Below are 144179 nucleotides of genomic sequence, written 5' to 3'. Positions count from 1 at the left end.
CTAGCAATAATCAAGTTCATCAATATTGAGATGTTAAAAATGTAGAAGAGAATAACTGAACTATAAAAACTGAAATATAAAAGATGTCTTTCATCATTCTTTCTTTTCTTCCTTCTTTCCTTCCCTTTAATATCATGTTGCAAACATTAATTCAGTAGATAAAATCAGCCTTTGTTGAATTTGAATGGATTGCTCTCAGTTGACTTCTCCATCTTTGAGTTACATGAGATTCCTAAATGCGTGGAGTCATACCAAGCTCCCTCTTATCATCCTTACTAGTCTTCTGTAAGTTTACTATCCCCTATGGAAGAAGAAGAAGAACAAGAAAAAAAACATTACAGAAAATTTAAGATTGTATTGCTACTGCTTGTCCCTTAATTCTGGTTTTGTGATAAAAGTACTGGAGTCCTCTGTTTTCAGGTCTGATTTGTGTAAATATCACCTTCCGAGTCCATTCACAAGTAAGCACCTGAAGCCTACCAAGCTAAAGTAAAGAAAATAGCTGAAATCAATTATTGGTGCTTTTATAGCATAATTTTCTTGCCATCTAAATGCAGATAAATAGAAAATCTAATTTTTGTTATACCTCACCTACAACGTTTAATAAGTACTAATGTATGTGACTATGGCTGACCTCCCTCTAGACTTAAAATCAATGGTTTGATTAAGGTCTTCTGAGCAGCATTACAAAGATGAAGACTCACTATTTATCCTATTGCCTATTCTCTGATCCTTAAATAGGTTAACAGAGGGCCTATTAAGAGAAGTACAGCATTGGAGCAAAGTCTGGTCATGGAGGAATACTTGAGCCATAAGGTGAGGTTTGCCTATCGTATTTACATGGGTTATGTAAATCCATTAATCCATTAATTAATTTCCATTAATTTTTATCACTTATTTCAATTCTGGTTTTCTAATGACCATAAAGGATATTCTTGACAGTTTATTATTCCACATGCAAATTCAGGGTAGCATTTAGAAGATTTTTAATATACTTACTACATATTTTTTTTTAAATTTTTATTTATTTATGATAGTCACAGAGAGAGAGAGAGAGGCAGAGACACAGGCAGAGGGAGAAGCAGGCTCCATGCACCGGGAGCCCGATGTGGGATTCGATCCCGGGTCTCCAGGATCGCGCCCTGGGCCAAAGGCAGGCGCCAAACCGCTGTGCCACCCAGGGATCCCACTTACTACATATTTTATATAAATTTTCTCTTGCTGATTTTTTTCAAAATCCAAATTCATTTACAGAGCACAGATTTTACACAAAGGATAATTTTTGATCAGTAATTCATAGTATAATTATTTTTGTCTTTAAATTTTTTATACATATTTATTTTTTAAACAATTACTTGGTGCCAAATACAGTGTTAAACACAAGAGACTCAAAGACAGACACCATCAAGTTTCTATCTTTGTGGAAATTATGACAACAAGCAATACAGGGAAAAATAAGTAATTAGGTTCAAAGAGCAGAGTTAAAATGTATGCCTAACTGAAGCAAAGGGTATGAAACTAGAAGGTACTAGCAGTATGGAAAATGACAACATGAAAAGTCTGGGCTTTCATGAAACCTTGGAATCAGATATGATCATCTAGAAGCCTATGCATCTATCTACTACATAATGTAGGAACTATTTAAAATATTAAGATTCCCCCGAAGATAATGCCTATGAAAAAAATAAAAGCCTGACATCAATCTCTGAACTCTAAGAACACATTTGGGAATAAAGAAGGACTTAGTAAATGATATGTTGAATAAGAAGATCAAGATAAAGGCAATCAAGAAGAGGACAGAATTTTGGAAATACAGAAGTTTCCAGAAATCTTCTTACCACCCTATATTGAAGAAAGGCCAATAGACTATATTGGACACTAAAGAGGCCTAAGGATCGAGCTCATGGACAGACATCATTATTTTCTTTAAGGCAGATCTTCTAATGGAGAAATTGATATATTTCTTCTGTTATTTAAACTGATCAGTTTCAAGAATATCAATATATGTTAGCTATATAGCTGACTATAAATACCTGGGCATACAAACAATTCCAATCAGGACTTATTTAACTGCTCCCTTAACTAAAAATCAGGAGGAACTTGGCAGGAAGTTTGAACATAATCCTGCTAAGCCTAGATGCAGATCCATGAAATAAGAGAAAACCCAAACTTTGTAGTTACAAAATGGTATGTTATGTTTTATACATATAATGGTATAGAGGTACTTACTTCCACTATAACATTGTTTTATGGGGAAAAAAATCCATTGCATATTCCAATAGGTGATTTCCAAGCCTTTGAGGCTTGCTGAACCCTAAATTGAATAATGTCCACATTAATTGTGGAATTCAGAAACTCCCTGTGAACTCCCTGAAACAATCCCATATCAAGAATTTGTCCTGGTTTTTTAGATGCTATTACTCTTCCTGATCTATGTTGGATTCCTAGTAAGGCACCTTCACTTTCCATGGCAGATTTAAAACCCTATGGCTTTTTGCAATATTCTGAAATGGTAAACAACAAATGCAGCTAAGTATTATTCCACCAAAACACAAAGCCATAATCCAACCTTCAAGTAACAAACTGAGTCTATAAGAGTTTTACACTTTATACAGAATTAGAAACATTTCTGTTAACTATGCTAAAATGTGGAATAAAAATAGCACATATGAATTTCAAAGCTTTGTTTCCATCAAGAGGTTCCTGCTGACTTGAAAATGTCTATGTGATTAACAACAAAAAAGAAGCAAGCTTTGTATTTTTTTTTAAATGTTATTCATTTATTCATGAGAGACACAGAAAGAGAGGCAGAGACACAGGCAGAGGGAGAAGCAGGCTCCATGCAGGGAGCCCGACGTGGGACTCGATCACGGGTCTCCAGGATCAGGCCCTGGGCCGAAGGCAGGCGCTAAATTGCTGAGCCACCCAAAGCTTGGGGATCCAAACTTTGTATTTTGTAATTGGTACCTAGGAAATATTTTAATACATTTCAAATGTTTGTGAAAATAATGAAATAAGAGTTAAATATCACAACTCGTGTGTGTGATTTCTGTTTTCTATATACATATTTTAGTACTTAGAAGGCTGATCTCACCCAATTACATCTCCTAAAGGACAATAATGGGACCTAATAAAAGGTGGTTTTATTTTTTTAATTTATTTTTTATTCTTTTATTTTTTATTTTTATTTTTTTATTGGAGTTCAATTTGTCATGGTTTTATTTTGTAACTTTGGTTCTTGAGCCATTGTATTTCTTCTCTGAATTTCTTCTCTTTAAGACTGGTCCAAAGCTAAAATTTTAAGGCAAAGTTGGTTTTACTTTGCTTTCTTTCCACCTTCATTTCATTTTTTTTTCCCATTGAATTTCTTTATTCTCATGGTAGCAGTGCAATTTGGTCTTTTTGTGCGTGTGTGTGTGGATAGTGCCTTAATTTCCTATCTTAAAATGAAAACTATTAAGGAAACACAAATCTATTATTTTATTATCTAGAGTTCAGTTGGTTTTTATGTAAAATTCCCTGAAAATAATTCCAAATGAGGTGTTTATGACTGATACCATATAAACTCTACATTCACATTTTTAAAGATTATTAAAGATAATTATTAAACTCAACTTTTAACATATTCAATTTAAGTTGATATATTAATAGAATGGATATTTTGTGAAAGGCACTATTTTAGGTTATAGAATGGTAAAAATAAAAGGAAGAGAGGATTGAGATCTAATATTTTATTTTTGTATAATAACTTCATACTAATGTAATATAATTTCTGGGTTTTTTTCCAAGTAAACTGAAGCTCAAAATCTTAAGTTTGACCATGATCAATTTTTTCCTTTTTTTTTTTCTTAGATAAAGTATACATTTGAACCCATGTCATCTGCCTCTGTGGAGCAGAATATGACAATTACCACAGGCACACAAAAGCACAAATTAAGATTTTAGGAAACTGGAAGAAAGGAAATAAAATAGAAAACAAGATCTTACCTGCTATGAAGGATGAGAAAATCCATAATAATAAAGATGGGATTTGAGATTGGCTTAAAGTATAGGTGAAAAAAATTAGCTTAGAAGGTGGGAGTATTACAGTTATAAAATCTAAAGCTTAATGAAAAAACGCATTAATAAAAATGTAAGATGTAATCGGTAACAAGGGATACATTCATTTGGCAGAATTATGGGGTATAAGCAGTGAAAAGTATCAGATGACCTGAAAACAGTGTTGAATTATATCACAAAAATCCAGGCATATAAGATTGAAGGGGTTATAGGTGATGTAGAGAAACATGGGAATCTTTGAAGACTTTTAAGTAAATAAAATTTACTCAGTCTGCATTTTAGAGTGTATAATATGGATATAGTATCTGAAGGGATTAAATGGAATTTTGGAGATTAGCTTAGGTAAAAATTAATAAGATTCTAAGTTAGGGTGGTAGCCATGTTTGGAAAAAGACCAAGAAAAGACATGTACATTGTTGAGATACAATTATACTTGGGAAATGATTGGTTGTCAGTAAATGAAGAAGGCAATGCCTCTACTGTGCAGAGGGAAACCCCTCTTCTGGCTTTACATGTCCTCTAAGAGATCTGTCTAGAATCTCAAATTTAGTGTTCGAAACTAAACACTTTACCTTTCTCAGCCCTCCTTTAATCTTCTCCATCTCAGAAATAGGCAATTCTTTTTCTCCTGTTGCTAGGTCTAGAAACCTAAGAGCCATCCTTGAACCATTACTCTTCCCCACAGATTCCATCCAGTTGAGACCAAGTTAAGGGGTCTCTTGTTTTCTTAACCTCTATTTTTGCCTCTCATCCCCCACCAACAATCCATTCTATTTTAAGATAATGCTCGACATATTAAAATAGCTAATAGTAACATAGAAACTTAGAAATCAAAATAACTACCGTTTACTAACACCAAAATTAAGCACTAGAATGTAACCAAAAGTGCTGCATTTACTTCATATCCTGCCTTTCCTTATAGGTTACTATTCCTGAATATTGGGTATATCTTTAATTTGTCTTAATTGTCAAAATAATTTTCTATGTGTGTTATATATACCTAAAAATTATCTAATCATGTTTTGTTTATTCTGTAAGTAGAGTACTGCACTATTTTTGGATTTCCAGGATTTTTTTCCCAATCAACATATTATTTCCAAGATTTATAGATTCTAATCTATAATTTACACAACACTCTTAATAATCTTATGGACAATAGATATTAATGCCATTTTTCTGATTTCTGCTCTTTAATTGATTCCTAGAACTATTAGCATGACCTATTAAGACTGTGGCCACTGCCTATTTTTGTTTTTGTTTTGTGCCATTATCTGGACATGAAACTTTTTTATAACTACCCTGGATTTTAAACTACCTTTAACATAACCAGTCATTTCCCACTTCAGGTTATTGCACCAATGATCTGTTTGCTCTGCCAGGAATACATTCCCCACCCCAACTTCAAGTTTTTACCTAGGAGATTCCTATAAATTCAAAAGTGTTTTTTTTTTATTCTTGTCACTCAATTTATTCTCTTTCCCATAAATTTTTACCATCTTCATGAAACTCATTACAATTTATAAACAGTTCTTACTTTTGTTTTCTAACCCTTAATGTGAGGTAGAAATGCTTATTAATTCTCCAAACTATAATTCCCATGATGGTAGTTGTCACTGTGTGTTATTCACTTATAACCTAGTACTAGGCTTCATGCTAGGCATTAAATAAAAGTTGTTCAACAGTGAAAATTAATTTTTTATACCCATATAACACACAGATGAACAGAACAAGCAAGTTTTCAATTACAGATATGAATTCCTTTAAAATGTATTTTAGGCAGAGGATTGATTAATTAAAACAAAATATAACAATCTATTTATGGATTACATAGCAAGGCCAAAATTCTGCCCCAAAAAATTCTCATTCAAAATTTGTAAGAGTAATATCATCAAGAGGGTAACATACAAGTCATTCCTGACTTGCTCCTCCCATTCAAGAAGGACAACTGACAACTATTCATGGGCAAGTAGTCACGAGAGTATTCTAGATCACGGCAGTGATGCTGACACATTCCCTTGTACCACAGAGACCAAGACAGACTGCAGAAGGATTATAGGTACATCCATCTGCACACCAACCTCAGTGCTCCTCCCATAGGCCCAGTATATGGGGCCTCCCAGAAAGAGGAGTCTCCCCAGAGACTACAGTTTTTCATAGAAACTATATGGGAATCCCCAATCTAGTTTTGCTTCATAAGGATTGGGGGAGAATCTATAAGGCTTTACCACTGGAAATCAGTTGTGATGGGGGCGGGGGTAGAGAATAGAGGATTGCAACAAGTATCACATGGATATTGGCAGAACAAGTTGCTACCTATAGCACTCAAATAGTAGTGCCAATTGGCAGCTTTACTCATCTCAAAGCCAGGACAGTCGTGTAGTCTGACCAGAAACTTCCTCATATATAAATCTACCTGATTTGGGTCCTCAAACATAAAGACTTGTCAATCAGAAAGCCAGTTGCTTTGGTCTGTGCCAACTGAAGAAAGGAAGCTGAGTCATAGCCAGGCCCACCTCTGAGTATAGCCCTCGGCCCCTACCAACAGAAAGCCTAGCCAGAATGCCTAGAAGCAGAGTATACCTGACGATCTGTAGACCAAAGCCATTGAAATCATTCAGCCAGGGTAATTGGGACATGGGGTAGCTTGAGTTAAGACCATAAATAAAGAGCTTATCAACCTTGGAGATAGGAAGTAAAACTAATCTATAACTCTGCCCATTGATGAAGACAAGCTTCAGCCTGACCTGCTGGAAACCTAACCAAGTACATGGGAAGCTACATAGCCCCATTCAACAGCCTTACTTAAAGTGGCATTGAACAGACAGCACAGCCCATGGCTTTCCCCATCTGCAGAGCAAAACCAGAGACTTTGTGTGGCTAGGGAATTCGGTACATATTCTTGCCCAATTCAAGTCCCCAAACAACAAGCTATGCAGGGAATAGCTTGCATAGCTATATAAATGCAGGGAATAGCTTGCATAGCTATATAGATAGGCAATGTTGTTTTGCAACCAATGCAGGAAAGCTAATTCATATCCTAACCTATTACTGAATATAGTACCCAGTCTTGACCATCTAGCAAGCCTGACCAGAGAACCCAGTCAACTGTGGAACCAATCCTATATCCTCCTCTGGTCTGGGAACAAAGCCAGCAATCCTATCACATTAACAGACAGTGCTGCCCTCTCTACCCCTTGATCTCAGAGCTTGGGCAGTGGCCTCATCCCCAAGTAGATTCTGATAGCAAGCCTCACCTGCCCAAAGACACTGCCACCTGACATATCCAGAAATCCAAACTGAGTTGACTGGTGAAAAACTGTCTCTACCAGAGCAAAACTATACAGTCTGGAAGAGGAGATAATTATTCATGATATCAATGTAAGGAACCAAAGACCATGGAAAATAAGGTAAACATAACATCACAAAAGGAAACAAATACAAGTATATCTCATTTTATTGTGCTTTAAGATTGTGTGTGTGTGAACACACGCTCAACAAATTGAAAGTTTGTGGCAACCCTATTTTGAGCAAGTCTCCAATAATATTTCCAACAGTAGTTGCTTATTTTGTGTCGCTGTGTCACATTCTGGTAATTTTTGCAATAGTCTTAACTTTTTAAAAAATATTTTATTTATTAATTTAGAAGAGAGAAAGCATAAGAGAGAGAAATAAGAGAGAGGGGCAGAAGGAGAGGGAGAAGCAGACTCCCTGCTGAGCAGGAAGCCCCACATAGGGCTCAATCCCAGGACCCTGGGATCATAACCTGAGTTGAAGGCAGATGCTTTACTGACAGCCACCCAGGTGCCCCAGTATTACCAATTTTCAATTTATCATTATATTTGTTATTCTAAGCTGCAAGCAGTAATTATTATCTGAAAGCTCAGATAATGTTAGCATTTTTTAGCAATAAGGTATTTTTTTTAAATTAAGACAATACTATTACACATTTACCAGATTGTAGTATAACTTTTTTAGAATTCTAAATAATCCTCTTTTTTAAATAGATTTTATTTATTTATTCATGAGAGAGACACAGAGAGGCAGAGACATAGGCAGAGGGAGAAGCAGGCTCCCTACATGGAATCTGATGTGGGACTCAATCCCAGGATCTCAGGACTACTACCTGAGCCAAAGGCAGGCACTCAACCACCAAGCCACCCAGGTGTCCCTAAATAATACTCTTGAAGTATAGTGAAATATAGGAAGCCAGAGACAACTAAATGAAATTAGGATAACAATCAAAGAACAAGAGGTGAAGTTTAATAAAGTAATAGGTATCATCAAAAAAAATTCTAGAGCTAAAAAATAAAATGACTAAACTGAAGAATGCAATAGAGAGCTTTGAAAGCAGATTTCACCATGCACAAGAAAGAATCAGCAACGCAGAAGACAGGACATTTGAAATTAGCCAGTGGTAAAAAAAGAAAAATGAATGAAGAAAGCCTACTAGATTTAAAGGAACCAATGAAAAGAAGCAATATCTGCATTGTGGGAAATCCAGAAGAAGAGAAAGAAAAAGGAACAGAAAGTATATTTAAAACAAAAATGGCTGGAAACTCCCAAACCAGGAAAAAGAAATGGGCAGCCAGAGCCACCAGGCCCAAAAGACTCCAAGTTGTTAACCTCAAATAGGGCTACATCACAGCACATTATAATCAAAACTGTTAAAGGTCAAAAGCAAAGAATTTTAAAAGCAGCAAGAGAAAAAGATGCTATATACAAGGGATCCTGAATAAAACACTAGGCAGATTAATAACAAAACTTGTAAGACGAGGAAGGAATGGGATGATACAATGAAAGAAAAACAACAACAACAACTGTCAACTAAGAATTCTGTACTGGGCAAAGCTGTCCTTGACAGAGAGATAAAAACTTTCCCAAACAAAAAGTGCAGGATTTTATCACTAGTACACTTGCCTTGCAAGATTTGCTAGAGGGGATTTTGCTAGAAGGAAAAAGGATACTGATTAGCATCATAAAAACATAAGAGGTAGCATTAAACTCACTGGCAATGGTAAATAAAGACAAAGTTAGATTTTATGACCTGGTAATGGTGGTGCATAATTCATTTAAAACTCTAGTTTAAAAAAGTTAAAGAAAACAAATGTATTAAAATATAACCATAATCAAAATAATATGTTATTGGATGCACAATATAAAAATATGTAAACTATGGGGCACCTTGGTTGTTCAGTTGGTTAAGCATCTACCTTTAGCTCAGGTCATGATCCCAGGGTCCTAACATCAAGCCCCATGTTGGGCTCCCTGCTCAGTGGGGAGCCTGCTTCTCCCTCACCCTCTGCCACTCCCCCCTGCTTAAACTCACCTACTTTCTCTCTCTCTGTCAAATAAATAAATAAATAAATAAATAAATAAATAAATAAATAAATAAAATCTTTAAAAAATGTGTAAACTGACATCAACAACTTAAAATGTGAGGGGAAGGAGAAGTAAAAATACAGAGTTTAGAGACAGTATCAAAATTAAGTTGTTATCAGCTTAAGTAAGGTGTTATGATTTTAAGATATTTTATGTAAGCCACGGGAAAACATCATAATTACACAAAAAGCCTGATAAAAAAAAAGTCAAACAATACGGTTATGAAAAGTCATTAAAATACACACATACAAAGAATAGAAACAAAGAATAGTAATGCTACCAGAGTCATAAAGAATAAAGAAAATGGCAATAGTAAGCCTTTATTAATAATTATTTTAAACGTACAGAGCTCAAATTCCCCATGTAAAAGACACAGAATGATTGGATTAAAAAAGAAAAAGAGGATTCAGTGATATGCGGCATAGAAAGACCTCATCTTAGGCTTGGAGACACTCACATACTGAGAGTGAAGGGATAGAAAAAGATATTTCATGTATATGGTAACAAACAGCAATAATAATAAAAAAAATCAGTGGTATCTCTACTTATTTCAGACAAAATAGACTTTAAAAACGGTACAAGACATAAAGTCATTCTGTAATGATAAAGGAGTCAATTCATAAAGAAGATACAATAAGTTTAAGTATTTACATTGGATCACTTAAGTAGTTAAATCCTAACAGAACTATAAAGACAAATAAATAGCAATATGATAATATTTGGGGCTTCTAATACCCCATTCTCAACAGTGGATGGATCATCCAGATAGAGAACACAAAATAAGCTGTGAATGTAAGCAACACTGTAGACCAAATGGACCTAAAGACATATATAGAAATGCTATCTGATAATACAATATACTTTTTTCTGAAGTTCAAATGGAACATATTCTAGGATAAACTCTATGTCAGGTCACAAAACAATTCTTTGCAAATTCAAAAAATATTTAACCATACTACATATCTTGTCTCACCACAATGATATGAAACTAGGAATAAATAACAGGAGGAAAATTGGAAAACCTCATTACTACATGAAAATTAAATAATACTCATGAACAACCAATAGATCAAAAAAGAAACTAAAGGGAAATAAAAAAGTATCCTGAGACAGATAAAAATGATAACACAACATACCAAAACTTATGGAATGCAACAAATGCTGTTTTAAGAGGGAATTTTAGAGTGATACATGCTTACATTAAAAATAAGAAAGATCTCAAGCAATCTAACTTCATACCTTAAGGAATTTAAAAGTGAGGAAAAAACTGAGCCCAAAGTTAGCAGAAGGAAGGAAATATAACAGAGGAGAAATAGGGCAGCTTGGGTGGCTCAGCAGTTTAGCACCTGCCTTAGGTCCAGAGTGTGATCCTGGAGTCCCGGGATCAAGTCCCATGTCGGGCTCCCTGCATGGAGCTTGCTTTTCCCTCTGCCTGTGTCTCTGCTTCTGTGTGTGTATGGTGTGTCTCTCATGAATAAATAAATACAAATCTTAAAAAAGCAGAAATAAATGAAACAGAGAAAGGGAAAATAATAATAAAGTTTAACCAACCTAAAAGTTGATTCTTTCAAAAGATAAACAAGATTGACAAACCTTTAGCTAGAATAATGTAAAAAAGAGAGAAATCCCAAATCCGCAAAGCTATCTATAAAAAAGAAGACATTACCTGACACCACAGGACTACAAAGAATCAAGAGCAGCTACTATGAACAACTACACACAAACTGGACAACCAAGAAGAAATGGATAAACTCTTAGAAACATACAACTTACCGAGATTGATTCAGAAAGAAATAGAAAATCTAAACAGACCTATTAGTTGAAAGGAGATTGAATCAGTAATCAAAAATCTCTCAACAAAGAAAAGTCCAGGATCAGATAGCTTCCCTGAGTAATGTTACCAAACATTTAAAGAATAATTACTGTTAATTCACAATTTTTTTCCAAAATACAGGAGGAAGGAATACTCCAATTCTATAATGACAAAAATCCTCCTAATACCAAAGCCAGAAATGGAGACTAAAAGAAAATTATAGGCGAACATTCTGGATGAGTATAAATACAAAAATAATTGATAAAATATTGACAAATAATTCATCAGTACACTAAAATGATCATTCATCATAATAAGTGGGATTTGTCCTGGGTTGCAAGATGCTTCAACATATACAAATCAATCAGTGTGACACATCACATTGACAGAACGGAAGAAAAAGTCAGTTGATCATCACAATAGATGCAGAAAAAGCATTTGACAAAATTTAACATCAGTTCTCGATAAAAACTCAACAAATTAGGTATAGAAAGAATGCATCTTAACATAATAAAAGTCATATATGCCTCAAATATACTCATGCTCATACTCAATGGTGAATGTTTGAAAGCTTTCCACTGAGATCAGGACTAAGACAAAGGGGCTCTTATCACTGCTATTATACATGGTACTGGAAGTCCAGCTGACACAATCAGGCAAGAAAAATAAGAAAAAGCCATGAGAATTAAAAAGGAAGAAATAAAAATGACTGCAGATGGCATGATATAGATCTAGAAAATCCTAAAGACTCCATCAAAAAACTATTATACAATAAATATAAATTCACTGAAGCTATAGGATATAAAATTAACATGCAAAAATCCGTCATGTTTCTATACACTGTTAATTATCGGAAAAAGAACATGATCCCATTTACAGTGGCATCAAAAACAATAAAATACTTAGGATTAGATATAATCAAGGAAGTGAAAGCTCACTACACTGAAAACTATAAGACATTGATGAAAGAAACTAAAGACGATACAAATAAATTGAAAGAATCTGTGTTGATGAACTAGAAGAATTAATACTTATTCTTCTTATGCTCTACTTATGCTCGCTTCAGTAGCACATACAGTAGAAAGAACATTGTTAAAGCATTCATACTACCCACAGCCCTCTCTGTAGATTGAATGCAATCCCAACCCAGATTCCAATAGCATTTTTTTTCAGAAATAGAAAAACAATCTTAAAACTTGTCCTGAACCAGAAAATGTCTCAAATAGCCAAAGCAATTTTGAGAAGAATAACACAGCTGGAGAGACATTCCATCACATTTCATAAATTCAAGCTTTATTATAAAGCTATAGTAATAAAAAAGTATGGTATTGGCATAAAAGCAAACTCATACACCTTTGGAACAGAAATGAGAACCCAGAAATAAATCCAGGCATATTGGTTAACTAAGATTTGACAAAGGAGCCAAGAATGAAACTAGACCTCTATTTTATACCCCTCATAAAAATTAATTTGAAATGAATTAAAGACTTCTGCATGGTAAAAGAAGCCAACAAGGTAAAAAGCCCATTTACAGAATGGGAAAAAAAAGTATTTGCAAAATGTATCTGAGAATGCAACTCAATAGCAACAAAACAAATAATCCAACTAAAAAGTGAGCAAAGGACCTAAATATACATTTTTCCAAAGAATATATATACATACTCAACAGATTCACGAAAAGGAGCTCAATGTCACTAATCAGGGAAATGCAAATCAAAATCACTGTAACATAATACCTCAAATCTGCTAGAATGGGAAGCATCACAAACACGAGATAACAAATGGTGGCAAGGATAGAGAAAAGGGAACTCTTACACTCTGTTGGTAGGAATGTAAATTGTTGCAACCACTATGGAAAACAGAATGAGACTCCTCAAAAAATTAAAAATAGAGTTACCATATGATCCAGTAATTCCACTTCGTGGAATATATCCAAAGAAAATGAAAACATCATGTTAAAAAGATATCTGCAACCCATGTTTATAGCAGCATTATTTACAACAGCCAAGACATGGAAACAACCTAAGTGTCCATCAATTAATGAATGGATAAAGAAGCTTGGTACATATATACAGTACAATCTTCAGTCATAAAAAAAAGGAAATCCTGCCATTTGTAACAACATGGATGGAACTTGAGGACAATATGCTAAGTGAAATAAGTCAGATAAAGACAACTACTGGGGCACCTGGGTGGCTCAGTGGCTAAGCATCTGCCTTTGGCTCAGGATGTGATCGCGGGGTCCTGGGATCAAGTCCCGCATCAGGCTCCCTACAGGGAGCTTGCTTCTGCCTGTGTCTGTGCCTTTCTCTCTGTGTCTCTCATGAATAAATAAATAAAATCTTTTTTAAAAGACTACTGTATTATTTTACTTATGTGTGTATATAAGTAAAATTTTTTTAAAGCTGGGTATTTATTTGGATTACAGTAATTTTTTTGTTTTCTGTGGAACCAAAAAACAAAAAAAAATGACAAAACCCTAAGAAAATAAATAGAAAAAGATACTAAATTTGTGGTTACTAGAGGTTAGGTTACTAGAGGTTAGGATTACAGTAATTTTTTTGTTTTCCGTGGAACCAAAAAACAAAAACAAAAAAAAAATGACAAAACCCTAAGAAAATAAATAGAAAAAGATACTAAATTTGTGGTTACTAGAGGTTAGGGGAAGGGAAATTAGATAAAGCTGTCAAAAAGTACAAACTTCCAGTTACATGATAAATAAGTACTAGGGATGTAAACTACAACATGATGATAACTATAATTAACACTACTTTGTGGTATATTTGAGAGCTATTAAGAGAGTAGATCCTAAGAGATCTTATAACAAGAAAGAAATACTTTTTTTTTTCTTTTTTGTTTTGGTATCTATGAAATGATGGATGTTAAGTAAACTTAATTGTATTTCATAATATATGTAAGTCTAACCTTTATGCTATACACCTTAAACTTATTCAGTGCTGTGTGTCATCTCAATAAAACTGGAAAGACAAATTTAAATATGTGTGTCATTACACAAAATAAGGGTAATCAAAAGCAAATTAAGATCATGTAATTTCGGCGTTGGGTCATTACTCATTCTTTCAGGACACCCTCATTATTAATTACTTGGCACACTCCATTATTGTAGTGTGATGGATCTTATTGGAGTACTGTCTTCCATACTCTATGATCTATTGTTCCTTCTATTATTCTTATTTATACTCATCTTTATTTCTATCAATAACCTGCCAGCCCATATCTTAAAAACTCTGGCCTGAAATTTTGGCAAAACCTTACTTTTGGTTATTTAATATTCCATTTTACTTTGTTCCCCTAGTAATGATGGAACTAGGCATATGGTCAGGCCAGTAATTTAGCCTCTGAGAGGACTGAAATTCAGGGTGATTAGGCATCTCTATGAAACTGCCTGGCAGAAAAGTCAAGTATGATTTGGGGACAAGGCTGATCTAGTGGATGGCTGAGGATAAGCTTGAATTGCTCTCTTGATTATGACCCAGTATCTGGTCTGAGACTAGTAAAGTCGAGGTTAAATTATCTCAGCTATTCTGATTGCATGACTTTAAAAGGAGTAAAAAAGAAAAGACATTAAAATAACCTTATGAAATTTAGATCATTTAAATGGTGATTGAGGAATTTTCTTAAGAAAATATCTTAATAATTATAGCCTAAAGCAATATGCTCAGCCAGTTAAAGACTGTTCTAATGAGGGTGAGGTCATAGATCCATATGAGTGTCAGTTAGCTTTGAATTAAAAAAAAAAAAAAAGAATCCTCCTCATGATAATGGATGCTACTCATAATCTAGGTCTTTTGCAAATATGCACTACAGACTCCTATCAGAAAGGCAAGAGCTTGAAGCAGTTCAGAGGATGCATATATGGATCTGGGAAATAATTTAAAGCATATATGCTATCAACAATAGATCCAATAATAGACCTGTAGTAGCAACACTGTATTTGAAGGAGAACTCAAATTTATAACTGAAGGAAACTCTAATATATAGGCTAGTTTTTAATCTTTCAGAGTATAATTATAATTTGCTAAAATATTTTTTAAAAATATATTTTCAGGATTTTGAATAATAATCCCAGACTGGTCAGCATCATAAATGGAAAGATGTATTCCATTTACTGTATTTTGAAACTCAGTATCTTTAAAAAGTGACAATCCTGGATTGTGTAACAGCCAAACATTAAGAAGCTATTGACCATAAAATTCGTATAAGATAAAGGGCCCTTTTTTTATATAAATCAAAATCTTTGTGCAGCAATTTTATCAAGATGGATCTGTCCTGACAGTCAAATGAAATTGATCCAGAGTCATCACTAATCTGAACCAAGGTATAACTACATTTTTGGATTTATCCAATTTTCGCTGTGGATTCCAAATCTGAGGTGCTGATGAAAATATTCTAAAACTAATCTTGAAATATTTAATTACAGACTGATTTTGATCCCATTAGAATTATAACTTCTGTATTGCTAAATAACTCCAATGCACATGGAATATTTTAGGGCAAGGGTTCTCTGATTTTAAAATTAGAAAAGTTGGGACGCCTGGGTGGCTCAGCAGTTAAGCGTCTGCCTTTGGCTCAGGGCCTACTTCTCCCTCTGCCTGTGTCTCTGCCTCTCTCTGTGTGTGTCTCTCATGAAGAAATAAATAAAATCTTTTAAAAAAATTAGAAAAGTTATTACTACGTTACCAATGAGAAAACTGTATCAGGACAATGACAGCTGACATTCAAGTTAACACCAGTAAAAACTGTGTGGTTTGTAACAAAACTAGACCCTCAGCACAGTAAAACAATTTTGTTTCTTAAACTTGCTCCTGGCTAATATGCTTTTGGGCTTTTCTCATCAGTTTTTCTACCCATTTATACTTAACTTCATTCCAACAAACATTTTGTCCTTTATATCACAGAGAAAATTAAAGCTATCTTATGTGAACCCCTTCAATCTTTAAACAATTCACCATTCTCTTATTTTATAAATATGTGGATATCTGTCCTTTCTAGATATAAATCCCTTAGTTTGCTTTCTTTATCCAAGAACTTCTCACTTAATCCAGGCTCTTGTTATGCTCATTGTTCCTCTTGTGTTGCTTTAATTCTCCAGGTATTTCTCTTTTCTCTAAATGTGCTAGACAAACAACAGAAAAAATCTGTTACTCTCCTTTCCCTCAAGCTGCTACCTATTGTATTTTTCCATATTGTAACAAAATTCTTTCTCAATTCATTTTACTTCTAGAAATATTGCTATCTGACTTCTCTCCATCTCACATAATCTCATGTGAAGAAATAGCTAAATGTGAAGATATTTTTAATTTATTTATCCTTACCATATCAAACATTTTCTTTTTGAAACTTCCTCCTATGCGATTTCTGGCTTCTTATTACACTGACCATTCAGGTTTAGACTGTTCCCTGCTGGTTCTTTATTTTTGACCCTCACATGTAGGTATCCTTTATAGTTCCATTCTTGACCCTTTTCCTGTGGTTTCTGGACTCTAAACTGAGTCCACATACTTCCTCATACAACTCAATCATAGTTGTAATATAGTTGTAACTCCTCTTTTATCAGCATTACACATTTTCTTTCTGAATATTATTTAAAACTTATGCTGAGTGAAGTAAGTCAATCGGAGAAGGACAAACATTATATGTTCTCATTCATTTGGGGAATATAAATAATAGTGAAAGGGAATATAAGGGAAGGGAGAAGAAATGTGTGGGAAATATCAGAAAGAGAGACAGAACATAAAGACTCCTAACTCGGGAAACGAACTAGGGGTGGTGGAAGAGGAGGAGGGCGGGGGGTGGGGTGAATGGGTGACGAGCACTGAGGGGGGCACTTGACAAGATTAGCACTGGGTGTTATTCTGTATGTTGGTAAATTGAACACCAATAAAAAATAAATTTATTTAAAAAAAAAGATTTGTGGTTTAGGGAAACAACAACAACAAGCAAAAACCAATACATCATTACCTAGATGACTTTATTCATCTTCATTATTTCAAATGAACCAATTGAAAAACTCACATCTTCTTTCTTACCCATTATATGTGTTATTGAATAAAGAAGCTTATTTAATCAAATACAAGTTCACCATATTCTTTCATATTAGTATTTGGTCTGGTAATTATTCTATGACAGTTTATTTCTCTTTTCCCATTTTTTCCTTTAGGTTATGTTTTAACACAGCCACAGGGTTGGACAAACATGATTAGATATCGTAAACACAATGAATGGTAGGGATAAGAAACAATAAAAAGTGGTGGGAATTGTGGTAACCTAAGCAGACCAAGCACATGTATTTGAAGGTGAAATGTTGCTCACTGACTGCCAGTTTTCAGCCTCTGTGCTGTTAGCATTTCCACTGTTGGACATAGGTCATTTGTTTCAGTATTTGGTGTTGATTATGGCATATAATAGGTATCCAGTAATATTTGAAAACAGCAGATAAATTGAGTTATAGTAAAAATGAAATGAAATCCACTTAGACTTTCTAAATGGTTTGTCCAGTTCTGAATATAGAATGATGTCCATGTGAAGACACAAATCATCATCAAATTTTCTATTTCTTGCCTTCTCTTAAGGGCTTTTTCTTATATTTCTTATTTTAAAATAAATAAATAAATAAATAAATAAATAAATAAATAAATAAACACATAAATTTATACACACACACACACATATTAGCATTATCTTTTGAACAGGTGTGCAGGATTTTCCAAAGAGAATGACATTGATACTACTTTTCCTGTAGTTGATATCACTCAGAGTTATAGTTATAAAAACAAACTTCTATTTTGAAAGTAAATTTTTGTTCTTTTAAAGTAAATTATTCCTTCTGAGATACAAGAAGGTAGACGATAATTTAACACTATTAAGGTCCCAGGCAGTAGTAATTTATTAAGATGAGAGGTTAAGTTGTAAGAGAACATATTTTCCTCATACTCTCCTATCATAAAAGTAGATTCAATATTAGTTTTTTATCATGTTAAGAGTGAAGTATATACCAAATTTAATATATGATCCTATCTTTAGAAAAATAGTGAAAATTGAAATAATATAGTTGATGTTAAAAGTTCCTATATTTTGTATTTTCACATTGAGTTAAAAATAAATAATTCATTTTTAAGATTTTATTTATTTGCTTGAGAGAGAGCAAGAGAACACAAAGGGAAAGGAAAAGCAGGCTCCCCACTGAGCAAAGAGCCTGACACAGGGCTTGATCCCAGGATCCCGAGATCGTGACCCGAGTCAAAGGCAAATGCTCAACCAACTGAGCTACCCAGGTGCCCCAAAAATAAATACTTTAAAAACTTAAACTTTAAACTAAATTCTTGTTTTTTTTATTCATATTTTATAGTATGTTGTATTTGAAGAGATGCTAGAGATGTAATTATTTGAGATCTCAGGAGGCAAGTCTTCCAATGACTTAGGAATAGAACAGTCAAGTCAGCTGAGGGCCAATTGCTAAACCTGAAGGTGGATAGAGGAACAAAAAGGGAACCCAAAAATTAACCAAGAAAGAAATATAGACAATCATGTACAAACAAAAACTGAAGAATGTATACTGAGGGAGGCAATAAGGAAAGAAAAATGTAAGGAAAGAATAAACATTAGGTCAGATACAGCAGAGTTTCCATAAAATAAGGAATGAAAACTTTTCTCCCAGCATGCAGAAGGTCACTTATGACCTTCAAGAAAGGAAATGTACTACTGACTTTAGGTAACTAAATGTATTAGAAGGAAAGCAGAGGCCTGTTTGCTATATGCTTGTACAAAAATGGAAGCCAAAGCCAATGCTTTCTGGTTTTGTTTTTAATGTAGAAAACGCTTTCAAAAAAAAAAAAAAAAAAGCTTTCTAAGCATGTTACATTGAAATAACTTGTTGGGGTTCCTAACTTTTAAAAAATAAATATTTTATTTATTTGACACAGAGAGAGAGCACAAGCACAGGGAGTGGCAGGCAGAGAAAGAGGGAAAAGCAGACTCACCACTGAGCAGGGAGCCTGATGTGGGGGGCCCAATTCCAAGATCCTGGAATCATGATGTGAGGCGAAGGCAGATACTTTACTGAGCCACCCAGATGCCATAAGGTTCCTAACTTCTTTACTGTCAACTTTTCAGACAGAAGTGTGACATTTGTTTTTTGGGGTTTTGTTTGTTTTTTTGTCCTTACTACAGAGTAGGCAATCAGTCTTTCTTTGCTAAATTTTATGTGAACATTAGGAAAAAGAGAAAGATGTACATGGTTAAAATTATTTATATAAAGATCCATTTTATATAAATCCAAATGATAGATTAATTGACCCTAATTACTTTTGTAAGGGTTTGTAAGGGTCTCTTTTCTTTTAATATAGCAGAGGATCAAATAATAACAATTACAAACATATTAATGTTATTTAAGTCTCCTAGTACTATCTTTGCTCCTTCTTTATTAATTATATAATTATATATTTATTAAATATATATTAAATATATTATTTTATAAAAATAAATATATATAATGAAATTTTATTTCATTGTATATATTTCACCCACAATTTTCCCCAGTGTCAGGACTACCAGATACAAAGCAAATGTTTGTCTATAATGAAACCTAAGTAAATTAAAAAAAATTGGATCATTTTTTTTTCCACATTATACTAGATGCCTGCCACAGCCTCTGTATCATACTGGTAAATATGGTACTGTGAACCATGTGGTACTCTGTACCATAAACCCTACCATGGCACAAATTAACTTTTAAGTTACATTTGATACATGGCCTCAGTCTGACCATCTGGCTGTGCTATATCTCAATTATAGCTTTTTGTTAGGTAAATTCATATTATTTTATATAACTAGATAGAAACTTAGCCCTAAAAGTCCTGACTTTAAGGTATATTTATTTAATTCTTTATATATATATATATATATATATATATATATATATATAATATACATACATATATATAGATATAGATATAAAGATAGAATATATATATATAAAATCTTCTATGACTATATGAAGAAGGAGGAAAAAGAGGAAGAAGAAATGACAGCATTTCCAACTGTCAACAAGAAGGAGATGATTATCATGTGGTCTGCCAATAGACACATTTGAACACCAACTCTATGCAATGCACACTTTATAACAGGACCCATCTGTTGACAACCATAATAGTACAAAGTCATCTTGTACAAGGTGCTATATATGATATTCTTCAAAAGGCATTTTCATTGTCCCCCAGAATTATAGCACTGATGAGACCTGGCTGAAGTAGAGGGGAAGAAAGAGGCTGTTCTCTGATATGAATTGATGTTTACAGACTGTGCAATGGCCTCTCATCTGCACATTCTGCTTCCATTGCCAGCTATAATTCATTCTCATAAAAGCCAGTGTTTTTCTTAAACTTATACTTTCTTAAACTTTCTTATACTTCCAGTGATATCATTCCCTTGTGTAAAACTGTTAATATTCTTAGCATCTCACATAGAAGAAAATTCCTATGCTTCCCAATCTCATGAAACCCTACTGGCCTGTGCCTAGACTCCCTCTGCTAACTCACCCACTCTGCTGTTCCCAACCTGTTCCAGCCTAATTCTGAATGATTTTCATCTTTCATTATTTGAATTCACTGCTATTTCTTTTTTTTTTTTTACCATAAATGTTGTACCTAGTACTTAAAAAATCAGTTCATTCTTACAACCCATAGGGTAGAGAGATATCCTCCCACCACCCAATATAAAATGGGTGACTTGGGATCCCTGGGTGGCGCAGCGGTTTAGCGTCTGCCTTTGGCCCAGGGCGCGATCCTGGAGACCCGGGATCGAGTCCCACGTCGGGCTCCCGGTGCATGGAGCCTGCTTCTCCCTCTGCCTATGTCTCTGCCTGTCTCTCTCTCTCTCTGTGACTATCATTAAAAATAAATAAATAATAAATAAACAAACAAATAAATAAATAAATAAATAAATAAATAAATAAATAAATTGGGTGACTTTGGTAGGCTTTGGCACGTCCTCATCACTTTTTTACATCATTTTATATAATTTTGTGGAAACCTCTCTATGAAGTAATGGTCTTTTATGTATACTGTGTGCTTTGTTTCTCACAGAAGACTCCATAACAATAAAAACTTTGTTTTTTCTTGTCCACTGATGTGTCCTCATCCTCAATGAGAACAATGAATGATAGAGGATGCACAGAGTGAAGGAATGATCAACTATAATCCATTTACACTTGGATAGCAGATCAGTGTAGCATTTTAATAAAATATTCAAGGTTCTGGTTCAAGATGGTGGTATAGGAACTTCTGACTTCACCCCTCTCATGGATACTCCAAATCTACAACTATGTGTGGAACAACTCCCTCTGAAACAAAAATTCCCAAAACTCACAAATACAAACTTCTTCTTGAGGAACAAAGGACTTGACCTAACATTGGGCACCCCAACTATCTTTTTTAACTTCCTTTTTTTTAAAAAAAAATTCTGGAGCACCTGGGTGGCTCAGTGGTTGAGCATCTGCCTTTGGCTCAGGTTGTGATCCTGCGGTCCTGGGATCAAGTCCCACATCAGGCTCCCCACAGGGAGCCTGCCTATGTCTCTGAATAAACAAATAAAATCTTTTTAAAAATTAAATTCAATTAGTTAACATATGTGTGTCAGAAGTAAAGTTCAGTGATTCATCAGTCTTATATAATACCCAGTGCTCATTACATCATCCAGTTATCCCATCCCCCCAGTCCATCTTTCCCTTCCTCTATGATCCTGTTTTATTTCTGAAATTCCACAGATGAGATCATGGCACCACAACTATTAAGGCCTGCATCTGAGATATGAGCCTCCAAAACCTCTAGATTTCAAAGCCAATGGGACTTACATCTATGAGATCCCTAGGCTATGGTGAACTGAGAAACAGTTCTTAAAGGGCTTACATGTACAGACTCACCCACCCAGGATCCAACACAAAGACAGCAAGCAAACTAAACAGTCTTTCTATGAAAGAGGCTAATTTGCTTATCTTGAGGCTTCAGACTGAATGGCAGGCATTTAACACACATCTAGGGGCCTACTGAATACTCTCTAGAGATGTAGGCTGGCTGGCACCATCCATCTCTATGCTTTCCCTCTGTCTTTTTACAACTTGCTTGTATCTCATGGAAAGGAGCTTACACCTATATCTGGTACCCCAGTTTTTGTGGTTGTCACAGAACTCTAGATTGCCTACCTCTGTGGCCAGCAGAGTTTACACTTGTGAGTCACATAGGACTGTAAGCAATGGAAAGTTCAACTGGCTACCACTCCCAGGACAAAGAAGAGAAGCAACACACTGAGCTGCCCAATCTCCCAGTAAAGAGGCCTATTAGCTTGTCTTCATAGCTACTGCCTGAGGGGCAGGCTTCTAATTAACACACATCTAAGGGCTAATTGTAATCCTCTGCATAGTTCTCAGAGGGCTAGCCTGTTTTTATGGTTTTCCTTGTTGTGCTCCAGAGAGTCCTTATTCCCCAGAGGAAAGCTTGTAAACACATCTGGTGTCCCAGTTTTTACATCTAGAATCCACAATTTTGTTCCTACTGGTAAAGGGATGACCCTTTATTGTCTGGCTCTGATGGCAAGTGGGGCTCGGGTTGTCTGGTCCTACATGACTGTAAAAATTGGAAAGGCCATTCTTTGTCAGCTACCATCTTCAATGCAAAGCACAGATAACAGACTAATGCATATCACCAGTTTTTCTATGAAAGAGGCCTATTTGATTGCTCTAGAGTTTTAATATAAGAGGCAAGTTTCTGGTTTGGCATATATCTAGAGTCCTACTAAGGTGTTTTTTTAGGGGATGGAGGCCACTGGAAGCACTTTTCCCTTTCTTTCTGTTTCACCATAGCTTACCAGTATTTTCCAGAAAAGAGTTTGTGCCCTCATCTGGCATCTTTATTTTTATAGCTGCTACCCATGGAACATCTCTGGAGTACCTGGCTCTGATGCCCAGTAGAATTTGTTTTTATGATCTCACAGGACTGTATATATTTGCATAATTTAATAGCTGCTGCCTATTAGCTGTCTATAGCTGTCTGGCTTCCAGTCAGTCTGAATCTGAGGTACTGAATGACATCCTCCTCTTTGGGCCATAGTAGGCTTTGGCACATCGTCAATTACTGGAAACCTCTAAGAATAAAGTAGGTTTCTGAGACAATGACAAAGATTTGAGACAGAACTAAGAGTAAGGACAGAATTGAATAATAATACTCATCTACATGAGATCACTTTATCCAAATGGGGGAGAGGTGGCTATTCTATCTAATCCATAGAAACCAACATAGACAGTCAAGCAAAACAAGCACCAAGAAAGAGCAAGAAAAAAAAAAGTCCTTAATAAAACAGATAACTTATTTATCTGATAAAAACAAAGATGCTTATCAAGGTTACAAGAAGAATGAATACACAAAGTAGGAACTTCAAGAGATAGAAAATAAAAGGATAAAAGTCACAAAGAATACAGTAACTGAGCTTAAAAATACATTAGAGTATTTTTTTCTGCCTTGGTAGCAGGCAGACTAGATGCAACAGAAGAAAAGATCAATGAACATGAACACAAGGCAATAAAACTCACCCAATAAAAGCAGCAAAATGGAAAAACAAAATGAAAGTACACTTATCTTAAGGGACTTATTAATGGGACAACATCAAGCAAACCAATATTTGCACTACAGATGGAGAAGATAAAGAACAAACAGCAGAAAACATTTGAAGAGTTAACAACTGATAATTACCTTTACTTGGAGAGGAGCAGATATCCAGTTTCAGGAAGATCAGAGAATGACAAATAATATGAAATCAAACAGACCCAAGACATATTATATAGTGTCAAAAGTTCAAGACAAGAACAGAATATTAAAAGCAACAAGAGAAAAACAACTTGTTAAATACACGGGAATACCCCCAAAAGACCATCAGCAGATTTTTCAGCAGAAACACTGCATGCCAGAATAAAGTGGCATGATATTTCAAAGTGCTAAAAAAAAAAAAAAAAAGAGCCAACTAAGAACACTCTACCTAGCGAAGGTTTCATTAAGAATTGAAAGAGGGACCCCTTGGTATCTCAGTTGGTTCAGTGTCTGACTCTTGCTTTTTAGCTCAGGTAATGGTTTCAAGGTTGTGAGATTGAGCCCTATGTCGGGTCGTGTGCTGGGTGTGGAACCTGCTTAATATTCTCTCTACCTCTGCCCCTCTCCCCTCTGAAACAAAAAAAAAGAAAAAAGAAAAAGAAAAAGAAAAGAAAGTGGAGGAGGAGGAGGAGGAGAAAAGAAGAAGAAGAAGAAGAAGAAGAAGAAGAAGAAGAAGAAGAAGAAGAAGAAGAAGAAAGAAGAAAGAAAGAAAGAAGAAAGAAAGAAAGAAAGAAAGAAAGAAAGAAAGAAAGAGAAAGAAAGAAAGAAAGAAAGAAAGAAAGAAAGAAAGAAAGAAAGAAGAAAAAGAAAAAAGATTGAAGGAGAAATAAAGAATTATCCACACAAGCAAAAGGTAAAGAAATTTATCACCACTAGACTGGCCTTATAGGAAATGCTAAAAGGATTTCTTTAACCTGATGAAAGTGCACTGTCATACTAGGAAAACATAGAGAGTATAAATCTTACTGGTAAAAGTAAATATATAGCAAAATCTGGAATAACTTAATGTTGTAAAGATGGTGGGTTAATCACTTATAGAACTAGTATGGTGAGTAACAGACAAATGTAGTAAAAATAATTACAATTATTTGATAGTGTATACAGAACATAAAACATTATGACATCAAGAAATGAAATGTTTTTTTTTTTTTTTGTAGGGGAATACAAATGCAGAGTCTTAGGATGCATTTGAACACAAGTTGTTATTAACTTAAAAGAGACTGTTATAAGTTGTTGTCTGGAAGCCTCATGGTAATCACAAAGCAGCAACCTCTAGGAGATACAAAAAATATAAAAAAGAAAGGAATCTAACCATACCACTAAAAAGGTCATTTGAAGGAAGAAAGGAAGAAAAGAAAAGAACAGAGTTTACAAAAACATCCAGAAAACAATGAACACAATGGCAATAAGTACATATGTATCAAAATTTATTCTGATTATAAATAGACTAAATTCTCCAATGAAAAGACAAAGATTACATGAATAGGTAAAAGATAAGACCCATCTATATGCTGCCTATAAGAAACTCACTTCAGATGTAAGGGCACACATAGTCAGAAAGTGAAGGGATGGAAAAAGATATTCCATGCAAGTAGAAACCAGAAGAAAGCTAGAGAAACTATACTTATATCTAGACAAAATACATTATAAAACAAACACTTGTTTTGTAATAAGAGACAAGGTGATTTTATCATGATAATGGTGTCAGTCCAACTAGAAGATATACATTTGTAGATAATTATGCATCTAACATAGGAGCACCTAAATATAACAAAGCAAATGTTAACAGAACTAAAGAGAGAAATAAACAGCAATAAAATAATAGGGGACTGTAATGCCCCACTTTTACCAATGGCTAGATCATCCAAACAGAAAATCTTTACAGAAACACTGGCCTTAAATGGTATAACGAACCAGATGGACATACTAGATACATACAGAATATTTCATTCAAAAAGCTATAGAATATTCCTCTAAAGTGCACCAGGAATATTCTCCAGGATAGATCATATATTAGATCACAAAACAAGTCTTAAATTTAAGAAGACTGAAACACAATGGAATTAAATCAGAAATCAAATTTTAAGAAAATTGGAAAATTCTAAAGCATGTGAAGATTAAATAATATGTTCCTGAACAACCAATAGGTTAAAAGAATAAAATCAAGAGAGAAATTTTAAAAATCATGAAGCAAGTAAAAGAGGAAATACAACATAACAAACCTTATGGGATGTACCAAAGTAATTCTAAGAGGGAAGTTCATAGAAATATATGCCCATCTAAAGAACTAAGAAAAACTTCCAACAACTTGCCTTTATCTCTCAAGGAACTAGAAAAAGAAGAACAAGTGAAGCCCAAAATCAATAGAAGGAAGGGAATAAAGGTGAGAGTGGAAATAAATGAAATAGGGACTAAAAAGATAATAAACAGTATCAATGAAATCAAGAGCTGTTTTTTGAAAAGAAACAACATTTACAAGCCTTAACTAGATTCACCAAGATAAAAATAAAGAATATTCAAATGAATAAAATCATAAATAAAACAGATATTACACTGATACAGAACATTATAACAGACCATTAGGAACAATTATATACCAACACATTGAACAATATAGTAGAAATGGATAAGTTCCAAGAAACATACAATCCAGCAATACTGAAACATGAAGAAATAGAAAATCTGAACAGACTGATTACCGGTAACAAGATGGAATTAGTAATCAAAAACCCTCCCAAAAAATAAAAGTCCAAAGTCAGAGAGCTTTATTGATGAATTCTACCACACATTTAAAGAATAATTAATACTATCCTTTTCAAACTCTTCCAAATGGAAAAGAAGGGAAAATTTCTAAATTCATTTTACGAGGCCAACATTACCTTGATATCAAAACCAGGCAAGCACACCACAAGAAAAGAAAGCTAGGCCAATATCCCTAATAAGCAGAGATGCAAAAATCCTCAATGAAATGTTAGCAACCCAAAGTCAATGATACATTAAAACACTATTAAACACCAACAGTACATTAAAGCATCATACGCCATGATCAGTCTGGTTAATTCCAGGGATACTAGGATGGTTCAATGTCTGCAAATGAGTGCAATACACCACATTAGCAAAAGGAAGAATAAAAACATAAGATCTTAACAGATGCGGTAAAGGCACTTGACAACATTCAGCATCATTTATGGTAAAACCTTTCAATAAAGTGGGCATAGAGGGAACATACTTCAACATAATAAAGGCCATATATGACAAGCCCACAGCTAACACCAGTGGTAAAAAGCTCAGTTTTTTTCTCTAAGATCAGGAACATAACAATTGCCACTTTTTTCCAACATAGTTTTGGATGTCCTTCTCAGAGCAATTAGGCATCCAAATTGGAAAGAAATAAAACTGGCATATTTGCAGATGATATATATAGAAAACCTTGAAAACTCTATCAAAAAACACTTAGAACTAATACACAATTTCAGAAAATTTGGAGGATACAAGTATATAAATATCTATTGCATTTCTATAAACTGACACATTGTTAGAAAGAGGAAACAATCAACTTACATAAGAAAAATAAAATACTTAGGAATAAATTTAGCCAAGGATGTGAAAAAAATTGTACATTGGAAATTATAAGACACTGATAATAGAAATTAAACACATCAATGGAAACATATTCTTTACTCATAGATTGGAAGAATATTGTCAAAATGTCCATACTATCCAAAGCAATCTACAGATTCAATGCAGTTCCTATTAAAATTCCAATGGTATTTTTCATGGACATATAACAAGCAGTCCTAAAATTTGTATGGAACCACAATAGATACTGAATAGTCAAAGCAATCTTGAGAAAGAAGAACAAAGCAGAAAACATCATTTCCTGATTTCAAAGTTTGTTTCAAAGCTACAATAATCAAAACAATATGGTATTGACATGAAAGCAGACACATAGATTAATAGAACAGAGCTTGGAAATAAGTCCAGGCATACATGGTCAATTAATGTGTGACAGAAGAACCAAAAATATAAAACAGGAAAAACACAGTCTCTTCAATAAATAGTGTTGTTGGGAAGGGTCTCCGTGGCTCAGTTGGTTAAGCGTCTGCCTTCAGCTCAGGTCACGATCTCAGGGTGCCCGGGTCAAGCCCTGCATCAGATTCCCTGCTCTGCTTGGGGCCTGCTTCTCCCTCTCCCTCTGCCTGCCATTCCCTCTGCTTATGCACACACTCTTTATGTCAAATAAATAAACAAAGTATTTTTTAAAATAAATAGATATTTAAAATAAATACTAAATATTTAAAAGGGCAGCCCCAGTGGCGCAGCGGTTTAGCGCCACCTGCAGCCCAGGGCGTGATCCTGGAGACCCTGGATCGAGACCGACGTCAGGCTCTCTGTATGGAGCCTGCTTCTCCCTCTGCCTGTGTCTCTGCTACTCTCTCTCTCTCTCTGCATCTCTATGAATAAATAAATAAAATCTTTAAAAAATATTTAAAATAAATAAATTTAAAAATAAATAATATTTAAAATAAATAAAAATACATAAATAGTATTGGGAAAACCGGACAGCCACATTAAAAAATAAAATCCAACAGCTATCTTACACCATACACCAAAATTAAATCAAAATGAATTAGACTTGAATTTAAGACCTTATGCTATAAAACTCCTAGAAGAAAACATAGGCAGTAAGATCCTTGACATTGGTCTTGGTGATGATTTTTTCTTCTTGAAAACAAATCAAAGACAACAAAAGCACAAATAATCAAACTGAAAGGAAACTATCAACAAAATGAAATGCAATATAAATGAAAGCATTGACTGAATGAACGAATGAATGAAGGAAACCAAATCAACATCACTAATCATCAAGGATATGCAAATCAAAATCAGAAATAGGTATTACCCTAAATCTGTTAGAATGACTACTATCAAAGACAAGAAATAACAAGTGCTGATGAGGATGTGGAGAAAAGGGAGCCCTTGTGCTCTATTGGAGGGAATGTTAATTGGTACAAACACTATATAAAGTAGTTTGGAGCTTCCTTAAAAAATTAAAACTAGAACTACTATATGATGTAGCAATTTCATTTCTAGGTATATCTGAAGAAAATGAAAACACTAACTCAGAGAGATGTACGCACACTCATGTTCATTGCGGCATTATTCTCAATAGCCAAGGTGTTAAAGAAAGCAACCCAAGTGTCCATCAATGGATGAATGAATAACTAAAATATGGGGTGACTGTGTGTATAAACACAAAATGACATATTATTAGGTATAAAATACACAGTGGAATGGAATTTTTAGCAATAAAACCATGGAATATTTTTTAGCTGTGAAAAAGGATGGATACATGCCATACGTGACAATATGGATTTAACTTGAGACATTATGCTAAGTGAACTAAGTCCGACAAAGACAAGTACTATATGGTCCCACTTAAATGTGGAATCTAAATATAAAAACAAAAAAAAATGAACTCACAGATACAGAAAACATACAGAAAACAGAGGCAGGGGTAGGGCCAGTAGCTGACATGGGTGAAAACATCAAGGTGTATACTTTCAGTTATAAAATAAATAAGCCATGGGGTTGTGATGCATGGTGTGACATTTGTAGTTGATAATACTGTATTGCATATTTGAAAACTTCCAAGACAATAGATCTTAAAACTTGTCTCAGGAAAAGTAATTTGTAAATGTAGTAACAAATGTTAACTAGACTTATTAGGGAGATTATTTCACAATATATGCAAATGTCAAATCATTAGATTGTACATCTGAAATTGACATAATGCCAATTATACCGCAAGAAAAAAACATTCACATACTTAGAAAGTACTGGGCCCTGTACTAGACACATTACATGCAATAACTAATTAAATCTACATCTACACATTATGTCTTTATCTGTATCTATAAAATGATAATTGATCTACCTCTACATATTATTATTCCCGAGTTACATAAGAGAAAACTGAGTGCAGAAAATTTAACTCGTTTAAGGTTCCACAGCAACGAAGTAGTAAAGCTGGGATTCTCTGACTTCTCATTTGGAAATCTTATTCCATCAACCATACACAGAGTTATACTATATCACCACAGGGAAGACAGGCAATTTGGTTGAAATTTAACACTAGGGACGCCTGGGTGGCTCAGCGGTTGAGCGTCTGCCTTCAGCTAAGGCCGGGATCCTGGAGACCCAGAATCGAGTCCCATATCAGGCTCCCTGCATGGAGCCTGCTTCTCCCTCTGCCTGTGTCTTTGCCTCTGTGTGTGTGTGTGTGTGTGTGTGTGTGTGTGTGTGTCTCATGAATAAACAAATAAAATCTTAAGAAAAAATTAAGACTAAAATAAAGGGTAGAAAGCTGCTAGGTACTGAATTGTGTCTCCACAAAATTCATATGTTGAAATAATCCTCAACGTGACATATTTAGAGATAGTTTTTAGCAAGTAAAGTTAAATAGGCTCTTAGTTTGATAGGATTGGTGGCTTTTATGAAGAGGAAAAGGGATTGCTCTCTGTTTCTGCCATGAGAGGACATGGCAAAAAGCTAGCAGTTTGCAAGCCAGGAAGAGGCTGGTCACTAGAACACACAGCTGTACTGGCATTCTGATCTCTGACTTCCAGCCTTCTGAACTGAGAGGAAAATACATTTCCATAATTTAAGTTGCCCAGTTTATGGTATTTTGTTAGGGCTTCCTGGATAGATAAAAACCAAAGCAAATATTGCATTTTGTTTCACTATCTCTGAAAAAGAAATTTAAAAAAATGGTGCAGTCACTCTCATCAGCCAAAATTTTTCTTGTGGATATTATTTCCACAGTACACTTATGGATTTTCTAGCTCAGTTAACTCTCCTCTCATTTACTCACTTCTGAGTCACGTTGGATACTTTGTGAGAAGCAAATAAAGTTTTATAAATTTCTGTAAGAGAATCCTTTTACATTCAGTAATTTTTTCTGCCAAAGAACAAAAGTAGTAGACATGCAGTTGTGAGTAAACAGTCGTGAGTAGCTAAAAACAAGTTTTTTAAATACATACTTAAAAAAAGATTTTATTTATTTATTCATGAGAGACACACACACAGAGAGAGAGAGGCAGGATACAGGCAGAAGAAGAAGCAGGCTCCATGCAGGAAGCCTAATGTGGGACTCGATTCTGGGACTCCAGAATCACACCCTGAGCAGAAGGTAGATATTCAACCGCTGAGCCACCCAGGCGTCCCTAAAGACATACTTAATAGTACAAATCTAATATTTGAAAATGCATTTGAGTTATGCTGCAACAGTTTTTCATACTGATGGCTTCAGAAATCCAGAAATCCCTCTCTCAGCTTTCCCCACTCTACTGCCTGTGCTGAATTCTCACTGATTCAAAAATATAAAGCTGGAATTAAGAATTGGGCCAACAGGTCAGAAATCTTGGAAATGAGCATTGCTACATATGAATAGAACCAGGTTGTTCTGGGGGGTGAAGGTTAAATAACTCAAACAATAATTAATATGCATTCACAGAAATCCATTATGAGAAAAATGTCTATACTGATAAAAAATTACATATACACATTATAATATGCATACTACAATTTTTGTAAGTGCCCAGAAAGCCTATGAGCAAGATTTTGCAAGCATAAATCATATAATTTTTCCTACTTAAATTGGACTAGTTAATGCAGATGTTGATTGGTGATCTATATTAGCCTCTTATTAATGAAATAATTTTAACTTGAAAGTAAATTTGGCTAATCAAATATGGTACTTCCATATATTTTCAAGTTAAAAATATATTGTATTCAAGTTAAAAATATATTGCAAAAAATTTAAAGTAAAAATATTGTCTCAAAATTTAGTGAGAAAAATTAATAAGGTTTTCTTTTCTTGAAGGTTTCCTCTTATAATGTTAGAATAGAAAAAAGCTGCATCATCTGTAGACAATCTTCTGCCAATTGTTCCTCCTATGGCCTAATTTTGCCATCAAATGAGCATTCATTAAATGATAATTCAATCTGTTAATGTTAGCTAAATGCCTAGGAGTTCATGAAAAACTAAGTTAAACTGTATTCAATCAGCAATATGATAGTGTTGCTATTTTACTAACATGAGTGTGGTTTATTTTTCAAGGATACATTTTATTCTCATTCCTGATGTCAGATTTGCATAGTTACAGGATTCTTTGAAAAGGCAAAGATAGACCTTTACCTTCCAATTATTTTTCTTTTCCCAAAATAATTATTAAAACTTTATTCAAGACCTGGTAATAGCTTGCATTCTTGTCTAATAGGATATACTTTGACATTATTCTATGTCAGAGTAAAATTATCTTGATCTGAGGTAGAAAAATTCTTAGCAAAAAAATGAACTTTGCTCTTTCAATTTTCAGTAAGTCTACTGATGGATCTGTACATCCCACTCAATTCATAAGTAGATTTTGACTAATAATGTTAATATTACTTTTTAAGCAACAAATTAGTCTTTTTCTTTTAAAAGAAAACAAATTATTTTTATCAACAATAGGGTATTTCCCAAAGTTCCACATACAAAAAAATTATATGTATATAAATCATGGATGCTAAAATATTTGGCTTTTTACATCAGACTCTTTGGAGTTCAAGAATGGGTCACCAAGCTTAGTATTTCCAAGAATTTCCTCATGATGAGAAACACCTGGGGGCTTATGAAGAATTAAGTTTTTTGGGCTTCACAAAATACCTATTAGGCCAGGGTTTCATCAGAAGAAATGTCTTTCCCTTTTTAAAATCTTTAAAGAGCAAAATAAAAAACAATAATAAAAGGCTTTTATGATAAGAAATTTAAACATATGAAAATATAACAGTTAACATAATAAACTCATATGCTTCAATGATCAACTCATGATTTAAAAAGATAGTGTTTAATACCCCATCCTATATGACTTTGGAACAAATTCCAGAGATTGTATTAGTTCATCCATATATATGTAAAACTCTATCTCAAAACAAGGCCCTTCTTATAACCATATAACATTACTACACCTAACCTTCACCAATAATTACTAAATATGATTAAATATTCATTCAGTGTTAAATTTTTTCATTATTTCATAATTTTTTTTACGTTTGAATCAAGATCCAAAGATTCTGTAATTCACTTGATTCATATATCTTAAGTCTTTAAAACGATGGATTTTCTTCTAATTTCCTTTATATTTCCTTGCAATGTGTTTGTTGAAGATGAATATGTATTTAATAAAAGCTCTTCAGGATTCTTATCAAAAAAGTTGTGGAAGCTCAGAGCAGAGGGATTTAGCTTGTGGTGTGTGCATGTGCTCTCTCTGCATCTAACAATGTGCTCTGCTTCTCTACTGCCTCACCATAAACCCAAGACAAGGCAGTTGACCTTTCCATTATTTGTTGCTCCATGTGTAGAACAGTGATAATACCTGTTGTCTTCTTTGCAAGGATGCTGTGAAGGTTAATGAGCTAATATCGATAAAGCACTTCAAACTTGTGAGAAGAAAGCCAGGTTTGAAAATCTTATAAGAACCTTACAACCCTTATAATACTCTTCTGTAGGAGACTAAGCAGTCACCTCAACAAATACAGACTATCTTAGGTGAATTGTGTATTTGTGATGAATTAATGACAGATGCAAATTAATTTCTCTCAAACTAAAGATCTACAAATTACTTGGATGGATAGAGAGATAAAGAGATGTTGTATTATAGACAGTGGGGAATAACATATATTTTACTATCATCCATATAGTTAGATTGATAGAGTTTAAATTTCTTTTGAGATTTAGATATGAAGGTATTGTAAAAATTAATATAATCCACCATCACAATAAAACGAAAACTTCAATTCCATCAAATTCTTTAAAAAGTAACTTATTCGTATAATCACATTGCTGAAATTTAAATTCATGTAAACAAATTTCTATAGAATCACTGGTTTTTAAAATTTTATGAATAGTGAGGGGTCCATACCATTATCATATTTAAATCACTTTTGCAGTTTAAGAACCATCTTGGTAAATATTGTAATGACTATAGGACTGCAAGTAGGGACAACTCTGTTTTTAATCTTTCTAAAGCAATTAAAATCTGTATAATCTGGACCATGCCACTTTACTTCTGTAAGCTACAATTCATTCCACAGTATAATAAATTATTATTTCTAGTTCTCAGCTCTGAAGTAGGGGAATGCTTTCCTATTGGAAGGAAGTTTTTTTATTGCATCTTTATCTGCCCTTGCATTTCTGTTAAACAAACTAAAATTAAGACTCAAAAATAATGAGAAATGTAGAGAGCAATTTAAATTCAAAATCTATCTCACTATACTTTTGCTGCTTTCTGCTGTTGAATTATCCATTATATAGTAGTTATTTATAAAATCATACTCTTAGGGGACTCACCTGATGAATATCTCTTTAGTTCATTCTTCACAGTTTGAAGAATCTGTGCTATTTGAAATTAACTATCAAAACACAGCAGAGCACTTTCTTTCAAATTGCATAAAAATAATTTGCTATTTCAAAGTTATAACTTTTTTTTTACTAGAAACCATATAGAAGAAAAAAAGTGTAAATCTGACAGTGAGTACCTACCACATAGCCTTCTAATATTTTATAGATCTTCTGTATTTTTATATAGTTTAATTTTTCATTATTTAAATTTCTGCCATTTTTCATTTACCGTCATTACTATCTACTCGAGTGCTACAGTGATAATTATTTCTAATTTCTTACTATAGGAACACCATTGAGAAAGATTATCCTCAAGGTAATAGTAAGGTTAAACATAATGAATGCCTATAGAAAAATAAATTTTATTATGTGAACAAACTAACATATATGTTTCCAGTTCTATTAAAACAAAATAAAACAAAACAAAACAAAATATGTTTTTGGTAAATTCTACCCCTTTCGTGGGGCTGGAATTCACTACCCAGATCAAGTGTTATACACTCTACTGACCTAGTCAGCCAGGTGTCTGTCCCTGTAGTTCTATTTTGAAGTCTTTATACCCCAGGAAGATGGGTACCAACTTGGAAAGCAAGGATTATAGGGAAATATGAAAGAGGTCTGCATTACTTAATAGAATAAACAGGAGCAGATCTAATACATGAAGAAAGTCCTTGAATAGGCCAATAACTGACCTGTTAGAGAACTTCCTTCTTGGGTTTCTCATGAGGGTAAAATCAGTGCCATTATAATGTAGAACATAGATGCCACTTTTTGAACTGTGTTCTCTGAATCTTATATACACACACTTATATAAAAGTATACATTTGCCTAGTAAAGTACTTGGTACTACTCAAAGCTAGGAATTTGGCCAGTTTTTCTCTTGTACTCAGATTAACACCATGATAAAACAAAACAAAACAAACAAAAAATGTACGCCTTTTTTTTTACAGATGAGGAAACTAAAGCTTTTGAGGTTACCTGGCTAGGGGCATATGTGCTACTCTTGCCTACCCTTCTAGCTATCCTTTCTGAGTAGTTAACTGGCTGAACATTGGGACTGTCCTTTCTTTTCATATTTGGAATCCAAGCCACTTGCTCTCCATCTTTTTCTCATCACTAATAAACAGCAGGCTCTTGGGTCAGCGATATCCCTAGGATGTTATAAGAACATGGGGTTGCATTAAGAAGCAAGGCAAGTTTGGTCACATCTCGGACTCCTAACTTTCTAATACATCATCGGTTTCTTAGAACAGAGACTATGTTGTTCATTCAGTTACATAAATGTATAGCACCTGGTTCATAGTCAGTGTTTAATTAAAAAAAAAAGTGTGTTGATTGTTGAGTGTTTGCAACCACAGTTTACCAGATGTTAATATAGCATTTTTGGCTACTTTTCTGTTTCTAGAGCAGAGCTTGGTAGCTTTTTTTCTGCTTCATCTTACATCTCAGAAATATCTCACTAGTGTGTCACTTGCCATGGGCATTTCTGGTAACCCTACTCAACCCCAATTCTATTTCTGCCATTCCAGAAAGTATATTAGGAGAGAGAAAAAAAAAAACACGACATTTTGATGTCAATGAGCTCAGAACTCATTGACAGTTCATTTATTTTTTTATTCTTCTATCATTAACAAATTACTTATGAATGACCTCATCCTTCATCACTGTTGGAAGCCCTGAAGTCAAAGACAACTTCAAGTCTGAGACTCTGAAGTTCAGTCCCAATGGGCATTAGTTAACTTTTGTAATAATCTGATTAACCCCCACATCTCTATCACCCAACAATTGGCGCTACTTCACAATCTTCCCACAAGCACTGCTTAAAGCTGGAAATCTATAAAACCTATCTTGACTATATCATGTTTATATATCAAAGCCACAAGTGGGCCCTTGCTACCTACTTCCACAACTGCTGGTGTGAGCTGGCTGGTATTCCACCTGCCTTTCAGCATTTTGCCTGCCCTACCCCAGGTGACACCCGGCTAGGTCTTTCTAACCCTCTATCTACTTCTTTTGTTGGACTTCACCTATACAGACAGATATTTTTGTTATATCTTCTTTCAGTGGTAGGAAAGATGGAACAAATATTGTTTTGCAAAATCATATTCCAGAGCATTAATTAAAGATTTATTTCATAGACAAACCACCTGACCTTGAATTTTTTATGGAGATGTTTTACATTTTCCAATCCTTTCTTTTACACACTCATTAATACAGAACAGTGCAGTTTGCACTAGGCATTTTCATAAGTATGAAATATTCAGCTTCCACAATATTGAGTCAACATAGCCAACATAATTATGAATACCAGCTCCACACCTCTGTAAAAGTACAGATATCATGAGTACATAAGTATATGCATGTATACATATATGTACATATGGATGTCATGAAGAGTCAAATACTGTATTTTTTACTTTTTCTTTTGTCTCTAACATAATGTCTACTGTTGAAAAATTGAAAAGCTAGGAAATGTTGCTTGATTTTGGAAAAAAAATCATTTCCTTCATCTCTACATAACATTGATGAACATTTTATAATGGTTCTTATCCATAAATCTTAGTTTTATTGATAATTTTGATACTTAATATAAAAGTATATTTAATAATTCAAAGTATGACATGTTCTCTGTAGTTTAAATTGTCTTTAAGTTAAATTTTTTAACTTCTAAATTGGACCTGTATTTGTTTTCTTGTTGTTGTTTTTTTTTTTAAGATTTTACTTATTTATTCATGAGAGACATAAAAACATAGGCAGAGGGAGAAGCAGGCTCCCTGTGGCGAGCCTGATGCAAGACTAGATCCTAGGACCCCAGGATCACAACCTGAGCTGAAGGCAGACTCTCAACCACTGAGCCATTCAGGTATTGGGCCTGTATTTGGTTAAGATGTTTCTAGAAATTATATTTTGGGCTTCTATTTTAGATGGGCATTTGTAAATCAAAAATGAACTATAAACCCAAATATATTACCAAATAAAACCAATGCAAAATATAATCAAGATAATTCTGTTACAATTTCAAATTCTCTGTTTGAATACAGTAACAACTTAAAAAGATCTCACCACCACCCACTCCTGAGTAGTTTTCTGTGAAGACATTTTTACAAAAGTAATTTCTTAAAATAATATGTAACTACAAACTTGAACATGGTCCTACAAAAAACTATGAGATGACTAGTATTTTATCAGGGTACCTTATGATTCACATTTCCAGTAGCTTCCAGTAAAAATGCAGGTTTAGTTAAAGATAATTTTTACTTTTTATTTACAATGGCTAGTATTCCTAAGTTTGTGAAAGACTTTACTAGAACCGCCTTCTGTCCTTGTCATACACCTTGTAAAACTGTTTTAACATATGACTAATCAGATATTATATTGCAACATTTGGTAGGAGTTTATTTTTTAGGAAAAGGACCGTTAAAAGTATCTGTTTTTCAAACTCAGGATGATCTAATCAATTTCTATCTGCTTCAGTTGGTCTCAAACTATTATTTCCAAGCCTATCATTTGCTTTCCTATGCTCTACATTGTAGACAAATAAAGTTCAAATAGTGTCGGTTTTTTTCATCTAGCTTGAGCAAAAAGGAAAATACATATCTATTAGTCTTTCAATTGTTCCTTCTCAAAGTAGAAATTGGTATAATGTGTTTTCCATTTTTCCTTCAATGTTTATATATAATAGCAAAAACATACATATATATATACATGTATATATAAGACACATATATATATATATATATTGGATTGGAAAAGTTTTAAATATTTCCCAGTTATTAGAACCTGAAAATTTAAATATCAAAGGTTATGTTCTGTAGACTATGAAGTATCTACAAAAGATTTACATGCTTTTGGGCACCCGGGTAGTGCAGTTGGTTGAGGATCCAACTCCTGGTTTTTGCTTGGGTCATGAGATAGAGCCCTGCCTCAGGCTCGGAGCTCAGCATGGAGTCTGCTTCTGCTCCTCCCCACTGTGCTCTCTCTGTCTCTTTCTCTTAAATAATCTTTTTAAAAAAGATTTATATGCTTTGCATGCATATCTCCAAAGTGATTTAGAAATCAAAGTTTTCACACAGAATTTCTAAAATATACATAGCAATAGTTCAATTCCTGAACAAAGGGAGCATGACACCCAGTTGCCAGCAAACCAGTATGAAAAGCATTTCTTGAAAAAACAACAAAAACCTCACTCCTATTAATGAGTGTTGGGCTAAGCAGATGGTGAGTTATAAACTTGGTCCAAGGATAAGGAGGATGATGGCAGAGCTGATTAATATTTCAGAGGAAGAGGGTAGAGTATGATTAGATGTTTCATATGGATATTAGGATATTATAGATTTCAAAACAGAAACTGCCATTTGGTCATGATAAAATAACTTATAGTGGACTAACTGTCCTGCTGAAAATAAGTTTCAAAATGAATAAAAAGTATGAAATCACTCTTCAGATACTATATATTACAGACCCCAAAGAGATGGGAGTAATGAAATTTAAGTTCTGGTAATACACCGATAACATGCCTGGATGCCTTTTTGACTGCAGTAAAGGAAGTGGAGGCCAAACATTGATGGAGGTCTCAGAGAGCTGAGGAGATAGAAATTGTAGTTCAGGGTCATTGAGGTGGTGGAATGAGGGCAGAGGCTTCAGTGATGAAACCTATACTGGCAAGGAAGTACAGACTCTTCATGGTGGTACTCTCAAAGGTTTCTTTGTTTTGTTTTCTCATGCCTAAAACTATGCTGTACATTCAAAGGTTAAGACTTTACAAGGCCTGGTAAAGGACAACCACTTTAGGTTCTAAATAACCAACTCATCTTGCTTCTAACAAAAGTTAATTTTTTTTAGAAATATGCATGGGGATCCCTGGGTGGCGCAGCGGTTTGGCGCCTGCCTTTGGCCCAGGGCGCGATCCTGGAGACCCGGGATCGAATCCCACGTCGGGCTCCCGGTGCATGGAGCCTGCTTCTCCCTCTGCCTGTGTCTCTGCCTCTCTCTCTCTCTCTGTGACTATCATAAATAAAAAATTAAAAAAAAAAGAAATATGCATGCTTCTCAGTGTCTATTACTAAATTCTATTAATGTTAATAGTAAATTTATTTTAATTTTAGGCTGTTCAATAGTTGAGTGTAGATTATTAAATATTTGATGTTTGTCACTTTTTAAAATGCATTTCTAGGCCAGATCACTTTTCTGTGATGTGTCACCTGTGTGAACAGCAACTCCACCGTGCCACATGATTACTAAGTCTCTTCTATAGTTGCAAAAGTAAATATTATGATTTCTACATGCAACTACTTAATGAAGTCCATTCTTCTATCCTTTGAGGTAAGCTAATTATATCATCAAAAAACTATATCATTAATTTAAAAAATATTTTTTCTTTTAGAAAATACGATGTAGTAGCTGGATCCAATCCTTCCAGAAATGAAAATATCTGTGAATGAAAATTATCTGTTGAGAATCTGGATCAAGGATTTAAATATAGAATTTTTGTCTTTGGATGATCTGTCATTACTATTGGCCCAATCCTCCATTCCAATTTTATGATAACTGTAATAGTTATTGTACTATATACTTTTGCAAATATTTTAATATTATTTATTCAAATTCTATTGACTTTTTATTTGCACCTCCAACATTGAGTATACGGAAGTGTCCCCACAAAAATAATTAAGGTAGTTTCAAATCTTAAACAGAAAAAAAAAAAAGAGAGAACTTTTAATGAAAACAAAAATACCTGGGAAATTAATTTGAAGGGCATCAGTGTGGTGAAATTCCTGTTCATCTTTTTATTTATTTATTTTTAAAGATTTTATTTTTTTATTCATGAGAGACAGAGACACAGGCCAAGGGGGAAGCTGGCTCCATGCAGGGAGTACAATGCAGGACTGGATCCCAGGACCCTGGGATCATGCCCTGAGCCAAAGGCACACGCTCAACCACTGAGCCACCTAGGCGTCCCTGTTGACCTTTTTATGTATGGAAAGCACTTATATACAGGGCAGCAGAAAGGGAGAAAAATGATTTAAATGATTAAGAAAGAGGTATTATTGTTTAGGGAAGCCTTTCCATATAGAAGTTATACATTGAAGCATATTTTGGAAGATAGTGGTTCTGCTTTATATCTAAACCCACACTAGTACTAGAAAAATAATAACACTCTTCACTACTAAGTGCCTGACTGATAGCAGCTCGTTTAGTTCTCATAAAATCTTCGCTAATAGGCTTTATTATTATCCCCAGTTTACAGATGATAAATTGGGGCTGAGATAAAGTATAAGAAACTTGCCCGGGGTAGCCCTTGTGGCGCCGTGGTTTAGCGCCGTCTGCAGCCTGGGGTGTGATCCTGGAGACCCGGGATCGAGTCCCACGTCGGGCTCCCTGCATGGAGCCTGCTTCTCTCTCTGCCTGTGTCTCTGCCTCTCTTTCGCTCTCTCTGAATAAATAAATAAATAAGTCTTTAAAAAAAAAAAAAAGAAACTTGCCCAGGATTATATGACATCATTGGTGATTGTTCACACTGGTATTTGAACAAGTGAACCAGTCTCTAATCAGCCTTATTGTCTTTGGTGCAACAGAATGTGCAACAGAACCTCACTTTGCTTCACCTAAAAGATCTCCTGAGAAGAGTAGTAGAGGTGCTAATAGTTAACTTCTGTAGTCTACCATTTGACCCGTTGATTGGGAAGAATATGACTTACATATTTTTATATTTTAAAACTGAGTAGTTGACCTAAATGGATCTAATATCAAGGTGGGTATTTTAAAATATTTTCTCATTTAATTGCCAGTTATGATTCACCTTTGTACATTGCATGCTATGTTTATCATAGCATTCATTTCAAAGTTATCATTCCTGCATTGTCATAACCTTTCATTTCTTGGCAAATAAAAAGAATGAGGAAGAGGGGCAGGGCTTATATCAACCTTCTTTAATTTACTTAGTCTTTCTGGATAAGGAGGTCTGTCCCTGCTTACCTTTCTGAATCCTTCATAATCCAAGCTATACATACTCAGTCTCATAGCATCTTCCAAAAATAATGAAGACTTTATAGTAGCCTGCAAACTAATTCATTGTACAAGATACTTTCCTCTGCAACTTCTAATGGTTTTATAGCCAATTGAGCATCTTTGGAACCAATTTGTAAAACCATGTTTTCACCTGTAGTAAGAGGTTATTGCATTCTCTGAAGTTTAACTGAAAATCACTGTGCTTTATAAAAGCATAAAGTGTGGATTAAAGAAATGGAAATCTGCAGCAACTATTGATTGTAAAGGTTTATGGAACCAGGGCTAGAATTTTTCTGTTTTATAAAGCTACAGCCTTACAGTTATCTAAATCATATTTTCTGAAGGTAACTTAGTTGGGACCTCATATATATCATACAAATACTAAAAGAAGCAGCATTTCATACAATAAATTGTTGAAAAGAATGACTCCAGATGAACAGACATGGAGTAATTAATTATAATTACATATAATTTTGAAGGGAAAAACAAAATGAGTTTAAAAAGAGGATATATAACATATTGCCATTTACATTTCTTAAAAACAATGTTAGCCTAATAAAATGGTAAGCTTTCCATTTTCTGGAAAATACTGAAGGGAGAGGAAGGGAGATGGAGTGAGTCTATTTGAAAGTATATTTGTTTTTTTAATATGCATTTTTGGTATCATTTGAATTATTTGTAGTGAACAAGTCACTGCAGTATTCAGAAATATGTATTAATACTAATACATTGCTATTTATATATAAATAATAATATATATCAATATAATTAAAGGTGTTTCAAAGAAGTGGTGTCTAATTGTTCTGCTGATAACCAGCAAAGAAACTAAATCAGTATTCAAAAATCTCCCCAAAAAAAGTTCAGGGCCTGATAGCTTCTGAGGGGAATTCTACCAAACATTTAATGAAGAATTAATATCTATTTTCCTCAAACTATTCAAAAAAAATAGAAATGGAAAGAAACCTTCCAAACTCATTCTATGAGGCCAGCATTACCTGAATTCTAAAACTATACAAAGCTACCACTAAAAAGGAGAATTATAGGTCAATCTTCCTGATGAACATCACATAAACATTTTCAATAAGGTAGTAGAAAATTGAATCCAACAGTACATTAAAATAATTATTTACCACAAAAAATGGTATTAATTTCTGGGCTGCAGGGATGGTTCAATATTCATTAGTCAATCAACACGATACACCACATTAATAAAAGAAAGGAAAAGAATCATATGGTCCTCTCAATAGATACAGAAAAGGCATTTGACAAAGTATAACATCTATTCTTGATAAAAACCCTCAAATAAGTAGATTTAGAGGGAACATATCCCAACATCATAAAGGCCACATATGAAAGACCCACAGAAAATATCATCCTCAATGGGTAAAAACTGAGAGCTTTTCCTCTATGGGCAGGAACGATAAAGGATGTCCACTCTCACGACTGTTATTCAATATAGTACGAGAAGCCCTAGCGATAGCATTCAGGCAACAAAAAGAAATTTAAGAAATCCAAATCAGCAAGGAAAAAGTCGAACTTTCACTATTTACAGATGACATATTTTATGTAGAAAACCTGAGAAAGGGATCCCTGGGTGGCGCAGCGGTTTAGCTCCTGCCTTTGGCCCAGGGTGTGATCCTGGAGACCCAGGATCGAATCCTGCGTCAGGCTCCCGGTGCATGGAGAGTGCTTCTCCCTCTGCCTATGTCTCTGCCTCTCTCTCTCTCTCTGTGACTATCATAAATAAATAAAAATTAAAAAAAAAAGAAAACCTGAGAAACTCCACCAAAAAATTTCTAGAACTGATACAAGAATTCAGTAAAGTTGCAGGATACAAAATCAATGTACAGAAATCAGATGCATTTCTATCCACCAATAATGAAACAGCAGAAAAAGAAATCAAGGAATTGATCCCATTTACAATTGCACCCAAACCCATAAGATACCTAGGAATAAACCTAACCAAAGAGGTAATGGATCTGTATGCTGAAAACTAAAGAACACTTGTGAAAGAAATTGAAGACACAAAGAAATGGAAGAATATTCCATGCTCATGGATGGGAAGAACAAATATTGTTAAAGTGTCTATACTGCCCAAAGCAATCTACACATTTAATGCAATCCAAATCAAAATACCACTAGCATTTTTCACAGAGCTACAATAATCTAAACTGTGTATGGAACCACAAAACCAAATAGCCAAAGCAATCTTGAAAAGGAACAGCAAAGGGCAGCCCCGGTGGCTCATTGGTTTAGCGCCTGCCTTCATCCCAGGGCGTGACCCTGGAGACCCCCAGATCGAGTCCCATGTCGGGCTTCCTGCATGGAGCCTGCTTCTCTCCCTCCACCTGTGCCTCTGCCTCTCTCTCTGTCTCCTCTCTGTACATTCTCAGGAATAAATATTAGAATCTTTAAAAAAGGGGGCACCCCGGTGGCGCAGCGGTTTAGCGCCGCCTGCAGCCCAGGGCGTGATCCTGTAGACCCTGGATGGAGTCCCACGTCGGGCTTGCTGGGTGGAGCCTGCTTCTCCCTCTGCCTGTGTCTCGGCCTCTCATTTTCTCTCTGTGTCTCTATGAGTAAACTAAAAAAAAAAAATCTTAAAAAAAAAAAAGAAAAGGAACAACAAAGCTAGAGGCATCACAATTCTGGACTCCAAGCTATATTACAAGCTGTAACCATCAAGACAGTGTGGTACTGGCACAAAAACAGACACATAGATCCGTGGAACAGAATAGAGAACACAGAAATGGGCCCTCAACTCTATGGTCAACTAATCTTTGACAAAACAGGAAAAAATATCCAATGGAAAAAATATCCAATGGAAAAAAGTTTCTTCAACAAACGGTAAAACTGAACAGCCACATGCAGAAGAAAAACTGGACTACTTTCTTATATCCTACACAAAAATAAATTCAAAATGGATGAAAGACCTAAATGTGAGACAGGAATCCATCAAACTCTTAGAGAAGAACACAAGCAGCAACCTCTTTGACATAGGCCATGGGAACTTGTTATTAGACATGTCACCAGAAGCAAGGGAAACAAAAGCAAAAAGGAACTACTGGGACTTCATCAAGATAAAAACCTTCTACACAGCAAAGGAAATAATCAAAAGAACTAAAAGGCAACTATGGAATGCGAGAAGATATTTGGAAATGACATATCTGATAAGTTAATATCCAAAATCTATAAAGAATATATCAAGCTCAACACCCCACCCAAAAACCAAATAATCTAGTTAATAAATGGGAAGAAACATGAAAGGACATTTTTCCAAAGACATCCAGGTGGCTAGCAGACACATAAAGAGATGCTCAACATCACTTATCAGGGAAATACAAATCAAAACCACAATGAGAAAAAAAAACACAATGAGATACACCTCATGTCTGTCAGAATGGCTAAAATTAACAACACAGGGAACAGCAGATGTTGGTGAGGATGTGGAGAAAGGGGAACCCTCTTGCACTGAGGCAAATGCAGATTGATGCAGCCACTGTGGAAAACAGTGTGGAGGCTCCCCAAGAAGTTAAAAACAGAGCTACTCTATAGCCCAGCAATTGCACTAGTAGGTATTTACCCAAAGGCTACAAAACATACTGACTCAAAGCCTCTGAAGTTTATAGCAGCATCATCAACAATAGTCACACTATAGAGAGAGGCCAGATGTTCACTGACTGATGACTGGATAAAGAAGCAGTGGTATATATGGAATATTAGCCAGCCACCAAAAAGAATGAAATCTTGCCATTTACAATCACGTGGATGCAACTAGAGTATATTATGCTAAGTGAAATAAGTCAGAGAAAGACAAGTACCATATGATTTCACTCATATATGGAATTTAGGAAACAAAACAGATGAGCATAGGGGAAGGAAAAAAAATAGGGAGGCAAACTATAAGAGATTCTTAACTATAGAGATCAAACAGAAGTGGAGGGGGGATGGGTTAAAGGGTGATGAGTATTAAGGAGGGCACTTTTGATGAGCACTGGGTATTATATGTAAGTGATGAATCACTAAGTTCTAGTTCTGAAACTAATATTATACTATATGTTACTTACTAGAATTTAAATTAAAAATTGAAATATCAGTTGTTAAGGCTGTATAGCAAATTATTATAAATTAGTGACTTGAAACACAGAACTATTATCTTTACAGTTTCTTGGGTCAAGAGTCTGGAAATAAATGGGTTCTGTGTTCAGGGTCTCCCAAATTGGCTATGTGGCATTGTCATCTAGAGTTCGGGGTCCTCTCAAAATCTATTAGGTAGCTAACAGATCTCAGTTGTTTGGTATTATAGCTAGTGAGGACTGTTTTTCTGATTATTCAGCTGTGGGTCAATCTCAGCAATTAGAGGTTTCTCCCTCATAGTACCACTCAGAATACAACAGTTTATTTCTCCTTTCAGGCCAGAAAGATAATTACTCTGCTGCTTCACCTTCAGGGACTCACCTGATTAGGTCAGGCCCACCAGTGTAAACTCTCTTTTAACTCCAAGTCAGCTGATGGTAGCCTAATCATGATAGTGATATCCCATCTTATTCAATGGTTGTACTCACACTCAAGGGGAGGGTTTATTGTGGTCACTTTGAATTGTGCCTACAACAGGGAATAAGAATAGCCTATAAAGTTCATCATCCTCCCTGAACTTTGACATTCACCTCTTTCTTCTGCATTTTTACATTTTATATATATATTATATATATAATATATATGTAAATATGGCAAATTACAGATGTAAGAATCTATTTTTGTCTGACATAGCATCATTCTTTCTTGGGAAAACAAAATGAAAACCACAGAATCTGTTGCCAACAATCAAAGGAAACAAAGGAATTATTTTTATATTTTCAGTGCCCAAATATAGGATATCCAATCTCAATAGATATCTGCCCTTCTATTTCTAAGTTGAGTTCAGCTCAGAAGGCCTATTATACACATACCATCTCCTTCACAATATCTCCCCTGGCTTCTCCATCTACTGGCAAATGAAAAAGACAGATGTACAGAGACACAAACTTTAAAACCTGCTGTGATTCTTTTTTGTACCAGTGTGTATAACACACTGGTTATGCTAATAGCTCTGTCCTCCAAACTCATAACTGAGCTTGTGAGCCATTCACTTGTCAATACATTATGAATATGGATATTTTTCCTCCATTAACACTTTTACTTTCAGCATTGTAATTTGAGATTAGTTTATATTTTTACAGTTGGCCTGACTCCTGTATTTTTTTTATATTTTTTAAAACTTTCTCTTGTGTTGTTACTCTTCTGTCTTGATGTGACAAAAAGGAAAAATATGATACATTCATATGTTTATGTTCATAGTTATTGAACATAACATATACTGAAATGCTACTGGGGTATTTTATGGGGCAATAATCCTGTGGCTTATGATTGAACTCAATTATAGTCTTATAAACCTACAGTAGATATGCTGTTACCTTACAAACATTTTGGTTTGATCTTTCATTTATTTTTAAATTATGCCTAATTAAGATACAGTTGGAAGTCAAAATTCTTCAAGTACAGTCTACCTAAAAATCAAATTAGAAAAGTCACAAAGTTAAAATACCTGATCTATGTGTCTTGAGATTTTTATAAATTATGTCTCTTGAATGTTTCTTTATTTGGTTGATCTGGAATATGTGTGGGGCCTCCCAGTTTTCAAGTGGTTTTTTTGTGAAATATTTATAATATAAATACTAAGTTTAAAACAGCAAGTCATGTGTGATTTATTTAGCCAATGTTTTTAAAGTGATGATTTTATTTCTTGAATCACCGTTTTATACTTTCACATTTTATTTTATTGTTTTATGGTCACAGGTGCTTTAATTGAGGAGTAGATAAGTCAATGTAGTTGGATCTCAATTTCAATTTTATCTCACATTTTTAAAAAAAGATTTTATTTATTTATTTATTCATTCATGAGAAGCATACACACAGAGAGGCAGAGACACAGGCAGAGGGAGAAGCATTCTCTATGCAGAGAGCCCAATGTGGGATTCGATCCTGGGACTCCAGGATCACACCCTGAGCCAAAGGCAGACGCCTAACCACTAGGCCACCCAGGGATCCCTATCTCACATTTTTTTTAAAGCCAATGCATTAATTAGAGTTGTGTTACTTGCAAGAAAGAAGCCATTGTCATTGTAGACATTAGGAGAAGCTAGCTACAGCATGCAATATTTCCAATTACATATGGAATAGCTACAGAACAGTACACAGGCAATGATTGTTTGCCTTATTTTGTTTTGGGCAATACCCTTTTCCTACATAGTATTTATATAATTATACATATGAAACATAACTGATTCAATTTGGGATTTGAGTAACTGAATCATTGGGGATAAACAAAGGTATAAAGTCTATCTTTCCTACCTTATAATTCAGGAAATTTATAGTTTAAAAAATAATTTGAGATACTATTGACATAATATTATATATGCTATCTTCCTTCTGATTTTTCAAAACAACCACCTAGCTCTATGGCTATCTTTTTTTCAAATAACTTTTACTGACTTTGAACTTTATTGTTTAATTTGTTTACCACTTATACCCCCGATCTTCCCAAAGTTATTTACAGACCTTTCCATAGAAGCCCATGGCTCCTTGCATCTTTCTGACCAATGGCATTATCTAGCTCCAGGATTATCTTCAGCTTTGCTGGGCAAGGAAACTGGTGGCCTAGAGCAGAAGTTGGCAAACCATGGCTTTCACGCCAAGCACAGCTCACCACTTGTTTTTCTAAGTAAAAGGAAAAGAGTCACTGCCATTTGTAACAGGTTCTCTATAGCTGTTTCATGTTACAGTGAGAGTTGCATAGTGTGACAAAGATCATGTGACCTAAAAGCCTAAGATATTTAATATCTGACCCTTTACTGAAAAATTTTATTGACCACTGATCTAGAAGCTGATCTCAACCAAATGGAAATGATGAATAGACTCATTTCCTCACCACATGGGAGAAATTTTAAGGTGTGTTCCACACACAGATTTAGCCTCCATTGCCCAGGGGGGTTGTTTAGTTCAATAACATATCTTTGTTGGCTTCATTGGCTTCCCCTGTTTTTTTTTTTTTTTTCATGTGCACATCCTTATCAGACTTTCTAGGATCATCTCCCAAATTAACTACTTGTACCTAAACCTTAGTCTCAGAATGTGATTGTGACACTCAAACTTGGATATTTTCTTCTATTCAACAGTATTTATTTTAAAACTGTCCAACTATTGCTTAAATTAGCTTTGTGATTTGTAACATGCCAAGATTTGTATTCAATGTTTATTCATCTTTCACTGAAAACATCATGTGCTAGACCATAAAATATGAGTAAAATTTTGAGATGTCTGAGGGATATATTTTGTAACTCTCCTTACTTTTTGGCACTTTTTGGTGTCCATATTCATAATTAAATTTAATTCATGTTGATATCTTGCTGTGTATTTTATTTTTTTTTAAATTTTTTATTTATTATTTATGATAGTCACGGAGAGAGAGAGAGAGAGAGAGAGAGAGAGAGAGCGAGAGAGGCAGAGACACAGGCAGAGGGAGAAGCAGGCTCCATGCACCAGGAGCCTGACGTGGGATTCGATCCCGGGTCTCCAGGATCGCGCCCCGGGCCAAAGGCAGGCGCCAAACCGCTGCGCCACCCAGGGATCCCCATTGCTGTGTATTTTATAAGTAAAAAATATTCATCAGTTCTCTTCTACTTAAGATATACAGTAATTTGTAGCCAATCAACACAAATTAAGTAATTGTAGGGCACTGTGAGGAATATTGAATACCTTTGCCCCTTGAAACAGATTAAGGATGGAGAAAGCACGACTCCTTGCCCTTTTTGTAAACAATGCATCAGTGGCTGGGACAGTAAGTATAAGTTATTTGAGAATGTCTTAGGAACCAGAGATGTCATTACCTGGTATAAATGGATATCCCTCTGCTACAGTGTGCTAAGGATCCAGAACTACCAGGATCCGGTTGCTACCTACTGGGTTATGTAACTACAATGAAGGGACTGAGAGTAAGAGCTTTGCTTTTTTTAGGGGGGAGGGCAGAGAATGGGACGGGGCAATGGAGTGGGAGAGAGACAATTTTAAGCAGGCTCAATGCCCAGCGCAGAGCCTGACACAGGGTTTTATCTCACAACCCTGAGATGATGATATGAGCTAAAATCAAGTTGGGATACTTAATTACTTGAACCACCCAAGAACCACTTTTCCCTTTTTTTTTCTTTAGGAAAGAAAGCACACAGCTTTAGTATTCTTTTTCAGCTAATGTTTGTGGAGAGGGTTTAGAATTTGCAAGCCCAGAGACAGACTAATTAAGAAAACTGGAGTATCTAGTTACACATAAATCATTAGAAGATTCAAACCCCCTCTATCTCTAAACATAGAGCAGAAGAGCTACAAGGAGAGCATCTACAGAAGCAACATCAGTGGGTTTTTGGTGACAAGAAAAGGTACCAAGTCTTTACAAAATAAAGTTTAGAGACAAAATGAGCTTTGGCAGAAATAGAAGTCAATGGTAGCCAGAGTTCAGTTCTTATCTGTATTTCTTTTTTTATTAGAGATAGCAGTTGTGATATCTTATGTGGCTGTGTCATTTTGCAGAGGAATAGATCTGAAAGATAGTTCTGTAGTTTCATTTTCCCTTTATTGTAGCATTTTAGAATACTTTTAGGGTCTGGGGAATCCAGAGAGTTTACAATATCTGCCCCTGACTTATTCAGAGTAACTTGACTGTGGTTACTTCTCTGGGTGGGATCTAACAGCTGACCATAGTGAGAAATCCAAAAACTTTTGAAACATACAGTTTTTATTAAACAGAACAGGTCAAGGGATTTCAAATGGAGTAGGAAATTCTGAAACTCAGTTTGATGTTTATCCTTTGCAACTCCACACTGGGTATTATCTGCAAGACTCCCTTCTCTGTCCCCTGTTATTCTACATTGTCAAATAACGTACACTTTATTAAAAAAAAAAAAAAAAAGATGGCTCATTCTCTTTTTGAAGACACCAGTATGGATATGCAATCTCTCACTCTGATGGCTTTCAAAGTTGGGACTATTTCAAGAAAATTCCTTCCTGCCAGAAATAGCTTTCTATTCTAGAATCACCTCAATCTTTCACTTAAAAAAGGAAAAAAAAATAACATCTAGATCATGTCGTAAAATGTTTTACAACTTGCAAGCACTCAACTTCTGTTATCTTGTCAGTCTCCCTTTTGCTGACTCGGTTGGCAGATGTCTCATTTTTGCTCTCAGCTACTTGAAATAGTGCAGTTCATTTTCAAGATGTTTTAGATTTCACATCATTTTATCAGAAGATACTTCTTAAAAATAGTGTGCTTATCAAAAAATCTGTTTTGTCACTTCCATCTCATGTTATTTAATGTTCCCTGTAGTAAACAGCCTAAGTAATGGAAAGTTTTGAAATAAATTCCCCAATTCACATTCTGGAAAGTAGGGCGGGTTTTTTAACCCCCCCCCTTGGAATCATTATTTTTCTCCTGTCTATATTTTGAGTTAGTTGTTCACACAACTGTGAAAAATTATGATCTTAGCCACAAATTCCTTTTTGAAAGCAATTAGCAAAGGCTTATTATGTTAAAATCTGTGAATTTACATATTCATCCTTCCTTTCCCCAACACTGAAAACTCAGTTGCTTGACTGAAAAAAAAAGGAGTCCCTGTAGATATTTTACATGATATTCAAGTATTAAATTTAGGTTAAAGTCTTATACATTGTCATAATTAGCTATGCATTTTTATTTATAACTTCTTAATTTAAAAAAATTCATGTTTTGAACAGGTTTGTATGCTTATCAGTCATTCTTCCCCTTTCTTAGAACACAGCCCTTTATTACAGATTTGAGAACTCTTAATCCTCTACAGCATAACTATTTCTGCTTCCATTTGAAGGTGCCATTTTCTTCTGGCTCCTATTGATTTGTCTCTAGTGGGCACCTACATCAAGCTGAACCAATCACAGAAGTCCCCCATGATTATTCTAAACTAGTTTTAAGTTCTTCCTTAGCAGAGGCAGTTGTGATACTCAGGCTATGTGACTGTTTTCTATGAAATGAAAAATGAGGCAGTAAGAGCAAATGGGATTTTCATGTAGAAAGAAGCAAAGATGAGTTAAAGAGAGAGCAAGAGTGAAAGAGGAAGGGAGGGAGGGAGGAGGAGAGTACCATGACAGCAGGTCAATGAAAAATCTATCAAATGCATTACTGAGATCATACTTCCTCAGGCTTTTTGGCTAATAAATATTCAGTTATTTTCTGCCCCAAAGTTGCATTTTGAATACTTGCTTTCAAAACTCCTGAACAATACCAAAGATTGGTTTCTCCTTATCTACTATTAATCTATCAAATGATAATGATTCTTAAGCCAATTTTGACATCTTTATGGAGTTATGACAAATAGTTTTGTCATCATTACTGAGAGTTTATGAACCATAGCTAAATTTATATATTTATTTTATAATAAATACATTATATATATTTATTTATAATATAAATATTATATATATTATATATATGTAATATTTCATTGTTGTAGATTCCAGACTAAGCCAAATCTCATGAATCCTTGGAAGGATTTTCAGCTCCTCAGTAATTGAAGTATTAGAGCTCCATACTGAAATCTGAATTTTCCTTTTTATTGTCATATTACTATTTAATAAAAAGGAATATTTTGCAAAAACTATTTTAAAGTAAAAATTCAACAATGATTCACCAATACACCTTCAAGAATTGATTAGAAACTATTATTGTAATTGTATGATATTTAATTTTTAAATCACTGGTGTATAATATTCATAACCATGATAAGTACAAAGTATGTCTTTTGTGTCACACAAAAGCAACAGGACAATGAAAATATTTAAGATATACAATAATTTTAAAATGTGTGTGTATATATATATATATATATGAAGAAACTTTTACTATTTCCCTCTACATACACTACAATATACATAATTAAAATAATCTTAGAAACTCCTTGAGTATGACTGATCACTACGTTTTTCAGTATCCTAGAGATTCTGTTACCTGAAATTTAAGATTTCCTTTAGGTTTTATAAATGCCCAACTAAATTTAAATAATACTTAAACCAGTATCAACTAACAACTAACCCCTGATGTGGCATAAGCAATGTCTTGATTATAAATCTATACTATAAAGACTACAGAGTGTTGAAGGAGTGTGAAAAACATGAAGTGGTTACCCCTATCCGTGTGAATGAAATATGATTATTCTGTGTGCTGAGTAATTTAATATATCCTGCAAAAAAGAAAAAATGCTATCAAAGTTTTTTTTACTGATTATAATCAAAAGGTTATTCTAACACCTGAACATGAGGGTGGATAATACACAGTGTAATCCCTTCAAACTTATGAATTAAAAAATCGTAGTAGAAAAACAGTCCTAAAATGTGTATGGAACCACAAAATATCTGCATACCAAAGCAATCCTTAGAAAGAAGAATAAAGAATAAACCATTACCTTCCCTTCTTCCAATTATCTTACAAAAGTATAGTAATCAAAACAGCATTGTATTGGCATGAGTTAGAGATCAATGGAATGGAATAGAGAGGACAGAAATAAATCCAAGCATATTTGGTCAATTATTCTGTGACAAAGGAGCCAAGTATATAAAATGGAGAAAGGTAGTCTCTTATAAATATGTTGGGAAAACTTGAGAGTCACACACAAAAGAATGAATGGGCTACTGTCTTACACCAGACAGAGAAAACTTACTCAAAATGGATTAAAGGCTTGAATAAAAGACCTGGTACCATTAAACTCCCACAAGAAAACATAGGTGGTAAGCTCCTTGACATTAGTCTGGGCTATGATTCTTTGGATTTGACTGAACAAAGAATAATAAAGACAACAAATAAGAATAATAAAAACAAGGGTGCCTGGGTGTCTCAGAGGTGGGGCATCTGTCTTTGGCCCAGGGTGTGATTCCGGGTCCTGGGATTGAGTCCCACATAGGGCTTCCTGTAAGAAGCCTACTTCTCTCTCTCTGCCTATGTCTCTGCCTCTCTCTCTCTCATGAATAAATAAATAAATCTAAAAAACTAAAAAAAAAAAAAAGAATAATAAAAACAAAGACAACAGAAGCAAAAAGAAATAAATGTGCATGTATCAAACTAAAAAGCTTCTGCATAGGAAAGGAAGCAATCAACAAAATGAAAAGGCAACCTACTAGCTAAAAGAAAATATTTACAAATCATACATCTGATAAGGGGTTGATATCCAAAATATACATAGAATTTATACAACTCAACAGCGAAAACAAAACAGGCAATCTAATTAACAAAGTCAAAGGATCTGAATAGACATTTTTCCAAAGAATACATACAGATGGGCAGCATGCATATGAAAAGGTGCTCCACATCAATAATCATCAGAAAAATGCGAATCAAAATCACAATGAACTATTGCCTCACACTTGTTAGAATGGTTATTACTAAGACAAGAAATGCCAAATGCTGGTGAGGATGTAGAGAAAAGGGAACACTTGTGCATTGTTGGTGGGGATGTAAACTGGTGCAGCCACTATGGGAAACAGTATAGAGATTCCTCAAAAAGTTAAGAAAGAACTATGATATGATACAGCAATTCCACTTCTGGATATGTATCTGAAGAAAATGAAAACACTAACATAAAAAGATATAAGGATGCCATGTTCATTGTAACATTATTTACAATATCAGGGACATGGAAAGTAATCTAAGCATCCATCATGGATGAGTGGATGAAAGAAATTGTGGTATAAATACACAGTGGAATATTATTTGGCCATGGAAAAGGAGGAAATCACAATTTGCTGTAACATAGATGGAATTTGAGAGCACCAGGCTAAGTGATAGGGGTCAGAGAAAGAAATACTGTATTATCTCACTTATATGTAGATTCTAAAACAATAACATCAAATTCATAGATAGAGAACAGACTCATATTTCCCAAAATAGATGATGCTGGATAGAGGAAATGGGTGAAGCTGGTAAAAAGGCATAATCTTCCAGTTATAAAAGTCAGTCCTGTCTGAGGATATAATATACAGCGTGGTGACTATAGTTGGCAATACCATATTCTATCTTTGAAAGTTGCTAAGAGAGTAGTTCTTAAAAGTCCTCTTCACTAAATATATATATATATATATATATATATATATATATATATATAACTATGTGTTGGATGTTAACTAGACTTGTGGACATTTTGCAATATGTACAAATATAGTATTGTTGTTATAAACTGAATACAATGTTACATGCAAATCATACCTAAAAAAATTCTTGATGAATCAGGAAGTTTTGGATCTACATTAATCATATTTTAGATTATCTTCTCAGATAGTCCAATGGAGAAAATTACCTTGAGTTTGGAAGGCTGACCTGACTGGGCCCCCTTATGAAATGTATACAGGCTGGTAGAGTTACTAGCTTTCCTTCTATCACCGAGGTTACCAGGAGACTACATTATACCCTTAGCAGAATTATGACCTTTCTCCAAACCAGATGAATCTCCAGCTAGAACTTTTCCAGCCTGCTTTTTCACAGATGAGATACAGGAACGTATCAAAGCGTAGTTTGGGTGGCAGAAATCATTTTTTTTTCAAATGAGCTACAGTTATGACTGTAGCCTGAGGTTCTTTTATTGCATAAAGGACAACAACTCTGCCATATAATTACCTGTAGAACCAAGCCTCTGTTTCTGGTTAGGTAAAGGGTGTCTTTGATAATGATATAGGTTATAAACCAAAACCAAAATTATTAGTACAGGGGCTCTGGTGGAAATTTAAAACAAAAATTTAAAGAGCTCAGGCTGCCATTTAATATTTCTTTGCCTTTTGCTGACTTGATGTTAGTGGTAACTTTACTGTGACAGTTTTCCTTTTTGCTTAGGTGGGGGAGAGGTGTATTTTCATCTGGCCCAATGGAGAATAGAAAAACAGAAGTAGTGTAGTTAATAGCTGGAATTGATATTTGGTCAGGATCAACTGCAGAAAGAACCAATACAGGCTGATGGGATAATGTTGACGTCCTGCCTGTCGGGAGGAATGTACCCCTGGGTAGTAGGAGAAACCTGGCTATGCACCAACTTGCTCCCAAAGGACAACCAAATAGATCTACCTAGTAGCTGGAGTTTTCGTGTTTTATGTTTATACTAAACGTAGTACAGATGTATTCTTTTGGCTGTAGTGAGGCTATCATACACAGCTGAACTGAGATTTTGGCACACAGCCTTACTGAAAAATCAATGCATCTGCCATAGAGAAAATATAAAATGGTATGTTTTCCTTGACAGTAGAGGTTGGAAGGTGAGAGGAAGGAGTTAAAGGAAAAATTTAGTAGATGTACATCATTCTAAATATTTTTTATATTTTTTTCTATTTTCTACAGTTTGCAGAATCCCAGTCATTTGTTCATATTGGATTCACATTTATAGGATTTTGTTAAAATACATATCTTTGTCCCTTATTCCCAATAGAGCTTTGATAAAATTTGTAGGTATAACTAAAAGCAGGGAAGATTTATGGTGTTCCTTATTTGTGGAATGGTTTAGTTCTGTACCTATATACAACATCTTGGTAGACTAAGGGGAATCTTACAGTTACTATGCATACTTCTGAGGAGTTCCTGGTTACCTTCTGGAAAACTCCTACTAACCAGTTCTTTTGCGGAAATTTTCATCATCAATATTATAGAATCTATTCTAGCATTACATGATGGTTAGACTTGTTTACAGGAGGATATAAATTGATCCAAATGACATAATAAAATATCTGGTTAGTTCTGTGTTTTCCTTGGTTCCATGGTTAATTAGAAAATTAAAAAAATATTAAATGCTTACCATATTCTTCTCCATTTCTTTATGGGTGAAAATTGATGTAGTTTCAGATATTAGTAGCAGAATGAAGGGAAATATATTTGGTGAGACCAGTTTCTGTAAGCTTATGGCAAACAGACATTTCTTCTAGCCATGGGACTGATAGTTCCCATAATCATGTAAACGGTTACAGCTAAGTGGAATTGTGTTGTTTGGACACATCTAACTGCCATTTTTGGGAGGACATGGCCTTGGCCAATAGAGGTTTGATTTTAGATGGAGTCTGACATAAGGTAAAATGTGAGGAAGGTGAAATACAAGTAGACTCACAACAAATTAGAGGTAGCACTCCCCCCCCACCCCCCCGTCAGGCTTGTAGTTGTAACCTGCTTGAAGAGGTAGAAAACTAAAATGGAAGAAAGGTCTGATAATTCAGAAGTCTCAGTAAGAAAATGCCACTGCTAAAAGATAAATAGCCTTTAAGAATTTTACTCTTCATGTTTTGTGAACTGTTATAAGAATTACATTTTGAGAGGAATAGCATGTTCTTATCTCTAGCTTTGTTAAAGGGCATTTTTGTTAAATAGTTTTAATGCTAAGGTTAATTAGGGAAGAAGGCACAGGGAATCCATTTGTGTTGTAAAGAATAAACTGCTAAGTGCAAAAGGATAGGCCATGGTGAAGAGACCTGGTTTTGTGTACTTTTAGTTTTTGCCCATGTTGTTATTTTCTATGAGATTTGTGTCTTGGGGTCTACTACATTATTCCATTATAATAAATTTCACTATAAATTCCATTATGTAAATTCCATTATATTCTGTTTTATATTTTCTAGGTCACTAAGAAACTGTCTCAGGAGTTATTTGATGGGGGCGGTGGGGCATGTTATGTCCAAAGTAGTAGACAACTTTTTTTTTTTCCTACTCTGGTAGCTTCTATTTGCAGATGACATTCCTTATTTGCATTGTTCCAGTGGCTGGATTATTAAGATTAAAACCCGAGAATGTGGCAAAAAGATAATTCCAACGCGAAAAAAAATCAACTAATGTTAAGATCTTTAAGTTCAATTTTTTTGAAAATCTTGTTTCTCTGGTAATAAACTCATATATCTTGGCTGAAAAAACACAGATGAGGGAAAATTTCAATCCTGTTGGTTCTGGAATGTTTTCTAATTAAAAGGCAATAATGAGATCATCTTACTCAAGTGAGAAGGGGTTGTTTTCCAGTACATAATTATTTTATATTATTCCCAAGCCCAAACTCAACCCTGCTTCATTTTGCTTCCCCATGCTCTAACCAATCTTTAGCTATACAGTCAATTTTTCTTTCTTTGAAATTTTCTTCTGATATCCTCAGAATAATTACATTTCATTTTAATCACATATTTAATATTAGCATGGATTTTTGTTTTTATTTTAAATTATTTCAAATCTAGGTCTTCAGTGTCATGTAAACCCTTGAAAGCAAAGTCCTAGTCCTATGTAGGGTATAGTGATGCAATTTCAGGTGTTTCCCCCCCCAAAAAAAATGTGTCTTTCACTCTTAAAATATCTTGAAGATCTTTCATCCTACAGATAATATTTCTTCTGCTTAAGATAGGCACTTTGATGGAAATATGGAAAATTAATTTTGTTCACTCATTTGTAGTATGCATGTGTTAAAATATTTTAAAATATATTTTGGGATAAGTAGGAAGAGGCATTGAAGATTCAGTGCTTTAAGATAATAGACAAAATGAGGTAATTGTAGGAATGAATAAGTTTGTGAGTATTTTCCTACTTATGTAGGATTTAACCACATACATGGTTAAGAATATGGTATCATAATTGATGTCTTTACATGTTAACATTATTGGTGTCTTTATATGTTTACATGAGCACAAACCAAACCATCTTTGTCTTGGTGACTGTTCCTATTCTGAGACATGAGAAACATATTAGTAATTCTAGTATATTAGTACTACTGGTTTACTGAAAGGTCATGATCAAATCTTAAATGCATGTAAAAATCATGCATTTGGTTAGAATGAGGTTTGCTAATAAGTTAGAGAACGAATGCACTGTACCTTCAATTTTGTCTTCTATCATTAACTTTTATGCTTTAGTTGGATGGTAATATATGAATGCCAGACTCACCAACATGTAAAGACATCAATTATGATACCATATTCTTAAGTGTGCCTATTTCCTTTTCTTACAAAAAGAGTCCAATAACAGTCTTGTAGTAGAGTGCCTCTCCCTGCTTCTTGACCCAGAAGTGCATGACCAAGTACCTAGTAGGAATGGGAGTGGAAGTCCTGGGCTCTGGAGAAATGCCTCCTCTATTTCACTTCCTTCCATGGGTATGTTTGGCAGAGTTTAGTTGCTATTTTTCTCTGGCCACTTGGATGTTGAGAGTCTTCTGTATTGTGACAAATAGTAACTATTTGACACAAATGGATAACAATGTGGCAATGCCTCTATTTTGAAGTGGAAAGAAATTCACTACACCTGGTTTACACAGAGTAAAACATTTGGAGGTCTTCTCTTCTATAAACAATTATATTTGCACATAAAGGAAATGTTTACTGAAAATAGGTTCTGTTATCTAAGAAGTTTTCTTAAAAATAGTTTGAAATGAGTAATTTTTCTTTTTCTGTTTCCTAGCTGTAAATAATTCTTAGATAATCTATTTAGTTACTCTACCAATGTTTCTAGTCCTTTGATTTTATGTGATTTCATTCATCATTAACATTAATGATGGATTAAGTGCACAGTAATTTTTTCTTTCAAAGACCATACATTGATGTATGTTGAAACTAGCAATCAATAGGTTATGAGCATCCAGAAGAACATTGTTAACAAAGGATATATTTTTTACTCTGAGTGATATTCATTTAGTGTAATATGTTTTGTTGTTGTTGTTACTAGAGGGATTTATCCTTTGCGCCAAGCCTAATGATTTAGTTTGATATCATCACATTTTTAGGGATTCTACATAAAGGTGGTAGTAATGATATTTGGTAATGCTTATCTCTTTTATTATCAAGTCTGTGGCTACTTCCTCTCAAGCTAGATTTTTTTTTTCTGTGAAATGTAGAATGAAAATGTAATAAGTCTTTTGTCAAGTTCTCAGGGGAAGTAGGTTGACTGAGTGAGTTTACACAAGAAATAGCATTTATTTCCTCTCTTTGATATAGCACATTAGGTTTATCAATTTGTGAATCATTTACAGAGTGATTGTCAATTTGATGGTTTAACAAGTCCATTTCCCTTGTAATAAATATTTGTATTATGTTTATTTTTATTCACCACAAGGTTACTTAGTGCCTGAAAGTCATATGGGCTTTCCAGAGGCAACTAAGCACTTTATTAATTTGTATACAATTTAAGGTTAGAATACATTGAAATTCTTGCAGGAGAGTGATTCATTGCACACTATTCAGAAAACTAGAAAAGCACTGAGTCCCACATAATTCTTTAAACTGTTTAATTTTGAAGAGCTGCAAACTAGCCAACTATGTGACTAATCAGATTCTCTCTTCTTTTTTTTAAAAGATTTTATTTATTTATTCATGAGGAGAGAGAGAGAGAGAGGCAGAGACACAGGCAGAGGGAGAAGCAGGCCGTGGGTCTCGATCCCGGGTCTCCAGGATCCCACCCTGGGTTGAAGGCGGCGCTAAACCGCTGAGCCACTGGGGCTGCCCCAGATTCCCTCTTCTGGTAGGACATGAACTGAATCAGTAACTCCTTTTGCTTTAATAAGGATAATAAGAATAAAGCTATCTGTGATAGTTTGTGAATCCTCCTTTTTTCCTAATCATAAATTTGCTATTTACATTTACTTAAGAGTCTTTATACAGTTATAGATAAATTTAAAGACACAGATGGGCTACTGATACCAATTTCTCATACATAAATGGGTATATATGTAGACTGGGAGTCAGGTATACACTTTCAGATCTTTGGCTTAAATATTTCTGTAGGAGAAAATTTAACATATATATATGCGCACATACACACATACATACATATTATATATGGGTTGTGTGGAAATTTATGAATTACAGACAAGTGGTATAACAATTTGGTGAAGTGTTCAAATGTTGTGTTATTTTTCTGTTTTTACTCTCATGGAATCCTATGGTTCTAGAGGGTGGTTCTATGAACTGAACAACATGATGGCAACCTCTGATATATGTGCTTTGTCTTAAAATAGTCTACTATAAATAATATAAGCTATGTTGGTTTGACATCTGATCTTCCTGTTAAGACAAAATATGGTGACTTCATTATGTTCTCAGGTGATAAAAGGAAATTTTCAAATGCCCTGGGCAAATACTAGAGCACATGAAAGTCTTTACTTAATATAAGAAACTGAAGTTCCAGAGAATGCATGCATCACTGAAATATTCTCACATTTCACATTAATTTCCATCCTTCCCAATTTATTTCAGACTGAAAGATTTCCAGGAAATTTGGGGTACTGAAATTTTGCACAGTAGAGGAAAAATTTTCAGTGACTTTTGATTCTATTTTAGTCATTAAAGATGTTTAATGACCCTTGGTATCCGCAAGGAGAGAAATATTCCTCTGCTCACTAAGTTACTTGTATCTTTTCCTGAGTCTCCTAGCCCTTTCAACTACTTTAAGAGGCAGAAGGAATAAGTAACAGATTATTTCCCTTTCACTTCTCACCCAAAAAGATAGGCAGCTTTCTCTATACACAAGGCATATATGCTATACAAGTCCTTGTATTTCTTTCAACATAAAGTACTTCTCATAACAGTTGACTTTCTCTCTTGACTTAGCCTCTGTTTCTCATTCTTTTGCTAATTATCCCAAAGGTAAGCCCCAGCTAGATGCTGCCAGTCCATCCACCATTTCTTTTAAAAGTCAGACGGGGTGGGGGTTGCTTGGGTGGCTCAATCTGTTGAGTGACTGACTCATGGTTTCAGCTCAGGTCATAATCTCAGGGTCAGGAGACAAAGCACCAGGTGGGATTCCACACTTAGCACAGTCCACTGGAGATCCTCTCATTCTCATCCTCTGCCCCTCATCCTGTTTGTGGTGGGTGCAAGTACTCTAAAATAAATTAAATAAATAAATAGATAGATGAATTCCTTAATTTTTTTAAAGTTAGGTAGAGAAAGACAAATACTGTGTGGTATGATTTTTATCTGAAATTGGGAAAAACAAAAACAATATATATATATATATATATATATATATATATATATATATACAAAAAATAATCGAAAAGTGGTCACCAATAGCTGGGGATGAGGGTAGGGGAAATAGTACGCCTTTACCAACCTCTCCCTGTCAGTTCTAAGATGAGTAAATTCTGAGGCTCTAATGTATAGCATGGTGACTGTAGCTGGTATTACTGAAATCATATAGTTGAAATTTGCTAAGATAAAAGAACTTAAGTGTTCTCACCAAAAAAATAAATATCTGAAGTGAGGGGCATGCTAATTAACTCAATGGTAAGATCCTTTCACAATGCATTTGGATAGCAAATCATTGTATAATATACTTTAAACATCTTACAATTGTATTTCTCAATTATCTCAAAGCTGAAAAAAAAAGTTGCTTACATAGGTACGATGAACCAGAGAAATAGAAGCAAACAAATCAATGTCAAGAGTACATAGCAAATAAGAGAAATTATCAACACTGACATTTTGAAATTGAAGTTCTTGATAAACGTCAGACTTTATTCCTTGGAGTGCTATATTAACTTTTGAGCTATCACAGATATTTTAAGACCAGTCTCCAGAAATGCACATATTCTCATAGACATATATAGTAAACGTATTCTTAGGGGAGCTACATATCTACAAAATTAAAACTATGTACAAAATTCAATTAAAATTGAATTTATGCATGCAAATTATTTTTATATTTGATAGTCCAAAATAATTGACATATGATGTTAAATTCAAATTCACAGTAAGAATTTGAGAATTTTTCCCTATTTTTTTCTGATTTACATTATCAATTAAAATATTTAGTTTTAATTTCTATGCTAAGTAGAATGTATTACTTCCAAGTAACGCTTCGTCTCCTAATCCTAATTTTTTGCTACTCACCATTCTATTTTAATGGATTTACTAGGATTTTGTTATTTAGGTTTATCTCAAATATAAATAAGATTTACAACCATCTATTTGGCTTGAGTTCCAGTACTTTGGGCAAAACTTTGACCCTAAACTTTCTTTTCCGCTGGGTCTGCTGCCATGGCTCACCATCATGAGTTAACACATGGAAAGTGACAATATGTCAATAAGAGATATTCAAACTTCTGAAGGAGGCATTTTCTAGTCAAAACCAATTAATGTGTCTCTAATAAGTTATATCTTCATATCTCCACAATTTTTTCCTAAATATTCACTGTACTACATGAACTCTATATACTTTGTGATCAGTATCATTTCATAGAGAAAAATTCAGATCAAGTGAGAACTCCTTCAGCTTCCTACTCCCATCTATGCATCTGCACTTATCCTCATCACATTAAAGATTTATTCCATTTCTCTTCTTCCTATTCTGTGCTTAACAAGTAAATCTTTGCTCCACAACCCAAACTGAATTGGTCTTATCAAAGTCTCCAGCAAATCAACTTTGTCAATCTTATAGTCAATTCTCTTTCATTTCATCCTACTTGACCTTCTAATAACATTTGATGCAGTTAATCACTTCTTTCTTGAAATGTCTTCTTGTCTTTCAGGATACCTCACTATTCTGTTTTTATCCTATTGTATTGGTGGTCAATTCTCAATCTCCTTTGCTGGCTCTTTCTCCTCTCCCCACAGCTAGATACTGGCTTCCTTCCATTCTCTATCTATTCTCACTCATTGTGTAGTCTCTTGTAATTACATGGCTTTACACTTATCCTAATAACTAGAATCTCTATCTTCACCTTATTTCTTTCTTTGTATACCATATTCATATGTTGAACTGTCTAGTAGGTATATTTGCTTTTTTTTTAAAGATTTTATTTATTTATCCTTGACAGACACACACACACACAGAGAGAGAGAGAGAGAGAGAGAGAGAGAGAGAGAGAGGCAGAGACACAGGTAGAGGGAGAAGCAGGCTCCATGCAGGGAGCCTGATGCAGGACTTGATCCCGGGTCTCCAGGATCACACCCCGGGCTGAAGGCAGCGCTAAACCGCTGGGCCACTGGGGCTGCCTGGCATATTTGCTTTGACGCTTAACAGTCCTCTCTAACCCATGAGATCTAAGAACAAATATCCCCAACATGGCCCAATCCTGTGCCTCTTTCAAGCTTTCATTACTTCACCTCCTATTCAATTTTCAGTTTAATAAAATCTGTTCTTCTACTCAAGTGTCTATTATCACATTTTGGCTCCTGAAATCTATTTGAATCAAGATTTCATTTAAATCATCAAGGTTTTCCTTTTCACTTGCCATTCCTTCTGAAACATTATCTTACATGTCATTAAAGGTTAAGTTTTTTGCTCATCCTCTCCTTGAATTGGGCTGGTCCTTGATTATTACAGTGTGGTTTTCTTTTATTTCTTATGCCTTTTGTTCTTATCCCTTAAATATCAATATTCCTCCCAGATCACTCTCCCTCCTGCTACGCACTCAAAAGTTATTTCACTGTTATATACTTGGCTGATAATTTTGATTATAAAAATCCAATAGCTCTATTTCCTGATTTCTACATATATTTTCAGATATTGCTACATTACATATTGTATTTATATAACATATTCTATGACTAGCTTTACTTCTTATAATCATTGCTATATTTTTGATCTTCTCTCTCACTGATTATTTGCCATAGTGTCTCCTTGTACTTGTCCTGATCTCCACATATGGTTTAAACAACTATCCAAGCATATAAGTCAAAGACTCTGATAGCATCCTCAGTTCTGTTCTCTCTTAAAACCACCTGGTTCCCTTTCTCTTTCTCATATAATGTTCAGTGGATCATTACACTCTGTCAATTTTTTATAGTAACAAATGTCTGGAAGATTGGTCTCTTTATATTTCTATTTCCATTGCTGAATTCTGGCCTGAGTCTCAAAGGATTTTTAAGTATTTTCTTTGCCTCCAGTTCCCTGCCTCTTTCTCTGTGCTTCCTACTCATTTTCTGTTCGTATGGCATTGATCTTACAAACAGGTAGGCCATTCTACTGGTCTCCCATTACTCATATGGTACATTATTATAGTGTCCAGATGTCTTAATATGTTGCATAAGTTCATATGTAAAATCTCAGGATTTTCTCTTTAATTCTCCTACATTCCACCTTGCCACAGTGCTCTGCATACACTCTTTCCTCTGCCTAAAAGACATCACTTCTCCTCTGGAACCACTTTGACCCTGAGCTAAACAGTCTCCACACAATTTCTAGTTATTGTCTCCTATTCCTTCATTACATATTAATTCAAGTTTTTTTAATGTTTTCAATATATGTTGCTTACATAGTTATTTATGATAGTACTCACTACCCATATTTTAGATATTTGCTTAGGTCCTTTCTCTTTCGGCTGAGACGTCCAAGAGATAAAGGTAATGAAGAGATAAATTTCTGAATCCTTTATTATGACAGTTTCCAGAACATGGCAGACATCAAGTATTTTCTAGTTATAAAGTAAGTGGTAGCACATTATGTTCTTTATCAGCCATTAACAGCCTAGCTTCAAATAGCTATTTCGGTAACTAGCCAGCTACTTAACAGGATTGAAAGAGCAGGAGACACAGTGTGGGATACTTTGAATGGAGAAAGGGTCTTGAATGTGAAAGAGTAGGCCAGAATGGAAGAAAAGTACAGGAGTAAAGGGTTCTGGTATTCAGAGATCAATACAATAGATGAGAATAAGGGAGAGAGAGAATACAGAAGAACAGGAAGGGAATCACACAGAGAAGGATGGAGTGGTGCTAATGAAACACTCAATGTGCTTTTTCTACTTCACAATCTCCCAGACTGAACTCAGTGGCCATCTTCACTTGAATGATAAAAGTCACAGTAGGTATCAGTGATTTACTATTCACTTACTTTTCTAGTTCGTTGCTAACCACTGAGTTATGATTTATCAAGTCAAATGTAGATAAAGGCAAAGACATCACTTTTAAAGCTGTATGACTTTAAGAATGGAAAGACTGATACATCAATTGATGGATCTTTGGCTATAATCCAGTCCTCAAACTACAGATGCCGATGTGACAGATGGCACGCTGAAACTCTCTGTTAGCCATGCATCGTGGGTCACAGTAAGAACAGAGAGGTCAAGGCTCAGCATTTGATGAAGTACTGTGCTGAAGTGCTCGGCTCTACTCATTGTTCCATGAGCACTGCATGCCTCATTGATTAGTAGAGTGGCTACATTAGGTATTTGTGATACATTCTTTTATTTACCCATAGGATATCAGAGTTAGAAGAGGCCCCTTAGAGATTTTCCCCCCTTTTTGTTTAAAGATGAAGAAACTCATGCAGAAAGTTAAATTTCTTATCCAATATTAAGGCCAAGTTAGGGCCAAGATGACAAGCAGAACAGTTGAAGCACAGTTCTCAATGTCATGGTCTCCCCATTGTTTTCATTTTCATTTATACATTCCACCATTTAGTTTCCTGTCTCATTCACCATCAGATCATTCACATCACATCAGTCATAATAACTATTCTCTAATCCCTTGAGAGTTTTTGGCTGCAATTCTGAAAACAGTACCTTGATACCGGCAATGTAAACTTTTCATTTTGAAAAGGCATTGAAAAACTTCCCCTGAACTTTCAGTGTGTCATTTTTTGAAAAACTTTAATATGAGAGAAAAATTCTAACATCACTGTCTAACAATAATACAACCAACTGCTTCCTAGATGAAAGAGATCCTAATTGTTAGAAGCCTTCAGAATTTTGGCCACTTGTCAGAGAATATCAAAGAAAACTTCTGTATTGGCTGAGGAAGTTAACTTGATGCATATTCTCTGTTTAGAGATTCCATGGAGGAAAGCCATCCTCACCCAAGTCTCAAAATAAATTACGATTAATTCAAGTTAAGGTTCTTAATTCAAATATGAATGAGGAGTAGGCAAGTGGTTCCTTCTCAGATGCTGTAAGGAATCTCCAAAAAGTAGTCCTACCTTTAAGTTGGCTTTCATTTTTTTACATTCCTGTCATTCTGAAGATTAGGATAATTTGCATATTTAAATTAGGACTGGGATCCCTGGGTGGCGCAGTTGTTTAGCGCCTGCCTTTGGCCCAGGGCGCGATCCTGGAGACCGGGGATCAAATCCCATGTCGGGATCCCGGTGCATGGAGCCTGCTTCTCCCTCTGCCTGTGTCTCTGCTTCTCTCTCTGTGTGTGACCATCATAAATAAATAAAAATTTAAAAACAAAAAAAATTAAATTAGGACTATTATTGGGAAAATAAACTAACTTGATATGTCTTAGGCAAAATGGAGAAAGATGTTATAATGACACAGACCATGAAAGCCAATGACAGAAAATCAGTTGGACCACAGATTAGTAGAACCATAAAGTTGAAAATTGCAGTTATCTTTCTTAATAGTATCTCTTGTATGCTTGTTTCAGTGTTCTTTGTCTCTATATTGGCTTTCTCTTGTCTAGTCCACACTGGGGAGCAAATAGTAGCCATTGATCATTTCCCATGCTTTATTTACTTTCCTTTCTACAATACCCAAACACTTTCCTAGGGAGACAACTCTGAGCCTCTTCGGTCTAGTCCCATAAACTATAGCCACTGACTGAGGGTAAAAACTGGACTTAGAGCTATACCTGAGGTCAGGCGATAAGCTTTTAAGTAAGTTTCTTAGGATCCTGGTAGACACTCCAAATAGGTAACTTTACTCAGGTATAGTTCTTTTACCAGAGTATGCATTCTAGATATTAAGCCAAAGTGTCTTACATACAGTCCCAGAATCAAAATTCTAAAGAAAGAACTTTCCCATGTCATTAATGTCAACCCCTCACTTAAAATCATTAATATATTTGTAAATTAACAAAATAGAGTAGACCTAGAGTTAATTCCATTTCTTATCTCAAGCACTCTGGATATCACAGGTGAAATGAACCAAATTTATTGGGCTTACTATGGCATAACATTTTTGACTTTGAGATGATCATTTAGCTTACATGAATCTCAGACTTCTGTCTGTGCTTGGATCAGTGGTGAGATGGAGAAGATATGGTAGTACACTAGTACCTGTAAGAGTATGTTATGAGTTAATACAAGAAATAAAAATGCTCTTCTTTTTGCCACTGAAGTGAAGATGTCTCAATTCCTTGACATTGAATTCATTTTCTTTGATAGCATATGCATGTATGTATGTTAAAACCAAAGCATTAAAACAAACGTATAAAAGGTAAACTATATTAATTTTGCCTGTTTGTTTACAGGGTTTTGTCTTGTAATTAGAAAATAATTCTTTTTTAAAGAAAGTCCATTTTAACACTATTTTCCCTAGAGTCTATTTTAAAAAGCCTTTCCACTTTAAAAAGCATATTTTAACATTTTTTAGAAACATCCTGAGAATAGTCTTTGAAGGTTAGAGAAGACATTAAGCTTTCAAGAGTTGGTATAGATCTATGCAAGGTCACTACTAATTTACTCAGAGTGGCAAACATTTAAAGCAGCTAAAGATGAATATAAACCAAGGTATTTATGTACGATGTTAAACAAAAAGGAAGGAGAGGAACAGTTACTTTGCAATCTACCTCAAAATATAAGGATAAAATTTCAATTTGTGTAGCATGGTGATTTGCATAGGCTTTTGTTTTTGTTTTTAATTGACTGGGTATTTAGGGTTTTTTTTGTTTTTGTTTTTGTTTTTTAAATAAAAGGATAGGTATGTTATCCAATCTTATCTCTGATTTGGAGAGGACCTTGATGTTTTCTGGTTCCATAATACTGTTAGCAATGGAAGGAATTTATATTATCATTTACTTTAAAATAATAAATCAAAAACGATAAAGCAGTACAGAAAATTCTAAGTTTATAATCATACATTTGTTCTAAAACTTAACTGCATAAAAAATTAGCATTTCTGATGATTCACTAAAGTTACTATGGTTTTGGTTCACACAGTACAAATGGTTCCTCAAATTCAGGGTGATAGCAACATTGAGGACATGTATTACTGATAGAAGAACAAAGAAGACAAGTATCAGAGAAATATCCTGGGGCCTCAATTGTTTTGAGATTATTTTTTAGGCTGATTTGCTGGGTATAGAGGAATTCATTCTATCATCTATTTTTTTGTATGCTTAGAATATTTCATAATTTAAGAAAAACATATGTAATTGACTCTCTACTCTGCCAAATAGAAGACTTATTTAGGCTTGACATTGTGATTATTAGGAATGACTCAACAGGAGAAACTTTCAAGTTATAACTGAAGACAGTTTAAAAACCTTATTTTTATTTCTTTCTTGATAAACCACTTGAAAGTTCTCTAGCTATATTTTTAAAAGAAATTCTAATGCTCCTTTTTTTTTTTAATAAGGACAGGAATTTGCATTATAAATCAGATAGTGAAACTTAACCCTTGCTACCTTCTCTGGGTTCATGTTTATTTCTTGGTAAAGTAGAATGGCCTACCCTAAATGAAAATGATAATAGCTGCCATTTATTAGGGTCTTATTATGAACCAGGCCCCGTTCTTATGAATCATTTATCCTTAAATAGCCCTATGAGTTAGATATTATTACCTACCTCTACAAAAGAATTAAACACACACATACACTTAGGCAGAAAATAATTAATTTTTCCCCAGATTTATACAACTAGTAGGTGACAGATCCAGTGCTCAAATAAAGACCTGTCAGATTCCAAAATTTTTGCTCTTCCCCTAATAGATCAAGTGTCCTACCTGTGCTAAAACACCAGTAAGACCAAGAAATAAGTAAATGAAAGGGTTTTTTCTTTTTTTTCTACTGGTTACTATTGAGTTCCTGGACAATAACTTATAAGTGCAGAGTTTAAATAAACACTAAAGAGAAGCTCTATTTGGATTTTCTGGAGAAAATGATCCCATTATAAAAAGGAGGAACATCTTTACATCCTAATACAACTGATAGAAACAGGAAGCCTTCCCTTATAGAAAGAATGAGAGTGACAACTTTACTGCTTACTGAGATTTTTCAAGTAGTATAATTCTGACTTCCAAGGATATATATCATTATTGTTGCACTAGCATTTGAGTATTGACTGTATCAGCCACCATGTTTATTGCTCTACATAAATTATTTAATTTTGAGAACAAGTCCTTATAGTACATGCCAGTACTACCCTCCTGTTTGAGTCTTAAAGAGGACTTGGAAGCTACTCAAAGCCACAAATCTATTGAGAAGTGTAGCAAGGCATCCAATCACAAATATTCGGATTCCAAATCCCTTAGTCTGAACCATTATGATGCATTGTCTCCCATTCTGCAGCAGTGTATATAGATGAAAAGAGAAAGGCTTAACAAAGAGAGACAAAGATAAGAGTATCCAGTTATTCAAGCTGTCTTTATTTACAAATCTGATTAAAAGCAACTGTACAGTGTTAAATTGTTTTTACTCTTTGATAACTCTGCTTCAAGAAATCTAGTTTCAGTTTGCCAGGAAACCAAAGACTACGAATGTATGCTGTGAAAATAATTTTAGATATTTGGAAGTTGTTGGAAACGGCCACATTCTTAGTTGTAAACTACCAATCTTTTTTTTTTTTTTAACAAGGTAATAATCCTGTTGATATTTTCTTTGGAATGTGATATACTTCAAAAAGAGAGCAAAGTTAAAATTTAAGTTTCTCATACTATATGTCTAGATTTATTGAAATTCCTCTTTGTAGCCAAGTGAGACTTTAACTATAATCATGTGCTGAAAAGAGGCTGCAGGTTTTTGAGTCTAGTATTGTTATGATAAAATGTTTAGGTCCATTTTCATGACTATAATTAAAAATATATATTAAAAAATTAAGAAGTTTCAACTGCAATTAACTGTGGCTCAGAGCATAAGGCAGTGAAAGATTTCTTGTTCTTGTGTAAATGTTGAATAAATGTTGAATTCCTTGGGGAAATAACTTGAATATCCATTGATCTTACTAGTACAGTAATTAAATATATTCCCTACGGAAATATACTTTAGTGTATTGAGAAGTTGCTTATTGTCTGTGCATCTTGAGCCAGGTATCTATTTTCTGGTTGTTAACCCTGGGATTGCTCACTGTCCCTACCATTATTACCTACAGATGAAGGAGCTATGTCTTCCTTTTCTCTTTGAAGTTCATCTGTATTTTCCCTAAACATCCTTTCTGCTATTCTTAACAATCATGATTTTTAGAAAAAAGGGAAAACACAAAATACAGTGTTTTTAGGATTTATATTAGGATTTACCAAGGAATTTCCTACTGATATTAATGATGGGAATTTTAAAAACTATTTAAAAGTTCTTAATAGTGCTAAATGATTTCCCCAAATGAGAGTTATGTGTCTGCATTATTCTTCCTTTTCATTCCCCTGTTGTATCCTATCTCTAAAGACTTTCAATTAACTCTGTTATAACTACTACTGAGAGAAGGGCATTGATAGAAAGATGCATTCCTTCCTTCTTGATTTCATATTCTATTATCTAACATTCATCAGTTTTCCTATATTCCCGGAGCATAGAACCTCTGACAATAAGAGGTCATTTAACATCATGATTATTAAATGCTGAGTTGATATAGGCTTTTATTCTAATACCATACTTCTTATCTAAATTGTGTTACCCCATAATAGGAAGACTTCAATACAGAATTGATTATTGAATGCTGACAATTTATGACAAGCACCAGCAATGTAACACATCCCTGCTTCTGGGGATATTACAAAGTGGATAAAGATATGGATTGGGGAATATGAAAGTACAGTGGAATTAAATAAGTGTAATCAAGAGAAAAGTAAATGAGAAATTCTGTAGGAGGAACTCCTCTTTTAGGAGAGATAGCCTTTTGGAGGAATATCTAAAAGAGCCTTTCATCAGAAGAGTAAGAGAGAGTGTATAATTTGGAAAGCCTATTGAAAAGATTGATGGCAGGGAAACAAATGAGGACATGAGAGAATATGCCACAGGAGGACAGAATATGTTCAAAAGCTTATAAGACTTCTAGGTTTTACTCCAGGGCTTAGAAAGCTACAAAGAGCATCCTATCTACTCTTACAACAAGAATTTGGACAAACTGAAAATTCATGACTTTTTTTAATACGCATCAGGGATATGAGGTCACAAGGTAATCAACCACCACAAAAATCTAAAGAAAAGGAGAGACAGAACTTGAGCACTTGTTTATCCAGAAAAGACACAGAAGTACTTCAGTTAACAAGTTAGTAAGGGCTAAGTGTGGAGAGACAATGTGAGATGGCTGGAGGCCACATAAGTAAAGGGACTTGGAATATTTTTTGCAGATATTTTTGCCATCAACCCTCTGAGATGTTCACAAAAAAAAAAAAAAAAAGTATTGAGAGTTTGGAGAAAGCTTCTGAATTAATGCACACCTGGGTGAGGAGAAGAGCTACACAAAAATCTGCCCAGATCTTCTTATCTCCCCTATGGAAAAATGCCCTATTCTCTGAGCAAAAGGGCATCAAAAACAGACAACCTTGGGCACTTATGAAAATCCAATGTAGCCAGAGGGGGAAAAAAAGAGAAAGGGAGAACACATAGGTATATATGCTGGGCCCAGAACTTGAAATTGAGGGAGAGTCGGAAGTAATGAGAAAATGATATGCAAATGGATAAGGAAGATGTGGTCTATATATACAATGGAATATTACTCAGCCAATAGAAACTACGAATATCCACCATTTGCTTCACCGTGGATAGAACTGGAGGGTATAAAAAAATAAAAATAAAATAAAATAAAATAAAATACATAAATAAATAAAATAAAATAAAATAAAATAAAATAAAATAAAATAAAATAAAATAAAATAGAACTGGAGGGTATTATGCTGAGTGAAGTAAGTCAATTGTAGAAGGACAATCTTATATGGTTTCAAAAAATATAATATAAAATATAAAATAAAATATAAAATATAAAAAATAGTGAAAGGGATTATAAGGGAAAGGAGAGAAAATGAGTGGGAAAATCAGAGAGGGTGACAGAACAAGAGAGACTCCTAACTCTGGGAAATGAACAAAAGGTAGTGGAAGGGGAGGTGAACAAGGGGATGGGGTGACTGGGTGACAGGCACTGAGGGGTCACTGGACGGGATGAGCACTGGGTGTTATACTATATGTTGGCAAATTTAACTACAATAAAAAAACATAAATATAAAAAATAATAATATACCTATTTATACTTAAAAAGAAAAGAAAAGAAAAACAAAATGATATGCTTCATACCCAGGGACATGGTTTCTACCTAAGTCTGAATCAGAACACCAGGGAACGTGACTTTTCCAGTGTTGATTCATTATATAAATAGAATTTTTAAAATCATATGATCATTTAATCCATTATCAATTTTTCAGCAAACTAAAGACAGAAAAAAAATGTTTTAACCTGATAAAAAGTATCTGTAAAATATCTACAAGAGATGTATTTAATGGTGAAAGTTTTTTGCTTAGTTAGGAACAAGTCTGCCTTACTCTTCTGTTCAACATTGTACTAGAGGTCTTAGTGTAATAATGCAAGGAAAAGAAATGAGGTATTTACACTGGAAAGGAAGAAAATAAAACTGCCTCTATTTATAGACGACAGAATTGTCCATGTAGAAAATCTCAAAGGATCTACATTAAAAAGTTCTAAAATTAATGAGTTTAGAAAGGTCTCAGGATACAAGATCAACATACAGAAATCTAGTAGCTCTAGTAACTACTACTTAATAGTTGAGAAAAAAATTAAAGTATCATTTACAGTTGTGTTACAAAAAGAAGTATTTATCTATAAATCTAAGAATGCCAGGATCTATCTGCTGAAAACTACAAAACGTTGATGAAAGAAATCGAAGACCTAAATAATCAGAGATATGGTATCTATGTGACTCATAAGATTCAATAGTTTAAATGGAATTTTTCGGCCAAACTGATATATACATTCAACATAATCCCTGTAAATACTACAGCAGTCTATTTGTAGATATTGACAAGCTGTTCTAAAACTCACAGAAAGGAATTTTAGGAGAGCAAAAATAAAAAAAAAATAAAAAAAAGGAAGAAGCAATGCATGAAAGCTTACATGAAGATTCTAAGACTTATTATAATTCTGCACTAATCAGAGCAAGTGGAAAAACACATGGAACAAGAGAACAGAATAGAGAATCAAGGAAGAGATTCACCTATTTGCTGTTCATTTATTTCTGACAAAGATGAAATTGAATGTGGAAAGAATAGTCTTTTCAGCAAAACACACTGGAACATTTACACATTTTTAACAAGCAGTACTGGAACATTTATATGGTGATAATAACAATAAACTTTAACTTCTATAATGTGTATCTCATATATCTTATATCAAAGATTAGCTCAAAATAAAATAAATATATAAAAGTATAAATATGTTAGAAGAAAACATAGGAAAACTATTGTAATAATCAGTTAGATCAATAGTTTTATCTTCTTCCTTACCATAGGATACCAAAGCATGAAAAGACAAAGACTGAAATAAATTACGTGTGTCACATTTCTAAAAAAGTGCATATTTCCCAAATATTTAAAGAAGTCTGAAAGCTTAATAAAGACCATCACAAAAGCCATTAAAAAATAGGCAAGAGGGATCCCTGGGTGGCGCAGCGGTGTGGCGCCTGCCTTTGGCCCAGGGCGCGATCCTGGAGACCCGGGATCGATTCCCACGTTGGGCTCCCAGTGCATGGAGCCTGCTTCTCCCTCTGCCTGTGTCTCTGCCTCTCTCTCTCTCTGTGACTATCATGAATAAAAAAAAAAAATAGGCAAGAAATTTAAACAGGTATTTCAAAAAACGATAGACTAAAATAAACGTAGGAAAAGTACTCAACAGCATTAGCAACTAGAGAATGAGAATTAAAACCACATTGAGATATGACAATTCACTTAATGGTTAAAATGAAAACATAATGACACTACCAAGATATGGCAAGGATGTGGAACAACAGTAACTCTCATATACTGCTAGCACAAAAGTAAAACATATGGCTACTATAGATAACCATTTGGCTATTTCTCATGAAGTTAAATACACACTTACATACTGCCACACAGCACAACTTCTAGCTATTTACCCAAAGGAAATGAAAACTTATGTTCACATAAAAACCTGTACATAAATATTTATAACAGCTTTATTCATAATCACCCAAAACTAGAAGCCCATGTGTCATTCAACAAGTGAAAGGATGAACTGTGGTAATAGCCACCAAATGAATACTACTAAGTGATAAATTGGAACACATTATTAATTCATGCAACAATATGGATGAAACTTAAATGCATTTTGAAAGCTTTGTCTAGAATCAGAAAGTCATATAATGTGGCTTCCATGTAGATTATATTATGGAAAGGCAGGACTGTAGTATTGAAAGTAGTTCAGTGCTTTCTAGCATTGAAGATGGGGGGGAACTGGTTAAAAGCGGGCAGCTCAGAATTTTGGGAGTGACAAAACTGTTTTGGTTCATAATAGTATTGGCAAATACGCAACTCCATGCATTTGCCAAAATCCGTAGGGACTGTGGATAAGAGTATATTTTGCTGTATGTAAATAAAAATAAAAACAAGATATAGAGATGTAAAAGGAAACAAAAACTGTAACAGATGAACCTCACCATTACCTGAATAACAATGAAGGAAGGAGTGAAGAATATAATTGCCTACGTTTGAAAAACATTAATTTGACATCATACTGTAAAGATGAAAGACAAGAAGTGTCTGCAAACATTGTACTCTATTTTTGTCACTGGGTTTGTGTTAGTAATTCTAGAACTATTTTATGTGTATAGTAGATTTCAACATATATACTTATTTCCTATCTGCTGAATCAGAGGGACTAGAAGCAGTATCATTGTAACAATGAGCATATCTAACATTAAGATATTGGTTTCCAAGTGCCATCCTCAATGAAGCAACCGAGGCCAAGTTTGAGAAGTGGTTGAATATAAGTCAAATAAAATGCAAGACAAATTTTTAGCATCATGTGAATGTTAGAAAGGAGAAAAAAATAATTTAAAAGAAGATAAGAATGTGGAAAAGACATAGGAGCCAATCTGTAGAAGTTGCTAGTGGCTAAAGCCCAACAACTATTCAACAATCTGAGCAACACATAATGAAACAACAGTATTGATTATAATCCCTAGAATAAGATAAACATCCATGAATTCATAGACCTATGAATAAATACATAGGTGAATAAGTGGAAAAGACAGTTTTTTAAAACAGAAAAAGTAATATAGGGTTGAGGAAAATAAAAAAATAACAATCAGAACTGATTTTTAATTTTTCAGGCAAGTTCCACCAGTGGATGTGAAAGTTTGTGGGCAAATCTTTGAGGAGCAGTAGTATATTTGCGGTCTCAAAATCTCTCTCAGATGTTTATATATTACAAATGGAAAACAATTACTTTACCATGAAAAAAATCTTTGACCAAACAACGTTAAAATATATCAACATCATGTACTCCTTCATGTGATGCACTGAGAAGGATACATCACTTCTGTGATATTCTTGCTGAGCAACATCAAATCTCAGTCTTATGAGGACACACCAGAGAAGTTCAAATCGAATGAAATCCCATAAAATAGTTGACTAGTATTCTTATAGTATCACTATATTGAATGATATTAGAAGACTGAGAAATTGACAAAAAATAGACAACAGGAACATGACAACTAAATGTAATTTGGGAATCTCGACCAGGTTTTGGAACAGAAATAGGGCATTAGTGTAAAAACTGGTCAAAACAGTTACAAATACTGTAGTTTCCATACTAGTGCTGTTAATTGCATTGCTTAGTTGCAGTGTAGGGGAAGCTGAGGGAACAATATATAGGACCTCGGTACTCTTTTTGCAAATATTCTGAAAGTCTAAAATTATTTCAACATAAATAAGCTAAAGCCCATAGTCCAGAGAGCACGAGATGCACTGAAAGACCAGTGAAGTTTGACATAGTTGGAGTGTGAAGTGTGAACTAGAAAGTACGAAGAGGGGGATCCCTGGGTGGCTCAGAGGTTTGGCGCCTGCCTTTGGCCCCAGTGCGCGGTCCTGGAGTCCCGGATCGAGTCCCGGATGGAGTCCGGCGTCAGGCTCCCGGCAGAAAGCCTGCTTCTCCCTCCTCCTGTGTCTCTGCCTCTCTCTTTCTCTCTCTCTCTCTCATAAATAAATGAATAAATGAATAAATAAATAAATAAATAAATAAATCTAAAAAAAAGAAAGTAGGAAGACATGAAGCTAGAGAGCTAAGCAGAGACAAGATTATACAAAAATATACTATACTCTCAGGAATGAAGAAGTATTCAGGGAGTTTTTGCAAGGAATTAACATAAAATTTGCATTTCTGAAAGTATGCACTTAATGAAATTTACAGAATAATTTAGAAAGAGCCAGACATGATGATACAGAACCAATTGGAAATAAAGTTCACATGGGAGAAGAGAAGATAGCAATACTGTCAGGATAGAGAAAACAGGATACATTTTAGAATTTGGGGTAAAATAAGTAATATTTGTTGACTAAGAGAAAGGAAAGAGGAAGGCAAAGAGTCCAAGAGTCCATTCAACATTTCTACTTTAAAAGCATTAGGCATTTTTATGTGAACTGGAAATAATTATTTAGTGAGTAATTCTTTTAAAAATTGCCCAATAATCTAAATTACAAATTCTCTTTCCATCTGGAGACAAGGTATTTACTCCTTCTCAGATATCTCTCCTTTTCTCAACACTAGTCCCACTTCTAAGTTGGGACCAGAGGTACAATTAATGGTGTTCCGAGAGGCAGATAAAAATGAATTCTACATATGACAACACAAAAAGTTACTCCCAGGAAGAAATATAGTTTAGTGTTTAAGAGTCTTGGCCCTATAGCTCAACAAGGCTCCAAGGATACTCCCTCCACCTAGTTCATTATTTATCTTTAGTGAGTTTCTCTCTCCCACATTTCCTTTTACATATCTACAAAATGAGGATAGTGAATGTAGCTATTACCTTTGCCATCTGAGGTTTAAATATATAAAGGCCTTAGATCAGTGCTTGGCACACAGACACTTGAAGTAAATTGTATTATTCATGCGGAAGTTGTTACTGTTAGCTTGGTTGTGTTTACCACTTTTCCTCCTAAGTGCCTGCTTAGTCTGATATTTCATTTATGTCTTGAAATAGTTTGGCTGGGGGAAGGGAGCAATAAAGGGACAGTGTTTCAGTCATCATGTAATTATTTTATCTCCATCCCAGACTGCACAGGAAAAAATGGGTTATGTTACTAACAGTGATGTTATGGATATTGCACTATGTATACATACCTTACTGGTATGTAACATGGTAGATTTTCCTAACAGACTATTAAAATATGTATATATAATATATATATAATATATTATATATATCATATTCTAGTAAAAAATACAAACAGAAAGATTCAAAAGCATAAAGTCCAAGTGTGACTTTAAAGATGGAATGATGCAGTTAATATGTGTTATACACAGTACTTGGCAATTAAAAAGTACAGATATTTCCTTTTCAAAATATTCCTTTTATTATCATACATATCAGAAGATATGTTACCCTGAGTAAAAGAAAGGTACAGGAGTAAACACAGATTTAGGGGAATTATTTAACTTTTAAGTATTTATTTTGGGATGCCTAGCCAATATTAGAATGCAAATATTGGGGAAGTGGTAGAAGGGGCAAGTCTAAAAACAAGTTAATAAATTAGGCCAGTGGTATAGATTTAGAATACAGGACATAAAGAATAAATGCCAGAGATACCCCAGAATAGAAGGCAAACCCAAACTGCATGGCATTATCCCAAAAGGGTATGTATAATTAATAACAAGGCCTACAATAAAACCCAAATGCATTGCTAATCAAACATGAAAATAATTATTTTATAGAACTAATGTTGTATCTGGTATTATAAATAGATCCTAATTTAGTGAATTCCAATTATTTAGTAAATATGCAATCAGGAATAAGCTCATGGAATGCAATAGCACTCTATATCCCATATTAATAATTTGTTTTAAATATTGATATTCAATAAAATTTAGATGGTCATTCAACATTAAATTAAATGGCTCAATCTGGCCAACCTAGAAAATATCTGTGCTTTCCTAATACAGATTATTTTCTCTATTATTTTGCATTAGTGACTTGGTAAATTCATTTTTATCTTTCATGAGAGCCTAATAACTATTAGATGTATTAATACAGAAATAAATAGACATTATATAACCCATACAAAAAAATAAAACCTTATTTTTCCAGGGGTTTTAATTGAGGTTTATTTCTGTAGCTCACCAATAATATTTTGAACAACTGGTGTTTTATAGGATTTTATAGTTATGGCCCTAACTCTTATACCTTACACCATTTGATTTGTTTTTTAAATTTGTTGAGCAAACATTTCTTCACATTTTCTTGTCCAGGCTTCACCTATCGGCTCACTTGACATTATCAGGACAGACTGAGACAGACTGAGCCTAAAAAGCTTCTTATTCTGATTAGATAAGATTGCTTTTAATGAGACTCAAAAAAGTAATATATCTGAAAACTAAATAAGTGTTTGGGATTAAGACTACTTACAACTCAATCTTAACAAGGTGACCAGTCTGAATTAAGTCCTGGTATACAACTGTAGGAAAGACATTTCTGATCTTTTCTGATATCAGAACTTAAGATTTCCTACTTCCTAGGGTTAAATGAAACTTCACCAGGGTTAACAACACTTTTCTCCAAAATATAAGATTCGGGGATCCCTGGATGGCTCAGGGGTTTAGCTCTGCCTTCGGCCCAGGGCGTGATCCTGGAGTCACAGGATCAAGTCCCACATCGGGCTACCTGCATGGAGCCTGTTTCTCCCTCTACCTGTGTCTCTGCCTCTCTCTCTGTCTCTGTGTCTCATGAATAAATAAATAAAATCTTTTTAAAAATTAAAAAAAAAACATAAGATTCTAAGATTTTTCCTGAAGCTTATGAAAATGAAATGACAAGGACATAGCTTTTACTTCTGGTGTCTAGAGGAAATGGCATTTTCTGAACATTAAAAAAACAACAGCAACTTTATTGTGTTAATATCTATCACCCATGGTTGTTCATCTTTGGAGTGTTTGAACAAAATTTGAAAATACCGATGGAAATGAAGAGAAGATTCATGGCTCACTAATTTATAGCCCATGCCCTGAGCAGAATTACTTTTTGGAAATCTAGTCAAAGAATAGTTCTGTGATCTGAGAGGTCATATTTAATCATGCCACAAATTATATCATTGGTATATTTGAGAAACTATGGTGACTACTCCAATAATTTCCAAGGTGTTTTGTGTGTTTTGTTGGTTAGAGTTTCCTGATGTTCTTTATCTTATTTGCATCCTATAAATAAAAAGTGTTAGAGCCCTGACTGCATATTAAATCTCTGCAGGGCACTGAGGGATCAAGGTTTACAGAGCCTTGATGTTATCAAGTTTGCTAGCAGCAGGAACTGCCGCAGATTGCGCCATCTCAGCCATGCTCTGTGAGAGTTTCACACTGCTACTTCTGAAAGGCAAATACGATCATATCACTCCCTATTTAAAATTTTCCAATTCTCCCTACAGCTTTCAGGATAAACTCTTAACATGACCTACCTACAAGACATTTCACAATTTGGCTTTTGCTCACCCCTTCTCTCATCTTCCTTTTTCACTCCATTCTAGCCTACAGATATGCTTAAATATTTTCAGGTCCCTAAGCAACACCATGTTATCCTCTCTGATTTGGGCCTTTGCATTTGCTGTTTGTTTGCCTGTTTTATGCCACCTCTAACCTTGTCTCGGTATGTTCTGTTTTCACCTTACAGCACTCATCATCCAATACTAAAGTACATGTTCATAAGTCTCTACCCCCATCTGGAAAGACAAGGGTAATATCTTTCTTCTACAGTCGTGCTAGCACTAGGTCTGAAACAGTGCCAAACATTTTAGAACATTTTCACAAACACTCATTCACCTGTTGAATGAATGAATAAATACATGAATGAATTAATAAAGTAATTGTCTCCTGAGTATAGGTCTCAGACCCTAACCTTTCCAAAATGCTATTGATCACATTTTGACCTACCCATGCCCAAGTTCATGCTGGCTCTATCTTAAACCAGCTTTAGCATTTCATTCTTAGGGTAAGTCATCCATCCATCCACCTGGATCACATCAAAGCATAGAGGTGGGTTACAAAGTCTTCCCCAATCCATCACAGCAAAGCAGCTTTCTTTAGGTTACTCTATAAAGCAAGCAAGCAAGCAAACAAACAAACAAAAAATAATTCTATAACTTAAAAGCTGATACTGAGATAGGCTCAACTTTTGACCTTCTGAAAATCTGAGGGATGTTGTAGTACATGATCTGCTCTTAGTCCAAGTGATCTTACATGATCACTTAAGAAATCATTGCCTATTTTGAAGGGAGAAAAGTTATTTTCTTTCCTCAGATTAATTCTTTGAAAACAAACTTCAAGATGAGGAGTTGTATGCAGAAAGTTTATTGGGCCTTGTTCTAGAGAGGAACACCCGAAAGAGAGTTTCTGTTTCTACAGTATTGGGTAGAAGGAGAGGTTGAAATGTGGTATGGTTTCCACAGGTATCTCAGTTGATCTCCACAGAAAGTTCTGGAGCTGGGATGATCCTTCCTAATGCTCTCATGTTGAGGAAAAGTGTCCAGGTCTTTGTACTCCCTCACCAACCATGTGTTTTGCTTTTGTTTTTTGTTTTTTACTTCACTTGAGTAAGATGCTAACTTTTGGAAAGGCAGCACTCTTCTGCTAAGGACAATTCTAAAACAGAAATTAATAGGATCCCATCAGCAGCTAACACCCTCAAGCATCGTGCTAGAAAATTTCCCAGATGGAGCAAAAATACATGAAGCAAATGTACTGAGAGTCATGGGTAAACTGTAGTGGATACTGAAGTGGCTGCCCACTTCCCTCCTTTAGGGCAGAGACACTCATTCCAGGTACTGTAAGCCATGGCAATTCAGGCATAAATATTTTACCTTGTACAGGTCTTTCATCCTTCTAGTACTATATTAGCAGCATCTCACAGGGTCCTTGCCAAGGAGGTATATCCTGTTTCATGAAGGACTGCTGTGTTATTGTAGCAATAGAAAACTAACAAGTCTCCAAAACCTAAATATCTTAAACAATACAAATTTATTATCTTACACTTACGGATAGAGAGAAGTCTAAAATGGGTCTCAGTAGGTTAAAATTGGCCAGACCTGTGTTACTTTCTGGAATTTCTAGGATAGAACTTATGTTCTTGCTTGTAGTGTTCAATAATTCATCAGTTGTGTATAACACTGAGTGCTCATCACATCATGTGCCTTCCTTAATGCCCATCAGCCAGTTACCCTGTCCCTCCACCCAACTCCCTCCAGTAACCCTCAATTTGTTTTCTATAGTTAGGAGTCTCTCATGTTTTTTTCTCTGCTCTAATGACTTCCCATTCCATTTTTCCTCCCTGTGTGTGTGGTTCTTTTTAAAGATTTTATTTATTTATTCATGAGAGACACAGAGACACAGAGAGAGGCAGAAAGAGAGGCAGAGACAGGAGAAGCAGGTTTCCTGCAAGGAGCTCAATATGGGACTGAATCCTAGGACTCTAGGATCATTCCCTGAGCTGAAGGCAGATACTCAACCACTGAGCCACCCAGGTGTCCCTCTCTGTTTTGTTTCTTAAATTCCACATATGAGTGAAACCATATGATGACTATCTTTCTTTGATTGACTTATTTTTGTCAGCATAATACCCTCCAGTTCCATCCACTTTGATGTAAATGGTAAGTATTCATCTTTTTCTGATGGCTGAGTAATATTCCATTGTGTACATGTACATATATATATCACATATGTGCATTCTTCTTTACCCATTCATCTGTCAGTGGACATCTCAGGTCTTTCCACGGTTTGGCTATTTATTTTAGAAAGAGCAAGAGGGAGGGAGCATATGTGCACAAGCAGGGGTAGGGGCAGAGGGAGAGAATCTCAAGCACACTCCCTAACTGGGCTCCATCATGACCTAACCTGAAATCAAAGTCCCATACTTAACCAGCTGGGCCACCCAGGCACCCCCTGGCCTCTTTATTCATCTGCAAAGCAAGCAATGCCAGGTTGAATCCTGCTTAGCTGGCATCACTCTGATTGAATAGTCACATCTCCTTTTTGACTCTTGTTTTCTACTCCTCTCTTATAATGTTAAGAACTTTTATTGAAACAATCAGGATAACTTAGAATTTCATCCCCAATTTAAAATCAGCTTATTAGCAACCTTTATTCTGTTTTCTATTTTTAATTCTTCTGTGAGAGACACCATGAAAGAGAGATGTGAGAGACATAGATTAGGAAATGGAGGTTTATGAAGCTCAAATAAGGGTACTATTTTGCCTATCACAACTGCTAATATGTCCACACAAACAAAATCTCTCCCTTTGAACCTTCTTAATCCAGACCTTCAGGACCTATATATACTTTACCTGGCTCCTGCCAGTAACTTTTGTCTCCATCCTATAGTTTTTTAGGGTGGGGGTATTCCTTTTCCTCATTTTGTAGGTCCAGCACTGCTCCACTTGGGTTATGATGTGACTTGACCCAAGTTATCAGTATGGCAACCAAGAGTGGAAGTGGGGATAGAAGCAGAGTGTGTCTGAATCCACTTTATGTAGGAATGGAACACTCAAGAGAGCATTGGATCATTCTCAAAGGGCCCTGTGTATTTAAGTACTTTGGAAATTCAAGTGCATTAATCCAGTTCTTACCTTCACAGGGTCCCATGCCTTTCTAATTAGGACTTTAACCTTAAACACACTTGCAGATTTCAGAATTTGAACTTTTCTAGAGCTTCTTTATTCTTATGATTAAGTGATGGGCCTCATGCATAGCTATTTTTACCTGTCAGTGATGAAAATAACTTTATGCTGTTTACAAGGTCATCTAGCTTTCCTACTTCACTTAAGTTGGTAATTAATTATCTCTAGTCTTTCTTTTCTTTCCTTAATGCATTGGTACCCAACAAAAGAGACTGATTTCAGAGCCCTTTGAAATACTACTTTCTCTGAACTCGCAGATGTCTCTGAGATGTTGCAACAGCCTGTACATTCTCTTCCACGATGATTCAATCCCAGTTGGACACTAGTGAAAATTTTAAAGTTTCACTGCAACAGCATACCAGGGGTTAGAATTGTACCTAACTCCAGTTATGTGGTCCTCATTTACAGCCAGGCAGTAGATAACACAATCCAGAATACATTTTAGTATGTGATTTCCAAGGTTATTTTTGGTACAAACTTTCCCCAATGAAACAGCTTCTGAAATAGAAATTTATGTGCAGAGATTTTACTGGAGAGCATTCCTGGTTGCAAAAACTCAAAGGGAGTAAGAGAAATAGGATTAGCCAAAAGGAGGAGTTGAAAGTTTGTACCTTTATGACAGGGGCCACTAGCAATTCCATAGAGAGATCTATGGAATTAGGCTATCCCATTCCAAATCAAACAAGAGGCTGGGTTTTTAAACCCTGCATTGACCAGCCAATAGGTATCTGCTGCTCATATGAAGGAGGTATATGCTTGGGCAAATCATTGCTCTCCAACTGAGAATAATGCCTGGAAAAGAACTTATCTGTGAGCTGCCACCAGCCAAGATTCCTTGCAGCTGGGACTCTTGTTGACTCACCACATACTTCATTATCGTTATTTATTTTCTTTCCATCATGTATGTCTCTAGCTTCATTATTCACCAATACCTAGCCCAAAGATTCATTTCCTAGTAATGTTTCTGAGATTCTGTTTGATATAGCATTAAAATTTTATGCTACATTTTATTCAAGAATTGTCTGTGTGCAATTTCATTGACTATTAAGTATGATGAATAAGGATATGACCTCTGGGCACTATTCAATAACTGATGATAAACTGTGGATAGGATAGACAATAATAATATAACTCTTTGCCAGGCACAATAATCTGTTGAATGTCTACCCTATGTCAGGTGCCATTCTAGGTGTTTGGATAGTATCAATGAATCCAGCAGATACAGAATCCTGGCTGGGATTCATTTTACTGTGAAATCAATGACTAAATGAACATTTACTATAATACACAAGGCAAATAATATAATCCATTAAAAGTTGATAAGTGTAATGGAAAAAAATTAAAGATAAAAGTGAATAGAGATGGGTAAGATAGATTGTAATTTTAGTTTTTGTTTTTTGGTTTGGGAGTTTTTTATTTTAATTTTAAATACATGATAATGGTACGAATCAATTAAAAGATACCAGCTAAGCAAAAAATTTAAGGAGATATTTGAATTAGTTATAGATATTCTTATCATGGGGAAGAAAATCTCTTGGCAGAAAAAAAAAAAGGTGTGTAAATCCTATGGCAACAATGTGCCTGTTACATTAAAGGAAGAGCAAGAAAGCTGATATGGAATAAGGAGAGTAAAAAAAAGATGATAACAGAAAAGTAATGGGGACTATATCATGTTGGGTCTTACAGGCCATTGTAAAATCTTGTCTTTGACGTTGAGTGCAATTGGGTGCCACTGCAGGTTTTTGAGCAGGTCATAACACAATCAGGTTGCTAAAATGATAAAATCCTCCTTTGTACAGAACGCCGAGGGAGGACAAGAGTGAAAACAATGAGATCTCTTAAGAGACTAAATTAGCCATTCAAGTTCATGGTTAATAGGAACAGTGTGATAGGAGATGTGATCAAGTTCTTGGGTTACAGAATTTCCTGAAGGATTGGATATGCGGTGTGAGATCTGAGTGGCAGGAAGGATGAAGTTTCTACCAACTGAAATGGAGAAAGCTCCATGCAGATGGAGCAGGATTTGAGGGAAAATCACATGTAGCAAATTGAATTTCAATTTTGAGATTTCTAATAAACATCCAACTTTAGAGTAGGTACCTAGATAAAAGTGGCCTGTGCTATAGATATAAATCTAAAAGTCATCAATATATAAATAGTGTTTAGTGCCAAGACTGAATACAATCACCAAGGCAGTGAACACAAATTTAGAAGAGGACCAGGAACTTAAACCTAAAAAATTATCAATGCTGAGAAAAGGGCCAGAAATGAGAAGCTCAGTAAAGAAAACAGAGTAGCCAACAGTTAGATTTTTTAAAACTATAGTATACTGTAAGCCAAATAAAAAGTGAATCCCAAGGAATGTGATTAGCTTTGATAATGCTGATAAATTAAAGGATTGACTCCTGGGTTCAACACCAAAAGTTTCTATAATAGTCAACATACGTTGTCTTGAATCTTCAAAACAATACAACTAATTTAAGTAGTACTGTATTTATTTTCAGATGTAAATTTTTATCTTAAATTAATTAAATTGCCTGGGTGAATATCAGCTTATAGAGCTAGATTCTGTAGACTACAAAATGCATGCTCATTTCACTCAAATATGGGTAATTTTTTAGTAGTATCATTGAAAGCAAAAATCATCTTTTCATATGGCACCATTGAGAGTTCAAGGAAGAAACAGCTTTCTGAGCATGTCAGCTGGCTGTTCTATGACCTTTAATGGTACCATTTTCATGATTTTAGTTTCTAGATTTACATATTCAGAAATCATTTTTTCTAGTATTTGGTAGTTGATTATTTAGAGAGGTCAATATGTTGAACAAACACATGGATGAATATCAGAAGATGCATACTTACTTTATAATGGAGGATATAAAATTTTTCTCTTTATGGCAAACTCTCTTCTCTGTGACAAAATACCTGGGAGATTAAATTACATATTTGAATGTAATTAGTCGAGTTTTGATTGATAACAAAAGTAATGGGATGACTTTGGAGATATTCTTATCTTAAGTCCTAGGGAAGTCCAGGAACTATTATTTCCTTTTCTTAATACAGACTTGTGTGTGTGTGTGTGTGTGTGTGTGTGTGTGTGTGTGTGTGTGAAAGGTATCAGGTAGACAAAGAGTAGAGTCACGTGCCAGTCAAGAACATTAGCTCTAGAACCAGACAATACTGGTTGAAATCTGAAACCATCTACTTGTAGAAAATTTTTTTTCCTTCAATGGTTCTTTGCCTTTGTTATATAAAATAAATACAGTTATTGTACCTTGCACACAGTATTACAACAAAGATAAAAGTAAATACTGTACACAATACATTTGCAAGTGTGATTATTTGAATTGGCTTGATAGAATCCAGGAGATTTCTTTCTCTGAGACATTGCTAGATATTCACTGACCAATTTCTTTTAATCTCAATTTTTTCTCATACTTTCAGATACAATGTCCCTCCTTTTTGGGACACTGTGTTTTATATATGTAAATGTGTTAAAATGTTTTTTTTTTAATTTTTAAATCTAAGGAAACAATTTGCCTATCACCACTTTGTTTTGAATTTGTAAATTAAGCTAGGAAAGTCTTTTAGTTTCTTTTTCTAGGACTATGTGTCTACAAGGGAGATGAAACAAGAGTCCCAACTAGAAGTACACATAAAAGAAGAAGAAGAAGAAGAAGAAGAAGAAGAAGAAGAAGAAGAAGAAGAAGAAGAAGAAAAAGAAGATTTGATTGAGGTTAAGTACTGGGGTTTTGTCTTTGTGTCAAGTGAACAAAATAAGTGTAGAAAGTGAATTGCTCACCACACTAGAAAATATTTTAAAATATCCTGTAAAGGAAGAGACAGTTATGAAATAACCAAGGAGAATGACAGTAGAGATTCTTTAGATGATGCAGTAAAGATTTCTATGAAGCTTTTCTGCATGTCTTACAATGTCAACCTTTTTTTTACTATAAAAATGGGAGTAAATTATTTGTATCTCTTAGTGCCTGCAGCAGCAATTCAATAAACTTGAACTGAAATAAATACATTTTTTTCCCTAAAACAAGAATTTATACTGACTTTAGTCAGTGGCTTAAAGATCCAGATTATTCCCTCTGTCTCCTCCATCATTTTAATATGATCCATGCCATCCTCATGCTGGACTACAAGGTGATGGCTCATACTGACACTGAAAGCAAAGAATGCTTGATGGGGGCAGAGATGGGAAGGAGGGGTGGGTGGTAATGCCTCTTGTGTCTCCTCTTAATTAGAAGAACAGATCCTTTCCCACGATCCATTTCTCATTTTTACCCATCAGACTTTTGCTTAGGCTTCATTGACTAAAATTAGGATATCCTGTCCATTCCTAGCTACAAACAGGGCTGGGCAAATAGGCAACAGAAAAGAATTTGAGTGTAAATAGTATTCTTCCAAGCTAATTACAGAAAACACAGGTAGTGGACTAAGGCGGTGAGACAAAGAAAAGAAAGAGATCCATGAGGAGAACTTATCAAGCAAGTTATCACTGTGGGCAACTGAAGCTCTATCCTGCCAGTGATCTGTGGAAGACAGTGTAGAACACATATCAAAGTTATCCTAACTATCACAAGGAAACCAGGGTCTATACCTACCACTGATTGAGAACTGCTTATAGGAAGCACTTCTCTGTTTTGTGGTCCTCCCAAACTCCCAGGGACAGGTAAAAGCCCACAGGCAGAGATCCAAGATGTTTTACAGTAAGAAGACTATGTAGGCATTGCTGCTATAAACATGGGGGTGCAGGTGCCCCTTCGGATCACAATGTTTGTATCCTTTGGGTAAATACGCAGAAGTGCAATTGCTGTGTTATAGAATAGTTCTACTTTTAACTTTCTCAGGAACTTCTATACTCTTTTCCAGAGTGGCTGCACCAGTTTGCATTCCCATCAACAGTACAAGAGGGTTCCCTTTCTCCACATCCTCTCCGACATTTGTTATTTCCTGACTTGTTAATTTTAGCCATTCTGACTGGTGTAGGGCAATATCTCATTATGGTTTTGGTTTGTATTTCCCTGGTGCCGAGTAATGTTGAACATTTTTTCATGTGTCTATTGGCCATTTGTATGTCTTCTTTGAAGAAATATCTGTTCATGTCTTCTGCCCATTTCTTGACTGAATTATTTGTTTTTGGAGTGTTGAGTTTTGAGAATTTTTTTATAGATCTTGGAAAAAAGCCCTTTATAGCAGCAATGTCCACAATAGCCAAACTATGGAAAGAACCCAGATGTCCATTGACAGATGAATGGATAAAAACAATGTGAGATATATGTGTACATAATGGAATATTACTCAGCCATCAAAAAGGATGAAATTTTACCATTTGCAACTATGTGCATGGAACTGGACTTATGCTAAGCAAAGTAAGTCATTCAGCAAAAGACAGTTATATGGTTTCTCTCGTGAAATTTAAGAAAAGAGGGATCATAGAGGAAGGGAAGGAAAAATGAAACAAGACAAAATCAGAGAGGGAGACAAACTGTAAGAGACTCAACTTAGGAAACACACTGAGTGTTGTTGGAGGCGAGGGGATTGGGAGGGTGAGGTAACTGGGTGATGCACACTAAAAAGGACACATGACATGAGTACTTGGTGTTATATGCAACCCATGAGTAAGTGAACTCTACATCTGAAACTAATGGTACACAATATGTTAATTAATTACATTTAAATTAAAAAATAATCCTATGTAGATAGTGTAGAGTGCCGAGAGGGTATGAGATTGATGTCTCTTAAGCTTAAAAAGAAAGGGTTAGAGGTTAACACTGAATAGGAAGCTGATAAATCTAGCCACATTAGAGCATGTTATCAATAAATTGTGGGTGCAGTCTGTTGGGAGATGGTTACAGAATTGGACTTCAAAGTGTACATGGGGTGAAACCAGAGACTATGGAGGGACCCCTGCTACACTTGAGTTGCATGAATTCAAGATGTTTTGAAACATGTAAAAGCTTTGTCTCCATTTTAATATGCAGTATATTTAGTACCAATTTTGGGGGGACATTCAGACATGTCATAAGCATTTATCTATCTGAGATGATTTAGGCCTCACAGCTGGTTCTACAAATAAAGTATTTTATTAAATACCATAACAAGTATGTTTATAGCCCAATGATTGTGTAGCCTGCCAAATTTCTACTCAAGTAGCAGTTGTAATTTAACAAATCCATTTTTGGAAATGTTTGGGGGAAATTTGTCTCTCTTGAATGTTCAAAGCAAATTTTTAGGTTCATCGATTTTTAACATGTGATGTTGAATTTGCTTTTGTAAGAAGCCAGTCACTGAAATGGCTGGGATTTTGTAGATATGATACTTAAATCTCCCTTACATATCATTTTATTTTGTTTGATTTATATTGTGTGTGATTAAACTTGGAGGTGGGGGAGGGGGTCAGCCCGGGTGGCTCCGCGGTTTAACGCCACCTTCAGCCCAGGGCCTGATCTTGGAGACCCGGGATCAAGTCCCACCTTGGGTTCCTTGCATGGAGCCTGCTTCTCCCTCTGCCTGTTTCTCCCTCTGCCTTTCTCTCTCTCTCTCTCTCTCTCTCTCTCTCTCTCTCTCTCTCTCTCATGAATAAATAAATAAAATCTTTTTAAAAAGACCGTGAGGGGTATATTTCATTGTGCCTCAGTACACTTCACTGATACAATCAATTAGTGCTTTTAATAAATAATTTTAAAAATCACTGATACTTCCATTTTGCCAATGGAAGCACAGATAAACCAGATTGTTCTCATATACCATGTATGTGTAGAGGAGCTGAAGGACAAATAGAAGTACATAACAACCTGATCTTTGTCACATACTGGAAATGCCAAAGACATATTTCTAGCTTTGATCTTTAAAAAGTATACTTCAGCATTAAGCAAAGGGAAAATGTAAAGTTAAACCCATTGAATCCATAATCCTATATATTAGACTATTCAATGTTGTGGATTTTATATATTAAATATTGTCAAAGGAGAAATTGCACACAACGAAGCTAAACAGACAAGACTTTATTCACATCTGCTTCAAAAGGGGAGAGAAACCAGAACTTGCTGTGAGCTCAACTCCATTGAAACAAAAGGGTTGAAGGGTTTCTAAGAGCTGGAGTTGAGGTAAGGGTAGGTCATCTGTGTTTGCTAATTAGCCAAAGGAAAAGTAAACTTTCCACAATCTTCTTGAAAGGGGGTAACTTAATAACTTGAGGCAAAGGGTGCATCGAAGTTAGGCTCCTACCCTTCCACAGAGACTAGGAGGTAAGGACACTCTTTTCATTGACAATTACATTTCAAAGCGATGGCTCCCAGATCATTGAGAAAGACTGTCCTGGGTTCTAAAACCAGGTGCTTTTAAAAAGACTTACATCGGCACAAGGGCAGAGAAAGAATTTCCAATTGCATTTTCTAAAGTAAATGCTCTGTGGAAGAGATCAGGGACTGGAGGCAGGAAGAAGTCTGTCCAAAGTTTGATCAAGCTGAGAGAAATACTAAGGCAATCTTGATCAGTTTTTAACTCTATAATAAAATTAGAGAATATTAATAATCTATTCATCAGATTGTTTCATTTTTGTACTTAAAAATATACAAGAAAAAAAATTATTTAAATATACAAGAGATGGGATTTTATTCTCAATAAATTAGGTTGTTTTAAGTCAGTTAAAGTGATATCTGCTTTACTTCTGAAACTGAGAATTTTTTTTAAAAGATAAATACATAATATCAAAAGATTTTAGTAAACCAAAGTAGATAATTTTTATATTCCTATTAGAGGTCATTGTCCAGAATGATTTAACAAAACACCAATCACTTGACTTCACCAATTGAAATATAAGTCAATTAGATGTCATTTAAATGTATAGAATGGAATATGAAGAGAAAATAAAACCAATAATATTTGTCTACAGCCAGCCATCTTCATCTTGGTGCTTTCTTCTCCTTTAGACTTTGGGAATCCATTCGTTCTTATTTTCCATCCAGGTAATCTGCCTATTCTTTCTCTGTCCTCTTCTGTTTTCTGACCTTTAGATCACATATTCTGCCCTTAGTACATTTCTCATCTCATTCTAAACGCAATTTCCTGGAGCATGAATCTACTTCAATAATTGTAATTATCTCCTATACACTAGTTGACTACAAGACGCATATAAACACTACCAATATTTATGGATTTATCTTTTTACATTTTGTCCACTTATCAGACCTCTCCACTAGTGTATCAGCTATGTAATTTAATTGCAGCATACATAAATATGACCTCTCTGTCTTGTGTCCAGCTTTTCATTTTCCCTCAGTCTTCAGTTATGACCCATATAAAAAGTTATCATTGATAGAAATCTTAGAGTCATTTTCAAATTCCTTACTCTTCAAATCTAATTGATCACTAAATTTAAATATCTAGATAGATGGATAGATATCTTCATCTTGGTAAACCTTATATTTCTTTATTATTTCTCCTCGGGACTGTTAAAGTAGTTGTCTTCTGCATTATAGGTAAAAATATCATTCCAACTCAATTAATCATGACACTTTCTTGCATAAAGACCTTTAGTGGGAATCCCTGGGTGGCGCAGCGGTTTGGTGCCTGCCTTTGGCCCAGGGCGGGATCCTGGAGACCCAGGATCGAGTCCCACGTCGGGCTCCCGGTGCATGGAGCCTGCTTCTTTCTCCCTCTGCCTGTGTCTCTGCCTCTCTATCTGTCTCTCTCTGTGTGACTATCATAAATAAAAAAGTTAAAAAAAAAAAAGACCTTTAGTGACTTTGTGTTGTTGACAGTAATTCAGGTTACTTAGCATATTATTAAGTATCTTTTACAATCTGTCCCCAAGATTTTCCTCTTCTATCTCCCTCTACTCCACTCACCGCATTTTACTGATTCCCAAGTTCAGCCACATAAAACACTCATCTATTACTCTCCTACCAAACACACACTAAACCACACATATTCTATGAAACTCTTAAGTCACACCATAAAAGATATCTACTCTTCAAGTCTTCTTTTACTCTACATGCAGAAAGGACTGTTCTATTTCTTCTTTGGCTGTAGCTCTAAAATGGCATTGATCATATTTAATATAATGAGTTATTCTATGACTATTTTTTCTTTGTGGACAGAGATGATATTATATTTGTTTTGGACCCATTTCCCTAACCTCCTCAAAGACTCAAAGTGTACAGCACCATGCTACCTGGTGCCTGCTAATTATTTAATTGACTTAATAAGAGTGTATTGTATCCTTGGACCTCAAAGAGCTTCAAATCCTAGTAGGAAAACATTTTTCTTCTTAATTGATTTTTTTATATAAGATCCCAACATTTTTCTTTTTAGATGTACCTACTTTACACATTAATTATAGTATCCTCTGAATTTTATTGTTCTGGTGGTAGTGGTTCCTACACAGAGGATGTTTTTGTGTCCATTCCTTCCTGTAAAATCTTTCATTTGCTTTGTTCAAATTTTATTACTTTAGCCTCTCAAAGACAGTTTTAATATTTGGAACTATCTATTTTTATTTTTGATTTAAACTTCATTTAAGGATCACTTCACTGTTCTGCCCTACGTTACTCATTTTGTCTAGTTTCTCTATATTTGATGGCTAAATAAAAGACAGTTTTACATTTAAGTTATGTAGAAAATGTCTGAAACAGTTAGATAACAAAATACCAAAGGACTGTTCCAAGTAAACTCTGTATTAGAAATTTTGCTTTTATGGCTTCCTTTTAAAATTGTTTATTTTTAAAATTTCTGTTATTTCTAAACTTATAAAAAGTTGAAGCAATTATTTGTATTTATTATAAAACACTTTACTGAATGCCTAGTATAGTCATATTGTATTTAAAAGTCAGGATTTTTGCTATCACAAAAAACCCTCTAACAAATTATAAGGATTATTTTTACTTTTAACTCTTCGTTTATTTGCATTGGTATATTTAGCAGTTAAGCGTTCTCTGGCTGCAGGCAGTTCTCTTGTACATAATGGAAATTTATTGAAATGCTAATAATTAGCTCAGAGAATCAACTAGATGACTAAAAAACTGTGGCAAAAACCTAAGAGAAACTAAGGAATGTCCAAGTGTCTGCACATCATAGTCACTGGAACTTCTGCATCAGAAATCACTACTGAGGGGCACCTGGGTGGCTTAGTCAGTTAAGCAGCTGCCTTCATCTCTGGTCATGATACCTGGGTCCTGGGGATGGAGCCTGAGCTGGCTTCTCCCTCTTGCTATGCACCACCCCTACCGCCCCTCCCCCATATCCCACTAATGCTCTCTCATGCTCTCTCTCTCAAATAAATTAATAAAATCTTAAAAAAAAAGAAACCACTACTGACATGAATGAGCTCTAAACATTCTCTTATCATTGCTTCATTACACTCATGTGTCTTGATCTAGAAAAATTGGTAGGATTGGTTTATCATCGATCATGAACCCACTCCTTGGTTAAAGAAGAGCAGGATTAATATCTCTTGAACCTACTCAAATATTTTTACTATCACTGATTACTGTCCTTACCCTGATCCAAGCCTTCATTTTTCCTCTCTGATTTTGCTGCAACAGCCTAAGTAATCTCCTCTCTGATGTTAGAGAAAGCTTTCTGAGTTAAAAAATGCAATTTAAAATCACTCCTTCATTAGACACATAGATCAATGGTACAAAATAGAGAGCCTAGAAATAAACCCATGCTTATATGGTCAACTAATCTATGACAAAGAAGGCAAAAATATGCAATGGGGAAAAGACAGTATCTTCAAAAAATGGTGTTGGGAAAACTGAATAGCAACATGCAAAATAATGAAACTGGACCGCTTTTTTAATGCCATACAAAAATAACCTCAAAATGGATTGAAGATCTAAATAGAAGACTTACAATCATAAAACTCAAAAAAAAAAAGCAGTAAACTCATGAAAATTAGCCTTAATGACATTTTCTGTATCTATCTCCCAAGGTAAGAGAAACAAAAGGAAACATAAATAATTGGGACTATATCAAACTAAAAAGCTTTTACACAACAAAGGAAGCCATCAACAAAATGAAAAGGCAACCTATGGAAATGGAAGAAGATATTTGCAAATGATATATCCTGTAAAGGGTTAATATCCAAAATATATAAATAAGTCCTATAACTCAACAACAACAACAACAAAACAGTAATCAAGTTAAAACATGGGCAGAGGATCTGAATAGTTTTTTTCTAAAGAAGAGATGTGAATGGCTAACAGAACATGAAAAAATGTTCAGCATCAGCAATCATCAAAAAAATTCAAATCAATACTGTGAAATATCACCTCACACCAATCAGAATGGCTAGTATCAAAAAGACAAGAAATAACAAGTGTTGAGGGGTGTGGGTAGAAATGGGAACCCTCGTGTACTGTTGATGAGTGTAAATTGGTATAGCAACTGTGGAAAACACCATGGAGATTCCTTAAAAAACTAAAAGGAGGGGGATCCCTGGGTGGCTCAGCAGTTTAGCGCCTGCCTTTGGCCCAGGCGCGATCCTGGAGTCCCGGGATGGAGTCCCGCGTCGGGCTCCCGGCATGGAGCCTGCTTCTTTCTCTGCCTGTGTCTCTGCCTCTCTCTCTCTCTTGGCCTATCATGAATAAAAAAATAAAATCTAAAAAAAAAAAAAAGCACTAAAGGGAGAAGTACCATATAATCCAGTAATTCCACTTTGCATATTTATCCAAAGAAAACAAAAACACTAATTTGAAAAGATATATGGACTCCTATGTTTATTGCAGCATTATCATAATAGTCAATATATGGAAGAAACCTAAATGTCCATTGATAGATAGTTGAATAGATAAAGAGGATATGGCACAGACATACACACACATACACACACACAGAAGAATATTACTCAGCCATAAAAAATAATAAAGTCTTGCCATTTAAAACAACATGGATAGACCCAGAGGGTATTATACTAAGTAAAATAGACAGAGAAGGACAAATACCATATAATTTCAATTCTAAAAAAAAAAAACTAACTAACAAGAACTAAGAAGAGAAACAGACTCAAATATACAGAGCAAACTGGTGATTGATGGAGTGGGGGGATGATGGAGAGATAGACAAAATAGATTAAAGGCATTAAGAGTTACAAACTTCTGGTTATAAGAAACAAGTTAGAGGCATGAAAATACAACATAGAAATCTAGTCGATAATATTGTATTAATATTGTAGGGTGACAGATGGTACTTACACTTTTTGTGATGAGCTTTTTTCAGTGTATATGATCACTGAATTACTATGTGTACACCTGAACTAATAAAATACTGTATGTCAACTATACTTTAATGAAAAGAGAAGAAAAGAAAAAAGAAAAGAAAAAAAGGGAAGGGAAGGGAAGGGAAGGGAAGGGAAGGGAAGGGAAGGGAAGGGAAGGGAAGGAGAACCACGATTTCACTAAAATTCTTCAATGGCTTCCAATATCTTTTGGCTACTGTGCAAATTTCCTTAGTATTCTGTAATGGGCCCTTCATGATATAAACTCTGTTTAAATCCTCACTCTCTACTCTCATCCTCATAGATTTAGATTCTCCTGAAAATTAAGGGTTTCTCTTCCTACATCTTCACATGTGCTTTCTCTTTTGCATGGATCAGCCTTTAATGACTCTAACTTCCTGATGCTTTAGGAATCAGCATCACTTCTTCGAAAGTGTCTTTCTAATATGGGTACTGAACTTGATACCCCATTTTATTTGTTCCCATAAAACCTTGTAATTACCCATGTCCGCTTTTCTCACAGCATTCATTATTCATTTTAATTATCTTCTTGCAAATTAGAGAGTAGATATCTTAGACTATGGATCATGTATTTTTCATTTTTGCATTTCTAATACACATTTTTGCATTTCTAATGCATAGTAGGGCCTCAGTAAATCTTTGTTAAGTAAAAACTTTTTTGAAGCCAAAGTGTTTTGTAGGACTTGGCCCTTTTATCTTGCCAAATTTCATTACAATATATTCAAGAATCTTGATTACATAGGTCCCTATAACCAGCTTAAAATACTGCTAATATTTGTTATCTACAGTTTGGATGGGTACAAATGATTGACAGGTTTTGTTATCACTCTCAATAAGAGTGGTTCATATCCACTCCCAAAAATATTTCCTCAAAGGAAAAGCATGTAAGTGATGGTAAAGTAAAAAAAGGGGGGGGGGAGGGTGCAATTTTAGATTTCTCATATAAGTAGCATCATGCATTTTTTGGAGCTAACAGTTATGTTTATGACATGGATTGTAGTGATGGTTTCAGAAATGAATACTGCTCTCCAGATTCATCAGGTTGTACATTAAATATGTATGGCTTCTTGTTTGTTGGTAATATCTCAATGAAGTGTCTGCTTTTTTTTTTTTTTTTTTTTAAGGAATAAAGAGATGTTAGAAGATAAAAATAACAAATGTCCTAGTGGTCTGACCCTTCATCCAATTTACTATAACCAAGTTTTATTCTGGTTTATTTGATTTCCTCTTTTGATATATGAGAACAAAGGAGAAAATTACAAAAGGCCAGTTTGTAAAGGTTTCTGAATCCCTGGAACCCTCCAATTTCTAATCACGTGGCTCTACATAAACTTAATAAACTGTAAACACTTTTTTCCTTGATTTATACAGTTATTTTAGTGTTTTATCATACATAACCTATAGTGTTAAAAATAAGCACATAGATAAAATTTAGGGAGAAAGTAATTCACTACATTCTCAAAAAATAATTTAAATAAGTTCACGTCTAAAATAATTTGATAATTAATCCAAACCCCTTATTTAACAACAGAGGACACTAAAAACAGCATGGGATCTATAACATGAACTATAGTATTCTTCAAGTAAAAGATGGACCCACAGAGCTGCTACACTAAGCAAGCCCGAAGGGTGTAGTCTTAATGCTCAAGGCTATATACTGAACCCTGCCTGCGACCCAGGTCTCTGGGCCTCCGTTCAATCTCTACTGCATGTTTACTGCATGTAAAAGTTCTCAAACTTTCTCAGTCTAAACTGTCTTCCATTCAAAACAAACATCTCGTAAACATATTCCATATCCAAGATAACTCTTTCTGTTTTGAGAATCAATAATGTGCAAAAGAAGTAGAACTTGTTTTATGAACCCACTTTCTAGACTTCATCTTTAAAAAATAGTGACTTTTTCTTTATTTCTAAATATAAAATTATATTGTCATATTGAATATGCTTATTTGAACTTTATACATCCTTCCAGGAATGCTGAAATATTTCTCTTCATCATACTGACAGCCTTAAAAATTCTCTGCAATATATAATGGTACTGCCTATTTAAAATCTTTCGATGCTTTAAACTGTAGAATGCCATTTGAAGTATGTGCCAGTTTGTAGTTAGCATTTTATTTCATATTTAATAAAACATAAAGTTAATATCTTTGGACATTAAATGATAGGTAGACTTTAACTATTATTTTGCAAAACTGGTAGCTTCAATGTGTGCATTTTATGTGGTCAACAATGATTTCTGAAGGTGATCTGGGGCATGTGTCTAATGCAGAACTGATCTTGTTATAGGTGTGAGATTATCTTACTTTAAAACCCAAATCCTGCCATTAAATCACCGACAAAGCTTTCATTTCAAATGTAGCCTCTAAATGCATAACACAACAGAAGGACAATTAAAGATAGTCATAGTCTATTATCATTGCCATTGGTTTTGCTAATGAGTTCTGTGACTTGTTTCAGAATCAAAATGCTACTCCTGAGAAAGCTTATCAACCTAAGTAAGTGAGTCTTTATCACTTTGCCCTTAAATAGATAGTGTTCTGCGCCTTTGAGTTTGGGGAGCAGAGCTAAAAGAAACTCTTTATAAAAGAGCTATTAGTCTTGTGCAGTCTAGGATTTGACAGCTCATGAGGTTACACAGACCATTACATTACCAACATCATTTCCAATTCCTTAGGCATCTCCTCCAGCACCTCTGGAGAAATACTTCAGCTCGCTTGTTTCTTTCTTTCTTTCTTTCTTTCTTTCTTTCTTTCTTTCTTTCTTTCTTTCTTTCTTTCTTTCTTTCTTTTTCTTTCTTCTTTCTTCTTTCTTTCCTTCTTTCTTTCTTTCTTCTCTTTTCTTTTTCTTTTTACTTTCTTCTTTCTCTCTCTTTTTTTTTCTCTCTCTTTCTTTTCTCTCTCTCTCACTAATCTAAACATCATTGAATAAAAACATACAATCTTTGGAATTTTGCCACCTAAATGTCTATTTGTATACCTTGTATAATAACAGTATTTTAGTTGAAAAAGGAACAATATAAATAATAAAAAATAAATTATTTAGTTTGCTTTTACAAAGAAATCAATTGATTATGTTTATTTATTGAAATAAAATTGAGTGCTTATAATCTTTTATGTAGCACTGTTATTATTTGTAATTTTAAAAAATCACTTATGTAATAAGCTTCTGAGCTTCCAAAGAGGAATAAATTAGGCACTGAAGTAAAATTTGAATATGGGCATTTTTTAAAAGGACAAATAGCCTAAGTGTATTTTTATGATAAAAATGACAATGTCTGACATTATATTTAGTATGATCTTATTTTTATTTTTTATTTTTATTTTTTTAAAGACTTTTTCATTTATTTATTCATGAGAGACATACAGAGAGAGAGAGAGAGAGTGAGAGAGAGAGAGGCAGAGACACAAACAGAGGTAGAAGCAGGCTCCATGCAAGGAGCCCCATGTGGGACTCAATTCCAGGTCTCCAGGATCACACCCTGGGCTGCAGGCAGCACTAAACCGCTGCACCACCAGGGCTGCCCTGATCTTATTTTTAATACTCTCTTATGTATTTCTAATATAAATGTCATCTACAGAGAGTCCCGTAATTTTAACATTTTAAAACAGCAGCAATATATTTCCTATTTTATATTTGAATTTTGTTTGGGGATATCATTGTGTCAGAACATGTAGAATCTGGGTAAAAAATGATATTCTAACTGCTGTCTGTTGTAATTATTTAAGGGTATGTTTATTTCATTGAGCAGAAGTTTTCACTAAAATTTTGTGCAATTTTTAAAGAAAAACTGGATATGTATTATTCACTGTGGTGTGGCCTTTCCTACAGAACAATGTTGTCTGTTATGATATAAAGTTTATAGATATGTTATAGATGTAAAAGTGTTTAGAGGCAATGTGAAAGCTAATTCAAGCCAAATTGTGTAGTAATCACATGACTTTCCTTTTCTATCTTCGCTCACTCTCCCTCTGCCCAATGCCAAACATTTCATTACAGATATTTTCAAAATTGTTGGAAGTATACTTTTTAAAAAGGATTTTTGTATATTTGAGAGACAGCACAAGAGAGTGGGCAAGCATGAGTCGGTCAGGGGAAGGGGGGGGAGGGAGAAGCAGACTCCCCGCTGAGCAGGGGGCCCCACCCAGGGCTCCATCCCAGGGCCCCAGGATCATAACCCGAACCTAGAACCTAAGGCAGATACTTAACCAAGTGAGCCACCTAGGCACCCTTTGGGAGTATACTTTTAAGAACCACATAGGAAAATAGAGGAAAAGCAAAATTTCAATGCTTTGTAAGTTTCCATGGTATTGTGCTGCTAAACATATATCAAATATGTTGAGATGGTGAAAAGTCAGAGATTCAGAAAGATGGTTCTACACTATATCTTCTTATAACATTCCAAATTTTTTTAAAAAATTAATTGTGACAAGAACAAATAGCATAAGATCTACCCTCTGAATAAATACTTAAATGTATGGTGCAGAATTAGTAACTATAAGCTTAATATACAAGCAGATTTCTAGAATTTCTTCATTTTGCATGACAGAAATTGTATACACATTGAACAGAAATTCCTCATGTTACTTTAAGGCTATTAAAATATTATCACTTTAATATAGGAGAGTTTAACTTTTTTTTAGGGATATTCAAGAAACTGACTAAATGTCCTCATGTCCCAAAAGGAGAAACTCAAATAATGGAGTTTTATGTAATCCCAGTTGAGGGAAGGTGTTCATCTCTGCGTTCTCTTTTGAAGGTTGCTTGGATTTATTATCCTCCCTCTTTTAGTTTTTATGTCTTGGATTCTTATTTCATGGATCAAAGATTAGTGACGTCTTTGTCTCCAAGCTCCTATGGTGGCAATAAGAAATGTTTGTGATCTAAGAGAAACCCTAAGGAAAAGAAAAAAAAAAAAAGAATCAAACAGAATATCTTTAAAGGAATAAAGTCCTCATAATTGTATTCAGTATTTGAAAATTATATTTTTTTCTAAAAAATATCAAGATAAAGCAATGCATTATTAGTATCACTTTATAATTAAGTATCCCATTGAGACTAAAAGTAAAATCAGTATATCCTTAGTAAATGTCATATCTTTATGTGGAATTTTCACATTGAAAGGAAACATTAACTCAAAGATCAGAAAGAATGAACTATTTTAGTTCATCTAGGATTCTTCTCCTAAAAAGTTAGCTTAATCATTCATACTTTAATTTTGTGATTTTCTATGTATTTATATTCAAATTTGAAGAAAAAGAAGATTAAATCCGAGATTTTGTAAATTTGACATATGGGTATCCATATCTTCTTCTTAGAAAACCTTAATTCCAATAAGCCAGCTTAAATAATAATAAAAAAAAAACTAGCAGCTAGATTCATTCCACTTTTTGGAAAGCAAATACATCAAAAAGAGATTACATAATTTCCTTCATATGTTGAAATTTGAGGCAAATAGTTTTTGAAAGGTAATTCAGAATGCTTCAGATTGATTAATTATTGACCTTGGATCTATTGTGGTTACTTTTATATTTAATTAATATTTCAGGAAAACGATTAGAGTTACCTATTTTCTAACTGATAAATATTCCTAATACAGATCAGGACATCTCATAAAGATTACTTTTATCTTTTTATTTAAACTAACACTCCTTGTTGTCTACTTGGTTAATGCATGACTTTCTAATGATCTTTACTGCAACATTTTTATGAGTTTCTTTTAAGGAAATCCAAACAGACTTAAATTTTTTAATGTCTATTCTGAGTTTACTATAAAAAAATAGCCACCATCATTTGGATTTGGCAGAGACATGGGCAGTCAGAAGAGAGGAAAAGATTTATACTGAAAAAAAGAAAGGCTTCAGGTAGGCTGATTGGGAGGCTCTTTTCTGAGGAAGCTGTATTGTGGACTAAATAGAAGTAGGCATCCTATTTGATTGGTTTGGGCTACATACTTGGCTTTCTCAGGTTGGTCCTAAATCGGAAATAGGGACAAAAATTAGGGAAGTTTCATTTATTAATCAAGTATACCTATTTAGACCAATTGTTCCAGAAGTTATTGTTCAGCTTCTGGATTGTCCCTAGATATAACAATCTGAGCAGGCTGGCTTCCTCAACTGAATATTGCAGATAAAAGGGTTCATTTCCAGGGTAGATTGTGCAGGTTGTGAGTCAAAGTTATATATATGATCTGACCCTTATCTATGTGTATTCAGTCTCTCCGTGTAATAAGAGCTTGATTAAGAGAAAGAGATTGGATTAAATGACCTACACCAAGATTCTATGACCTCCTTTTATGAATACAGAGAACATTGATCTGAAGCTCACATTAATTCATAGATCAATGGCAAATATAAAAGAATGAAAATGAGTTATTTTCTTTACTACAAAGATTAAATTATTATTCAGAGCATATTTATTTAAATAAAATTAATTTCACCAAATATCTCAACTACTCAACATCTGCAAATAAGTTTTTTCTTCTTTTCTTCCATACCACTGATCTCAGAAATAGTAGAAATCATGCTATTAAAGACTACTAATTGCAAGAAGTCTTGAGTTGTTTTTTAGACACATTTGTCAAAAATCCAACTAAAAGGAAATAAGTATTCATTTTTTTTTTTTAATTTTTTTTTTTTTTTTTTTTTTTTTTATTTATGACAGTCACAGAGAGAGAAGGAGAGAGAGGCAGAGACACAGGCAGATGGAGAAGCAGGCTCCATGCACCGGGAGCCCGACGCGGGACTCGATCCCGGGTCTCCAGGATCGTGCCCTGGGCCAAAGGCAGGCGCCAAACCGCTGCGCCACCCAGGGATCCCCATTTTTTAAGACATTTACTTAACATGTGCCATAGGAAAGACACTGTGTACACAGCAACAACAAAGTAGAAATCATATCTGCTCTCAGAAAAACTATATTCTAATGATGAAAGGCAGACGTTAAATAAAATCCATAATGGATGTCTATATAGTTATGACTAAATCGATTATAGGAATAAGAATGTTTATAAGTTGCAACATAAAGCTTTTAGATATATTTAACTTATTGCTTCTAATTTAAAAATATTTCATCAGTTTGACCTTTATTGACATGTGACTTTAGGTTTCCTTTTCACAATATTTATTTGGCTCTCTTGATTGAGATATTTTTCAAGTAAAAGCAACACAATTCCAAACTACAAGTATTTTAAATAGTAAACACCTTCATTTTCTCAAATAACACAAAATCTGGAAACAGCTATCCAATCTGTTTTTATTCAATGGATCAATATCAACATCAAGAGTTCAGGTCTTTCTAGGGTCACCTGGTGACTTGGGTTAAGTGTCTGCCTTCCTCTCCAGTCACGATCTCAGGGTCCTGGGATTGAGCCCCCATGAGGCTCTGTGTTCAGTGAGGGGTCGGCTTCTGCCCTTCTGCCCAGCTCATGCGTACATGTGTGCTCTTTTTCTTTATCTCTCTCTCAAATAAATAAATAAATAAGATATTTTAATAAAAATAATTCATGTCTTTCTCTTCTATTCTACACACACAGGGGAGTGTGGAAGATACAGTAGATGGCTCGCTCAGTACCCCTCTCAAGAACCATTTCCCTACTTTCTCTATAATAGAGGTTGGAAAAAAAAAAAACTTTTTTCAGACTCTTTTCCCATGAAGAGTGCTTACGTGAAAAAGTGTTTTGTGTCTTAGTAGGTCACCACACCTCCTCTTCAGTCCTGCTTCCTCTTTGGACTGCTTTGATATGGAAATGTTGTCTGGTACTGTAATAACTTTCCTGTAATAATAAAGAAAAGCCAAAGTAATTTATAAATTCTTGCTCTTGATATCTTTAGAATTGCTGTCCCAAAGGCAGCAAACACCAACTTTCAGATTTTTTGTTGAATGAAAAAAGTAAAACTTTCAATATGTTTAGTTCTTTGTTTCTGTTATTTACAGAAATAAATATGAATGATATGAAATAAAGACAGAGTTTCTCTCTTTTACAGTATGTCTCTCTTCATGGAGACAAAATGGCTGCAACAGTTCCACAATCACATGAATATGTAACATTATTCAGGAAAGAAGAGAGAATATGTTCCTGTGCATCTCTCTTGCAGTAAGAAAAATCTCTCACAACAGTTCGTCAGTGGAGTTTTTCTTATTTTGCATTGATCAGGACATGGTTACATGACAATGCATAAAATGTCCACTGCCAGAAGAAACAAGACCACAATGATTGGATTGAACCAATCATGATTTATTCTTGGGGCTGGAAATAGTGTCACCATTCTTGAGCTTATGGCCTTGCAGTGGTTGAACATGATAATAATAGGCTCCTAAGAGCAGGTAATAGGCAGGCAAGCAACAGTTTTCACGGTGACTCAGGATATAGAATCTCTAATAATAAGGTCATAAAATTCCAGCACAGTGGTAAGGCCAGACTTGGCTTGACTAAATGAGGGCACTCTATTTGGAATTCAAAGTTCTTATTGAAAGATGGGCATATCATAGAGATAGAAAAAGAAAAAGAGAGTCCAAGAGAAAGAGAGGAAGAAGAAAAAAAAGGAGAGAGAACCTGAGTTGTTTTGAACGTAACACAATTATTTGAAATGAACAAGTACAGAGAGTTGAGTTCTCTATTGCCAAGTTCTCTTCCGTATTTTAAAAACCATGGAGGGGCTGGGGAGGGATAGAGAAGAGAAAAAGGGAAGGACAGAGAAAGGGAGAAAGATGAGCTTTTCTACTCCATTTCTATTATAACAATTATATTTAGTGTCTTAAAGTTTTGAACAAAGAAATTGCAGGGGGAAGAAGTTTTTTGTTTTTTTTTTAAGACTTTATTCATGAGAGGCAGAGAGAGAGAGAGAGAGAGACAGAGACAGAGACACAGGCAGAGGGAGAAGCAGGCTCCATGCAGGGAGCCTGATGTGGGACCTGATCCTGGGTCTCCAGGATCACGCCCTGGGCCAAAGGCAGGCACTAAACTGCTGGGCCACCGGGGCTGCCCAGAAAAAGTTAATAATTCACTGAATTGCATTGCCTCCAAGTCCCCTTCAAAATGAATCTATAGTTCCATAAATTCCTAAAATAATCTGAACTGCTTCTCTGGGTGAAATTTGTGACTTTCACATATATATAATATATATTATATGTGTGTTTGTGTATATATATATATAATATATATATATATATGATTTTATTTATTTATTCATGAAAGGCACAGAGAGAGAGAGAGAGAGGCAGAGACACAGCCAGAGGGAGAAGCAGAATCCATGTTGGAACCTGACGTGGGACTCGATCCCAGGTCTCCGGGATCACGCCCTGGGCTGAAGGTGACGGTAAACCGCCGAGCCACCCGGGCTGCCCTATATATATATTTATACTGTAGACAAACTCATAAAGTTAGCATGATTCTGAAAAACTATACCAGTATATGCAACTTCCTGGATAAGTATTTGGAAGTGAGGTGCAACTCTTAGATGGCTATGTATGAGTAAAATATTCAATTTAGTTTGGATTATATGAATAGGTTCTTTGACTAATGACACCAGTTAGCTACTATATGTTATTTCTATTTCAAAGGAGAAATCGTCTTCTACCCATCACTATATAAAACAGTTTTTTAGAATTTACCCAAAAAAGTAGAAACATTTTTTTTTTCTTAAAACATTGATGCCCAGTGACTGGTAACAGTATAATTTATACTACTGGTCTTCTTGTGAAACTTTATTCCTAATTTGTCAGCTTAGTCAGGTCTGCTCTTCAGAGCTGTGCAATAAATTACAATAGATGTTCAGTACATTAATCAATTTGACATTTGTCCTGGAAAAATACAGAGAAAAATTGATAAGACTTTCCAGGTTTTAATGTATTAATAATAATAAAAATATAATTACTGATATTCTTCTAGACTTCTATGCTTTGGAAAGAATATATAATTTTTATCTTAATGAACACAATGTATTTAATAGAGAATTGATAACTCACAATGGACAAATAATTTAAAAATGGAGGTTAAATATTCTTTAAAAATCTAATAATTCAAGCTCTTTATTGTGTATTTTTCCATTATTAATTAAATATATTTTATTATAGAAAATACTGGAAGATAGGGGTATCTGTGTGGCTAATTTCGTTAAGCATAAGACTCTTAGTTTCAGCTCAGGTCATGATTTCAGGGTCCTGGGATTGAGCTCTGAGTTGGCCTGAGTGCTCAGGGAAGCAGAGAGCCTGCTTTAGAATTCCTTCTTTCTCTATCTCCCTCTACCTCTTTCCCCACTTAACTTGTGCTCTCCCTCTGGTGCTCTCTCTTTCTCTGCCTCTCAAATAAATCTTTAAAAAAATATATGGGAAGGTAAATAGATGACAAAGACATTATCTGAAATCCATTCACTAATATAACTTTCCAAGACTTTCTTCTAGCTTTGTTTTCTATGGATGCTATTTTTGTCCTTAGCCATGATCATTGTGTTTGTGTGTGCATAGTATTGTGCCCATGCATGTACCCAAGTGTGTCTGTGTATTTAACAGCTAGTAAAGAAACATTGTGTGTCTCTGGGCATACATAGTATGTTTATAGTACCCTGCCTACTTTAAAGTGGTGAGACCTTGTGACTTGGCCACTGGCTAGCCCCTTTGATGACCTGTATTATACCTATAGTATAAGTGAAAATTTAATATTTTCTGTGTTGAGAACACAAAATTTGGAGACAGTGTGTTATGGTGTCATAGTAGGGCCTACTCTGGCTGATATGTATAATATCCTACTTCTTTCCTCAACATCAGGACCATGGTAATTATGTTGTTATTTAAATTCTTCATTAAAAAAATATTAGTTCAAACATAATTCACTTAAACGACATCTTATATTGAAAACTTAAGATCTTTTTTTACTACTAAGAATCATAAATTGATAGACATCCTTGTGAAATGGTATGTGTGTGTGTTACTGTGTTTGTTGTTTGTCTTATTTTTATTTCTTTAGGGATATTTTCCAGTTGGGCCATTATTGGTTCATATGCTTCCTGATGCATACTACATAACTGCTTTCCAAAATACCTTACTGATTTTCATTTGCAATATCATATTTTACTCAATAGCATTCAGTCTATCCTTTTCAAATATTTTAGTGGCTTGATACATGAAAAGTACTAACTCATTGTTTAAATTAATTGTGGTTTTCTTTTAAGATCGTTCTCAGTTATATAAACCCATGGTTTAATGGCATTTATGCACATGTCCTTAAATAAATTAATTCTTAATTTTGAATTTATATTAATTATCTGACAAAACTATTGTAATTTTATTTCTTCAATGCCATTCCTTTAGCAAGAGTTATCTGTCCAAATTTTTTTAACTATGCTTTAAAAAAGGTTTGCTTCTGTATACATAATCACTGTGTGGCTCAGAATAAGTTACACTTCAAGCTCACTGTGTGTTAAAAGAAATAACTGTAATATATGATATTGTAAACTCTATGGAAAATGATCCTAAAAATTAACTGTCTCTTTAAAAAAAAAAAAAGCAAACCTAGCTATGTGAAGATAAATTATCTTCTTAAAATAAGATAGATGATGAATTCAAGGTAGAGTAAGTAAGATATTATTAATCATAAAGTAACCTATAATGACCTATCTTATATGAACTTTACAGATATCAAAAATAAATTAAGTCTCCTTTTATTGGAACCTTTGGCATTGATACTAAATAGCTCACAAATAAAGTGATTTTGATGAATTATCTAATAGTTCAGCTTATAAATTAGCAATCCTAAAACATGAACAATTACTTAATCACAAGAAAGCTTAGTTTCTTTATTTATAAAATGTAATTAATAATTGTACATATTTCTAAGTATGAGCTTGAGGATTATGTATAATGGTGCAAGTTAAGGACTTAGCCTCATTTCTTAGAAGAATAAAAAGTTTGGATCTTCTGAGAAAATATTTTCCTTGCTATTGTTCAGTTTTAACTATTACATCTACTAGAATTTCTTTTTCTTCATGACTATGTTCTATGGACATTCCTTCAAGAATCTTTAAAAATAATTATTTTCATTAGATTTTCCATTAGCGATCATTTGCATAGATAGTTGAAATGAGTCTTCACAATGCATATCCTTTTGTTGTTAGGTGTATTTTCCCATCCTCGAATATAGACCTATTTTGTGTTTTGCTTTGAAAAACTGAGTGTGGCAGAAGTCCACGGATTCTATGCCAAGGCCCCTAAAAAACAGTATTGCTTGCTTTTTTAAAAAGTGGTATCATCATTGAGGTAGCTTTGGCTAATGTTATGTGCAGATATGTTGAAGTCCTAACTTCCAGTACTTCAGATTGTGATTGTTGGAGATAAAGTTTTTAAAGGGTAATTATGGTTAAATAAAGTCATATAAGTGGGCCCTCAACTGGCCTAAATGGTATCCAAATAAAAAGAGGAAATTTGGTTACATAAAAATAGACATTAGGGTTGCACAAGCACAGGGGAAAGACTATGTGAGGTCACAGCAAGAAGGCAGCCATCTCCAAGCCAGGAAAAGACCTCAGAAAAAAAATCAATCCTGCCATCATCTTGATCTTGGACTTTCAGTTTCAAGAACTGTGATAAATAGGGCAGCCCGGGTGGTTTGGCGGTTTAGTGCTGCCTTCAGCCCGGGGTGTGATCCTGGAGACCCGGGATCGAGTCCCACGTTGGGCTCCCTGCATGGAGCCTGCTTCTCCCTCTGCCTGTGTTTCTGCCTCTCTCTCTCTCTCTCTCTCTCTCTCTCTGTCTCTCATGAATAAATGAATAAAATCTTAAAAAAAAAAGAACTGTGAGAAAAAATAAATTTCTCTTGTTTAAACTACCCAGACTGTGGTACTTTGTTATGGAAGTCCTTGCAAGTTAATATAACTATCTTTTTGGAAAGATACAACTACCTAGAGTAGATGAGCCATTACAGCAGGAAGAAACCTGTAGACCAACTATTCTCCAAGTCAACACCCAGATGCTTGCAGAAAAACCATCCAACTGAAAACAGTACAAATTGCTGACATACAGAATAATAAGCCATTAAAATGCTGGGGTTTTTTTTAAGATTTTATTAATTAATCAATTTATTTATTTATTATTTAAGATGGCAGAGGCAGGGTAGGGGCAGTGGGACAGAATCTCAAGCAGACTTCGTGGAGTTGAAGGTAGGGTTCAATCTCACAACATTGAGCCAAAATCAAGAATCCAATGCCCAACTGACTGAGCCACCCAGACACCCCAATGTTGGTTGTTTTAAATCTTGGAGTAATTTGATAAATAATAATTAATAAATAAGATATTTTACTAGGGATATGTAGCATCATTCTTGGTTCCTTGAGCTGAGCCTCTCCTCTCATTCAATGATTATTTTTTCAAACCACAAACATTTTTTGAATACTAACTATATGTCAGACTCTGAAGTCAAAAAACTGAAGCTACAAAATTAAAATCTTAATTTTCTAATTCATCTCTTATTTTCTTCTATTTTAAACATACCTTTCAGTACTTCTGCAATGGATGAATTACTATAAAAGGCCATCTTCAAAAAGCATGTGTGTGTGTGTGTGTGTGTGTGTGTGTAGCATGCTAAAGATATCAAAAAAATACCATACACCCCTGTACTTCTAACAACTACATTCATGAAAAGAAAACCACCAAATCATTACATTTCAAAACAATAAGAGGCATATTAGAGGCCTATGTAGATTAGTATGGGGGCAATGTGATAATTTTCAAGAGAGTTAAGACAACTGAAAATGAAGCAAATTTAGATATCAAATGCTCTTTTTCAGATAAAGAGACATGAGCTGGTCATACTGAACAGAGGAAAATAATTATATTCAGTGAAATGAGTGGTGAATGTACATAACATGTTAGGAGATAACAGGTATGGTTCAGAGAATGGATTCTCAAGACATTAACATTGAAAGGTAGACTGGGTCAGATTGGTTCCTAGTGTCTTCATTAAAGACAGATGTAAGTACACTATTTTACGAATGAAGACACTGGGGCTCAAATAATGTGAAAGGGAATCTAGCATACTTACCAGTTAACTAGTGGCAATGGAGTAACACTTAGCATATGAAGTTCTACATATAATTTCATGATGAATAATATCATTATAGATCAAACTAATATTATAGAATTTTAGTACTCAATCTCTAGAGATTGAAACATGTAAGAATCCTTCAGGAGTAGATAATATACAACATCTTTAACTGACTTTGACTACAAAAAATGAGTAAGAGAAAACAATTCAGGGATATTTCTGACTTCGGTTTAAAACATAGGCTCAAATGCTATCAAGATATCTCTGTTTGTCTCTGCCTCTCTCTATCTCTCTCTCCCTCTATCCCTCTCTCTCTGTCTCTCACCTCACCTATCGCCCATTTGAAATTCTTCTGTAGGCATGACTTTATTTTTTAAGAAGTCTTCCCAACATGGTTTCATTATGGCCTTCTGACCTTTTGATGCTATGTTCTTCCAGGTTCAAAAGCATGAGAAAAATCTTTAAGTCCCCACAAGAACACCTGAGGGGTATTCATTACACTGAGGTAGTATATTTACTAACAGGCTGGAGCTGAAATCCATATTTACAACTTGTCCTGATGGTGAGGTTAGGGGTGGTTTCCTCTTGTCTTAGCTCAGGCTACTATAACAAAATATCATAAAGAGTGGCTTAAACAGGGGGCATTTATTTCTTATACTTCTGGAGGCTAGAGTCGAAGATCAGGGTGACAGTTGATTCAGTTTCCAGTGAGACTCCTCTTGCTACCTATGTAGATGGCTGTCTTTTTGCTGTGTCTTCAGAAGGTAAGGCAAGAAAGAAGGAGAGGAAGTGCCTTCTTATGAGTACTTTCTTATAATCTTAGGAGCCCACTCTCATGACCACATCTGAAACTAATTACCTCCCAAAGTTACCATCTCCAAAACTCATCACATTGAGTTAGAGATTCAACATATGAATATTGACGGGACATAATTCAGCCCATAGTATGCTCAAAATATAGAGAAACTCCAAAATGACAGGAGAAATAGAAAGGGATATAACAATATCTAGTAATGAGATGATCTAATGAAAACTATATTTTCTTAGGACAAAAAGAAGATTTTTAGATATAGAGATTTTAGTAAGTCTCTACTGTGGCAGAGATAGAACATGTCCTGGTACCCAGTCCAAACAAATTTTCACATAAATAGACTGTCTCTCTATTAGAAGCTCAGGTTTTTGGGGAGTATCTATCATGTATTAGGTACCATATTAAACATTTCTACTACTAAATAAAAGTAGATGTTTTTGCAGTCTTTTAGCTCTATAAAAATATGATTTAATGAAAAGTTTTCCCCAAAAATTTCATTTAATGGAACATTGATAACAAGATTGGGTTAGTAAATAGTAGATGGTCCTCTGCAGCAATAATAGTAAGCATATGAGAGGTGCCTCTATTAAAATTTCTATAACATACTCATTGACAGATATTAATGTATTTTTTAAATCAGGAGAGAATAACATAATATCCAATAACTCTTTGTTATAGTGATCCTCTCCTTCACTCCCCTCAAAAAAAATTTTTTTTCAATACCTCCTCTTATAACTGAAAAGGTCTCCAAAATGTCTCCCTTTTTAATGGCAGAATACCAATTTCACGCTAAATGCATGAGAGCCCTCATTCCATGGGAGCACATATCTATTAATCTTCCTTTTTTTTCTTCTTATTTTTTAAACAGTAGGTCCATTTTGCATTGGATTTTCTTTTAGAAGCTTTATAGTTTTATTTATAAGTTTTAGTTATTTATAGTTTTAGTTATATAAACCTCAAATATATTTACAATTATACTTGACATGTTATTTCTCTATCAGAGTTAGGAAGATGGCTAACACAAGCAACTTTCTGGCCAAAGAAATGTACAAATGGAGAACAAAATTGTTTCCTGAAATTATTTGCAAGTGATTGTGCCAAAACAAAATATTTTTGCATCTTCTTCTAGGGATTGTTCCTATGGTCCTGAATCATCATGCATGTTTCATATTTCAGATGATAGCCTGGGAGGGCTGGAGGAATGAGATTCTCCAACACTGGTCTTGGTGCTACTTTACTTTCTGCCCTTGCTTTTTGTTTACTAGAGATCCCCAACACCATTTCCTCAATTCTTTTCAAGTGAGAACTCCATTGCGAAGTGGCGGAGTGGCAGGAGAATCAGGGCTGTAGTCCTAATGGGATGAAGTAGATTGTGGTTCTCTCATTTCTCTCTCTCTTAAGGGTCAGTGTATGATGCATACACAGTAGTAGTCAGTCATTTTCTCTAAGAGGCAAGATAAACTGAAACTCATTGTGAAGTCCTAGTTATTGCAATGAAAAAATCTAATTTGCAATTTGGAATGTAAAGTGAAACTCATCAGGGGAAATTGCATCAAAATGGAGGAGGAAAAGAGGTCTGTTAATGCCAAATTTGAAATTTCCAAACTCATAATAGTATATTGATTATTGAAAGCTCTTAAAAATACCCTTTTTTATGCCCTTTTATTTATTTATTCAAGCATTCATTTTCAATGCCCCAAACTAGACTAGTGAGAGAAACAACATGGAACTCTAAGAAATAAAAATATCTCTACAGAGACAACTGGGAAACTATCAGGGCAAAAATTCTCCTGGCCCAACCTCACCAATGCTCCTGCATCACCTCTCCAAATAACCACACTATCTGCTCTCTCAACTTTATTGAGGTTCTGAAACTCTGGATGTGTCCTGTAGCACATCTTGAAAAAAAAAAAAAAGTTTTATTGTGCCATAACCACTCCCATTGTTTATGTACTGTCAAAGGCTGCTTCCATGCTACAGTAGCTGAGTCAAGTAGTTATGATAGAGATCATAAGGCCTACAAAGCCAAAAACTAAAATTACTATTTATCCTTTTACAGAGAAATTCTCTTAGCTCCTGTTAGATTATCACCTTGAACCTAATTCCACAAATGATATTATTTAGATAAATTTGGTTTCAAAAGCTTTGTAGCATAAAGTATAAAATTCTTCACATTTTAAAGACAGAGATTCTGGTGGGAGAAGGCATTTAATCTATAGAATTTATTGAACAAGACAGAAACATATAAGCATCCTTTACATATAAGACTATGTAAAATAGGAAGGCATGTATTATTTTATGGTTAAAACTCTTGAGTAATCAGAAATCTTATGGATATGCATTGGTGACTGATGGCTGTATGCATTACACCAAAAATAAATATAAGCAACCTGAATACAGCAGTAACCTGATTATACTAGGATCTCACAAAGTTGTTTATTTTAGAACTCAGTAACTAAACATGAGAAATAAATGTAGGAGTGATGGACAGTTAAAAACCAATATAAAATCATTAAAATTTAATTATCTGTAGTTTGTAAATCAACGTCACATATTAACACTCATAGTAAAACATGTATGAGTAAGAAGAAATTCAAAAAAGAAAAATTTGAATCATATATTAACAACAGCAAAAAGATAGACAACTTTGGGAGAATGCAACTTGTCTAATACTCTATGACTTGCCCTTAAGCCTTGCCAACCCTAGACTGTGCTCTAGAAATCCCTCAGGCACCACTTTCCCCTTCATCACACAGTTGTAATACAGAATGTTAGCAGAAGGCCAAGATTGTAAACTAAAAGGAATATGTGAACTTATCCTCACCTCAATACTCTAAAAACCATAAGACAAATAGTTTTTCATTCATTTCTTGAAGATTCCATTTCTTCCAATCATGTCACATTGTGTCAACTCCTTAACTTCCCTGCTTCAATTCAACATCCAAGAAATAGAGAAAATTATAGTCCTAACTCAAGAGATTGTTGTATTAAGTGAGAGAATACAGACAAGGTGTTTATAAACTCTCTTTCCCTCAAGTTCAACAAAAGTACTTCCAAATGTGCTTAAATTAATTTTGTGATAGAAATATGAATATTATAATATGTATTTTTCCTGTTGACTGTTCCATCCAAATGTTCAAAGCATACATTAGTATCTTATTGCTTGAGTAACAAATTACAACCACCTGAGTGGCTTAAAACAATACAAATTTATTTTCTAACAGTTTTGGAGGTCAGCAGTCCTCAATCACAGTGTCAGTGGGGTCATTTCTTCCATCTCCTTCTGTAGGTACTAGGGAAGAATCAATTCCCTTGCCTTTTTCAGTGTTTATAGCCCGTCTGCTTTACTTTGCTCTTGGGGCACTTCCCTTCCCTTCCTTGTAAGTACATCTCTCCAAACTCTGCTTCTATTGTCACATCTCTTCTCTTTGACCCTTTGACTCCTTCTTACACAAACCCTGGTAATTATATTGGGTTCACTCACATGATCCAGGATATTCTCAAGACTCTAACAATTATATCTGAAAATTCAGCTTTGCCAGGTGGGGTTACTGTGATGGTAATTTCATGTGTCAACTTCACTGAGCCACTAGGAACTCAAATATTTGGTATTTGTCAAATATTTTTCTGGATGTTTCTGTGAGGATGGTTTTGAATGAGTTTATCATCAGTAGACTGGGTAAGGCAGATTGCCCTCCTACTAATGTGGGTGGCCATCATTCAGTCATTGGAAGGACTGAATAGAACAAAAATGCTGACCCTCTCCTGAGTAAGGGAGAGTCCCTCTGGCTTGGCTGCTTTCAAATTAGAACATCTAATTTTTTCTTGCCTTCAGACTTGAACTGAAACATCAGTTCTTCCTGGTTCTTGAGACAGCCAGCCTTTGAACTGGAACTGTGCTATCAGTTCTTCTGTTTCTCAGGCCTTTAGTTCAGACTACAACTAAACCTTTGGCTCTGCCGGATTTTCAGCTTGCCAACTCACTTCGCAGATCTTAGAATTTGTCAGCCTCCATAATTGCATGAACTTATTCCTTATAATCAATTTCTCTTTCTCTCATAGACAAAACACACACACACACACACACACACACACACATTCTACTGGTTCAATTTCTTTAGAGAATTCTGTCTAATAAAGAGAACACAGAGAATAGGTATGGACATCTTTGGGAGGCCATTTTTTTCTCTCTGATTTTAAGAAATGTCAGGGTTATTTCTCATGTGCTAGCCCCTGCAAGACTTTCACTACAAATCTCTAGAGTCCTGCCACAGAAAACTATTTCTCTCTATCTCAGCTTCAATAGGTCAACAACTTAACCAATCACCCACTTCACAAGTGTGAGCACTCTTGTGCTCTGCACTGAGTATACCATTTCCATTAAGTTTCTTGGATCTTGATTCTCATTATCATTATCTTTCTCTCATTTCTTCTTCCAGAGAACTAGTAAATCATCTCTAATCTAACCTTTTTTTGATATGATTTATTTTTTTTAATTTTTTTTTTATTTATGATAGTCACAGAGAGAGAGAGAGAGGCAGAGGCACAGGCAAAGGGAGAAGCAGGCTCCATGCACTGGGAACCCGATGTGAGATTCGATCCCGGGTCTCCAGGATCGCGCCCTGGGCCAAAGGCAGGTGCCAAACCACTGCGCCACCCAGGGGTCCCTTGATATGATTTAATATTTAATGTTATCTATCTCTTTTTCTCTACTTCTGTCATCATGTTATTCCCATCTTTCAATATCTGCTATTAGTTACTGTAACAGCCCCTAATAGGGTTGGATCCATTCATTATTTTTCTCTCTGCATTCTAGTCTTCACAGCACTGTTACAGTGATCTTTTAACAATACAAATATAACTCTATCACAAGGACACAAATATAATTCTATCACCTAAGGTTTATAATATTTTAGTGGTTACTTACAGTTTCAGTAGAATATTTGAGCCCTGGATGCCTGGGTGGCTCAGCAGTTGAGCGTCTGACTGTTTGGCTCAGGGTGTGATGCCGGGATCCGAGATCAAGCCCCACATTGGGCTTCTTGCATGGAGCCAGCTTCTCCCTCCCCGTGTCTCTGATTCTGTGTGTGTGTGTGTGTGTGTGTGTGTGTGTGTGTGTGTGTGTCTCATGAATAAATAAATAAAATCTTAAAAAAAATAAAATATTTGAGGTCTTTGGCTTGACACACGGGGTCCTTCAGAATCAGTCACCAGCCACTTCTTGAGGGTTATGCTCTTGTAATTCTTGCTCACCCATAACCCATGCATCCCTCATTCTATCCACACTAAACTGTTTATAATTCTTTCAGTGAGTCATGTCATCTCTTATTTTCAGGTTTTAGCACACTTTACCTGTAATACGCTTCTTATACCACCTTTATCTGGCTAAGATTAACTCAAACACCTCCTTCTTGGAGAAACCATTTGAGACTGTTCCAGGCTTTCCTAGTTATATGTCTTTGTGCCCCCTTAAAGTCCCATTATATAAGTATACTTTGATATTACCTTTGCTTAGAAGACCTTTAAAAATGAAACAAACAAGCAAAAACCTGATACAAATTAACTTAGATAATGAGTAAATGAATTATTTCACATAAAGCCCCACAAAATATGCTATTGTCAAGTCTCTGGTTCTTTCTTGGGGCAAATAAATGGGTTTTTGCATGCTTCCTTATGTTGGCTTTATTCTCTGTACTGCCCAATGAATCCAACGTAATTGCAATAAATAATGAAGCAAAATGTCTCCTTATTCAAGTCTAAAGGATGAGAGAGAAAGCCTTTTCTCCATTATTCTGTAAACCAACTGGACCAATGGCAGTTGCTAGAAGAAAACTATAATCTCATTCCCGAATTACTAAATCATAAGGTTACTACCCTCAGTTTAGACCAGGGATTCTCAATGGTGAGAGCACTGATATTTCAGACCAGAAGATTCCATACTTTATGCATCATAGATTGTTAGCAACACTCTTGGATTTTATACATTACATGCATCCCCCAGTTATAACAGTGAATAATGTCTTCAGAAATTTCCTAATACCTCCTGATTGGCAACACCACTGCCAATTGAAGAGCACTGGCTTGGACTCGTGAAGGCGTACTTTGGATCACTAGCCTTTTGGAGGATTTATGGATAATTCAAGAAAATTAAAGTTTGATTAGAAGAAGGGAAGAAAGGATGTATAGTACCCAACAGATGTATTGTAATTATCTTTTGTCTTTGACCCCTACTAGAAAGGACACTTCTAGAAGTTTTATTTTGTTTCTTGCTTCACCTATCTCAAGGAACTGGCATACACTGTGTTCTTAATACATTTTTTTGAATTGATATATGAATTATGCATTGGAAAAAGGATCTCTTTAGTGCTTTTTCACTTCTGCTCAACAAGCATTATAACATTGATTCTACGAGTATCTATGCTTTCAATGGCAGAATGCTTTCAGGTTTATAACCAAAGATATTGAAAACACATTTTCCAACTATGGGGATAAAGGCAGAGCAATGAAGTAGAAGTGAGGGGTGAAGGAGAGGTGAAGTTACTATTTTTAAGCATGGAAAACTTGTTGTCTAAGGAAAGAAAGGGAGAGCAGTTACCATGATGGATGTATAAATAAGTGAAGGCATCTGTCTAGACCAGTCACTTGCAAGTTTCTCTGATTTAGGAAGCAAAAGTTGAAACTGTGGCTTGTGACACAATATGCCACTACTGATTTTTCCCATGAACAAACTATTCCTAAATCATTTGTCCTAAGTCAAATCTTGCTGTATTTGGACATCTTGGACTACATGAGTAGTTTCTTCATTTCAATCTGTAACTTAATGTAGACATAGCCAATAAACTATGAATCACCTTTTTCCTGGAGATTCACATTGAATCTAGTTTTTTTTTTTTTAATCTAGTTTTTCTAGTAATAAGGCAATCAGTTTTCATTCTCAGGTTTTGAATTTAATTAAAAGGTTAGTACATGACAAAATAAACTATAATTTTATAAATATTTATATTTATGCTGTTAATATTAGCTTTGTGGACATTTAAAGAAAAACTGAAATTCATTATAATCTCAGAGAAGAAATTCATGTAAATGAATGTAATGTTAAGATTGTATATCATATTTAGTTTATTCTAATTGTTGAATTTCATAAAATTTCACAAAATAATGCAATTTCATCATTTTGGCCAAGCTTCTGAATTGAAACCTAAAGCCATGTTGGCTTTCCTTCTAGGTATCTCTCTGGATCATTGTTTATGTGCCAAGCAATTTGTCACATCTCGAGTTTCCGCTTTCATTTAATAACTGAAACCTAAATGTTATGATCAAAAACCACTGGTCTGTTGCGCAGTGATCCATGTGAGAACAGTGAACTTATGTCTCTGTAAATTTGTTAGTCATCTATGAGGAAAAGCAATGCTGACCTCGTAATGTCAAATCCCATTTACAGTTGGTGAATAGGTTGGATGAGGTACTTGATGCCTTTTGAGTTGTATTAAGAAAAACACTTCAGTGTAGGGGGATAAAAGCCTTGCTAAATTAATGTGGAGATTGTAGCCTATCCAAATAATTTATAGTTGAATCTTATCTTCCAGAAGAAAAGAACACAGTTAATAAAGGTTCTGACTTGAGTAAACAGCTTCAGGAAACACATGTTTTTTAGTAAGTACTTGAAGTAGTAACCGTGACCTTCCACCTTCACTGTCTCCTACTTATAACCTTTTCTAAAATCTTATTAGTTAGAAACTGTTTATGGCTTCTGTCACTAGCAGGAATCCCAAGCTCACTGAAAGGACACAAACTGGATTTTAAGATCGTTTCATGTGTCTAGGTCAAAGAATTAGGTTACATAGCACTTTTTAGCCTGTTTTTTAAAAGCTATATTCATCAAGTCAAAAGCAGCATTTTTAGGTAAAACTACTTGTTATGCATTTTCATGTTTTAATGTCATCAAAGGATAAAACAAGATTTGGCTTGAATTTATTAACTGTTTGCCAAGTTTGCTCCTGTGGTACATGTCAGTACATGATCACTCCCTCCATAATGGGAAAGTATTTCCCCCAAAATTGCAACCATAACATGTTTTAGAGTAGGAATGTCAAGAGAACAACATCACTTGATGCTGACTACACTACAGAATCTGGGCTGTAGATAATTAGAAAGAAATAGTGTTATGTATAAATATTGTTTGATAGGGTTTCTATATTGAAAACCTGAACTGGGGATCCCTGGGTGGCGCAGCGGTTTAGCGCCTGCCTTTGGCCCAGGGCGCGATCCTGGAGACCCGGGATCGAATCCCACGTCGGGCTCCCGGTGCATGGAGCCTGCTTCTCCCTCTGCCTCTCTTTCTCTATCTCTCTGTGTGACTATCCTAAATAAATAAAAATTAAAAAAAAAAGAAAAAGAAAACCTGAACTGAAATGTCTGTTTCCATTGCCTGAAGGCTCTCATAACTTCTCTATTAGATAAATGCAGTATCCTGTCTTCTGTTTCTTTTCCCTCCAAACCATCCTATACACTTACTGTGATTAACCTTGTGATTTGTAAATCCTTGTCTTACTTTCTGTTTTAAATCTTTCTGAGGTTTGGGGCACTTGGGTGGCTCAGTGGTTGAGCATCTGCCTTGGGCTCAGGTTGTGATCCAGGGGTCCTGGGATCGAGTCCTGCATCGGGCTCCCCACAGGGAGCCTGCTTCTCCCTCTGCCTGTGTCTCTGCCTCTCTCTCTGTCTCATGAATAAATAATAAAATATTAAAAACAAATCTTTCTTTGGTTTGGCTTCACTTGTTCTGGTTAATGTCCAGACCTTTCTATGATCTGACTTCTGCTTTCTGTTTCCCTCTCACCATCTGTCATTGGTGGGCAAACTGAACCACTCTTCATTCTCCAAGTGCACCCTGCTTGTTTATGCCCCTGTTTGCTCCCATAGTTCTATTGGTCTAGATGGAAATCCCTTCATTCCTGTTCTTCTCTCAAAGTCAGATCAAGTGGCCTTCCAAATATTCTCCTTGGGCCTCTTAGATATACATTGTGTACACACACTTATTTTGGTGCCAGGTATCATAAGGATTGAAATTTTTTGTTGTTCTGTCCAACCCATTAGTCAGTGAGCCCCCTTGGGGCCTGGCCATAAAAAGCAAATGCTGGATTAATGTTTGCTGTGTGAAGGAAAGAACAAACCACAAAATGATGGTTGTGTGCTTTCCACATGTGCTTTTCTTCTCCTGTTGATGATCTCTCTCTGGTCAGTGGGAAGCCATCACATAGCCTTCAGAAAAAATGATTATAGCAGAAATGCTTATTGTAATGTTTATTTTTAACTGCGAAATAGACTCTTAAAAATGAAAGAGAAATGTTTTGAGGAAAGCCAGGCAGAGTTTATACCAAAACATTAGATTGGAGAGAAATTAGAGGAGGAGATAAACTACATTATCCACAGGCCCTAAGAGGACCGCATAGAAGTAACCGGGGATCAAGATGGAAGGTGCACAGCAAGGCAAGAGGGGTGTGAACATTTGGGAACTTGGAGCGAGGACTGAGCATGTAGCTTGGAACAAGTCATTTGGGCGGTGGGGGGGCTTGTGTTGGAGAGACAGGAGGCAGCTCTTCCATTCCTGCTCTTCTCTGCTCTCATTCTGTCCTTCCTGGGTCTGTCTCTGCTGCCCAGTTTCACCCCTTCACACAGAAGGCAGCTGTGGTATTGACAGGAACTCTCCTACCATCCTTCCCTGGGAGGGATACAAAGAGTAAAGTATACTTCTTTTATGCTAAAATGCAACACTAGGGAGGCATAAAGGAATGCCTCAATATGTGAGGTTGGTAGCATCTAATTTATATTTCATTATCTAAAAGGAGATCTAAGAAGGAGTTTGAGGTTGACATTTGTCCTAGACGGTGTTAGTTGGTTTTTGTCCCAGATTTTAAGATTTGGACATTAGAATTATTACTGAAAGATTGTCAATATTTGCAATTTAAGCCCGAAGGCCATTGAGAAGGGTGGGTGCAGTCCCTTTCATTGCTTGGGAAAATAGGCTCAAAAAACATGATAACAAGGTGAACACTGGAGCAAATGCATTTGTATCCTCTTTATCTCAAGCACGGAGCCAATCTGGAACTCTAATTCCTTGAGAAGATGATAAATGTTTTCTGCCAGTCTTTCCAACTGAACAAACTCTGTTTGATTGGTATTAATCACTTCTGGCAGGCGATGCTCAAGCCTGTTCACTGCAATCTAGGTGAAAAGCTTGTCATCAGTATCACCTAATGAAATGAAAGAGTATGAGACAAAGGAAGGAATATTTCCATTTACCTAGTCATCAGAGTAAGTGTCAACTTAAATAAGATAGGAAGTATTTATTTTCACATGAACAGTTTAAAATGCAAACCTTTAATAAAATTATTTTTTCTTATTTTTTTATTTAAAAAGAAAAATTTTTGAGGAAAGCCTTTTCTTATTTTTTATTTAAAAAGAAATATTAAGCCAAATAATAATCTGATTTGTTTATGGTAAAAGGACATTGCTTATTCCTCCAAACTCTCTGTGGCTTTAGAAAATTATCCTAAAACTAAGTTTCCCACGATCCAGAATACACATGTATAGAGAACATATGAACAAAGAAGGACCATCAAGGGCAGGGGTGATCTGGAAAATAGTCCTCTGTGGAACAGGTATTTGTGAATCCCCATATTCATTTGTTGACACCTATTTCTCAATGGGATGATATCAGGAGGTGGGCTCTGAGAGATAATTGGGTCATGAGGGCTGAGCTTTCATGAATGAGATCAGTGTCCATATAAAAGGGGCTCCAGGGACCTTCCTTGCCCTTCTGCTCTGTGAGGTTACAGCTGGAAGACTGCCTCAGACAAACTGGGAAGCTGGCTCTTCCTAGATACCAATTCTGTGGGTCCCTTAATCTTGAACTTCCAAGTCTCTAGCACTGTGAGAAATAGAAGTCTCTTTTGTGAGCCACCCAGTCTGCGGTATTCTCTTACAGTAGCCCAAGCAGACTAGGATAGACTTTCAGATGGTTAAGTAAGATTTAACACTCTACAAAGGTATCTGAGGGACGCCTCGGGGCTCACATGACCCCAGGGTGCCAGGATTGAGTCCCGGATCCGGCTCCCCAGCACAGCCGCTTCTCCCTCTGCCTGTGTCTCCACCTCTCTGTGTCTCTCATGAATAAAAGGATGGAATCTATAAATAAATAAAGAAATAGATAAATAAATAAATAAATAAATAATAATAATAAAATGTATCTGAGTTCAAAAACCTCTCTTTGTCATAATTTGATTTTTTTTCATTATTCTGGGTCATATTCTCTGTAAAAATCTGTCCATTTAAAATGCAAAAGCCCCTGGGGCAGAGGGGTGGAGAGTTCACTCATTCACTTCCTAGAGTGATTCAATCTGATTGTCATCCTCCTAATACCTAGATAACAATAGCTAAATTGGAAGAATAAGTTTGCTTCCTGGAGCAAAACTCCGGCAGAAATTGTAACATTTTATTTGATAAATCAATTTACTTTTCTGTCTTCTGTCAGAGAACTCATATATATTACTCTTTGAGTTAATGATTACTTTAAATTGTGGGTTAAAGGTGACTTAAGTGCATTCATTAAAATTGATATTTTCAGGGAGGAATAGAACATTTCTTAAAATAAAAACAGTTAATTGATGTTTAATAGGTACCTCTATTATTTTAGTGATTAATTAACTGTATTAATTCATAAGGTGTACCTTAAAGCTGTCACTCACATTTGCAGGTTAACTCAAGGCAATCCTTTTGAAGCCAACTGTTTTGAAGTGAATGAGAAACTTAGGCAACCCACCCAGGGGACAGAAAAAGCAGTTTTTCGAGGATACTATAGTGAACTCAGCAGTTAAATTCAACCTCTTCTCTAAAGACAACATTGGGGTTAGCCTTACAGTGTTGACAGATTTTTAAATACTAAGTGTATGGAATTATGAATGTTAAATAATAAGAAAAACATAAAAATCTAAGAACAACAACAAAAAAACAAAACCCAAAAAACTAGATTTCACTTCTAGTAGAAAATAATTGTTCAAGATACCTTTTATAAGATTTCAGCTATCAAAAAAAATAAAGATTTCAGCTCTCAGTCGTATGAATTCCTTCTTTCCTCTTGGCCCAGAAAGGACTTCTCTTTTCAGCATCTGACTTTCAGACATGCACCATCACCATTGTCTTAGGGCATCTCTATCCCAGTGTGGAAGTATTGGTGGCCCATTTTTAACCTGTGAAACCAATAGGAGTGATTCTCAACCACCAAAATTTCAAGTTTTTCAGGGACCTGTTCTTACACTTGAATTATTTTATGTTTGGATAATTCACTGGATAGAGTATTATTTTAAAAAATGTATTCATTTGTAATCTAAAGTCCAAATCTGGATTCATTTACACAAGTATTCCTGAGGATTACAGGAAAGTTCTGGCTGGTACTAGAGATATTGCTTTGTGAAGAATTTAAATGCTGTGAGGATATCTATGTAAGGGCAGACTGACATATTAACACCATAATTAACGGTGTAGCCATCCAGGAGAGGGCTGGGTCTGTGAAGGACAGAGATTATTGTATCACTTTAGCACACCCAAAAAACATTGACGTGGGAAATAGAGCAGCAAGACTGAAGAAATCTGGGCAGCCCTGGTGGTGCAGCGGGTTAGCACAGCCTGCAGCCCAGGGTGTGATCCTGGAGACCTTGGATCAAGTCCACGTGGGCTTCCTACATGAGGCCTGCTTCTCCCTCTGCCTGTGTCTCTGCCTCTCTCTCTCTTTCTCTGAATGAATAAATAAAGAAATCTTAAAAAAAAAAAAAAAAAAAAAAAGACTGAAGAAATCTCACAGTGTGGTTTCCAAACACTTAGACTGAGTTCCTCTAAAAATCAAGACTTTTTTTTTTAATATAGTTTCTGAGATTGAAAAAAAGAGCCTTAATAAATTCATAAAGTTAAGGAAGTGCTTTTGTTGTTTTTAAAATCTATCTGGTTTTATAACTAATAGAAATTAATAATAAATACACAAATCCTATGAAATAATAAGTATTTATTATATATTTATTATATAATGGAGTATATTACAGGTTTCTCCCAGTATTCAAAAGTACAGAATTCCTAGGAAAACTTTCATAAGCCAAAGTGGCATAAAGCAAAGCAGCGTTTATCCTTAATTTTTAGGAACAAAGTTTGAGCATTCTCAGACCCCCAAAAAATAACCTTTCTTAGGCTTTTCTGATACCTTAGGTCACATCTTGCTAACAGATGCACAAAATAAATTAAGATAAAGAACATATGCTCACAGACACAGTTCAAAGCTATGGTAGCTGAGATACTGAGTGTAGTTTCCAGAGAAGGCTCTTCTTGGTGGGGCCAGTCTTGCTGTTCTGGCTCCTTCTCCCTCACTCTTCACCTTTCACTACATCTTACAAACCACTTTCAATCAATATAAAAACTGAATTCTAAAATGTCTCCCTATAATAGAATGCATCATTGTTTCCTGGAACACCCACCATTTTTTATCACATGTGCTATCCTTGGGGAAATTTCTTTTGACTCCTGCCTCTGCCAAAGTAGAAACAAGAAAAACCAGCTTCCCCAATTTTTGTGTCTGGTACCTTGTCTGCAACAATTAAGTAGACTTGTTTGAAGGTCTGATTTAAAAATAAGCAAACTGAGGAGGGAAGTTCCAGACAGAATCAATTGTGTTCATTAGAGAACATGTCAGAGGTGCCTAGCAATAATTGTACGGTCAAGATCCTGCAAAGCAAGTAGCAGTGGCTCTAAACTCTAGTTCCTGGCAATACTACTTGCTACATATCATGACCATCTGCAGCTTCAGGGGAAGAGGACTGTTTTCTCATTTGGTCAATTTGGTAGCCAGGTTCATAGCACTGTTACTGAAAGCTCACCTGGGAATCTGTTAATGGTTTTCTAGCTTTTTCAGTTCTTGAGCTACCTGATATATTTTTATAAAATTGCTTTCCTGCTTAATCTGCTGGTCAGTTTTTGTAGTTCCAATCTGAAACACATATTAAGGGTTTCCTAAATACAAGTCTTCTCTCCATCCCTGCTAATGAGGGGTCCTGATTCCTCCTATCATCTCCTGATTGGCCTCCTTCTAGGTTCTTCCTCTTCTCCATTTGTCACCTCAGTTAATTTTCTAAATATAAACCTTATCACATCTATGCTTTTTGATTTAATACATGCTACTATAATAGTTTGACAACATTTTCTCATTTGATTCACTTCACCAATGTAAGAATCTCTCTCTCTCTCTTTCTTTTTTTCTTGTATTTGCTTTCAAAGTCGATTTGGAGCAAGTAGTTGGCCTTTTGGTTGCAAAGGTATGTCTGCAATAAAGGTTTGAGGTTGAAAAATACAATAATTGAGGCTTATTTTTTATACATTGGGTTTGTTTTTAAAATAAAAGTAGGGGACGCCTGGGTGGCTCAGTGGTTGGGCCTTCCACTTAGGATGTGATCCTGGATCCTGGAGTTGCTGGATCGACTCCTGCATCAGGCTCCCTTCTTGGAGCCTGCTTCTCCCTCTGCCTGGGTCTCTGCCTCTCTCCTTCTGTGTCTCTCATGAATAAATAAATAAAATCTTTAAAAAAAATTAAAATAAAAGTGGGTTGTTGAGGAAGAATCCTGGGGAAAATAGGATGGCATGATAAAGGGCTCAGCCCTTGATCTAGATTTTATACCTGACCTTGTCTTTGTCACACAGTATATTAGAATGACAGATGCCACCAGAGCAAAGATGACAGGAGACTGATCATAAAAAAGCAGAACGCTAATTTATTAATTTAAATGATAAATAAGAATGCTGAGTGAAATATTTTCAGCTTACATATCAGCACATTCTCTCCCTGTAGGCAACCTTCATGGAAAGCATGACAGAAGGTTACTGGCTGAGCTTCAAATCTGAGCAAGAACTCCTATCCCAATAATTCAAAGATTTCCTGGTCCCAGACTCTGATGACAACATATATGCTGACAGACTGTCATGAAATTAGATAATTGATTTCTCTCAAAGAACTCTGTTTCCCCAGATGGTACGTAGAGAGGCCGGGTCAGTGTTGGTTCCTTGGAATTAGCACTTCTTGTTCATTTCTGTCTCTTTAGGTGATGTCTGGCTATCTCAGGGAGGACCCACAATGTGCTGATTTTAGAGTTTAATTTTCAAACAACATTTTACATACTCTTCAGTTTTATTCTTGCCACCACCTGTCCGAAGGACATTAGCAGGTTTATGTTTAGTGTTCTAACAGCTGCCTTCTAATACAGTGTCCATTGCTTGTAAGTTCCTTTTTATGGTTATTCTTTACTTTTTCTTTATATTCATATAGTTATGTAGCTTACTAGAAGTTAGTTATCAAAGTTAGAAGATAAAAATAATATACCTATTTTTACAAAAATCATGCATTTTTTAAAATCTTTTTTTTTTAATTTTCCATTAATTTCTAGTGCTAACCAAACTATTCTGGAATTCCTTTCTTCAAGAGAGGTGAAATTTAAGAGAGGTTTGATAAGGATTATTTGCCATATATTGCCTAATTAAATTATCATGGACATTTTTAGCAGTAGACTCCACTATAGATGAGATCACTTAGATTAGGTAGTTGGGACAAGGCTAAAATACTTGGTATATACCTCTGTACTTTTGGTTCTTTAGTGTCTATCTTTTAAAAAAATATTTTATTTACTCATGAAAGAGAGAGAGAGAGGCAAAGACACAGGCAGAGGGAGAAGCAGGTGTGGAGGCCAAGAAAATTAAGGCCATTCCACCTTAAGTTCAGTGTTAAGCGCAAGTACAGCCATCCCAGGCCATCCCAGGCCCCTGTGAAGAAGAGCTGAAATTTACATTACTTCAGTTACAGGAAAAAAAAAAAAAAACAGCTTACAGTTTAACGCCCTAGAAAGCCTCATATTAGAATGAGAACAAAGCTCAATGTTCCGTGGTAGAAAGTCCCATATCAGAATGAGAACAGAGCTTAATGCCCTTGAAAGCCCCATATCAGAATGTAAACAGAACTTGAGAAATTGCTCCAGCCTTTCTGGAGGTCCCTGAGACCAGCCCATAAAACTAAGCTGGAACCCACCTCGGGGTCCAAGTCCCTGCTCCGCTGTGTCCGGTACACTTGGACCCAAGCATGAGCTTGTTAATAAACCCTCGTGTACTTGCATCGATGTCGGCTCCTCAGTGGTTTCTCGGATTCGCAATCTTGGGCACAACATGGGCTTCATGCAGGGAGCCTGATGTGGGACAGGATCCGGGGACTTGAGGATCACGCCCTGAGCTGAAGGCAGACGCTCAACCGCTGAGCCACCCAGGAGTCCCCTTTAGTATCTCTTTAATCTACAATTTAAAATTTTGTAATTTATAACTCCATAATTTTAAAATCCATACTCTTTCACAGGCCCCAATATTTCTTCCTCTTGATTTTATTTTGCCACAGAGATGAGCCTTTATTATTAATTAATTCTTGGCTCTGTCCCAAGTATCCTCTTGGTTTTTACTCTTTCTATAATATTCAGAATTACATGACAGACTTTCATTATTTCACTACATCTCTTTCTTTCTCCAGCCAATCATTACTAATTCTTAAAACATTTACAGAGTTATCATCTCATTTATGCTAATTTCAATAGAGTTACCTATCTAGTTTAATGTTATCTAGTGTTACCCCTCTAGTTGAATGGCTTCTGTTGATTTGCTTTCCATTTACTATTTGTTCACTGTTTATAATTAAAAAAAAAAAGTATTTTCATTATAGAAAATTTAGAAGGTACAGAGAACTTCAAAGAAAAGAGAAAAAATTGTGCATAATTCCAATGTACAGATATGACAACAAAATATGAAAAGGACTGCATAATACCTTTATAACCAGATGTAGCACTGCTTATATCTTACATGTCTCTATTCTTCATAAAAAGGCTTCCTTTAATTTCCCTCCAAAAAGTGCAGACTTGGTCTCAAAAAACAGTTTCTAAACAGACAATATATTCTTCTAGACACCCAAATTTTCTTCCTGTAATTTTGCTCAAAGGAAAGAAAGCACACATTGACATCTAGTCCTCTGTGTTCTATTCCAGTAGGTTGGCCATATCCTGAGAGTAACATTGCCTTGGCATGGCAATTGAAACTTAGGGTCTAGCATCATCAAAAAAAACCTTTTCATTTTTCTCCCCAAGTCTGTTTCTGTTTTTGAATAGTAGCCTTAGTATAGGCTACTAGAAGTGATACCTGGATAAAGATGTTTAAAATAAAGATTATTTTCCCTTTGCATATTTATTCATTTGTAGTGTTTACCTGAGGAAAAGGCTCCTTATACTAACACTTCCCTGAAGTAGCTGCCTCTAAATTTCAAAAGGTTTGGCTTTGGAGGGGCTTTATTTAGTAGTCTAGAAACAAAACTGTAAAGACTGTTCTTGAGATTAGATTAGATTTTAACTTCTTTCCAATTGTATGGATTTACAAAATAAATACTTACTGAGCAACTATTATGTGCCTGGCCCTCTGGTGGTTCCGAACAACAAAGGCAAACAACAGCTATCTGGGAACTAGAATGTAAAGCAGAAATTAGGTTAAACCTTATAGAAAAACAGTTCTGTCTTGATATTCTGGATTCAAAAACAAATAAAAAGACTCTTCTAGGTCAACTTTTCCTATTTCCACTTCTGAAGAAAGGAAATTGTGAATTAGGTAACTGTGATTTTCAAAGTGTTTATATTTCAGGTTGTTGGACCCTGGCTCACGGGTGCCAACGTGGCCCGGTGGACGCCCCAGAGACCCAGACCCCAGACAGGCATGCAATTAGCAAGAGGGTTTATTGAACGTTTGCGCAAACGGGCTCTCCGCCTCCGAGGAGGAAAAGAGCCCCGATTAGCAATTACAAGGATCTTTTAAAAGGCAAAAGGAAAGAAACTGCCTAAAGACAAAAGAACCGCAGGAGTCGCATGGCATCCAGGTTGATTTCGGGGAGGGTCAACATGAACCTATTCAGGGACATTCCAATCAGGGTGTGTGTGGGGGAATGGTTTTCTTATTGTGAACAGAATGCTTTTAGTTGCTAAAATTTCAGGAAGAAGACTGGATGGGCTGCCTCTGGATTAGGGCTGGCCCTACTTACAAGGGGGGAGGTTTCTTCAAGGTCTGATTTATAACACTGGGATAGGAGTAAGAAATGGCGCTGGAAGTATACTATTGCTAGGTACTTTTTTTAAAAAAAAATTATTTATTTATTCATGAGAGACAGAGAGAGGCAGAGATACAGGCAGAGGGAGAAGCAACTCCCTGCAAGGACCCTGATGTGGGACTCGATCCTGGATCCCAGGACCACACCCTGAGCCAAAGGCAGATGCTCAAACACTGAGCCACCCAGGCATCCCATATTGCTAGGTACTCTTATACATATTATAGAAATATGTGGATTTCATTCTCAGGATAATCCCATTTTACAGATGAAAAAAGCTTTACCACAAGTTAAAGAGCTTGCTGAAGCTCACACAGCTAAGCCAATGGCAACTCTAGGATTTGAATCTAATTATTTTCACATCAGAACCCATGCTCTTAACCACAGTATTATCAGTAAACCATTAACTGTCCAGGACAGAAAGCTGAAATGCAGAGATAAGTTTGAAGGGCAACACAAGAACTATGAAATGTTGCCGTCATTTAGTAGAATGGAAGGTCAAGTGAAGAATAAAGGATGATGTACTGTATATGCCAACTCTTTCTTTAGGCTAGATCTTAAAAACGGCCATAGGAAACTACCACTTACATGACATTGGCCAGAAACTGCTGACATAGTCTCATCTATCTACAAGGAAATCTGTGCAATATAATCATATTCTGGATGGCAATGTACCCAGCCAGCTGTGTTACTACTCTGGATGAAAGACAAATGGATTTATGGAGAAAAGAAGTAGTTTCTGCCATAGCTCTATGCTCTAACTCCACAGTGTTATAGTGTGTTTTACTGGAATTATTTTAAACAACAGATTAAATTCAGAAGACAAAATGCCTACTGTACACTACATATCTTTTTTAAAAAAATATTTTATTGATTTGTTTATTTGAAAGAGAGAAAGGCAACAGAGGGAGGGGCAAAAAGTGAGGGAGAGTGACAAGCGGACTCCATGCTAAGCTAGGAGCCCCATGGGGGGCTCAAACTCACAAACCTGAGATCATGACCTGAGCCAAAATCAAGAGTCAGAGCTAAACCAATAGAGCCTCCCAGGTTCCTCTATATTATGACCCTTTCATGTAAAGATTAATGTAAGTGATTTTACACTCTGAAAATTAGCAAGGAAATTAACAATATTTTAGTCATCATCTAAATACTGTGTATATGTACAGATAATAGAGAATAAAATAGATAATATATAAGTAGCTTATTCTATGGATCCTTTCCAGTCCCACCATGCCACCTCTGCTTGAAAGCATCCAATGCACTTCCATTTCACTCAGAGTAAAAGCAAAGTTTTTCAGTGGCTCATAAGACTCTATCTGATCCCATTCTTCTCCTTTCTATCTCCATTTCCTATTGCTTTCCCCTCACTCCTTCCCTTCACCCCCCCCCCATATTCCCTGTCATTCCCAGAACAGTTGTGACACACTGGCCCCTGGGTATTGTGCTAGCAAGCTCCAGTGGAATGATGCCCCCAGATACCCCTGGAGCTATTTCTCTCCCCTCCTTCAAGCCTCTTCCATTTGTGTTACTCTCCCATGACCACCTTTTCAAACAACACTCATCTCCAAACAGCATTTTCTGGCCATCTTCCCTGCTTTATTCTCTCAGCAATACTCGGTACCTTGAAGATTCTATGTCATCTTCTTGCTGTAAATTTCTTCTCTATTGTCTATCTTCCTCCACTAGAATGCCACACTCAGGGAAGTCATCTCCGCCAAAGTTACCCTCTTAGAAAGAGGCTTGGCAACCAATAGTAACTCAATGAATAGGTTAGATGGTTACAAATGTGAGAGTAAGTGAGCCTCTTCCTCCACTAGTCAGTTTAAGTTACTAATGCTATGTTGTTTTTACTTTTAGCACTGGAACACTATCTGTTGACTATTCTTCACACATCTTTTAATTAAAATGTTCTCTATTTTTAGAACAAGTAAATATTTTAGAGCTCTAGAACCACAGAAACTCAAGAGTGATGTGTAATGCTCAGCACGGATACTTTAAATCTCAAAGCAGAAAGCAGATTGCTCAACTATTTTACCACCCCTCCCCATTTAAAGCCTGAGGGCTTACTCTCTTAAATCATCCACTTTGTGAAGCAGAAATGCTACTTCAGCTCCACAGTTTTGAAAGAGTTGCTTGAATTGTCTTTGTGTTTTACCACATTGTGCCTCCACTTCCTTTCCTGATTCATTTTGCAGGGAAATCTAATTTCTTTCCTAAACTAGAGCTGTGTGCTGCCAGTTTTGATATTTTACTATCCACATTCTCATCAGTGTTATCAGCTCTAAACTTCTGAATCAAAAGCATCACAGAGAATTGTTTTGGAATATATGTTTTGATTGAAGTACCCTCTTATTTAAACATATCAAAATTAATTGTGCTTCTCATACAAATGTCTGTGTGTGTCTTTGCATATTAGATTGTCTCTTAAATGCTGGCAAGAATTTAAGACTCTCTCCTTGGTGATCATAGAATTGGACCTGACTTGAAGACTATTGCTATTTCTCTTATTAGCAAAACAATTGTTGCATATTTTCTGAGGGTATTTGTTTTAGTTCAAATCTTAAATAATATCCCATAAAGTCATATTAGGACATTTCACGGTTTGACAGAATAGTTATTTATTGCAGGTAAACTCTCAAAGATTTCTGAGAGACATGAAAGTATTAGATAACACCAAAAAAAAAAAAAAAGCATGTGTATTATTTGTGGCTGACTTAAGTTGCTTTTGAATTTTGAAGATAGAAGTGTATTTAGTTTATTATATCCATTCATGAGATTAATTTCTTTCTTTGGTAAATTTTTGGAAAGCAAGTAAGATTTGATATGTGTATATGTGTTTGTGTGTGTGCATATTATGCACATGTGTTAAGTGCAGGTTGTTTAAATTTCATTATGAGTGTCATTTGTGTACCTGGGTAGAATTATAATGGTGCACTACAAAATCTGCCTTACAGCTAGGAATATGAAATACCAATTATGTTCATCAGGACATCAATTTGTCATCATGTGCAAGGATATTTATGCAAAAGTTTAATTTCCTTTTCCTTTATTATTAATGATGCTTTATACTTGACAGAAATTCCATCTTGAAAGCTTCTTAGAATCATTAATCCTCATGATATGTATGAAGTAGTTAAGAATTCTTATCCATACTTTGAAATGGGAAAAGTAAAAAACAGCTAACACGGATAAGTAGTTTATGTCATAGAAAAGTAGTCTTTTCTACCAAAAGAATGGTTCACATAGAAAACATGGCTGAGCAGAAACAAGTTGATCGTTCTTTATTTAGCTAGCTTTTAATTTTTTCATATGTTTATGCATGTGTGCATAGAATAATTTATAGCTTCAGGAGAATCCAGACATTAAAAGATTATTATCTTTTCTTTTGTTATGGACTAGCATCTGAATGTCTTTTCTTATATTCAGTACTGTTTCAATAGTGAAGACTGTGCTAATTTTTAAAAAGCCCATTTGAGACATCTGGTCTATTTAGAGCCTCATCTCACATAATTATGTTTTACTTCAGGTGACTTTAAAATTTGTAATATTTCTATTCACTGTTTTAATTGGAGGTAGACTGGTGGCTTTTTTATGTTGTTCAGATCAGTTATTTTCCAGGGCTGAAAATAATTTCATGTAGAAATCAGACAAAATCCTAGCTATTAACACTCACGTTACAATTTAAAAAAAAATGAAAATGAAATTTAGCAAAGAAGTGATTCTAAAGAAAGGATGATGAAGAAATTTTCTGGAATAGGATCCTGAAGGAGATTTTTAAAGATACAAGAAGTATTCCTATTAAAGGGAGAAAACACTGAAAAATGAAAAGTATAGACCCTCATAGCTTAAAAAAAAAAAAGCATAACAAAGAATGATAAATGGCAGCAACCTATTTTTCATTCTGCTTTTGGTTATCATTTATTCAGTCCTTCTTTTCTGTTCCCTGGGCAATTTGTTCCTGCCTTTGCTAGAGCACTTCTAGCTCGTAAGTGGTATCCTGATATAAGCCTCCCTGCCTTTAGCCTACAGGCAACCCAAGGTCAGGGACAGAATGCAAAGCATCTTCATACACTTATTTCTTCTACAGCACCTAGCAGATACTAAGTACTCAATAAACATTTGCTGAATGAAAGAGATAAAGGAAATTACTAGGATACAGAAAGTGAGCACATGCAGAGACATTTAATTGCAGTGGGAATGGTTGAGAAATCCCATGTTTAGTGCGTAGCAAATTTTTTGCCCTCTGAGTCCCACATATACAAGCCTAGTTCTGCCTTCACTTAGCTATTTGAGTAACAGTAAATCTCTACAGGCTCTTTTTCTTTTGTTTATGATTTGTTTGTTTTTGTTTTCTATTCTTTTTCCTTTTCAGCCTCCATTCTATTGTCTCCTTATAGCCTTAAAATAGCCTAGCAAGGGCGCAGGAAAATTCTGCTTAGTGTATGCACCTTTCATAACTGAGACATTTACAAAAGGCATCTAGAAAACTGGTTTAAAAATGTGTTTTAGTAGTTCAGAGAGTTGTAGAAGTAAATGTATAAGGATTTAAAGACAAAAAGATTTTTTAGAATCCTCCTTTTACTTTCAATAGCTCGTTAAAAACAATTTTTGAGGCTGTAAAAATAGTATCTGGGCATAAATTTGTCAATCCTCTGCCTTTCTCAATAATTTTACCAACTCCTTTTGCTCTCTCTCAGATGATACCTTCACATCTCAGGATTTCCTTATCTCATTACAAAGTCAATGAGATACTATTTAGCATTCATTTATATACCTTTTAGTATTTCTATATGTCATTTTTAGTTCTTCACAAATATTAGCTAATTTAAACCTCAAAAATCACCTTAAGGTAGGTGGTATGATTAACCTCATTTTACAGAAGAAAAAAACCTTGACTTATAGCTAGTAATTATTAAAAACTAGGATTTAAAACCAAAGAGGTCTGACTTCAAAATTCAAAGTAATGTTATTTCTCAAATGCACTGCAACTTTTAACTTTTACGTTAACACAAAGAAACTAAACATTTATGTTTTAAATCAAAAGAAATACTTTCCATACCGATCAATCCAGATGTGGCAATAAGCAAGTTGAAGCAGATTTTGACCACCCAATCCACTTAGCAGTAACCTTCCTCCTCCTGGAGGTATTTCTTTTAATCAGCTGCTCTCTGAAAACACATTCTTTTGTTTAGAATGTTTATGTACATACATTACTTCTTCAAGTGTCTTTGACATAATAAGAATTTGTAAGCCCTGATGTGGGGTTTCATAAAATGACTTCAGAAGACCATGAATGCCCTAATGGTAAATTCCCTGTAAGGATAATATTATATACCTATATATTTTTTTCTGAATGTATATCTGTAGCTTTTGTCAAATTCTCAAAGTGACCTAAAAAAGTAGAAATATTCTGTTTTACATGCAAATAACATTTATTGAGGACATGTAAGGTGTTAAGTATAATGTCAAAAAGGTTTTCAATTTCATTAATTTTTTTTTTCAGGATTTATCCATCTATTTGATAGAGCACAAGCAGAAGGGGCAGAGGGGGAAGGAGAGACTCCACACTGAACATGGGGCTCGAGGTGGAGCTTCACATGGGCTTTATGTGGGGCTCTATCTCAGAACCCTGAGATTGGACCAGAGCCAAAAGCAAGAGTTGGATGCTTAATGAACTGCATTGCACAGGGGCCCCTCGATATTATTAATATTAATAGAAATTCTCAAAGGGCAGAAACTTTGTGGATCTTTGTATCCTGATCCTTAGCTTTTTGTCAAGCGTTTAATGGCTATTTAATTAATATCTGTTTAATAAATTAATGGGGTGTGGGGTGCCTCAGTCTGTTGGGCATCTGCCTTCAGCTCAGTCGCTATCTCAGGGTCCTGGGATTGAGACTGCCTCAGGTTCTCTGCTCATTGGGGAGTCTACTTGTCCCTCTCCTTCTCCCTCTGCCCCTCTTCCCATTTGTGTATGCATGCACTCATGCTCTCAAATAAATAAAATATTTTTAATTAAATAAAATTAATTAATTTGTTAATTAATAGAGTGTTTGGTGCCTATGTATCATAAATGATTTGCACATGACTCTACAATCAACTCTAAATAGCAAAGATACTGTCATCAGTGCTCTACCTAATGACCAAAGAAAGCCCTCTACTTTCAACTGAGTCCTTTTAGGAAGCATAATAAAACCTATTAGTATCTTCTTTAACTAATAGAATGTGTAAATTACAAAGTGATTAACATTATCAATATGACATTTCTCCATTAATTATTAGTTTGTCAAGAATCAAATATGACTACTTTATCAGATGTTTTATCTTTCTTTCTTAAAAATTTTCCTTTGATTTTTTGCCTTGACTTTTTTCTTAACTTTTTCTATTGATTTTTTCTACAAAGAAATTCACAGATCATAGGTGTTATACTTTGATGACTTTTGACAAATGTGCACACTCATATAGTCAATACCATATCAAGATGAAAAACATTCCTACACCCACCTTTTCCAAGCAGTACTTAAATTTTCTATGATAGAGTATTATTACCTTTCTAGAACTTCAAATAGATGAAAACATACAGAATGTATTAATTCTATTGGTCCTTTTTACTTATCATAATGTCTATGAAATTCAGCTGTATTGTGTTTTGTAAGTTTTGCTCCTTTTTATTGCTAAGTATATTTCACTGCATGGACATATCATATATTTTTAATTTGTTTTCCTATTAATATACATCTAAGTCTTTCCAAGTTGGGGCTACAATAAACCTGCAGTGAACTATTGTACAAGTCTTTTTGAGAGTATAGTTGTCCATCTCTTTTGTATAAATGCCTAAGATTTGAGTTTGTAAATTTATTTTTAACCAAATTGAGAAATCTACTGGTTGAGTTTTGTTTCCATTTTTAAGCTGCCTCATTCTCTTATTTTCTTTTGGGTAAATTCAATGCTTTTTAGACTTTTTGATATTGTCATATAAGTCCCTGAGGTTCTGTTTATCTTCATTCTATTTTTTTTTTTTACTTTCTATTGGATACTTTCTATTGATCTATCTTGAAAGTTGTTCTCTCCTCTGTCATCTCTATTTTGCTTTGAATACTATACAGTGTTTAATATCAGCCATTACATTTCTTGTCTTTCATTTAGAATTTCTTTGTTCCTTTTATTGTTCCTACTTTTCTGCTGAGCTTTCCCATCTTTTCATTCAGTATGAGATGTTTCTTTACTTCATTGAGCATAGTTAAATAACTGCTTTAATGACCTCATGTTACTTATAAACATCTGGGTCATCGCAGAATTGGCAGATTGTTTTTTCTGTATAATCTGTAGTTCTTTTTTCCTTTGAAAAATGCTTTGAATCAAAGCATCTTAATTCTTTGTATATTAATTTTGTACTATATCCTACATATTGCAGATTCTATGCTATAGATTCTTCCATATTCTTCTGAACAGTGTCAATTTATTTGATTAGACACAAACTGCATTTCTGTCTCCTGGAGCTCAAACCTCATTTTTCTTTTAAGTTTTTATTTAAATTCCAGTTCGTTAACAAACAGTGTAATACTAGTTTCAGGTGTAGAATATAGTGATTCAGCACTTATATACGACACCCAGTGCTCATCACAGCAAGTGCCCTCCTTATTCCCCATCACCTACTTCACCCATCTCCATCCCCCACCTTCTAGTAACCATCAGTTTCTTCTCTATAGTTAAGAGTGTTTCTAAAAAAAAAAAAAAAAAGTCAGTTTGCCTCTCACTTTTTGTCCCTTTATTTGGTTTCTTAAATTCTCCCTATGAATGAAATCATGTGTTATTTGTTTCTTTCTGATTGACTTATTTTACTTAACATAGTACTCTCTAGCTCTATCCACATAATTGCAAGATTTCATTCTTTTTATGGATGAGCAATATTCCACTGTATATATGTAGATGTATATCTATGCACATATATATGTACATACTGCATCTTCCCTATCCATTCATCAGCTAATGGACATTTGGGCTGTTTCATAATTTGGCTATTGTTGATAATGCTGCTATAAGCATCGGGATGCATAAATCCCTTTGAATTAGTACTTCTGGATTCTTTGGGTAAATATTCAGTAGTGCAATTGTTGGATGGATGAGGAAACTCCATACTGTTTTCCAGAGTGGCTGCCCCAGTTTTCATTCCTACCCATAGTGCAGCAGCATTCCCCTTTCTCCACATCCTTGCTAACACCTGTTGTTTCTTGTGCTGTTGATTTTAGCCACTCTAACAGATGTGAAGTAACATATTACTGTACTTTTGATTTGTATTGCCTTGATGATGAGTGATATTAAATATATTTTCATGTATCTATTAGTCATCTGTAAGTCTACTTTGGAAAATTGTCTATTCATGTCTTCTGCCCATATCTCTTGGGTTATTTGTGTTTTGGGTGTTGAGTTGTATAAGTTATTTATATATTTTGGATACTAACCAGGGTTAGTGATTTATCAGGGTTAGTGATTCCTCTTCTTTGGCACTCTCTTTACTATCATTCCACTTTCTCCACTTTCCAGCTCTATTGAAATAGAATTCCAGATCATAAGGGATTTCTGGATCATATGGTAGTTCTATTTTTAATTTCCTGAAAAATCTCCATACTATTTTCCACAATGACTATCAATTTATCAATTTACATTCCCCTAGCAGTGTATAAAGTTTCTCCTTTCTTTACACTCTCACCAACATGTGTTTTTTTCTGATAATAGTCATCTTAACATGTGTGAGGTGCTATCTCATCATGACCACCCCACATTCTACATTTGGTTTATTTTACCAGAACTCTATCCTCTAATTCTTCAGACTACAAATACTACAAGTTTTTTAAATCAGTTTTAACCCTGGAGCTAAATGTAGTAAAAGCAAGAATTCATCCTATAATGAATTCCACTCCTAGATTGTATCTTTTCTCTATAATCTGTCTTTTTTGTTGTTGTTGTTCATTTTCTGAAGGCTTCAGGTTGTATTTTTTTATTGGGGTTTTGCTTCAAGTTATAGCTCTTATCTCAGCAAGGGTCACTCTTGTAGGAGCTTACACAGCTAAAATTAAAATAGAACCAGTCAACAATACATGTTTTTATTTTTTAAAAGATCTTATTTATTTATTTGAGAGAGAGAGAGCGAGAGAGAGAGCACAAGAAGGGGGAGGGGCATAGATAGAGGGAGAAGCGGACTCCCTGCTGAGCAGGAAGCTTGATGTGGGGCTGGACCCCTGAACCCCAGGATCATGATCTGAGCAAAAGGCAGATGCTTAACCAACTGAACCACCCAAGTGCCCCAATACATATGTTTTTTGAATATATACAAAAAGGATTTTTTTTACATTTGTCAACATATTTACCCTTTATGGAATTTTTTCATGTATATAAGAGCTTTGTATCAGTCAATGTTTTCAAACAGATTCAATGTGCTATAGATATCTTGTTGAGATATATATGTATATATGTACATATACAGAGATATAGAGAATTTTGAAGAATTAGGTCATGTGACTGTGAGGTTGGCAAAGTCTGAAATCTACAGGACAAGCAAGCAAGCTGGAAACTCAGAATATTTATGTATCAGTCTTGAGACAGGTACCCAACTTCTTTGGGAAAACTCAGTTTTTGCACTTAATGCTTTTAAGTAGTTAAGTGAGGCTCACCCACATGATGGAGGATAATCTGCTTTACCTAAAGTCAACTGATTGTAAATGTTACATCTACAAAATACTTATATAACAGCATCCAACCTAGTATGTGATTAACTAACTGGACATCAAAGCTTAGTCAAGTTGACAATAAAAGTAACCATCACAAGTTTTGTCTAGATTCACATTTCTTCATCCCAAAGAATTTCCATTAACATTTCTTAGTGCACATTGGCCGGTAGCAGATTCTCTTAGCTTTTGTGTATACAAATAACTTTTACTTTGCCATAATTTTACAGGATATTTTTTGCTGGGCAGAATTCAGGTTTGACAGGTTTTTCTTTCATTTTAAAAATGTTCCACTAGCTTCCCAATTGCATTTTTTCCTGATCAGAAGTCAGTTGTATTTATTCCCCTTTATGTAATATATATTTCTTTTTTTTTTTTAACTTTTTTTTTTAAATTTTTATTTATGATAGTCACATAGGGAGAGAGAGGCAGAGACATAGGCAGAGGGAGAAGCAGGCTCCATGCACCGGGGGCCCGACGTGGGATTTGATCTGGGGTCTCCAGGATCATGCCCTGGGCCAAAGGCAGGCGCCAAACCACTGCGCCACCCAGGGATCCCTGTAATATATATTTCTTTTTGAAATTTTCTTTGAAGATTTTTTTCTTTCCCTCTTCCCCTCCTCCCTGATTTATTATTTTTCTTTTAGAAAATTTAACTGTGACATTGTTATGTGTATGTAGATTCTTTGTGTTTATTTTGCTTCAAGTTCTTTTGAGTTTCTTGGAAATGAAAGATAGATTTTTATTTTGGAAAACAAAAATAAAAACACAATTATGTTTCTGCTCCTAAATATATAAATTCCTTGACTATTCATTTCAATGCCTTTATCATCTCTAGAACTATTACTGCCTTTTATCCCCAGGTCATGTGCTCTTGCTTCTTCACATGCCTAACAATTGTGTGCTGGCTATTGTGGATGTTATATTGTTGAGAGTTTATATCGATGTCTTACTTTAAAGAATGTTGACTTTTATCATAGCAAGCAGGTGGATCATCTTGACTCTTATGTGTTTTTTTTCCCCCAATGTTATTTTCAGAATAGGTCTATGGTAGCCCTGAGTCCACAGTGCTACTCCTAAGATACATTCTTTCTGGTATCTTATTTGAATGCCCAGTATGCTCAGTGCAATCTCCACTCTACTTTTTGGAACTTCTACATCACCCAGTAATATGTGACATTCAGAATTATGGCTTAGATCAGTTTTCCAATAGATGTTCCTTTCCATGCTATTCAGATTTTCTCCCTTCCTATAGGTAGTTTAGTATTTGGCAAAGACAGAATTTGAGGTTCCTTCTCTCTATAACTCCCATCCTTTTTTGCCACTTCTATTTACTACCACCTTGCTCAATGAAATAACCATGATCTCCCTAGGCTCTAGCACCTGGTTCTGTGGTCCATTTACTACAAGAGAGTTGAAACTGGAAGACATTTTGCTAAGTGAAACCAGACAGAAAAGACAAATACTCATATGTTATCACTTATATGTGGACTCTTAAAGAAAGAAAGAAAGAAAGAAAGAAAGAAAGAAAGAAAGAAAGAAGAAAGAAAGAAAAGAAATAAGAAAGAAAGAAAAAAGAAAGAAAGAAAGAAAGAAGAAAGAAAGAAAGAAAGAAAGAAAGAAAGAAGAAAGAAAGAAAGAAAGAAAGAAAGAAAGAAAGAAAAAAAAAAAGAAAAAAAGAAAGAAAAGAAAGGAAGGAAGGAAGAAAAAAGCTGATTTCATAGAGAGTAGAATGGTAGTTGCCAGAGGATGGAGGTGGGGATGGAAAGATTTAGATCAAAGAATACAAACATTCTGTTATAAGATAACTAAGTTCTGAGAATCTAATGTACAGCTTAATAATTATAATTTAAAATGCTGTGTTTATGTGTCAATAATACTTGAAATTTGTGAGATTAGATCTTAAGCATTCTAACAACACAGTCATAAAATAATTATGATAAAAATCAAGATATGAATACAATTGCATAAATACTGCAATCTAGATAAAGATGGCATTATTTAAAACTGTTATTGATAAGCAATATTATCATCACATGGTTTCACTTATTTTTTCATTGAGGAAACATACATTTAATTTTAAAAAGGTTGAAAAAAATTGGTTTGTAACATGGTGGACATATAACATCTAAAATGCATGTTATTTTAGTATACATTTTGATGTCAAAGCTCATTTCGATTTTTTTGAACAATCTTGTCAAATGTTATTTCAATTCATCTACATTTTACATTTAAAAATATATAAATATCATATTTTGCATGTATATTTAATTATATTATAATTATTAATTTTTAGTGATGGGTATTGTTTTTTAGTTACTCACATATTTAAACTTTGAACACTTCTGACTTTAGTAAGACATTTTAAAGTAGTTTTCTTTTTTGGACAATTCATAAAAATTTCATACACTACATCTCCTTTAAGATTTTCAGGGAACATTACTTTTAACAACAGACTAATTATTCACTAAAGTTTGATTAATTAAACAGATTTGAAAGACCCCCATATTTTAAAAATTTAATAGAAATTTACACTGAATCAAAAAACTGTCATTGTCACTAGATCATTTTTTTTGATGTGTATAGAAAATGTAATATATTGGTTTTATTCAAATTATATTCTAATCCTCTATTAGAATAATTGAAATTATTCAAAAAAGTTAATTCTGGTTAGGGAATTCATTTGTGGAGTTCTATTTCTGAATTATAACTTTTTTAAAAAAATCATTTTATTCTGTCTCCTTTAATGACTGAATTTAAAATGAACTTCAATTTTAAATTTAGTATTCAAAGGAAGAAGATAATTGTCCTTATTGACACTTACAATCACATGTAAACCACTTTATTATGTTTTTTTAATCAGAAATAAAGTAATATTTTGGAAATATCATCTTATTATCTGGTATTTTTCATGTGAACCAATTTTAGCTGTTTATAAAAGATCTGACTATGATGTTTTCAAGCTTAATGTAAAAGTCATTAGTCCCCCTTTCCTAATGCCAAAATAAATTTCTCTAATTTCATAGTCTCAACAGCTATTTTACCTTCCAGATGTTACAAAAGAATAAAATATCAATAAGACTATTAGAAGGTGTTTAGGATTATAAGTATGTCTCTTAAAGCAGAATAAAATTATATAATTTTAAATGTTTTATATATAATTATAACTTCTGAAATAAATTCAGTATAAGTTAAACATAGTTTTAATTTTCACAGATTTAAAATAATAATCTTTTTCTAATATTAATATTTCCAATATTTAGACATAATGACAAAATTTTAAAACTGTAAAATATAAACTTTAGTTCTAATACACTTCAAAATATTGGAGACTCAAGGTTACTGAATCAAAATCAGTATCTTCTTAGTATGATATAAATGCCTTCAAAAGCAGAACAAATTAATCTAAAGGTGGAAAGGATCACAAGAGAATCTCTATTTTCTGGGTTTAGGCAGTAACATAGTGTAGCTATCCTAGAAACATAATACCTAAAATCAAATACATACAATACCAATTTATTTTTTAGTTTATTAATCTTACCATCTAGAAAATGTTTACATTTATGTTATTCAGAGAGCTGGAGTGATATTTTTATCATTCTATAATTAGGGTAGATGTACTCTCCACTCCAGTTTGAGATATAATTGATAGACCTCACTGTTTAAGGTATAGGCCATCATGATGTGACTTACATATAATGAAATGATTATCACCATAAGCTTAGTTAGCATTCATCATCTCACATAGATAACATAAAAAGAAAAAAAACATTTTTTGTGTGATGAGAAATCTTAGGAATTACACTCAACATTTTTTATGTATATCATACAGGTGTGTTAACTATAGTCATGCTGTATATTACATCCCTAGTAATGAATTAATCTTACAACTGGAAGTTTGCTCCTTTTGGTCACCTTTCTTCTAGTTCTCCTTCCTCCACCTCCAGCTCTGGTAATCACAAATCTGATCCCTTTTTCTATGACTTTGTTGTTTGTTTTTATACGCCACACATAAATGAGATCATACAGTATTTGTCTTTCTCTGACTTACTTCGCTTAGCATGATGCCCTCAAGGTTTTAACCATGTTGTCACAAATGACAGGATTTCAGATGAACTTTCTTAACAGTTTGAAATATAATTCTTATGCCATACATTTCACCTACTTAATGTGCACAATTTAATGGCTTTTTGGAAAAACAGAGTTGAATAAACATCACTAAAAGAAACAACACATTAGCAGTCTCTCTCCATTTTTTTTCAATTTTTCCAGCCCTAGGCAACCACTAATCTACCCTCAGTCTCCACAGATTTGTCAATTTATATTTGTACATGAATTGTACAATATGAGGCCTATTATTGTCTGGTTTCTTTTACTTAGCATAATTTCAAGATTCATTCGTGTTCTAGAATGTACTACATTACCTTTTTTTTTAAAGATTTTATTTATTTGATCATGAGAGACACACACACACACAGAGAGAGAGAGAGAGAGAGAGAGAGGCAGAGACACAGGCAGAGAGAGAAGCAGGCTCCATGCAGGGAGCCCAATGTGGGATTAGATCCTGTAACCTCGGGTTCATGCCCTGAGTGGAAGGGTAGCTCAACTGCTAGCCACCCAGGTGTCCCTCCTTTTTCTTTCTTTTTTTTTTTTGCCAAATAACATTGGCAAAAAACGTTATTTTTATAAACATTGTTTATACATTTATCAATTGAAGGACATTTCGTTTATTTTCCTTCTTTAACTGTTATGAATTATGCTGCTATGAACATTTATGTACGTGTTTTCATAGAGGTATGTTTTAATTTCTTTTAGGTATATACCTCATAGCAGCTCACATGTTTCACATTTTGAGAATAGCCAAATCCTTTTCCGAAGTAGCTACAGTAGTTCTTGTTCTATCTAGTAATGTATAAGGATCTCAATTTCTTTATATTCTTGTCAACACTTGGCATTATTTGTCTTTTTTATTACAGCCATCCTAGTGGGGAAGAAGTAGTATCCTATTTCTTATTGTGGTATTGGTTGTATTTTTCTAATGGCTAATCACATATAACACTTTTCATGTACTTATAAGCTATTTGGATATCTTTGGGAAAATGTTTATTCAGATCTTTTGCCCATTTTTAAATTACATTACCTGTCTGGATACAAGTCCTTTACCAAATATATGCTCTGCAAATATTTTTTCCAATTCTATCAGTTGTCACTGCACTTTCTTGATGATATCTTTTGAAGCACATGTTTGTTTTTTAAATTTAACTTCAATTAATTATCATACAGTGAATTATTAGTTTTAGAGGTTTATTCAGTGATTCATCAGTCTTACATAGTACCCAGTCTCATTACATCATGTGCTCTCCCCAATGCCCATCAACCAGTTGTTACCCCATTCCCCTACCACCTTCCTCTCCAGCAACCCTCAGTTCATTTCTTATGATTAAGAGTCTCTTATGGTTTGTCTATCTGATTTCATCTTGTTTTATCTTTCCTTCCCTTACCTTATGATCCACTGTTTTGTTTCTTAAATTCCATATATGAGTGAGATCATATGATAATTGTTTTTCTCTGATTGACTTATTTCACTTCGCATAATACCCTCTACTTATATACTACATCTTATTTATCTATTTATCTGTCAATGGACATCTGAGTTCTTTCCATAGCTTGGCTATTGTGGACACTGATGGTATAAACGTTGGGATGCAGGTGCCCCTTGGGATCACTACATTTGTGCCTAAATACATAGTAGTGCAAATGCTGGCTTGTAGATTAGTTCTATTTTCACCTGTTTGAGGAACCTCCATATTGTTTTCCAGAGTGGCTGCACCAGCTTGCATTCCCACCAACAGTGTAACATGATTCCCTTTTCTCTGCATGCTCACTAACATTTGCTGTTTCCTGACTTATTAATTTTAGCCATTCTGACTAGTGTGAGGCATTGTTTCATTGTGGTTTTGATTCATATCTCCTGATACCGAGTGATGTTGAACATT

Source organism: Nyctereutes procyonoides, unplaced genomic scaffold, assembly GCF_905146905.1.
Source record: "Nyctereutes procyonoides isolate TBG_1078 unplaced genomic scaffold, NYPRO_anot_genome, whole genome shotgun sequence".
Lineage (NCBI taxonomy): Eukaryota > Metazoa > Chordata > Mammalia > Carnivora > Canidae > Nyctereutes > Nyctereutes procyonoides.
This window is presented reverse-complemented; position numbering follows the sequence as displayed.